We start from the raw sequence: 121,896 nt of genomic DNA on the forward strand, positions 1-121,896 counted from the left end.
AAACCGAAAAATATACTTCCAAATATTATTAAAGAAAACAATCTTTTAAAAATAGAAGAACATTCTCCTGTGGCTAAAGTATAATATTCCAAATCAGATCTGAGATTTCTATTGCCCCGTCTTCTATTAACTAACTGGTGGCCTTTGGCCAGTTACGTAACCAAAAATCCCTCCTGCTGTAGATTGAGTATGTCCTTTTCTATAAAATTAGAAGTCAGAGGCAGCAGAAAACCAAACTTATGAGCAAGGTTACAAATGAAAAGCAAACAAAAACAGAAAAATCCATAACCACTTAGTGACAACTAAATTAATGAATCCTCTGGGGAAAAAAAGTCTATGTGTAAACATTGTCTCTGATTAAACAACAACAAGAACTAGAGAGGGTCAGAGAAAACACCTCATGAACCTCCTCTGACAGCCTTGGCTTTTATTTACTGGAGTTGAGGACATTCCTCGGGGGCGGCGGACACGGCTCACACCCCGCTTGTGTCCTCTCACGACCACGTGTGAGTGTGGGAGTGGGGCGGCTGCCCTCAAGCTCCCCCGTCCTCCTCACACACACTCTGCCCCAGACTGTCGGGATGTCAGCTTTTGAGCATCTGTATTCTTCTACTTCCCACTCCAACTTCTATTAGAACTTGAGAGGCTCGAAGCCGTGGGCGCTGAGTCACAGCCACTGATCATTCTTTCCGACTGTCTGGCTGCTCTGACTCACCTGGAAAACCCCACCCTTTAACCACCCAGTGGAACCGCTAACCAATACCCTTAACCACCAAGCGGTACTCCTAAACCACCCCTTAACCACCGAGCAGCACCTCTAACCACCCCTTAACCACCGAGCAGCACCCCTAACCACCCCTTAACCACTGAGCAACACCCCAAACCACCCCTTAACCACTGACCAACACTTCTAACCACCCCTTAACCACCGAGAAGCACCTCTAACCACCCCTTAACCACTGAGCAGCACCCCTAACCACCCATTAGCCACCGAGCAGCACCCCAAACCACCCCTTAACCACCGAGCAGCACCTCTAACCACCCGTTAACCACTGAGAAGCACCCCTAACCACCCCTTAACCACCGAGAAGCACCCCTAACCACCCCTTAACCACCAAGCAGCACCCCTAACCACCCTTAACCACTGAGCAGCACCTCTAACCACCCCTTAACCACCAAGCAGCACCCCTAACCACCCCTTAACCACTGAGCAGCACCCCAAACCACCCCTTAACCACTGAGCAGCACCCCAAACCACCCCTTAACCATTGAGCAGCACTGCGTTTACTTGTGAAAGGGGAGAAGAAGCACCGCTCATGGGCTCCTTTTCCATGCAGATGGGATTTAGGAAGTTTGGAATGAGTATAAAAGGTAGATGTTGACGGAACCCAGGCGGAGTGGGGGTGTGAACTGGTGCATGGAGCCCCACGTCTACAGCTGCGTGACCCACAGCAGCCACGGTGCCCACCAACAGGCAAATGGGTGAACAACGTGTGGCACACACATCAGTGGGATGTTATTCTGCCTTACAAAGGAGGAAAATCCTGGCATGTGCCACAATGTGGATGAACTCTGAAGAGGTTTTGCTAGGTGAAATAAGCCAGTCACAAAAGGACAGATACTATATGATTCCACTGTGTTAGGTTACAAGAGGAGTCAAATTCACAGGGACAGAGAGTAGAACGGTGGGTGCCAGGGGCTGGGAGGGGGATGGGCGTTATGTTTTGATGGGGTGAGAAAGTTCTGGAAATGACGGTGGTGATGGTGGCACAACAGTGTGAGTGTACTCAATGCCACTGAACTCTGTACCTTAAAATGGTTAAAATAGTAAATTTTATGTTGTACGTATTTTACCATAATAAAAAAATTTTTAAAAATATAACCAAAATTGTTAACTTACAAGAGGCCTTACTGCTAGGAGGAAGGAATTAGCTCTTCTGGAATCAAAGTTCACACTGGCACCATGGAGCTGAGGAAGCTCCTCAGCAAACTCGGCAAACTCGCTACGCTGGCTCCTGCTGAGATACCTCTTCCTGGACAGCACATGTCCCCCTGCCCAGCCCCCCCAGTCAGAAACCGGACCCAGGGGACTCGGAGACAGCCACCGCTCCGAGGCTGAAAAAGGGCTCCCTGGAAACAGACTGGGTGTTTGATCCACTCAGGTGAGGTTTGGAGACGCCCGGATGGCTGCCCACTTTCTCCTGGGTCCCTCACCTGATGCTTAGTCTGTGGCCCCACAAGGTTGGACATGACAGCAAAGGGAATCATGGATATTGGCAGAGCAGGTAGCCTCGTGCCACTTCCTCCCCACCCTCGCCGCCCTCCCGTGAGTGTAATCTCCCCAGTGTAATCTCCCCATCTCAAGATCTTTAATCACATCTGCTAAGTCTCTTTTGACATATAAGGGCACATTCACGGTTAAAGAAGATTAGCACGTGGTTATTTTTTTTGGGAGGGGGGCATTAATCAGCTTACTGAATCACTAACACCACAGCAAAACTACAAGAAGTTCAACTATTGGGGCTGGGCACAGTGGTGCACGCCTGTAATCCCAGCACTTTGGGAGGCTGAGGTGGGAGGGTCACTTGAGGCAGGAGTACAAGACCAGCATGAGCAACATAGCGAGACCTTATCTCTACAAACAATTTTTAAAAAATTAGCCAGGCATGGTGGCACACGCCTTTGGTCTCAGCCACTTGGGACACTGAGGCAGGAGGATCTCTTGAGCCCAGGAGTTGGAGGCTGCAGTGAGCTATGATGGCTCCACTGCACTCCAGCCTGGGTGACAGAGCCAGACCCTATCTCTAAAAAAAGAAAAAAAAAGGTACACCCTCGAGTTCATGTTTCATGACTTAACAAATCCAAATCTTCCTCCAAATGGGATCCACCCCCCAAAAAGACCTTAAACTGATGCTCTTTCAAGAGCCTCCAGAAGCAGATGATAACGTGTAGTAAGCTGATCTCCAAGGACCCCCAGAAGAACCAGATGACATCGTGAAGGGGTCATCCACCAGGGTCCTGAAACAACGTCCCCTGAGAGTCCCTTCTTAACTCCATTGCCTTTCTTCTTGTCCACTCTTTGTCCTGTTTCTCTTCCGTCGACCTCTGATACCTGACACCCAGAGGTGACTCTGCCCCCTACTGTCTTCTATGTCCTCCCTCCTTTGCAGCCCGGCTTCCTTGAAGAGGGAACAAAGCCCCCTCATTCAGTGCTCTCGAGTATGGCCCCACGCTCAGTCTCCTGGTCACTGGAAAGGTCACCCCCACGGGACCCTCACTGTGTCCCAGAGTGGCTTCCTCCTTAATGGCCCATATTGGATTTTAAACTATCCACGAATTATCAGCCCTAACCTCTCGACTTGTACTAATCAAACCTTAAGCTCAACATAATTTGCTTCCGTTGATATCTTTGCACTTCCTCAGGTGCAGGTGTAGGAAAACACGGGCCACTTTCACCCCAGATAACCAGCATTTTCTCCCCCACGACTTTTCACGAGCATTAGAACCTTCGTTCAACTCCGCAACAGGACTCTGGCCTCCAGGGCTCTGCCCCCAGGCCCTGCCTTCCGTGGTGGTGTTGGGTGGAATCAAAGGTCTGGGAAGAAAAGGGACCTTCCTCCGGCCTTTGCCTCTCCTCTGAGGCCTGAGCAGTGACAGCAGCAGGACACTGAGCGAAGCAGCTGCCTGTGATGCCAGGAGGCAGGGCGAGGCGCAGGTGTGTGCTGTGGCTGCTGACCAAGGGGAGGCCGGCTCCGGGAGGGAGCCGTCCTAGCTCCAAATACACCCTAGGGAGAGGTGACTTCGGAGGGGAGGGGAATGTTGAGGTTGGGGTTATGAAATAAATGAACTAATGTTCAGTAACTTTGTTCTCTAGCCCATGGGTGTCCAGCTAGCTGCTGGCTGACAAATCAAGCTCCCTGTGCAGCGGGGCTTGGCGGGCACGCGTGAGTTCTGAGCAGACGGGAGCAGGTGTTGGCAGCAGTGAGCTCTGGCGGCCCCACGCCTGGGCTTTCTCCTCTCTGGGCTGGTGCACAGCAGAGATGTATGAGAAGGAAGCGAGGCCAACTGAGCGACTGCAGGTTTGCTGCGGAAAGGTGGTTACTACAGAGGCATCAGACACGACTGGACTCTTGTGCAAGGTCCAGTGTTCGTGCTCTCCTGCAGAGCTGGCCTTGGGAGAGTCTCAGGGTAACACCACCTGTGAAATGTCTGCATCTGGCTTTCAGGGACACAGGACCATTCGTTCTTCCTCTGGCGTGCTGGGTGTGCTGTGAGGGCGTCCAGGGGATGCAGCACCCCCCATGGCTGCTCTTCTATCTCTGAGTTTGCACAGCTGCTAACCTAAGACTCTGTGGTCTTGTGGGAAAAGGCCTTGCTTCAAAATTCAAAGCCATTGAGTTCTAATCCCATCAAAGTCAAATTTTTCATTAAAATGTCTATTAGCCTTTTTCCATGAGTAACTCTAAATTGATTCTCAACCCATTTTGAAAGGTAGAGAAAAGTAGTAATTCAATCCGAGGTGTTTCCGTATTTGAGGCCTTCCCTTCTGCTTACAGTCCCAGCCCACAGAGCCACAGTGATGGCCAGTGACCGTGAGTGTGGGGCAGTGAGCGCCTGTCCCTGCTCCTTACAAGGAAAAGCTTCTTACTTATAAAATATGCTTTGTCCAAACCATCTCACCTCTCTGTCCCTCAGGTTTCTTACAAATTCACCTTATAACTGATGGACTTACAAAAGGTTAAGAAAATAACTTAAAACTACGTGTTGTTCCTCTCTGATTATAAAGCTAACAAACATATATTTTGTAGGCAATTTAAAAATAGAAGACAAAGAAGATTTTTACTTTTTATAGAAAAATTGTCAATACTGTATTTTAAAATTATTAAAAGAACTAGCAAATACACTTTTAAAAAACTCATAAAAGCAGGCACAATAGAAACACCAACACAGAGATAAATGGTGAAAAACTAATGACAATTAGATTTGCCCCCACAGTGGCCCAGTAACTTACTGGGAAATTTTCTCTGACAACAACCTCATACTTTACACCAACAGAGCTCTCAAGCAGCTTGGGAAAAAATGACTTTTGGATAAACATGTGACTATCCATCTCCACATTATTTCAGGGATGAAACACGTTTTGTTATTTCAGGGCAAAAAACCTTTGTTTGTGGTTGTTTTGTTGCCCATACTGGTTGGTAGAGCGGATCTGTAAAGCTGTTTGTTCACACCTGCATCTTCTCACTGAAATAAACAATTGTCAACTATATTTATCCTACTGAGGCCTTCTTTGTGGACTGATAAATGATATAATCAAATTTTTGCCTCTTTAGTGGACACTAGGAAGGAAGGTGCATTTCGTTTCAGCACACAGCTGGGTGCCCAGATCAAACCTACTTTCCTAATTACACTGTTCGAGACTAGCACATCCTGGTTCACCTCTTTGTCCACATGGACAAGAGGTGAATTTAAGACTGCTGTTGTGTTTCCCATTCTCCTTGTATCTCTAAAGTTTGTACATTATTCATTCGACGCTTTAAAAAAATCTTTTTATTTTGAAATGATTTCAAACTAATGGAAAGGTTGCAACAGTCGAACAAAGAATCCCCACACACCCCTCACCTTCATTCCCCAGTTGTTAATATTTTACTATATTTGTCTTATCATTCCCTCTATCTGTTGATCTATCTGCATTTTATTTTCTGGACCATCTGAAAGTAAATTGCAGACACGATGTTCCATTACCCCTAAATATTTAGGCATTAATAGTATTTCCTAAAAATAAGGTCACTCTCCTGCATAACCACAGTAAAATCAGCAAAGTCTGGAAATGAAGGTTGATGCAGTACTACCATCTGACCCACAGACGCCATTACCATTGCACAGATTATCCTGATAATGTCTTTAATAGGCCCAGGAGCCACCCCCGAGCACACAGTGCTATGTAATTGTCACACCTCTTTAGTATCCTTCCGTCTGGACAGTTTCTTCTGTCTTTACCCTTTAATGACCTTGATATTGTTAGAGAGTGTATCCCAGTCACCTTGCCCAATGTGCCTAAATTTGGATTTGTCTGCTATCTCCTCATGATTATATTCAGATTATGCATTTTTGATAAGAACACCACAAAAGTGATGCTGTGTTCTCCCCAGTGCATCCTGTCAGGAGGTGCACAATGTCAGTTTGTCTCATGGCTAGTGGCGTTAACTTTCATCATGCGGTTAGATGGTGTCTGCCACACTTCTGCATTGCGCAGGTAATTTCTTGTGGGTAGAGACAGATTTTGATACTATGTATCTATCCTCTTCCTCGTCAGGGATGATTCTTGCCTGAATTATTACTTTCATGAATGCCAAATGGTCATTTTCTAATTCCATCATTCCATCTACTTTTATTGGCTGACATTCTACTGTATCTATTATTCATTTATGTATCTCAGAGGAGATTGGTGGATTCTTATTTTATTCACTGGGTTATAATTTATTCCTGTCTCTACTTATTCTGATGCTCAGATGTGCCCGGTTGTTCCCTGATTATTTTGACAGGTACCGACATCATTGGCATTTCCTCTCTTGCTGGTATAAAAGCTCTAGGTTCAACTTGTATTTTTCCTGTGTAGCCTGAAATTAGCCATTTTTCAAGAAGCCCTTGTTCCTTTCAGTGGGGAATGATATTAGAAACCAAAACCTGGGTACCAGCTGTGCTTGCTACTGTGAAATGCTGTTGCTTCCTTGGATAGTGCTGGGACATGTGTGTACACACACACCTGTATCTATTCCTCCATCTCTACATATTGAAAACTACAAGTTCACATGGATATTACTAATTCTAATTCAGTACAACAGAGATTACTTAAGCTTCCCCCTTTTTATATTTGTAATCCTTCTCCAAGAGTTTGAAATGTGGCTCCAATTATCCTTAATACATTTACTTATTTGCTCAGTTCCCTTGTGTGACAAGCCTCCCTGGCATTCAGACCATCTCTCTGGCCCCAAGCTGGCTGGCCCAACCACACAGACATCCTCCCCAGCCCCAGCCCTGGCCCTGCCAAATTCGCTGGTTGCACTGGCTCAATATGCAGCCCCCAGCCCCACCAAATGCACAAGTTGCACCAGCCAAACCCTCATTTGAAGCTTTGTGATGGCTATTTTTTCATAACTACCTGCTCTTGTTTCAGTATGAAAAATGCCCTCTGCTATGTGCCTGAGAATACTGCTTCGAGCTTACACATGGTCTCTGCTCTGTTGGCTTCTTTCACAGGGGCCGGGCACTCTGCTTGCTCAGTTTGTTTGTGGAATTTCAACCTGATGATTCATCCCACACAGCTAGTGGTCAGTCTTTCATTGTTGGGTCATTTTCACATATGAGAATTAAAACTTTATTTTAATTTTTCTTTGATCATTTAAATTGGTCTTTGGAGGAAAGAGACAGACAAACAAACTGAAAATTCCATCTTGAAACTAAAATGTTCATATATTCTTTTGCCATTTAAAAACAATTCTAGATTATGTATATTTTCTTACATACTGTATTTGCATTACCCAATTAGCATACATTTCTACATCATTTTCCTATTATTAAATATTTAGTTTGTTTCTAATTTTGGTTTAAAATAATCATCAATAGTAATAGAAATTGTAAATAAAACTGCAGTGCATAAGTATATGTAAATCATTCCAAACATCTGATTTTTCCTTATGAAAAATTTTTGGAAGTGATGTTGTAGGCAAAAGCAGTCATCACATCCCAAAGGTTAGAAACACGATGTCAAATCACCTTCTCCATTGATTATATCCATTTGAAATCCCCCTCAGAGGAGGAGGTGCCTTCAGGAAGGAAATTGAAAGTCTCGAGGGGTCTGTTAAAATAGAATTCTAACAAATGATTCGGCTAAGGACCGACCCAGGTGACCCAGAGGTTCTTGGAACCCAGGGTCATTTAAAGGCCATGAAACGTCAGCTCTCTTCCCTGACCTAGAAAGTCTTTGCATTTAAGTTACTACTGTAGGTGAAAGATCTGAAAATAAGACCATAAGGAAAAGATGTTGAGAATGAGAAGTTTTTTGGGTTTGGGGAGGGCAGATTTGGGTGAATGACAGTTCGGCAACCTAGGAACCTGGAGGTCCCTGCTCAGGGGGAACCAGGAAACAGTCAGTGGGTGAGAGCCCTGAGGCTGGTCAGCCTCATAAAACTGCCTAAGGTCAGGTGCCTCCCAGGCGTCAGAATTTAACAAAAAATTAGCTGGGGAAAGGAGTCTCACTTGAAATATAATAACAACTTAAGATGATAAACTTTGTAACTTTTGCATTGAGTTTTCACAATGACTCCAGTAGATTAAGCACAACAGGCAGGTATTGTATCCATCATTTAACCCATTTTCAGGTTACAACACCAAGTCCTTGATAAGAAGCCCCTGTTCGTGGGTTTGGATGATGCTGCAATTCTCTACAGAAAGGCTACTGGCTCAGAAAATCACTCTCCTGAGTGGTCTGATGGGAGCTCACAGGGCTCTTCAGCCAGCTGTCAGCACCACTCGCTCCCACCCAAACGGAGGGCCTGTGTTTGGGCCATAAACAAACACCTATCCCTTGACTGAGAAACTGCACCGGCTTCCCTGAACAAGGACCTAGCAAATGGTGAGAGGAGGGCAGAGAGCCCCAGGCGCAGAGAGCCAGCATGGCGCGGGGGTCCCCATAGCTGTGTGCAAGGGGCGGGGAGGAGACAGGGAGGAAGGGATGTGGGGGAGGGCCACTGGGTAGGCATAGATGCCTTTAGAGTTCGCCACATCTTGGGGTGGCCTCACCTTCTCACCCAAAAAATATGAAACTTGGAACTTAGGAATGACTTGTGTTAGAAAGGCACCTGAACCAAGTAGCTAAATTTTCTTAATTCAATACAAATTTCAAACCAAGATAATAACCAACTAAATTATCTAAGGGCCAAGATCCCAAGATGTCTTTTCCCTGGAACAGTAGGATGATGGCCTTAAGCAGATGTTTCAGTGTTGAGGACGTTTTAAACTGTGGTGAAGAGAGCTTCATTAACCCCTTTTAGAACTTCAAAAGATACCTGGCACACAGAAGCACACTGCTCTTCAGAGAAAGTGAAGAGCCAATGCTAGAATACATAAGGAGCCATGAAATTAATTTGCACTCTGAATGAGGTACACACAATAGAGAAATTAAACTTGTAAAATGCTGTAGTGCATTTCCCACTGAATTGGCAAGGAAAAACAAACTGGGTTTTGAAATTGTTCAAACTCTTGGGTTTTTTTTTTTTTTTTAGTAGAAATGGGATTTTAAGACTTTTAAGTCTACAAAATGATGGTGTAGGCATTTATGAGGTTTTCAAATGAGCACTTGAACAGACAGAACTAATTAGCAGAGCAGAAAAAGGCTTTGCCCCTAAGGTCTGGCAGTCAGGAAAGACCCTTGGGTTCTAAGCCACTTGGAGTCCATGTCAGTAGACATTCATATGATGTAATCTGAGGGGAAAACTGCCAATTCATGCTTTTCTCAAATATCTCCCCCACCAGCACCCAGGAACTTCCATCTTTACTCAGCAGCTCAGAAATTCTTGGCATTAGAAAACAAATTCAGACAGACAGTAAAACTATTATTAATATCACTGAACAAAACATTAGCAGGATAACACAATGTTTTAGATTTTCCACCCCTTTCAATCTTCTGTCAGGCAGAACTGATGAGAGGATTAGGAAACAGAGGCAGGTGCCTGGTAGGATATTCTCTAAAACCAAAAGCATTTTGCTTGAGAAAAGCATTGAATAAACCAGTATACCCTATTGGCAAATAATGTTTGAGAGTGCACACCTCATATGAGCGTGTTTATTTATAAATTATGTACATGAAATATACTATTATAACATATATATAATAAAACATGCAAAACAGCAATTTTAAAAGGATAAGATAAATGAATTATAAGGATTAAATCTACTATTTTCTTCTTGTACCCCAATGTATAATTTTGGGTGGCTCCACGCGGGGGGTGGGGGTGGGGTCACATTGCGCTTTAGTGTCTAGTAAAATACTGTAGGAATTAATGAAAAAATATATGCAGCTTGCATTTCAATTCAGAATAAAAGAAATTCAAGAAAGAAGATGGGTAAATGAAAACAGAAGAAGCATGCTCATGAGGAAAAGGAAATATGTTTATAGCTGGAGACACTTTAAACTGGACATTTTGATTGTGTTTTCTCTTGGTTTGTATTAAATTTTATCACTTATGTTTCTAAGTAGAGACAAGGGTGATCTGAATTTACATTGTCAATGGAAAAAAAAGCCAAACTATGTAAAATAATTTTAAAGAGATTTACTCTGAGCCAAATTTGAGGACCATGACCCTGAACCACGCTCAAGAAGGCTTAAGCAAGTGGACTTGGTGTGGCTGGGTTACAGATTGGTTTTATACATTTCAGGGAAACAGGGGTTACAGGTAAAGTCATAAATCAATACGTGGGAGGCATAGATTGGTTTGGCCTGAAAAGGTGGGTCATCTTGAAGGGTTGGGGGCGGGCTTACAGGTTATAGGTTGGTTTAAAAATTCTTTGACTTGTAATTGGTTAAAGACATGAAGCTTTGTCTAGAGGCTTGGAATGTTTTAAGATAAGAAACTCTTAATCAGAGATAAGCCACCACATATATTTGTGGTGTAAATTGAGGACCTGCAGGTTTGCCTTGCATACCCTAGGCCTGCTAATGGGTTACAAACGATGTCCCCAAGAAGGAAGAGGGGGCATGATGAGGCATGTCTGGCCTCCCTCCTCCTGGCAGGCAATATAGTTTTAGGATATTCCTTTGGCCACAAGGGGGTCCATTCAGTCAGCCGGTGGGGGGTTGAATCTTAAAATTTTATTTTAGTTCACAGCATTTATTTAAAATGTTAAATTTCAATGTAGCTCTCACAGGAAGAGACCTGTAGCAAGGAATAAATAAAAATTCTATAGAATATTAAGAAAGAAAGGCAGGGAGGAAGCAGCAGCTGGGGAGAAGAGAAGAGCACTGAGGCCAGAGGCACGTAAGTCTAGGAAGGCCACACGTCGTCGTCCGGGAAGGGCACGGCTGCTTAAGCAGGCCAGCGCATCTGGTCGAGCAACTGTCACCTTAGAAGGGCCAGTGAACGTAGTCCTGGGAAATAGTCAAGAAAAATTGAGAGCCCTTGAGTGGCCAAGAAAGGCTGAGCGTGCATGAGCACTTAGAAGCCTCGTCCGGCACAGGAAAGCAGGCTGGACACTGTCTGGGGAGACCAGGCCTAATGCTGCCCGGATAAACGCTGCTGTTCATCCCGCTCTCCACACAGGAGTCTGTTCAGTGAAACCTCCCCAGCTGCTCCTCAACGCAGTGGCTCACTCTCCTTTGAGCTATCCTGTGCCCAATATGTCCTTCTATTGTTGTTTAATTTTACTGTATTGCAATTATAAACTTTAGTCTCTGACGGGGAGAACACTGAAGGCAGGGAATGTACCTTACCTTTGCAGCCCCAGAGTTCAGCACAGGGCAGAGATGAGTGCTAAATTACGAAGGAATGGATGGATCAATGAGATAATGCAATGATGATGGCAAATGTCAATACCAGGAACGAAATGTAAAATATCATTGGAAAATAGAAGTGGAAACATTTTTATGCCAAGTATATTTTTCTAAACCTTTGCAATCTGATTTATTTAACTGAGCAATTTACCTACAACATAAACTTCTCTACTGTCCTATTGGAGTGAATCCATGTGATTCAAATTAAAGTACAATTGGGCAACTTCTCAGTTAATTGGATTAAAACAGCTCGTTCATGAGGATAAGCAACTTCCCAAGGACTTCTCTAATCTATAGTGTGGTGTTAAGTCACGGTCTTGAGAGTTTTCAGAAAGGAAATTGCTTTGATTGTACTTAGAATTTCAAACCAATTACTTGAACTTGAAATGATTGGTTTTGGTATTCATTCAAATGATAATTCCTGTGCATATACTAATGAATGTCAGATCCTAGGATATAAAAATGAATCAATCATGGTCCCTGCTAAGAACTCAATGTTTAATGGGCAGGAGGGAGTTGATAAAGGACTTCTATATCCAGACATATTGCAGGTTATTATCCTGAACAACTCTCAAATTGAAGTGATTAATATGTTAAAATATATATTTGAAATTAATTGCTGAGATGGAAGGAGTTTAAAACAAAATCCACAGAGGTGAGAATTTTAGTAAAAACAGAAATCCTTGTTAGTACCAAAAGCGTCTTTCACCGTGGACCAAAGCCAGAGCTCTTGCGCTTCTTCCTGGATGGCTGTGTGGGGCCCCGAGTTGCAAAGGGGAGAGGGGAGGAGGTTAGCCCAAGGCAGAGCTTCTCAACCTTGCTAACGGCTCACAAAGCCTGAGGACCGCTGCTTGGAGGCTTCTGGCCCCGGGCCTGCCCCAGATGGAAAGTCTAGCAGTAGCCTATTCTCATAAAGCTAAAACTTTACTTTAATATAAGGGAAGTGAGAAATAAATTTGCCATGCAGAAAAGGACTGTCAGGAAAGTTGTCTTCCTCAACCTGGGTACTGAGTCAAGGTGGGAAATTTGAAAACACAAGCCAGCTTCCATGTGTGTTTATGGTCTGAGTTTATACTAGTTACTGGATGGAGGAACCCCAAACTGAAACTTTAACTTGGTTTCTGGGTTGTTAGTGACCTTAGGCAGTTGGTAGAACTAAAAGCAAATCCCCAATGAAGGAATTTACCTTCAACTGAAGCATCAAGAATTCCCACAGGTAAAACTCCAGAGATATTAGCTGCTCACAATAAAAATAAATAAGTAAATAAATTTAAAAAAATTGCAAAATACAAGGAACCAAGATACTACAACTGAGAACCAGACAGCAAAATAAAATCCTCAAAGACTTCAGAAATTAGAGTTATCAAACAAAAATTATGGAATAACTATGTTTAATATGATTTTAAAATAAGAAAAGTTCCACAATAAATGATCAAAGAATAAGGAAATCTTAAAAATAACCAAGTGAGTTTTAGAAATAAAAAATAGAATTTAAATTTAAAAATCAATGCACTCAATAAGCAGTAGATTAGATATTACTGACAAGAGAATTCATAATCTGGAAGACAGAGCCGCAGAAATGATCTAGGATGCAATCAATGTACAGAAACAAAGAAAGAAAACATTTTTTTTTAAATGAGAATAAGAGACTGAAGAATAGAACAAGAATTATACTGTATATGCAATTGGATTTCCAGATGGTGATAACAAAGAAAATGGGGAAGAGGTAAATCAGAAAAGACAATAGATGAGTATTTTCTAACACTGTTGACAGCTAACTAATCTTTACATCAATGAAACTTACTGGATCCCAAGAAAAAGTTTAAAACAAAACAAAATAGGCAAGATCAAAGTAAAATTGCAGAATTCAAAAGGAAAATAATTCTTGAAAGTTGACACAAAGGAAAAATAGATCACCACAAAGGAAAGGCAATTAGATGAACTGCCGGCTTCTGTATACTAACAATAGAGGTCAAACGTCAGTGGAAGACTCTCACAAAGTGCCTAGAGAAAAATATCTGCCACTCTAAAATTATTTGCCCTAAGCAACTACCTTATAAAATGAGAGTGAAATGTATATATTTTTAGACTAAATCCTAAAAAATTAACCTACAGATTTTCATTAAAGAAAACACAAAAGTCAGTACTTAAAGCAGAAAAAAATTCCAGATAGAACTTCTGACATGCAAGAAGACATGGTCAGCAAAGATATTAACAAGTATGAAATGCAAGGCTTAATAAATATTGACTACAAAACAATAACAATAATGTCTAATTTGTGAGGAAAAAATAATACCAAAATAACAATGCATATAAATTGGTTTTTATAGTATTAGAGGGATAGTAAAGATATTAACTTACTTTAGATCATGCTAGGTATACAAATTAAATGGCTAGAGTAACTACTAAAAGAATACAGAATATGTATAACTTCCAAACAATAAAAATTGAATAACAACATTTTAAATTTTTTGAAAAAAAGGAGTGAGGGATAGCATTTGTTTAACTACATTCATTCTTCTACACTCTCCTTTCTACTTCCAGAGTGGAAAGCCAGACTCTTTATCATCTGGCTTTCTGTTAAATTCTGCCAATGGGAAGCACTCATGGGGACTGAAAAGTAGCAGGGAGAATTCTCCCCGCCCCCATCCAGCATTTGGTGGCAACACCAGTGGCACTGTCAGATGTAGCAGGCAGCATAGTTTCAACTTCATTTTCTCTGGGCTCCTCAACCCTAGGAGTAACAACAACCTTTTTCACTGACTATTCTTTGGGTAACCTTATACTTCCCTTTCCCTTCTAATGCTTTTATAATAATTTCCTGTCATATGAAATACATATGATATTTTTTGTTTTCCTAATAGGATATTTAAATGATATAGTAAGAAGGAAAGAAAAAATCAAAACAGATGAGGCAGAACAAATAGTGCATAATCAGATAGTATACATAAATATAAATCAGAAATCACAACAAATGTAAATGGACTAAACTCTTGAGTTAAAAGACAAAGAAGGGCAGATTGAATTAAAAAAGAAAGAAAGAAAATGTAGCTATATGCTATTAAGCAGAAACACATCTAAAACAAGAATACAGAGAAATATTAATAAGTAAAGGATGGCACAGAATATAATAAAAAAACAGAAATTAAAAGAAAGCCAGCTACTTATATTAATATAAAAAAATAGACTTTAAGGCAAAAAGATCACTGGAGATAAGTAGAGTTGACACATAATGATGAAAGGTTCCATTCAAAGGGGGAAATATGGCTGGGCGCAGTGGCTCATGCCTGTAATCCTAGCACTCTGGGAGGCCGAGGCAGGAGGATTGCTCCAGGTCAGGAGTTCGACACCAGCCTGAGCAAGAGCAAGACCCGTCTCTACTAAAAATAGAAAGAAATGATCTGGACACCTAAAAATATATATAGAAAAAAATTAGCCAGGCATGGTGGCACATGCCTGTAGTCCCAGCTACTTGGGAGGCTGAGGCAGAAGGATCGCTTGAGCCCAGGAGTTTGAGGTTGCTGTGAGCTAGACTGATGACACAGCACTCTAGCCCTGGCAACAGAGTGAGACTCTGTCTCAAAAACAAACAAACAAACAAAAAAACCAACCAAGGCGGGAAATACAATAGTTCTACACTTGTGTAAACCTGATAACATAGTCTCAAATATAAAAATCGTAAATTAAAAATAAATCAGAGAGAAATTAACAAATTCACAAACATAGTGAGAAATTTGTACACACTTCTTTCAGTAAATGATAGACTAAGCCAAAGAAAACTAGTAAAGATATGAAATATTTGACCAGCTTAAATAAAAAATTTAATCCAATGGATATATTAGAAACTTGTATAGTTGCTGGCTATTTTCTGTTCCCCAATGCCAGATCCATTGTCTGTCCTTCCTTGCCATGTTCTGTGTCTTGGGGAGGCTGACTCCACAAATGGCATCACCCAGACTTCCTTAAGCTCTGCTTCCAAATTGAAATCAGCCAAGGGAAGTCACCAGTAGATGATCAGAAAATGGAGGAATATAAAGGTCAGAATACATTCCCCTCTTCCTGCCTGCTTCAGCAACATGTTTCTGACAATCCTATGTCTCTCCATAACTCTTGCCAAGTGGATCCTATCTACTATAGTCTGAATATTTGTGCCCCCCACCCCCAATTCAGATATTGAAACCTAACGCCTAAGGTAATGGTATTAAGAGGTAGGGCCTTTGGGGATGATTAGATTATGAGGGCTCTTCCATTATGAGTAGGAGTAGTGCCCTTATAAAAGAGGACTGAGGGAGCTTGTTTGCCCTTTCCACCATGTGAGGACACATAGAAGGCACCATCTATGAGAAACAGGCCTGCACTGGACACCAAATCTGCTGGTACCTAGATCTTTGACTTCCTAGTGTGAGTTAAAATAAAATATTAAGCCCCCAGGCTTACTGAATGGACTCCCTCTTGGCCAAGAAGACTCCAGAAAAATGCTAAAGCTGAGTTGCTGGCCATGAGAAGGTGGGTCAGACACACATCATGCCCCTCTTCCTTCTTGGAGATATCCTAAATGATTAACAGGCCTAAGGCTATACAAGACAAAGCTTAAATTACACCTGTAGGCAATCAATTTACTTAACAGATCATTTGAATTTAGGTAAGCATCAGATGGCTTGTCCCTGATTAACAAACATCCTTTCTTAAGTTAAAATATTCCAAGCCTTTAGACAAAGCTTCATTTCTTTAGCCAATTATACATCAAAGAATCTTTAAACCCACCTATAACCTATAAGCCCTGGCTTCAAGATGACTTGGCCTTTCGGGCCAAACCAATATACACCCTCCAAGTATTGACTTAAGGTCTTAAGTGTAATTCCTGTCTCCATGAATATATAAAACCAAACTATAACCCAGCTACTGCAGTCCCATTTTCTCAGGACCTCTTGAGGCCATGTGCTCTAGGTCAGTCACACACATTCAGCTCATAATAAACCTCTTCAAATTATTTTACAGAGTTTGAGTTTTTTTCCATTAACACTAGCCTGCAGAACTGTGAGCAATGGATTTCTATAGTTTATAAATTACCCAGTCTAAGGTATTTTCTTATAGCAGCCCAAACAGACTACGACACTATCCCACAGTTCCAGCACTTACCTGGCCCTAGTAACATTATTTCCTCCTCACTGACTTCAGGCCTAGGGTTGAAACCAGCTTCCTACAGTTCCTCCACATCCCTTATTGGTTACCCTAACTCTCCTAGTAATTCTGTTATTGATCATTAATTAAATTATCTTTGATCAATTACTTTTCAGTTTCTTTCTGGGACCTTGATTGATACTGTATTCAATAACTGAAGAAGACATTCTTTTTAACTATAAATTAAATATTTCTTAACATTTTATACCTCCTAGGACAAAAGCCAGTCTTAAAAATCTTCCAAAGATTGGTATCATAGAGATGAACATTCTCTAATCATAATACAAATAAGTTAAAATCAATAATAAAAGGTTATCAAAAAAGTCATATCAATAGATACAGAAAAAGCATTTGACAAAATTCAATACCCAGTCATGATAAAAACTCTCAGCATTCTAGAAATATAGGGGAACTTACTCAACATGATAAAGAACATATAAAAACCCTTACAGATAATATCATACTTAACGGTGAAACACTCAAAGCTTTCCCAATAAAATTAGAAACAAAGCAAAGCTGTACCTTCTCACTGCTGTTTCTCAACATCATACTAGAAGTCCTAGTTAATGCAATAAGATAAGACAGGGAAATACAAGGTATACAGATTGGGAAGGAAGAAATTAAACTTTGCAGAGGATATTATCTACTATTTATGTAAAAAAATCAGAATCAAAACAAATAAATACACACACACACACACACTCGTCCAGAACTAATAAGCAATTAAAGCAAGATTGCAGGATACAAAGTAAATATAGAAAAGTCAATTGCTTTCTTATATACCAGCAATGGATAAGTGGAATTCGAAATTCAAAATACATTACCACTTACATTAGCAATACAAAAATATGGAATTCTTTGGCATAAATCTAAAAAACGTAAGAAATCTATATGTAGAAAACTACAAAGTTCTAATGAAAAATATCAATGAAGAACTAAATAAATGGAAAGATATCCCCTATTCATGGATAGGAAGATTCAATATTGTGAAGATGTCAGTTCTTCCCAACTATAGATTCAATGGAATCCCAGTCAAAATCCTAGGAAATTATTTTGTGAATATAAAAAAACTGATTCTAACATATATAGAGATGCAAAGGGCCCAGAATAACTGACTCAACATCGAAGGAGAACAAAGTCAGAGGACTGACAATATCATTTTTAAGACTTAATAAAAAGCTGGACAGGGTGAGGGTGGAAAGAAAAAAAAGACTTAATAAAAAGCCATAGAAATTCAGATAATATGGTATTGATGAAAGAATAGACAAATAGATCAACAGAAAAGAATAGAAAGTTCAGAATCAGACCCATATAAATACAGTCAACTGATCTTTGACAAACGAGCAAAGATAGTCTTTTCAACAAATGTTGCTGGAACAACTGAACATCCAAATGCAAAAAATGAATCTAGACACAGACCTTGCACACTTCACAGAAATGAACTAAAATGGATCATAGACCTAAATGTAAAACATGAAACTATAAAACTTCTGGAAGATAACATAGGAGAAAACTTCAATGACCTTATGTATGGTAAATGACTTCTCTATAACACCAAAGATATGATCTATGAAAGAAATAATTGATAAACTGGACTCCACTAAAATTAAAATCTTCTGCTCTGTGAAAGACAATGTCAAGAGAACAAGAAGACAAGACACAGACTGCGAGAAAATATTTGCAAAAGACATATCTGATAATGGACAGTTATTCAAAATATATGAAAAATTCTTAAAACTTAACAATAAGAAAACAAACAACTCAATTAAAAAATGGTAAAAAGACCTAAACAGGCACTTCACCAAAGTAGTTATACAGATGACAAATAAGTATAAGAAAACATGTTCAACATCATGCGTCATTAGAGAATTACAGATGAAAACAACTATGATATTCCACTAGATACTTATTAAAATGGACAAAATCCAAAACACTGACAACACCAAATGCATGGGCATGTGGAGCAACAGGAACTTTTGTTCATTGCTGATGGGAACACAAAATGATACAGCCACTTTGGAAGACAGTTTGGCAGTTTCTTACAAAACAAAAGATACATTTCGTATATGCTATGTTCTGAATGTGTCCCCCCAAATTCATGTGTTGGAAACTTAATCCCTAATGCAACAGTGTTTGGAGGTGGGGCCTATTAGGAAGTGTTTAGGTCATGAAGACAGTGGATTAATGCCTCTGTAAGACTTTTGAGAGGGGGTTCACCGTTTTTAGCTCTTCTGGCACATGAAGAAATAGCATTCATCCCCTGCTTGCCCTTTTATCTTCAACCACATGAGCAAGAAGACCTTCACAGACAACAGATGCTGGTGCTTCAATCTTGGACATCCCAGCCTCCAGAACTGTGAGAAATAAATTTCTGTTCTTTATAAATTACCCAGTCTCAGGTGTTCTGTTATAGCAGCACAAACAGACTAACACAGCATAATATCCAGAAATTACACTCCTTTGTATTTATCCAAATGAGTTGAAAACTTATATCCACACAAAAACCTGTACACAAATATTTATAGCTGCTTTAATTCATAATTTCCAACAAAAATGTCTTTTAGTAGGTAAGTGGTTAAATAAACTATGGTACATCCAGACAATGGAATACTATTCAGCACTAAAAAGGAATGAGCTATCAAGCCATGAAAAGACATGGAAGAAACTTAAATGCATATTACTAAGTGAAATAAGCCTATCTGAAAGTCTATATATTGTATTATTTCAACTATATGACATCCCAGAAAAGGCAAAACTATGGAGACAATAAAAATATTAGGAGTTGTGAGGGGACATGGAGGAGGGAATAATGAATAGGCACAGCACAGAGGATTTTTTAGGGCAGTAAGACTATTCTGTACAATACTACAATGATGGATACTTGTCATTTTCATTTGTCAAAACTCACACAACATATGACACCGAGAGTGAACCCAAATGTAAACTATGGACTTTAGGTGATGGTGCTGTGTCAGTGTAGATTCATCAGTTGTAACAAGTGTACCACTCTGGTGTGGGACACTGACATAAGGAGAGGTTGTGAGTGTATGGGGACAGAGGGCATGTGGGATATCCCTGTACTTTTACTCAATTTTGTTGTTAACCTAAAACTGCTCTAAAAAAATAAAGGTTATTTTTTTAAAAAGATCCAAAAACTTCCATGTATTTGGAAATTGAAAAGTACACCTTTAAGCAACTTATTGATCAAAGAATAAATTAGAAAGTATTTAAACATTGAACATGAACAATGATTTCAAAAATATCAAAACATGTGTGATGCAAGTTTTGAAGAACCGCCAAGAAGTAGGAATAAGATGTCACTGCCCATTATCAGCTGTAGCCTAGCTTTGAATTGTATTAATTGAATCTGAGATTGCAAAGTGCTCCAACTCATCTTCAAAAATAAAATATTTCTCAAAGAATAAAACGTCACCACAGTCCTTAAATTATGCCTACATATTTTAATACACAATGTTTAATGTGAAGTAAAAATAACAAAACAACTGAAAAGACAAGACATTAATACAAAAAATAAACAGGAGATAACAGATAATAGAAGAAAACTGCAGTGGGCTCTAGACAATATTATTATCAGATGCAAGCTTTAAAATAACTATGCTTAATATGTTCAGGGAAATAAAAAATAAGATTATAAACCTTCAAAGACAATTGAAAATTACAAATAAATCAATGGAAAGCTGAAACAGACAAATAAATTCAACCAAAATTAAGGATCCAATGAATGTGGTTTAAAAGAAAATTAGACACAACTAAATCTGTGATCTGGAAGACAAATTAGAAGAAAATATCTAGAATAAAGGACAGGGAAATAGTGAGTTGAATACACAGAAAAGATCATAAAGACATAAGAAACGCAGTAAGAAAAAAATCTATCTTAGGTAGAGCTGACAAGGCAGAAGCAAGAGGATATAAATAAAAAGAATATAACACTTATGCACATTATAGTTAAAGTACAGAAAACAAACTCAAAAACAAAAAGTGTTTAAAAAGCCAGAAGAAAGACAAATTACCTTCAAAGGAAAAAGAATCAGATTAATAGCTGACTTCTCAAAATAAACAATGGCATCTAGAAGACAATGGGATATCTTCAAAATAGTGAATAAATAATTTTTGACCCAGAATTCTCTACTCAGCAAAAATATCTTTCACAAATAAAGATAATATAAGACATTTTCAGACAAACAAAACCTAATGTAATTTATCACCAGCAAGCCTGCAATAAAAGAAAATATTATCTAGATGAAAGTTTGGAGATGCAGGAAGGAATAGAGTGGAAGGAAGAGTATAGAAAATAATGACTAACAAGTAAAAATAAGTGTATATCTGTGTTAATACCAGATAAAATAGTTTATTAATGCCATTTGTGGGTTTGTTAATACTCTGCCTCTCAACCTGAATGGTGTTGCTTGGGGAATTGCTTCATAATAATTCATTGAGCTATGCATTTATATGTCATCTAGTTTTCTGTATATATGATGCTTTAAAGTTTTTATTAAAAATACCGTTTATAATACCAACAGAAATGTAAGATCTTATATGTGTGAGTTAGTATACATACATGTATTTCTTTGCTCTGTCAGCTGAGAAGACCTGAAGGGAATGACTCCTCAATAGCAATGAGAACACCTAGCACACAAACCTTGGTTTTTAATACCATTCTCCAGTGAAACGAACCAGGGCTGATTCTAGGACTGGGGAAGGAAATATAGGACATGAACCCCAAGCATCTTTTAGGACCAGAAAGTAGGGAAGTACTGAAAACATACATACAGTGATTGGGGTACAACATAAACAAAGTAGTATTGGAATAAAGTATAAAATAAGTATCCATGAGTCCATACTGATGCAAATAAATGATTGAATAAAGTCACAAATGGGGGAGAAGAAACAAATCTGCCATGCAGAAGAATTTCAAACACTTTATACAGATACTTTGCCCTCAAGGAGAGGAAGCATAACTTCCCACTCCTTAAGTGTTGGGTACACATAATGGTTTCCTTCCAAAGAATACAGTACAGTAAATTTCCAATGGAGAAACCTGACAAACTCTACCTCAGCCAGGTGATCAAGGTCAACATCAATGGTGATAAATCATGTTCGTAGTACATCCCTTGGATATGAGGTGATGAAAATGGCACTTTACCCTGTGATCTTTCTCCCGCACATCCATAATCCCAGTCTAACCATGAGAAAAACATCTAAAATTCCAGTAGAGGGCATCCTACAAAACACTTTATCAGCACTCCTCAACATTATCCAGGTCATCAAAATGAAAAATGTGAGAAACTATCACAGCCAAGAAGAGCCTAAGGAGACACGATGACTAAGTGAATCCTGGATGGGACCCTGGAACACAAAAGGGCATTAGGTAAAAACTATGGAAACCAGAACACACTATGGACTTTAGCTAATGATAACGTACCAATATTGGTACATTAATTGTGACAAATGTATTATACTAATATAATATGTTAATAATAGGGAAATTGTGTGTAGAGGTGTATGTGGGAAGTCTCCGTACTATTTGCTCAATTTTTCTGTAAATCTAAAACTGTTCCCCCAAATAAATTTAATTAATTCAAAAAAGGTAAAATGTAAGAGCTCTAGAAATAAAGCTAAAAAAGATGAACTAGTCTCTTATGGAGAAAACTAGAAAATTAAAAGAAGATCTAAGTAAATTAATAAACATTATGTGTTAAGAATATTTGCTCAATATATCTAGACACTGAATGCAACTGCAGTTAAAACTAAATAGGGGTTTTCATGGACTCTGATAAGTGATTAAAAAATGTATATGGAACAGGAAATAACTAAGAATCACCAGGACAACTGTGGATAACACTACAGTAAGGAGCCTTGCCCTTTCAGATATCAGATTTAATATTTTAAAAAAAGCTATAGCAATTTAGACATTGTGGTGTTAGAGCAAGGACAGAAGTAAGATGAAACAATTTATCAATCCCAGGCCTCTGTATTCACTGAATGTTGAAATAATACTGATGGCATGAGTAGGATAGGAAAGGATTATTCAATAAAGGGTACTGGGGGATAGTCAGTTATGCATATAGGAAAAAACTCGACACCTAGTTAGCACCATATACAAAAATCAATTCCAGGTGATTATAAAATCTAAATGAATCTATCAATACAACTTTTAGGAGAAAAATAGAGAATTTTTTGAACTTGGTAAAAAAATTTTCTTATGTAAGACAGATGACAAACTGTGAAGAAATTCGACTGTACTAAATTTGTAGACTTGTATTTCTGAGTTAAGTGGAGGACATATAGGTGTTTGACATATCTACCTGTTGGTATATCTAAAGTAATTTGTAGAAAAAAGTGATCCAATTGTGTGTGGAGACTCACAGTATGAGTACAGGATCTTAATAGAGAATAAAATAGAGCATAAGGTAACTTCAAGCATCCACAAAGGAAGATAGCTCTGCAAGATTAAAAAGACATCAAGTTTCTTCATCCCCTGAATAAATCCTCTCTTCATTAAAAATAAAACGTTAAGGCCAGGCGTGGTGGCTCACGCCTGTAATCCTAGCACTCTGGGAGGCTGAGGCGGGAGGATTGCTCCAGGTCAGAAATTCGAGACCAGCCTGAGCAAGAGCAAGACCCCGTCTCGACTAAAAATAGAAAGAAATGATGTGGACAGCTAGAAATATATATAGAAAAAAATTAGCCAGGCATGGTGGCGCATGCCTGTAGTCCCAGCTACTCGGGAGGCTGAGGCAGGAGGATCGCTTGAATCTAGGAGTTTGAGGTTGCTGTGAGCTAGGCTGATGCCACGGCACTCTAGCCTGGGCAACAGAGTGAGATTCTGTCTCAAAAAAAAAAAAAAAAAAAGAATATATAGGGCATAGGGAAGATAAAGTTGGAGAGATCTTCTGGAACAGAGAGCAAAGATAGAAGATACAAAAGAAAAGTTAAAGAACAAAGAATTAATTAAGGAATTTTTACCTAATAGGAATAGAATTCCAGAAAGAGTAAATTTTTTTTAATGGAGGGGAATAGTTTCATACATGCAAGAAACTGAATGACCCAGTGAGCATTCACTCTGAATTAATAGATGGGACCCAGAACAGCTGTTTAGAATGAAGTCTAGGTGATTTTTTGATGAGTATTGCTTTTGAGAAAAAATTATAATCCATCAAAGAGGTAAAACAATAACAAACTGTTAAGCACCAATAATATATCTATTAGGTGCATATAGAGAGCAAAAGAGAGAGAGGGAGAGAGAGAGCACATACATACACATAAAGTGACATATATACGTGTGTGTGTATATAGCACACAAAGTGAAAACTCATAGAAATACAAAGAGAAACTAAGAAATCCACAAACAGCAAATTACATGAATATGATTTTCCCAGAAGTTGATAGATTAAATAGGTAAGCGTGGCTATGCAAAGGCTAAATAATAGTAGATTGCCCATGTGCAAGAACGTCAGGGTAACTAAACAATGTTTGAAAAGCAGAAATCACGTGTGCCAGAGAATGTCTGGCCACAGCATCATAAAAATCAGTGATAGAATTAAAAGGATAGCTGAAGGGGAGTATTTCACCCTATGTGAAATTTAAAACATGTTTTAAAGTAACTATTTAGGCTGGGCACAGTGGCTCACGCCTGTAATCCTAGCACTCTGGGAGGCCGAGGCAGGTGAATCGTTTGAGCTCAGGAGTTCGAGACCAGCCTGAGCAAGAGCAAGACCCCATCTCTATTAAAAACAGAAAAATAAACTAGCTGGACAACTAAAAATATATAGAAAAAATTGGCCAGGCATGGTGGCGCATGCCTGTAGTCCCAGCTACTTGGGAGGCTGAGGCAGAGAAGGATTGCTTGAGCCCAGGAGTTTGAGGTTGCTGTGAGCTAGGCTGATGCCACGGCACTCCAGGCTGGGCAACAGAGCGAGACTCTGTTTCAAAAAAAAAAAAACTATTCAATCAAAAAAGTATAAAATTAAAAGTATGGGCTAGTAGAAATGAATGATATTTTAAATATGTAGGATGCAAACAAAGGAGTATTTGGATGAAATTTTACAGTATTAAATTTATTTATTAAAAAAACAGAAAGACTGAGAATATATTAAGCTTTTAACTCAAGAAGCTATAAAAAAAAAAACCAAAATAAACTGAAAGAAAGAAGAACGTTAGATTTATAAGAGAAGAAATCAATAAAATGAAAATACTAACAGATTTGACCAGTAAAACCAGATACTGACTTTTCAAAAAGACTCATGAAATAGACTAGTATTTGAGAAGCCAGTTTAAGAAATAACATTAGAAATGAGAAAGGTGATATAACCACAGTAATCAAGGATTTTTTTAAAAAAATGAGTGATATCTTCAATAGTATGCTGACACATTTTAAAACTTAGATGAAATAGATTATTTTCATGGAAAATGTAATATAGACTATAAAAAAATAGAAAATGATAAGATTGAGTCAAGACGAGATAGAGATCCTAAATATGACCTGAAAAGGTAGCCAAGGGCTTACTGCTAAAATTACTATTTGCCCAGTTATTTCTAACAAACCTTCATGGGACAAATAATTCCTATTTTATATAAATGCTTCCAGAGCATAAAAAAGAGGCAAACTTTCTAAACTCATTATGTAAAGTTAATACAATCCTGACACCAAAGCTGCTTTTCAAAAAAGCCCCATCTCAGAGACATACAAATACTAAGTACAACATTATCAAATCTAACACAGCAGTGCACTAAAAGAACAACACATCGTGGCTATGAAGAGCTTATCCAAACAATGCTGAAATTTTTCAAAATTTATTTTAAATTTTAAAAAAGAAGATCCACACATAGCTATCCTCATCTCCACTTAAAACAGAGTATTTGACAAAATTCAGCATTAGTTTCTGGAAATACTCTGAAAATACTAGAAACCATGAGAGGAGCTTCCCTGTACCTGACAAACGATATTTATTAGGAATTGCTGGCATATCAGAATGATGGTGAAATACTCAAAGCATTCTCTTAGAATTAGAACAAGACTCTGATGCCTGTCACCAATCCTATTTGATATTTCACTGAAGTCCTAGCTCATCCGAGAAGAAAGAATTAAGAAAGGAAAGAAAAAGAAGCAGGAATACCCGCTGTCAGTCACAGAATGTTCTGGCACTGGTGACGCCTTAGTGACGGCCCTCTACGTAGAAAATCTAAGACAGTCAACTGACAAACTTCCAGAAATAATGAGAAAATTCAGCAAGGTGGCCAGATCTGAGATAGACACACAAAAATCAACTTACTACATGCAAATAATAGCCAACAGAACAAAGTCATGGAAAACTTGATCCAGGTTTAGTAGCAACTACAACACAACATACCAGAAAGAAATATGAATAAAATTGTAAAACACAACTGAAGGATATAAAAGATATTATGAGTAAATGGAAACAGACCATCTACCTGCATGAGAAGATTCACGTTGCAAATACACAGGCTTTCTCCAGGTTAATCTGTAATAGTGAATGGAAACAAATAGAGCATTTGCCTTATTAAATATAAAACAATACTAAAAAGACAGTCTATTCACAGACCAACTCGCTTAAGCAATGCTAGTGTCATGACAACAGTGAAGATTATTCACAGAAATACCCAAATGAATCAGTGGAAAGTAGCTGAGACACCATGTGTCTATGAAACTTGAGTGCGTGGCAGAGCTGACGTTTCAGAGTGAGAAGCTGATGCAGTATTGAGACCGTGACCATCCACTCGGGGAAATACGTGGTGGGGGTTAGTGTACAGCATTATTGTAAGTTACAGGCATTTTTAACATATATTAATCCGATCCCATTGGAACTTCATAATAATGAACACTCTGGGGCATTAGGCATCTTTACTCATTTTGTAAATGAGGAAACTGAGCCTCAGAGAGGAGAAACTCCACTCAGATCACACAGCTCGTAAGTCCCAGACACTGAACTCAGGTCCTCAGCTTTCAGGCCGCATTTTCCCTACACCACATGGCATCCCTCACGTTCTCCCATCATATTCCAAGAATTTCAATAACTCCCCTCACTAAAAACCAAAATAAATTCCAGATGGAGAAAGGAGATATTTGAAAAATGTAAAGCAAAACAAAAATGTAAAGAAAATAGAATATTTTATAATCTTAGGGTGGAAAAGACTTTCTTAAGGAAAATATAATACAAAATTCTATAAAGAAAATAGTTTACAGGCCGGGCGCGGTGGCTCACGCCTGTAATCCTAGCACTCTGGGAGGCCGAGGTGGGCGGATCGTTTGAGCTCAGGAGTTCGAGACCAGCCTGAGCAAGCGCGAGACCCCGTCTCTACTAAAAATAGAAAGAAATTATATGGACATCTAAAAATATACATAGAAAAAATTAGCCGGGCATGGTGGCACATGCCTGTAGTCCCAGCTACTCGGGAGACTGAGGCAGGAGGATTGCTAGAGCCCAGGAGTTTGAGGTTGCTGTGAGCTAGGCTGACGCTACGGCACTCTAGCCTGGGCAACAGAGTAAGACTCTGTCTCAAAAAAAAAAAAAAAGAAAAAAAGAAAAAAAACCGAAAATACTTTACAGATGATGATCTCAAAATCTAAATCTTCTTTACGACAAAGATGCCATAAAGAAGTATAAAATAACAATAATAGACTTGAAGAAAATATTTGCATGTAACAAAGCAATAAGAACTTGAATAATTTTAGAATAAAGCAAATGGCCAATACACACTGAAAAAGTTGCACAAAATCAATAGAAACAAGGGAAGTGCAAATTATATACTTAATACATATATAGAAATATGTGTATTATACAAATATATATGTGTATTACATAATATGTATATACATAATATTTTAAGTATATGTAATACATCCTATAACCATGAACATATATATAATACTTAATATCTATAATACTTAATATATATAGAATATATATGTATTCTATAACCATGTATAATAATTTTTCCCCCTGAGATAGGAGAAATTTTATTTGGTTAATATCTAATGATAATAAGGTAAGGAGAAGTAAGTATTCTCACATATTGTGGCAGAAGTGTAAGAAGGCACAGGTTTTTTTCCTGGCAATTTGGCAGAAAGATAGTGTGAAAACCTTTTTTGCTAAAATTTCATTTCTATGTATCAAACATAGAGAATACTCACTCATGTGCAGAATGAGACCATACAAACATATTCATCTCAGAGTGGTTTGCCATAAACAGAAATGTGAAACAGTCTAATTGGTGACCAGTAGAGGAGTATTTGCGTAAATATGGCATATCCACAGGACATAATTGTTTACAGTAATTAATAGCATGTTAATTAATCTTTATGTATGGATATGGAAGGATCTCCAGGGCAAAGTGTTACACAGGAAAAAACCCAGCTTGTTGAAGATCAATACACAAGGCATGGTGTCACTGATGTAGAAGGCAAAGCAAAGCAACTCTACCCGGCTCTGGTTATCTACTGCAACATAACAATCCACCCACAATGTAATGGCTTAACACAATGACATTTAACTTGCTTATGAATTTGTAGTTTGGGCTGGGGTGGGAAGGCACAGCGTATTTCTGTCCCACTGGGCATCAGCAGGGACTGGGGCTGGTGTCACTGGCAGGCTGGCACGCTTCTGCTGGTTGGGACCTCAGCAGAAGCAGTGGCTGAAACAGCAGTGTGTGGTCTTCCCAGGTGGCCGTGACCTGAGGGTGACCATCCGTAGAGAGGAAGGGATCAGTCAGCAGTGGCTCTGCTTGGTCTAATCCTGCCTCGGAGCCTCATGGGTTTGTATCCCCTGCATTCTCCCTGAGAAGCAGCACAAATGCTCATCCACAGTTGAGGGGACAGAAACTAGCTCTACTCTTTCTTTTCTTAAGGAGTTTCTAGAGAACGGGCTCCACCCTTTGACTGGAGTGTGAGATTTGTGCACATATTAAAAGCACCATAGAGGTGTGTGTCATTTCACAGAAAAACATTTGTAAACCCAACTTGACATAACTGGCTGTTTGGGAGTTCACGGGGCTTTAGGGGTTCCAAGCAGGCCACTAGCACACTCTATTTCTCCCCATCTTCCAGGCAGACTCTCTCTACGAGGTGGGTAGGACGACCACCAGAAGTCCCAGACCTCCGTGCTTAGAGCTTAGCCCCTCCAATGAAAAGACAAGGGATTTTGCTGGTAGTCCCAGGAAAGGCAGGTAGTGATTGATGTGGGTACCTGCCCATGCTTACACTTGTCACTGTGGCCAGGAGGGTGGGGCGTTTTGATGGACCAGGCCTCGGTCACAGGCCTGCCTCTTCAGCCACTGCTTACTATTTTTGGTCTCGTTTCTTTTGCTTTGCCATATGGGGAAGTCACTTTCTTGTGTTTGCTCTTGGGTACATATTTAAAACTTTTTCCTTCTCCCGTATTTTATCCAGCATGTCTACATGTTTAGGGACTAACTCAGTCCACCACATTAATCAGAAGTGCTTCGTGGCTTCTGTAAGATTGAGCATGCCAAGTGGTATCCATTTGATGCTATTGTCCAGATCTTTGTTTCTAGGGTTAACGCTCCACTTTCTTTGCACTTAAGGAATGTTGGCCTGACCTTCAACTATAAAAAGATTCCAAGTTGCCCATCACTGAAGAGGGGAACATAATGTCCTTGGTAATGGAACAATTTTTTATCCCATGAATGCTCCAGTGTGACAACTTCATGGTAAAGCCAGAAATACCATCCATTAGCATCTTTCCTATGCCAGATATTAAAAAACATAAATAAAATTGTCACAAGAGTCATACTGTTAATACAAAGTAAACTTATAGGAATTTAAGAGGAAATAAAATTAGTAAGTCAGTCCATGTATTTTGCTTGCTGAAGGTATTTACTGCAGTAATTACAATAATCCTGCCACTTCCAGTTTTGCTGGTATTATTAAATTTGCTATTCCATGGTCTATTCAGTTGTCTAATATTTTTCAAAAATTGCAACTTCAGTGGCAGGAATTGTAACCTTATCTAAGATTTGCATCACACCAGTGTTCTGTCAGAGCTTAATAAAGGATAACGAAGTGCTCACTTTACCTTGAACTTTCTAGGTAGTTTCTGAAATAGAGTAATACGCAGTGAGCCCCGCAAGCTGTTTCATATTTATCCTCACACATTCTGTTCTCATCCTTCCCTCTGCAGCTCAACCCAGTTTTCACGTCTGTAGGTTGGGTTCTCAACTGCTCACCTTTTCATTCTGAACATTCCCCTTGTTGATTACTAAGGAATTAAGCTTCTTGGTTGGGTGGAGGTGGTTTCAAAATTTGCAAAGTGAAATACTCCTTGTCAGATTTCACATTGAATGACAAGCTGTGAAAAATACCAGGGACATTCATCCTCGTGTATTTTCACTTTTAACTACCTGATATTTTATTGAAGATCTTTGTGTCATGAAAGTATTTCACTGTCAGTCAAGTTCTAATTTTTCATGTTTATGGAGCAGATCGATGCCAAGAATCAGAAATATTTTGAGAATCATGTTTATTGACCATAGAATAATAATTTCCCCTCCTCCACCTAATTTTTCCTTACCTTAAAACACAAAAATTAATTTTTATTCCGTGAGCACTTTCCAATTAATGGGGAAAGAATGAAGCCAGATCCAGTCTCGTTGCCATGGTGGCAATAGCACCATCCATGTTACGCTTGGCACCTGCCAGGGCAAGGAGGATTTTAGAGACGGAAAGGCTTACTCCAACATAGCACCCTACTGTCCAAGGCAAAGGCCAGAAGCTCAGTGTCCATCACGCCGTCTGCCCCTTGGTCATGGCCTGTCACATGGATCTGTCTCCACCTGGGCCAAAGAAACCGTGTCTCAACACACTTGTGCTGCAGAGAAATCCTTGCTGGCCTGCGCTCATTGCTGCTCCTGTTCCTGAATTTTCTGAGACTTCTCTTATCTTTCTTGTTTTTGTTTAAGGCAGAGTCAGTCGATTACTGTTACTTTCAACCAAAAGATGCTTAAATAAAATAATACAGGAAACAAATATTTATCAAGCAATTTCTTATGTAAAATAAACAATTTGGAAGACAGCAAGTGATTTCTGAGAATCTTTATAAATGGATAAGTTGTTAACAGACCCCATGAATAATTATTTACATTTGTTTTTATAAAATTTTATAATAGGAAATATTAAATTGGGTGATCAAAATCTAGCCACATTAATGTCTCAAATATTAACCATTTAGCAATATTGCATTTCTGATCGCCTATACAGTTATCTAAAAATATTCGCTTCACAACAAATCAATTTGAAATTCCCTTTTACGTGTTTTTTTTTTTTTTTTAAGACAGAGTCTCACTTTGTTGCCCAGGCTAGAGTGAGTGGCATGGCGTCAGCCTAGCTCACAGCAACCTCAAATTCCTGGGCTTGAGCAATCCTACTGCCTCAGCCTCCCGAGTAGCTGGGACTACAGGCATGCACCACCGTGCCCGGCTAATTTTTTCTATATATATTTTTAGTTGGCCAGATAATTTCTTTCTATTTTTAGTAGAGACAGGGTCTCGCTCTTGCTCAGGCTGGTCTCGAACTCCTGACCTCAAGCGATCCACCCGCCTCGGCCTCCCAGAGTGTTAGGATTACCACGCCCAGCCTGGTGTGTTTTTATAACTGGTTTGGAAGTTAGAAAATGTCTCATTTTCAAATGCTAATTCTTGGATTCATTTTTCCCTCAACAGGTATTGATTAAAGGCCTACAGATCATCATGAAAAGAGCCCAGTGCCCAAGGCCTGCATGGACGAGGCCAGGCCCACTGCCTGGCACAGCGAGGCACGCCAGCCTGGGGCAGTGGGACTGGGCCCCTCCGCCAGGTCGCACGGTGCCCTCCAGTGAGTGGCTGCACCATTTCTGGCCTCAGTTTCCTCACCTCCACATTGAAGAGGCTGAACTAGATTTTGTGCCTGCTCTCAAATTCAACCAAAAGGTGAGTCAACAAGAGGTTTAATAGGCTTTGATTGCCGCTAAAAATAAAAATTCAATTTCTCTACTTTTGTTTTCTACAGAGAAATGGTCTCATTTATGGAAAAGCAGCTGTAGACGTGTCCCTTATGCAGCATGAAACAGTAAGTGACTAGTTTATGCCAAGGCTGGACTCGATTCTCTTCAGCTGTACAGAAATCTCTAGTCCATTTTTTAATAATACATCTGTTAAACTAGAATAATCAATAATTGGCCAAAAATATCACTCAAATCATTATTTGTATGGTACTTTAGTATTTATAAAGCACCTTCAGACATCATCCTGGATGATCCTCTGAACATGGGACAGGCATTATCACGTCCTTACTTTGGGCTCAGAAGAGGGATATCCTTGAGGTTACAGCGTATGTGATAAACTAGTCCCAATTCAAACCTTCTGACTTTAAGCCTCGTGCTGATTTGTAGCATGGCATGCTGCCCCTGGTAAATTGCTTAAAACCCTGTGGGTAAACTACAGTCCTGAAATTTACACAAGAAACTTTAGCAGTGCCTGGTTTACCTAGAGGAAAATCAGATGCGTAAGTAGCACTCCGTAGCACAGGTATTTGTGGTTCTTGCAGATCCTTTTAATCAGGCAGAAGAGCCCAGCATTAAGCCCTCAGACTCCAACCATCCTGGGCGCCTATTGCAGCTCTACTCCTGTGAGACTATGTGCGTTTCTTCCATTTTCTACAGTTTTCTCATCATGAAACAAGGATAATTCTCTACTCCATAGAGCTGGGAGAAGGGCAGCACTGCTCCTGACTTGTCACATGACCCATCAATGGGTCTTGACCATTAGGCAGGTCTCCTGGCGCAGGGCGGTGGTGGAGGTGGAAGACAGCAACCTCGGTGCCAGGTGCAGGGTGTGTGGCCTCGTGCCTGCCACGCCCCTCACCTGAATCTCAGCACCTTCACCGGGAATGACAGCCTCTCTGTGGCAGGACTGCTATAAAGATTTAACAGTAAGTACACAAAGTCCCTCGCACAGTGTCTACACATAGCAGATGATAAATGGTGGCTGTATTTGCACACGCTAGTGATGCTGGACACCTTTATTTAAAGTTGGCTTGCTTAAACAAGCCATTTTCTCTTTCAGTAAAAAAGTTCTACTTTACTGAAGCACTGAATGGTACAAATCAAGAGTTAACCTGTCACTCCGTTTGTAATAACTTCCTTTTATATTGGGAAAATACCAACCACATCTTTATGAACAAAATCAGGTAATATGAAGTATTTGAGTTAAGAAAAGAGCACTGACCTAATACTTTTCTTCATTCCACTTATGTATTTCCTGTCATCCTTTTTGGGACGAGGGGGGTACAGCACACTTGTGTGTTGGGTTTGGGGGGTTAAAACTGAATAGTTAAATATTCTGAAACAAAGCCCTCATGCAAACCTCAAGAGGCTGCTTTGACTTGGCAGCACGACCCGTATTTGCTGTCCCACTGTTTGCCATGACTGTGACTTCCTGAGCCCTCCACATACACTCAGGATGAGACAGGGTGACGAGAGAACACGGTGCCTAAAAAACAGCAGTCATGGACCACCAATGTTTCCAGACTAAAAAAATCCAGAAGTCTACCTCCCAGACCGCCTAAAACCACCTGGACTCGGGGATTAAAGAGGAATGGACAAGCTAAAACAGGGAGGCTGATGATTGCAGTGAAGTCCTGCTCCACATACGCTGGTGATTCTAGAATCATAAATCACTTTAGATGGAACAAACAAGGAAAGCTAGACCTCCTACAAGAGCTCATTGTGTCTTTAAAAGTGCACAGACTAAGCTTTAATCACTTTGCCTAATAAAAGCTTTTAATACATTTTACCTGGAACACTACATGTGATATTTCAAATAAACGTCTACTCTTTCAAAAATAGTATATAGTACTATGAAATGGCTTTTACTTTGATAAATGCTTTATTACTTTAGCATTGCCAACTACTGATAGTCTCAGGTAGCGACGACTTGCATAGCTCTAATCACACCAAAGAACCACTGGCCAACGTCCCAGTCACTGGAAGGCAAGTCCCTGTGGGTTTGTGACACCTGGAGGACCCCTCCCCACCCCTACCCTCGGCCCCAGGAGCACCACAGCTGCTCCATAAATACCTGATTGAAGGTATGAAGTTTCCTTAGTTCAGTTTAAAATATAAAGTATTATATGATAATGGAAACATTTTAAACCTTTTATCTGAACTGTAATAACTTTGTTATTATAAAAGTATATACTGAAATTCTAAAATATAAGCAACTGTTTTACGTTAGATAGCTTTTCACTAATCTATTTTTCAAAAAGAATTCAGTTCCGGGGTTACCATGATCTTTCTATTGTATCTAATCATGATCTAAATCCTAAATCTTAAGCGTTCTAAGTACTTACTTTTTTTACTGTCCATGGCATTAACAAAAGTGATTTAAAACTCTCAAATCGAATGAAATTCGACTCTGTATTGTATACATTTTTCAAAAGAAAAAATTGGCTAGTCATTTGTCCTTATTAGAAACTTCATTAAAGCTGGGGAAAAAAATATCCAACATTTGAATAACTACATGCTAGTCTCTTATTCACTAAACCTCATTTCTCAGAACCATCCTATACGAAACAGATATTTAATAACTGAAGAACTGCAGATCAAGAGTTAAGCAACTTATTCAAACCAACCACCTGAGGGACAAAGTGGGGTTCCTACACAGCAAGTTTGGCCTCTGTTTGTCCCTCTTCACTACATAGTTGTCTACACCAAAACTGAATAACTATGAAGAAATCCAATATTACCAACTGCATTCCACTGAATCTTCACTCCTGTAACTTCGTTTTCATTATTAGCTCCAATTAAAATAGAAGTGAAAAATTAGCATAGAATTTCATATAAGCAAAGATTTTTAAACTATTTTTATTGCTATTGAATTTTTATCAAGTATTTTAATTCTCACTTATTTTCATATGGTAAACTTTTTGTTCATTATTTGTCAGGGTAAATCTCATCAAATTTAAACACTCCAGATTCTTGAGGTCAGGAGTTCGAGACCAGCCTGAGCAACAGTGAAACCCTGTCTCTACTAAAAATAGAAAAACTTAGCTGGGCATGGTGGCACACACTTGTAGTCCCATCTATCCAGGAGGCTGAGGTAGGAGGATCGCGTGAGCCCAAGAGTTTGAGGTTGCAGTGAGCTATGACGCTCTGCTGCACTCTAGCCCCAGTGACAGAGTGAGATTCTGTCTTAAAAAAAATAAGCCAATCAGAAAACAACTTACTGTTTCACTTATAATAAATACATACCACAAAGATACTTAGATCCTACAGTGACATTACTCAATTCTTCCTTGTAGTAGCTTCACAGGGACTGTGAAACAAACTATGGAGAGAAACCAATTTCACCATTTTAGAAGTCAAAATGAACCATCTATCAGTTAGAAATGGAAATTCCACTGACCCTTTCAATATGTGGGCAGTTAATGACACAAATCAATGCTAGATGCTAGTCTAAATCAGAGGTCACAAAACTATTTCTGCACAGGGCCAGAAAGTAGTTTTTGCTTTTCAGGCCAAATGGTCTCTGCTGCAACTATTCAACTCTGCCGTTTTGCAAAAGCAGCCACACACAATACATACCCAAACAAGCATGGCTGTGTTCTAATGAAGCTTTATTTATGGACACAAGCATTTAAATTTTGTATTTTTTCATGTGTCCTGCAATGATTTTTTTTTTTTTTAGCCATTTAAAAATGTAAAGACCATTCTTAGTTCACAGGCTGTACAATTATGGTGGTGGGCTGGATTGATGGGTAGGCAGTAATTTCCTGATCCTTGGTCTAAATACATATTCTCTTCACATTTATTTATGTGCTGGCATTAGGTAACTTCTACTTCATTATTAAGTGAGAACAATAATACAAAATTTGCTTAAGGCTTTGTCTAAACTGCTGGTATTTAAATTTTTAAGACAAAACTTTTTAAGTTACTTATGTCAAAATTAAATATACCGCTAGAGAAACAAACTGGCCAAGTTTCATTTATTTCTTGACGTAAAATCTGTACAGCTCTCAAACATACAGCAGGAAGCACACTTTAGTTTCACAATAGCATCTGGCTGTACTTCCAATTATAATACAGCAAGTGCAAGTTCACTTGGAAATGTACATTTATACACCTTATATAAATTAAAGATGACTACACTGTGATTTGTGATAGCAAAAGCATGATTGGGAGTTCCATGACTAGACCACTTCTGTTTAGTAAAAATGTACCCAATCATTTAAAAATGGCCGTCTGGGGAACGGGCCAGTGTACAAAATATTTGTCACGTAAAATTTAACCATTTACCTTTTTAAAAATAATCTTTGAACTTTAAACCTTTGTTATTGAATTGTTTTATGGATACACATTATAGTAGCAAGAAACAAATTTACCATCAGCTGTATTTTTGGCAACTTGGCTAATTTAAAAAAAATTTTCATAAAGTAATAACAGTACTTTCATTAGAAGAAAATAGCTAAATCTTTTCTTTCCACGTTTAATGTTAGGTTGCTTTTAGTCATTCCCCCCCCCAAAAAAAATCAGTCTGAGACATACTTAAATGTTTAATTCAAACCTATATTTGGAGTTTCTAAAATGCTGATCCACAGACCACTTTGTTACACATGTGTACCAATAAAAACAAAAGGCCAAGGAATCACTGCCACCCCTATAAAAGGAATGGCCCCTTTTCTAACATTCTTTAAAAATATACATTTTACAATCCTTACACCTCAACAAAGGTGGCAACATAATAAATACACTGGTTTGTTCTGCTCTTCTCACTCCTCAATGAATGTCCACAAACTACCTGTTATAAGCCCTCTCTTTTTTGGATTTCTCCAGTGCTTTGTCCATTGTTTTCTCACTTTCCCCTCGACATTTGGGACAGTACCACTTGCCCTTTGGTTTATGGTTGAGGCCCACGCATGAGAAGTGGAACCACTCAATGGGGCACTCGTCGTTGTCACAGCCGATCATCTCTCCATAGGAGACCTGATTGCACAGACAGTACGTCGGCTCGTTGGGGTCGATGGGCAGGTCTGCGGGGGATGCCTCCCTCTCTGCTTTGGCCTTGGAGCGTTTCTTTTTCTTTGAGGTTTTTGCTTTCTTCTCCTTGGGCGTTCCTGAGGTGATGTCGTCGTGGTCATGATTATTAGACGCATTCTCTCGATTCTCGTTGTTGCGCTGTCGCCGGGATCTCTTGTTATTTGGCTTTTCTGCCTGCGTGATTGTCTCATTCTTCGACTTGTCTTGGCCGGCTTTGCCGCTGTTGCCAGTGGCGTCGCCCACCTCCTGATGCGCCTCGAAGAGTTCCACGTGACTGTCCACCTGTCTGGCCCGGTTCTCAACCAGCTCCACCATCTGGCTCACGATCTGGATCTTCTCGTCGCCCAGCTCCTGGCTCCGGATCAGGGCTCTCTGAATGCAGTGTAACATCCGCCTCTTCTGCGTGCCGTCCGTCTCCCGTTTAAACTTCTCGTAATAGTCATCCAGCTCCTTCAGGATTTCTACAAATGAAGAGACATGCATTACACATCCATGCTGTGAGCACTAGTGAAGACATTCACGCCAATTAAATAAGACTTTAATTGCCTAGTCTATAAAAAAGTAATTGCAAAGTATCAAAATGACCAATGCAAGGCTTCCCCATATAAAAATCTTACAACTTATAAGCCTTTCTGGAGGACTTTCTTTTCCTACTGAAAAAATCTCTGAAACTAAATACAAATGCCAACACAGATCCATTTAGCAAAGTGCTACTCTAAGCACCCCAAGGGACTCTGTATGCAGTTCAGAAGCATGGGTGACAAATACTCCTGAGGTAATTAAGGGGAAAAGTTCAAATTAGCTAAAGCACTTGGACCCAAATTTTTATTATTTTCTATTACATTAATGATTATGTCCTATATTGCCATTTTTGTTAAAATATTTTTATTTGAATAAAATTATTTATAATTATGTAGTAATACTAAATTCATTACATTATATATGAGCACATAAAATTTTAATTATTTATTATAAATCATTTATATTTTTACATATCTTATTTATTTTGTTTTTAATTATTATGGGTACATAATAGTTGTATATCTTTATAGGTACATATGATGTTTTGATACAAGCATACAATGTGCATTAATCAAATCAGGGAAATTGGGGTATCTGTTACCTCAGGCATTTATCATTTCTCTGTGTTAAGAACATTCCAATTCTACTCTTTAAAGTATACCCTAACTTATTGTTGATTATAGTCACTTTGTTGTGCTGTCAAATATTGTTCTTTCTATCTAACTGTATTTTTGTGCCCATTAACCATCCCCACTTTACCCACCCCCCTCCCTACTACTCTTCCCAGCCTCTGGCAACCATCATGAACTCTCCATCACTTTTTTGAATATTTTATTCAAATTAAAAAATACCTTTATTCTTTTTATTTTAATGTAACAACATCTAGAATATCCTATTAGAGAATGTATATAAATTTATATAATAGCTCTCTGTGGTTAAAGAATGGGATTAATAGGCCATGTCTAAATGACTTTGTGACCGAGGTTCTCAGTTTATCAGTTATTGTATGTTTATTTTAGCATGTTATCCCTCTAATTAGTAAAGACAAGAATGGTTTGGTCACAATAAACCAGACAACTTTGCCCCGCTTTAAAACAAAGGTGACAGATTTTACTTTTCCATCTACTGCTTAAAACACTATCTTCATATCTATAAAAGTCAACAGATTTTAAAACATTATAAAAAACAAATTAAAAACCTTCAGTATTAAATTCAAACGTTCTTAGTCAGGTTAGAAGAGACTGTATGTGATTTTAAAATGTAATTTGCCAAGTGTAATTAGGCAATTTCTCAAGAATAAAAGCTTTTAAATAACCTAATTGAAATAAAGCAAGTAAATAGTTTTGCCAAAGTCTATTTAAATACACAGAAATTTCCAGAGTTATTTTTCTCAAATGGTAACCATTAAATTAATTTTTCTCCTAAAATTCTTTTGCACCTCTTAAAACAAGGCAGCTACACTGCTTTCCAACTAGGAAGTGTGTGGAGAGGGATGAGAATGGGAGGGAGTGTCTAAAACATTGCCACCACCCTTTCTACATCTTATCCCCAAGTAGTATAAGATGTACACCAACACTAGAGTAAATCCTATGAACTTAGGCCAATACTGAAGCTTGCCTAAATATAATAGTAAGTATTCTCTTCTAGGCTATAGTCTTATAAAGGAAAATAAAAACCTCAGGACCCCCCCCACCAAACTCCTTATACAAAGGGAAGGTGAAGCCTGGCAGCTGAGTCATGCAAACACCCCCTTCCAAATGAATCACTGTTATGAACACTATGCATTAGCCAGATACTCACTGAAAGGTAAAAGGCCTCAAGGCATCTAGGAAGGACTGCCCCCACAGATCATTCATAAGGAAACTCTTTGCTGGCCTCCGGCCTGAAGTCTGAGCCTAGCTTCTAACACTAAAGTCTGTTTGATTCCACACTGATGATGCTGTTTACAAGCTAAATCTTCCCAAGTACAAACCAGAGACTGTATGACATCAATCATTCCTCCACTTACCCAAATAATTGATTCTTCCTTTACTCCCCTTTTCTCTTCAAACATTCACCTTAGCTTATGTAAAATGTAGATTTCCTGGGCACTAACTAAAGTCTTTCAAGAATGTAATGACTTGTGTTACTCAACTCCCAGGCCACAGACACCCCCCCCCCCCACTGCCCCTACCCCACCCCCAAATGTCTAGATACTAAACATCCTAAAAACCTCTTTGGAAAAAAGTTACAGACACATCTGTGGCTTGCATCTCCACTGACCCCCCACTCCACCCCCTTTGCCTAAAGCTGGCTTAATAAACTTCCAGTAATAGAGATCCTTGCCTCAGTCACTCCTTTCAGTTGTCACTCTCAAACTAATGACATCTCTGAAGATACTTCCTAGAGAACAAGGGAAACTGCCACCAGAAAGGAGGAATGCCATAGTCTCAGTCTCTTAGAGTAATTAATCCTGAAAATAAACAGTTGTGCTCAACTTATCCAACTACTATCAATTTATCCAATTTATTTATCATAAATGTTAAAATATAAGTTTGTGTCATTTATTTTTAAATGGAACACAAGTTACAAAATGGTATGATTTGGTTTAATCTGTAATCAAATTTCTAAAGACAATGCTGGTATTTCATAGAAAAGAACAATTCTACCATATTGCTAATTTAAAATTTAGTAAACATACAGCTTCTTTTAGATCACATGCAAGCTTACATACAGCTGAAGCCTCACTTGTTGGAAGATAAACAAATACCCCAATAACAAAATTACCAAGAGGTAATTCTGTTACCTACACAATGGCATATATTCTTAGATGCCCCAAGTAAAGTGCTCTATCAATAAATGCCAGTAGGTACAAATATTTACAAGCATGAACGGTAACACCACTACTAAATAATAGGAAGGCATCCTGCCACTCTCTGCTGCTTCAGTTCCATCAGCTCAGCTTCAGAAAAACTGCTGCTGACTCTTCTAAACCTGTCCCACACCAACCTTACCATCGGAAAGCAACAACGTATGGAAAGAATTTAAGGATCAAATGAGATTGTACCAAAATTTAATTTGGTTTGTCCAATTATCAAAAATACACTTTAATTTTACATGAAGGTTGCACTGAAGTTCTTTATGAGGCAGGCTTCCCTGCGGGTGGGTATTTTTATAAAATACTTGAAAAATGATTCAAGCAAACTCAAATACCGTTTAAAATTGGTAAACTAATTATAATCCATCCTTATGGATTAATCTATAATTGATATGTACTAAGCAAAAGACTGTTAACCAAGTTTGACTTGCCACAGAGTAGTTCTGCACATATAAAAGCTTAATCTTTTCGAACTGTGCGGCACATCCCAACATTTACAGCGAAATTCAACTGGATGAGTGACGATCGTCACCATGAAAGATGTGTGAGCTCCACACTCTCCCAGCTGCACCGGCAGAAACGCACAGCGGGGGACAAGACTGCGATATTCTCTGAAGCCAAAAAAGTATATTATCCCAGGTTAACCGGAAGAAAGAATTTTTGACTCTGAAGCAGCAAGCCAGGCTCTCCACAGTGACAAGAGGAATAAAGAGGTTTTGAGGGTATACTGCCATGGATGTCAGAATATTATAAAAGCCAACTTTTTCGTCGTCTTAACGCCGGGGAAGGCGAACCCCGCCCCGCACACTTGTTCTTTTTCTTAATCGCCAAACGCTCGGTATCTTCCCGGTCCCCACTCCCTTTCCGTTCACAGCGGGGCGGGCCCGTTCAGTCCCGGGACCCTCTTCTAGAAAAGCCCCAGAGCCGGGACCCCGAGCGGAGACACGCCCGCGGTCACTCACGCTCTCCCGGCCACGCGCGGCCGCACCCTCAGATCAGTAGAGAGGTGGCCCAGGGCCCTCTGCGGGCCTGTCCTGCGGGTTGCCAGGGCGGGCGGGCGGCCCGAGCCGCACCACCAGCCCGCGGCAGGCACCATTGCCCCGCGGCCGGAAGTGACCGAGCTCGGTGGGGCACTCGCCGGGCCTCCCGCCAATAAGGAGGGGGCAAAGCCCCGCCCCTAGAGCTGCCACCTATGAGGATCGCCGGACCGGAGGGCGGCGGCCAGGCGGAGCGCCAATCACAGGGCAGGGCCCGAAAGCACGTCCCGCCCCAGCAGCATCAAGGGCCAATCCAAGGCCTGAGGCCGGGCGACCTGAAGACATTCAAATCAACTCGACCTCCTCCCTGCACCCCGCCCCTCTCCGAAAGAGAAAAAAAGAAGGCAGCGGAAACACAGATCCATGCCAGTCACTGCACAAGGCACACCCTCATCCGGCCCAGCGACGAATCGCTCCACAGCAGGCGGATAAGGACATTCCACAGGGAACGTCAAAACCAATCATAGTGAGGCCAAGGCGGGACGTTCCGCAATATGCTAATGAGACTCCTATAAAAAATCACTGCGAAGCTGCGTCGCGGGTAGAGCGCGCAGGGGCGCTTTCCCCGCCGGAGGATTTGGTGTGCTGTGGAGAGAGCGGTCGATTTTTTTTTTTTCACCCTCCCCCAACTCTTCCGTTTCCCTGCTGCGCAGCCCTGTAAACATTTGTAAACTCCGAGCGACGATCCACATTCAAAACGCAGCCCCCAAAGCTTTGCCTGACCTCGCAGGAAAGTTTCCCCAACAGCCAACAATTCCCGGAGGACACGAGCCTTCCACCTCTCTCTGATACTCTGGGCGGCCGCGGCTGCAGAGAAGGACCCACAGGTTCTCTCACCTGCCACGTTCCTCTCCTTGCCAGCAATCTGCCCGCGCCCCCCGAGCGCCGCGCAGATGGGCGCCTTCCCCGCCTCCGCTCCTCCCCTTCCCTTCCCCACTGCACAGAGAAAAGCCCACGTCCTCCGCAAACTACACCCGGCGGCGTCGCCCCTCTCGGTCGGCCCCTACTCCGCGTCCAGCGCCAAGGGAGGGCCGGAGGGGGCTGGGCGGGGGCGGCCGAGCTACCCCAAGCCGAGTACCCCATACTTTATGTAACACTCGGATTCAGGACTGGGTGGGGGGTGGCGACGAGGGGCCGGGGGAGCAGCGGCGCTCCGGATCGACGCAGCAGGTCCGCGAACCCCCTGGCCCGCAGCCGCCCCCCTCCAGCAGCCCGGTCTCCGCGCCCTGCAGCCCCAAGCGCCGGCACATCCCTCCATCTCGCGCCGTAATCTGCGCCCCTTCCTAGAGGACACAGTTTAGACCCGCCGCCCCCTCCCCCGCAGCACCCGCCTCATCACTTCACTACAAAGAGCGCTTTGGTCGCCCAGCCTTGCAGCGAGACCTCTCGTGCCTCCTTCCTCCTCCGTGTCCCGGGCTTTGCACACAAGGACCTTGGCGAATCAAAGGCGCCCAGACCTTTTGTTCCTGCCCCAGTCGAGGGCCGCCGCTGCGGAGCTGGCCGCGTCCTCCAGTCCCCAGCAGGACCGGACCGGCCCGGCCCGCGGCGAGCCCGGACCCGCGGGGATGGAAGCGGCCGCCCCCGCCCATCCATCACCCGGCCGTACCTTGGTATTTCGCGTCGATCTCCCGCATCAGCGAGACGTTTCTCTGCAAGTCGAAAGGCAGAGACTCGATGGAGTCCAGGTAGTCCTCCACATAGTTCACCAGGTGGACCTGCTCCCCGTTGGCAGGACTCAACATGGTTCACCCCGGAGGTCCCCGGCGACTCGGCGCGGCTTTCCGCTTCCTTCACCCCCCGCCCCCCTCAAAAAATAGCACTGCAAAATGCAAAGCCCTCGCTCTCCCGGCGCCCCCCCGCCGGATCCGGCCCCGGCCCGGCGGCTACATCTGCCGAGCCGGCCGCGCCGCCTCCGGGGCCGCGGGGACCCCGGCGCCTGCGGGCGCGGGCCGCGGTGGCGGTGGCTACCCGGGCGCACGCCCCAGCCGGCCGCGCAGGCCCCCTCCCAGGCGGCGGGGCGGGCGCTGGGGGCCGCGCGTACGAGCGCGCACACACCGGCGGGAGAGGGCCGAGCGCCGCGGCCGCCACCGCCCACCCGCCCGTCAGGCCGGGGAGGAGAGCGCAGCGGAGCAGGCAGCGGGAAGGGGCGCGCTCCGCCGCCCGCCGCGCCGCACTTGTCCAACGTGGAAAACCCAAATACCAGTTTCAAACACTTGGGAAACATTCAGCCCCGCGGCGCAGCGCGCATGCGCCCCGCCCCCCGCCCGCTTTCCCCCCTCTGGCGGCGGCCCCGCCCCCCGCCGCATTCACGCCCCTCACCGTCCCGGGCCTGGGGGACGGCGGGGCCCAGAGGACGGCCCGCGCGGAGGCGTGGCCTCGCCCGTCACTTTTGCCGGGGGGGAGGGTCGCTGAGGGGGACAGCGGCAGAGCCGCCGGGGCGGGGGCAGCCGGCGGGGGCAGCCGGCGAGGCGCAAACTTTACTAGGAGTTTGGCACTTGGTGGCAGAGCCTGTTGGGTGACGCTGCACGCCCCCCGGGGAACGAGGGGTGGAGGCCTGCTTCGGTGAAAATCCGCCCGGTACCGAGTGGGCTGCGGGACTGCCGCCTCCAAAACCTCAACATGCACAGACCATCACCCCGTCTACCCTCAACCCCTCTCCCCGGTAGTCGCCCGGCAGCGCGATATAAGTACGGCCTAGAACAGAACTGGCAGCCCCAGCAGCCAATAGACCTGCCGCCCTTACCTTGGCAGCCCAATGAAGACGAAGAGAAGGCGGAGTGACCCTGGGTACCTCCTCCCAGCCTCTTACTATTAGAAACCCAGGTCGTCTGGGAGGCGGAAAGAGAGGGCGGGGCGCAGCACGGGCGGAAGTGGTGGCGCATGCGCGCTTGTCCCCCCTGAGGCCTCAAAGCCGCGGCCGCGGGCCCGCGCGGGAGCAGACCTAGGATTACGCGGCCGTACTACCACTCCCAGCAGCCTCGGCGGCTTCCGCGCCTGCGTTGCTCGTCACCTCCCTCCCTTTGTGTCGCCTCCCGGAGCCCAGTTTGGAAAGGTTTGGAGACAAAGGGCCCCAAGAGGGATGCTGCTCCCCAGGGTCTAGTCCCCGCAGAGGGCAGGCCCGTGGAAGCGACGCTTTCCCTAGACCCTTGCCCCTTCCCCGTCCCATGCCATGAAGTGCGCTTCGAGTCCGCTCCCCGCACTTGGGAGGACGCCCAAACCAAGGGGGCGTCCGGCTGGCCAGCGACCGGGGTCCCTCCCCCAGAGCTCCTCTCCCCGCCCAAAACTCCCGGATTTACGGCTTTCTGAAAAGCCCGGACGCCGAGCGCACCCGTTGCCTAGACGACGGGCCCCGACCGCAGGCTCCGCCCCGTTCCGGTGGAGGAACGGCCCCGGGGCGTGGTTACGCTCGCCACGCCGAGGCCGGGCGCTCCCGCCTTTGTCCCTGTTCGCCCGGCCGCCGCGGGTACAGCTCGGCCGTGGACCTGGCCTGGCTGTGGCTCCCGAGGGCCTCTCCGGGGTCGTCCCGAGAGCCGCGCTGGCCACGCCTGGCTGCCGCTGTTTCCCTGGTTTGCTTCTGCTTTGAGCCCTCCTCTGTCTTGCTATTTGTATCGTCTTTTTTCCGCCGGGTTGGAGAGCCGTGCCTAGTCTTTAAGCCTTCCCGTCAGATTTTATCTTTCTCGGAGAGTCGGGTCGGTGATACTGTATATGGTGTTCTGTGAGCTAAGCTCAACCCCCAGCCCTTGTAATGTCTCTGTCAGCTCAGCGCTAGCGCAGTTCTCCATTTTTCTTGCTCTCTTAATTTGGACAGTGTCGGCTTTCAGTTTGTATTTCTCGGGTTCATCCTGTTGCGAAACAGGATACACTACCTTAGACAAAATAATTGCAGTTTAAATGGCTGCATATTCTGGTGTTACGTTTTCGATGAAACACTGCATGACATTTGAAACCATTTGAAAATTTTAAAAAGTATTCTGTGCAATACAGTAACATTTCAGATTAACCCAGTAAATAGATTAACTGCAGTTCATTCCAGCGATTTATATTTTATGATACGGATGTCAGTACAGCAAATGAGACTAAATCGACCTGTTTTTTATTTGGAATTAGATTGTTCACATTGGAACGTTGCTGCAGTGATAAATGACGACTACTGTTTACACTCTGAAGTGGATTTAATCTTCACTCTTAAGCACTTGCATCTTACCCCTACATCAGGAGAGCGTTCGCTTTGATATTTGGAGAAATAGTTATTAGTTTTACTTATAGATTCACACTTCTTCCGGTCTTGGCCCAGTTAAAAGCAAATGAGTAAAGTTTCATTTCTCCCAACATTTATTGGCCGTTGGTCTTCGCAAAAGACTATAACGTTCTGTGGAAACAGAAACGTGGAATAGAGTGTATAGAGGGGGTACAACGCTGAATGTGAAAAATGCCTTTTTACGCTGGGGAGACAGTAATGAATAAGGAACTTATATTCTGTAAAACTTTTAATTCACCTCTTGGACTAAAAAGTCAGAAAATTTTATTTTTTTATTGGCTTTACATTGTGGTTTTCTTCAGTTTTCTTAACAAGCTTAGAAGGCCAGTAGATAAAACATACTTAAATATGCCACTAAGGAAAAGTGCTTAATTTTGAAGAAACGCTGAAGAATCTTGGCTGTTTCAATTTTGCTTCTTGTGGTGTATTACAAAAATAGATGTTAAAACTTTTTCCAAAAATTATATTTTTAGTTCAGCTGGAGATGCTCAAACCTATGGGAATAAAAGATAACAGATGAACATACAACTATTTATGTTTTGAGGTGCTTAAAAATAAATGCTAAGTCATTCATCTTAAGCTTGAAAAGCCCTATACAGTATGCTGCCATAATCTACTCTACTTTAGATTTACAAGATTTTACCTTGAAAGAAAATGGAATACTGAGAACTACATTTGGTTGTTGTCATTAAGTATTAAAAAAATGGCATTTGTGATATTTTGGAGTCCCTAATTTTAATACACTTCCTTGTTCTGAACTAGATTGGGGAGATGACTTCAAGTTAAGAGCATCCTCTTTTTTGGTATATATGCTACTAAATCTTCCCATTTTACTTTACCTTAATATACAGTATGCAAAAGGAGTCATATTTGTAATAATCATTAAATAATGGGTTATGTTTGTCACTGTTTTGATGATCCTCCAAAGTCTCAGGAAAGCATAGAATTGCTGCCAGCGAAGGGCTGAACACATATGTGACCAATTTTCTGAAGACAGAAGATGCCATTGTTAATTTAAAGTCAGGATTTTCTATGGCCAATTCAAATATGCCTGCTATCCAGATTCATGTGTACATTTGGTCTTCAGTGTTACCATACATGTTTCCAAATTTCGACTTTAGCTCTTTCCTTCCATTCCTAGTGTTCTCACAGATTGTAGCCAAGCTTTTTGTTCATTTGCCATTTTTAATGGCACTTCTAATATCTGAATCAGAGCTTCTCTACCAGGTATTTCACTGCCCAGATTTCCTCCCACCTGCACAACAGGTGGATTTCATGAGGGATTAATTCAATAACATTCAACAAGCCCTTTTCTGAATTTAGTGCAGGATACAGTGAGAAGTGCAAAAGAATTTACAATCTAGAGTACTCAGGAGAGAAACACACATTGCACTAGAAACAAGACAATTACAAAATAAAAAAGTACTGCACTGGCAGTGACAAAGTGATATTCCAGGAGAATTTAGAGTAGTTGGGAACATGAGTGGTTAGCACTGACGTACAGTATAGGGTCTCCTAATTCTGAAGAAGTTCCATCTAACATTTTAGCCTTATACATTAGAACAGCTTTACATTAGACTACAGTCTAGCTCGAGACAGAATTGTAGAATTGGACTCCAGGATACTCAGAAAACATTAAGTACTCTAGGAACACACTTGTTTGTCTCAATCATTTGCTTTTCAATGGGACATCGAAGCAAACTAAAAGAACGGAGGAACCTCTGCTGTTTTGAGTACTGCAAAAGCAAGACGGTTTTTTTTTGGGGGGGGGGTGCGAGGCGTAGACACTATATTGCAAGATCCCAGTAGGGGCACATTGGTCGAGAAAATTTGAATGGGTTCTCAAGATACGGGATGATAGAACTTTTAACCTTAACATGAATCCCAAGCAGACATTTGCAGCTTCACATACTTGATGAATCGGTAGGTTCCTGGCTTTGGTCGTTGAATCCCGAGATTCCAGGACAGAGTGTTGGGGTGCACACGTGCTGTGTGTACCGGGGCGCAATCCGTGCTCTGGGGTGCAGACATGCCTCGCGGACTGGCGAGGTCCCGGCGGCGCGCGCCGGCGCCGTGAACGCTCGCCCCAGGACCGCTCAGAGGCCCAGCTCGCCCGCGCCAGCAAGAAGGTAGCGCGCGACCCGCCTCTTCCTGCGGCCTCCGGGTGCCCGCCCTGCCCTCGGCCCCTCGGGCCCCTGTCCCCACCCCCGCAGGGGAGGGCGCAGGCCAGGGCCGACGGGGCTCCGCTTGCTGACGGTCTCTTCCGGGAGTGGGCGGGGCGCAGGCAGGGCCTGGGCGGCGAGGGCGGGACCGGGAGCAGGGGCTGCTCCTGCTCGCGGCTCCGCCCTGTTGCTGTCGCCGGCGCGGGCCGCGGTTATGCTGCGGACGCGCGATCCCGGCCTGGGCGCCCAGCTGCTCCGGGCTGCGCTGGGCCTCGGGAGAGCCGGGCGGCTCGGGCACGCGGGCCGGGTGGCGAGTGGAGGCCGCGAGCGGGCCTGGTTGCGGCCCGCGGGCCAGGACACGGGCGTGCAGGTGTACAACAGCCTCACCAAGAGGAAGGAGCCCCTGATCGTGGCATGCGCTGGAGCCGCCTCCTGGTGCGTGTGCGCGGGCGCGGGCGGCGTAGGGCGGCGCGGGGCCTCAGCTGTCTTGGCACTACTGGGCTCGCGGGGAGTGGTCCCCAACGCTGGGGTGTGTGTACTGCAGACACAGGTTCGGGTGCGAATTGAGCGGTTTAGGTATGGTACCTCGGCTGTGCGTCCCCTACAAGAGGTTACTTTAAAAAAAATAGTGATTATATGATCATTATAACAGTTGAATGCTCTTTCTTGCAAATATGTTTCACTTGGATTTTAACTTTGTTCGTAGGTATAGCTGTGGACCAACTGTGTATGATCATGCACACCTGGGCCATGCTTGGTGAGTTTCCTGGATTCGAATTTTCACATTTCAGGGAACCATTTATTTTGGAAAGGATAAGCCTTTTGCAGGTTTTTTTCATCCCTCAAGTGGCAACTTAAGGGTCCTGAGTAATCACTACATGCCAGGCATTGTGGGAAGCACACATGTTATAGTCTCATTTGGTTCTTAGAGGGATTCTGAGCATTTATACCCATTTTATAGGGGAGGAAACTTAGGGAGGCAATGTGAAACAATGAAAAATTACCTGTTTTGTTAGTGGATTTAGTGACATTAAGAGGTCTTTCCATTTATTTGCCTTTGCTTTGTTGATATAAAGAAAACTTTAAGAAAACAAAGAGAAGTATAACATTTTTAAGAAGCACCACCACCAACAAAAAGGGATCTTTCCAGGGAGTCCAGCTGGCCAGAGTCAACTCCGGTGCTCACCCTCATTAGCTTCCCAGCCTTGGACAAGTCGCTGTTGCTTGGAGACGGAGAAGATAATAGTATCCATCTTTCTGAATCCTCACAACAATTTTAATAAATAATGCCCACAAAGTGCTGCTTAACAGCATACCTGATATTCGACGTGTCATAAGGCTCCACAATTACTGAGGATAAGTGACTTTCCCAAGGTCACACGTTTAGGAAGTGTTGGAACTTGGGTGAAGATGGTTTCTCTGACTGCCAAGAGTTTGCTTTCTTGACTTCTTGACCATAAGACATAGTGCTTCCTATGTTTGTCAAAGTTTCCTAATATTTTGTATATTTACAAAATACAGTATATGAAAATGACTTTTTATACATTTTTTAAGTTCGTATTTATTGTTCAGACCTAGACTAAAAGTAAAAAGTTACATTTACTCTGTACACTTTTAAAAAGGTGATATATCACCCAGCAAGATGGGAACTTTTTATGAGTTTTCTTATAACAAAAATGAAATAGTCTAGGAATTATTTTTTTCCCCCTTCCCTTTGGGCTAACTCATAGTTAATTATCAAAAGCATATTTTGATGTTTTTTTGAATTACAAAATATGTTGGGGAAATATTAAAAACCAAATATCCTTCCAACCTGTGGAATCTCCCCAAAGGTAGAGGAAAAAGAAAATGATTTTCTTATTGAATAAGCAGTAAGCCAGAAGGGAATGATTGCAAAGACAGAAAGAAATTTCACCCTTTCAAAGAACTTTGGGGATGCCACCTGTCTTAATCCATTTGAGCCAATATAACAAAATACCAAAATACTGGGTGGCTTATAAACAGAAATTTACTTCTCGTTGTTCTGGGGCTGAGAAGATCAAGGCACTGGCAAATTCAGTATCTCATGAGGGCCTGCCTGCTGGTGCCTTCTCGCTGTGTCCTCACGTGGTGTAAGGGGCAGGGGTGAGGGAGGCTCTCAGCTCTCTTTTATAACTGATCCCATCTCTGCCCCAGGACCTAATCACCTCCCAAAGGCCCCACTTCCCAATACCATCACCTTGGGGTTAGGATTCAACACGTGAATTTGGTATGGACACGGACTTTCAGACCACAGCACAACGCATTGTTTTAGGTGGGTTTTAACAATTTGGAGTCAGATGACAAGTTAGGTCCATCTCCTCCCCCACACTGGGAAATGGGGCATTGTCTTCCTTTATTACATTTCAGAGATGGTTTCTAGGTTTTCAAAATTTCCTGAGTTGTGAGACTGGCTGGAGGCTTATTTTGGCCATTTAAAAGATTTACATACATTGAAAAGGAGTCTCTTCCCTTATTTCCAGCTAGGAGAATCTAGTTTTACAGTTTTAATTTGTATTTGCCCTTACAAATACAGAAAACAGTACAAGTCTTAAGTGCGCGGCTGAATGAATGTTGTAAGCTCCATCCACGTGGGGCTTTCCCAGGGGCTGGGACTCTCCGCTGGTGTGTCCTCTCCCCAGTGGGGAGGGCGTCCCTGCCCCACCTGTGCTCTGCCTTACCTACTATCTTCCTTCCCCACCTTTCCTCAGTCGTCTCAGTTCTGCAACTGCTTCAGTGGTTATTTGCTCAATCATTGAATTTTTCAGCTCCGACAGGGCAGTGCCTGCTTCAAAGGGCAGAATTTTAGCGAGAACGTGGAGGATGCCTAGGGCTTAGTTCAGCAGAAAAAGACATCCCGAAATACGGCCTCTGATGTTTCCAGAAGAGGTTGGCAGAGGGGTGCAAATCCTTTTTGGGGAGGGAACACATTGGCCAGTTTGGCTTAAATAGGGGAGAGGAGATGGGGAAGAGGTAGGAGGGGTTGGTTGTGGCCAGATTGGGGAGGGTGTTGTATTTTCTGGCCGAAAGGATTTGGGTTTTATCTCACAGTAGATGGAGTCACACTGGAGTGTCTTGAGTGAAGACTCTTAGCACTGACAATAGTCTTAGCCGTCATCATCCACATGCGCAGCCATCATAATCCAGATGCGCATCCTACCTTGATGGAGCTGGAGGGCTGGGACCAGAACAGAAAGAGCCTGCCTGGCAGTCACACAGTCACAGTGGAGTCACAGAAGGAAGCTTAGGTCTCCTGGTGCCAGATGCCTGCAGGGGGTGTGTGTGCATGCCACTGTGTACTCAGCCCACCCACAGCATCTGGGAGCCTCAAGTTGCTGAAGGCCAGGAAGGGCACTTCTGGGACGGCCTGAGCTCCTCTGGGCCAAGAGTGTGATTTGATTCTTGTTTTCATTTGCTTTAGGCTCCTGTTAATTTTTCTTTTAAATCTCATTTCTTGTAGAGTCTCCAAACTCGAGACTAATGAAGGGCATAGTGATGATAATAGCAATAACAGCTTGTGTTTTTAGAATTAGTGCTGCACAGGCTCTAAGATTGTACACAGTGATCCTGTGGGTTACTGGAATTTTGCCCAATTTGTAAGTAAGCAGACTAAGACTTTAAGAGGTTACATATCTTGGCAAGGAGTTTTGAAGATAGCTTTGTCACTGGATTCGAGATTTGGCCTCAGCTATGTTGAGGGTGGGGGGAGATTAAAGCGATACAGTAACAGTTTTATGGACTCAAATTTAGAGAGGCCATATGGATGACAGAGATGAACATGAGATTAGCTGACCTTGAGTTTTAAGCTTGCTTTTATGGGAAACTAGATTCTTGAGATTTTTAAGTGGATTTTTAACCCCTTTGGTTTTAAAAGTCTGAGTTGCCCCTATGTAATATATAAGTAAGCTGGCATTTTAATAGTCTATGTTGGTGTATACATTCTTAGGAGTAATCTTATATGTCTTTAATGGGATTACACTAGATTTGTCATTATTTGCTTTTATCTATTTTGTCATAGTGAAAAATTAGAATTTCTTTAGAACATGAACAGGAATGGTAAAAGCTCTAGTATTTTAACTACCTAGTGAGATTGTAATATGAGTGAATTTTTATATGATCAAACAGATATAAATTTACTTAAACAATAGCTCTAAAACTAAAAATGCTAATATTGTGCCCTGAAATTGGTGCAATATCTTTTCTCATTTGGACCCACAGTGTCCAGTCCGTGAAGAGGCTTTTCCTTTTACTAGCTCCGCTCAAACTGTCAAACATGTTACACAGTTGAGGTCATGTAGCAGCATATTAAAATGTAGCACATTTTTTAATAAGATAACAATGACAACTTTGTGTATTAAATACATCCTGATTTTTTTTGTTTCAGCTCATATGTGAGATTTGATATAATTCGAAGGATCCTAACCAAGGTTTTTGGATGCAACATAGTCATGGTGATGGGTATTACAGATGTGGATGACAAAATAATCCAACGGGCCAATGAGGTAAGCAGATAAGATTTACGTTTATGATAACGTTGTTGATCAGTGTTCTGACCCTTATCTGACGGTGGCTCTTATTTGTATTTTACAAGTAGTTCTCACAGCCTACTGTCCATATGTGGCCCAGTGAGTATAATTTAAGACATGAAACAATGACAAGTTATCAGTGTAATCTTTGTTGTCCTAGTGAAGGAAATTGAATTGTGGTTGCCAAAGCCTTTTGATGCCTTGCCTCATTCTGTGGTGGGCTTCTGGCTCGAGTCTTTAATCCCTGCCCTGGCCCGATCAGCCACCAAGGGAAATAACTTACTTCTCTTTATTGAGGGGATCAGACCCACTGATCCTTGACACTGGACATACTCGTATTTCAGCTAATGATGACTTTAGTTTCTGTGTCTCTTGACAGCTTTTACATTCATTACCATTTGAGTCTGAGAACCCCCGTGTGTGCTAGGGAGAGCAAACTTCATTGCACCTTTTAAAGCACGTTTTATTCAAAATTTAAAAACTTTTTTGGAGTAATTTCAGATCTACAGAAAAATTGCAAGAACAGTACAAAGAACTCCTGCACCCCTTTATCTGGATTTCCTGGTTGTTGTCATTGCCATTGTCACTGTCGTCTTCCCTCTGTCCTCAGACTTTTCCGGCATGCTCCATGTGCATCTGCAGGGACAGGGCCCTTGTGTGCATGGCCCCATGCTCCCATTTAGGAGCTGGGCATTGATGCAGCAGCCAATGCTGGTGACAAGGCCGTCAGTCACAGGCCCCATGCAGGTGTTGCCCCATCCTGCAGCACCTCTTTTTTGATCCAGGACCCCTTCTAGAATCCTGTTATGTCTCTTCAGTCTCCTTCAGTCTGTAGGCGTTCCCTGTCTCATGTCCCTAATGGTCTCACTGTGTAGGATGGCCCTCCGAGTTCATCCACTGGGTGTGTCCCATCTTACAGAAGGTGTCAGGAGGCTGAGCCGAGTCTCCAGGCTATACAGACCTTTGGGGACAGGGCAGCACGCCCAGGGCTTCCAACCTCAGCCCTTTCCAGGCAAGATCCCTCTGCCTGGTGCGAACGGCTTGAGTACCTGTGGCAGGTAGCAGAAGTATCTCTTTCCTGTGCAGGTTGAGAGCTTCTGTGGAGTCTGGCCCCACATGGAGCCTCAGGAAGATGCAGTGGATGAAGGTGACCTCTCAGGCAGGCTGGCAAGATGTTGGGGGTGTCTCCCTGGGTTCTTCCAGGTGGCTGGGGACCCAGGGCCCTATACTTCAGCCCTGCCAGAAGGGCTTTAGGGAGTCCTTTGACTTTGCCTTTCCCTTTTTGGTACTGCCCAGTGTACTGTCTTATAATGGCTGACCCCATTGCTGGTGCCCTAATCAGCATCCTCTCCGAACATTTTGCCCATTTTCACAATTCAGTGCAGTTTAGTATATACTCTATTCATTTGTGTATTAGTAAGCTGTTTACTTCCTTTTCCTGAATCTTATGAAGGAGTTTAAGTAAAGCTGACCTAATTTTGTTGTGAGCAGCTATCCTAGTTGTAGTCTTAATGATACCTTTGCTTTTTCGAAGTTTTCAAGGAGACATACGTTCAAACCACAGCAGTGTTTCTGATGCTTTTTATTTAAAAAAAAACTAGATTTCTTAAGGTATACATGTATGTGTGTGTGTATACTTTAAGTCTGTGAGATTTGAATGATTGCATTTTGCCTGTCATCGCATTGGGGCTTTGTACCTCTTTAACCTCCTAAGTCACACCCCACATCTTATGAATGTGGAGTATCCTCAGACTCCCTTAGAATAATCATTTGGGCAAGGTTTTGGCAATCTAACATAGAAATGGGACAAAACTAATGACTAAAGCATTGACTCAGAAGTCAAAAGGCCACCTTTGGGCTGGAGTGTTTGTCTGAAAGGAGGTTGAACTTGTCATTTGTTAAGTGAACAGGATCCTGCTCTTACCTCTCATGTGGCTGCTTAGAGTAATGGTGTGAGCAGGTCTTTGGGAAGATTCTGAGGGAACTGTATATTCCTATTTTCTACCGATTTGTCTTCTAATCACTAGGTAGTATCCCATTGTGGCTGTTTAGCAGTTCGCCTAGCTCTTCCCCATTCTTGACTGTTTGTATCTTTTCTAGCTGTTGAAAAGAATGCTGCTATGAATATATGTGTTTTTGTTTTGTTTCCCTATAAATGTTTATCCCAAAGTGGAATTACTGGGTCAAAGAGGGAACAGTTTATTTTATGTCTTAGAACTTTTCCTAGACTCAGATTATTGAGAGAAATATTGGCAGTGCTGAAAATTGGCTCGGCCTTCAAAGGCATTTCTTCACATCCTCACCCCTGGCATTTGAGGGTCGGGTTGGGTGGATTTAGGCAGCAAATGAGTGATGTGTGAGGCTGTGTGTGACTGCCTGGTTGCAAGGTAACCTCACGGTGAGGTGGTATGTGGGAACGCAGGCTGGCGAAGAAGGAAGGTCAGCAGTGCAGGGCTTTGGACGGCCATCATACCAACCAGCACCTGAAAGGCAAGCGGTTGGTGACTTCAGGCCTCTCACAAGTCTTCAGAATCAGAGGCAGAAACATCAGTCCCCGTGTCCTGGTGGCTTGGAGCTGGCAGAAGCTGGTCAGGCTCTGGAGGGAGCCTGGTGGCACCAAGAGGCAGATGAGGCCCAGGTATGCGGGGAGAGTGTCATGGAGGAGGTGGGGAGATGGCAGGAATGCTGGCTGGCTGTGGGAGAAGCGGATGGAGAGCCCGGGGTCCAGGTAGGGAGGCTTTCAGGAAGCCATGAGGAGGGACTGGGTGTGCGCTTTCTAAAAATTTTATAATGATTAGAATATGAGAACGTTGGTAGAATTGGTTTGAGCATCTTAACTATAGAGAGTGTTTAATTTTTAACCCCTGAAAATTTCCATACTTATTATATGGCAAGATCCCAAGATGGTATTGCATATTTTTTTCTCAAAATAGTGTCTTATTTCAATATAATAAACCATGTATCTGAAATCCATAATTATAAAAACATGTGTATTTTAGTATTTAAGTGAAAAGGCTCTTCTTTTTATCTAATGCGAGCTTTATTTTTTGAAGGTAAAATAAAAACTTATTTTTTCTCATTTTTTAACATTTTTTATGACATAACATAAAATTTGCCATCTTAACCAATTTTAAGTGTATGTTAAATACGTTCACCCTGTTGTTCAGCCATCACCACCATCCATCTCTAGGACTTTCTCATCTTCCCAAACTGAAACTCTGCACCCGTTGAACACTGCCTCACCTCCCCCTCTCCGTCCCCTGGCTGCCCCTGACTGCCCCCATTCTCCTCCCTGTCCTATGGATTTGGCTACGGCTTCATGTTAATGGGTCATGCAGATTAGTCCTGTTGTGACTGGCCTGTTTCACTGAGCATAATGTTCACGATTCATCCAGCTTGTAGCCTGTGTTAGAATTTCCTTCCTTTTTAAGGCTGAGTATTACTCCACTGTGTGCATAGTCTCTTTCGTTATACTCTGGGGATTAGTTCCAGGACTCTGCCAGTACCAAAGTCAGATACTAAGTCCCTGATACAAAATGGCCCAGTATTTGCATTTAATTTACACTCATCCTCCCATATACTTTAAATCACCTGTAGATTACTTATAATACCTAATATGATGTAAATGCTCTATAGTTATTGTACTGCATTTTTAAAAAATTTATATTTTTTATTGTATTATTATTTTTTATTGAGTTTTAAAATTTTTTTCTTTCTGTTTTTTTGTTGTTGCATATTCTTCCAATGCATTTGTTGGTTTGTTTTTTTTTTTAAATACCTTCCACCTGAGGTTGGTTGAATCCAGCTGAGGTCGGGAGGGCAGACTGCGCCACATTTTCTTTCTTTCTTCTTCCACCAGTGGACACTTGGGTTGCTTCTAATGCAAGCAATTTTGATGATGGTGATATCTTTCATGCCATCTGCTCCAAGACTTGTTTTTAAAATGTTGTGAATTATATTACACTTTTCTGAATTGATCCCTTGACTTTAATTTTTGGCACAATTTCGTAAGTTGTCAGGAAGAAAAACCACAGGAGGTTTTAAATGAGTCTGGGGTAGGAATTAAAAGAGACATGTGCGCTATATTTGCATAGTAACATTTTATGTTAAGAAAAGTCATAATGGGCCGGGCGCAGTGGCTCATGCCTGTAATCCTAGCACAGTGGGAGGCCCAGGCGGGCGGATTGTTTGAGCCCAGGAGTTCAAGACCAGCCTGAGCAAGAGCGAGACCTCCGTCTCTACTAAAAATAGAAATTATATGGACAGCTAAAAATATATATAGAAAAATTAGCCGGGCATGGTGGCGCATGCCTGTAGTCCCAGCTACTCGGGAGGCTGAGGCAGGAGGATTGCTTAAGCCCAGGAGTTTGAGGTTGCTGTGAGCTAGGCTGACGCCACGGCACTCACTCTAGCCCGGGCAACAGAGTAAGACTCTGTTGCAAAAAAAAAAAAAAAGAAAAGTCATAATGAATGTCTCAGAGTGATTCAAGCCATGGTTATTCTTCATGCTTCAGGACACTGGCCCAGCGGGGCTCCCTGCTGGGGAGAGAGCTGACCTAAGATGATTTACTCTGATAATAGGACCTGGATGATACCTGAAATGATAAGTACTGGGACCCCATTTTAGCACCTGTCTACTTCATGTGGTTGGTTCCATTTTGAGTGAGAAAAAGCAGTGCTATCCAGATATGTGGCATAGTCAGCTAAACATTAAATTTAATAATTTGGCTTTTAGAATATGATTTCCATCTCCCCAACACCAGCAGTGATAGTTATTCCCCTTACAATTCGTGAGGGCATTTGTGAGCAATGTTTTCTGGTGTTGTGCTGTTTGAGCCAGAGAAGCCATGTGTGGAAAAAGGTGAGCTGCTTGTTTGGGGAATGTTACACCTGATGTGTCATTTAAAGTGTGTGTTCATGTGTGGTTGTCCCCTTCGGAACTAGTAATGGATAAGCTAATTCTAAAGTTCATATGGAGCAGCAAAAAAAAGCAAGCATAGAAAAAGTGTGTATAAAGGTTTATTGAGCTATTACCAGATATTAAAACATTTAAAAAGCCATAGAAAATTTTTTGTTTTGTGTATATATACGTTCCACAGCTTTATTATAGAATGACCTACAATAGATTGCACATATTATTCACAAAGGTACAGTTGGACGAATGTTGACATAGGTGCCCCTGTGGACACACCATCACTCCCAGAGTGTCCTTTGCCCCTCCCACGTTCCTCCCTGCTGCCCCCGTTCCCAGCGTCCACTGATCTGCTTCTTTCTCTCAAAAGGCTAAAGAAACTAAACATTGCTGTGAAGAGCAGGAATAAACAGATAATGGGGGGAACACACTAGAAAGTCCCAAAATAGACCCAATGATTAATGAGAATGTGTTTTATGATAAAAAATGGCATTTCAAGTCAATGGGGGGAACGATGGATTATTCAGTAAAAACTGTTGGCAATTGGTTAGACATCTGGAGAAAAAAGTAAGACAAAGTTGGGTAAATGCCTCACAACCAAATTCAGGGCAGGTCAAAGATTGAAATATAAAAGGAATCGAAACACAGAATTACTAGAAGAAACCCCAGGGCACTTTTTAATAGCCTCATAGTGGGGCTTTCCCCAAACAGACTTTTCTAAGTTTATTTCCAAACCCAGAAGCCATTTATGGGAAAAGATTCAGAAATATAAAAGATTGCTAAATGTGAAAGGGAAGTCTCTACGTGGTATGAAATTATCATAAAGTTGAAAAACTGTGGAAAAAATTGAAATCATTATCAGAGATAAAAGGTTAATTTCTTAATATAAAAATACTTTCTACAGATCAACAAGAAAAAGACCTACCACTCAATAGAAAAATGGGCCTGGGTAATTACAGAGCATTTAATACAAATGGTTCGTACATGCATGAGAAAATGTTCAAACTTACTCAAAAAGAAAGGGTAAAAATTAAAATTGTAACAAAAAACTCATTTGCCAGCTGTCACATTGACAAAGTCTGAAAGTTTGCCAACACCGAGCCGGTGAGGGTTAGAGGGAAGTAGACACCCTCAGGTGTTCTGACCAGGTGTAAATTGGGAGAACTTTGGTGGAAGGGAATTGGGCGATGGCCTGCCGGGTCCCTGTGCATGTGTCCTTTGACCAACAGGTTCCTGTCCAGGGGAATAGCTAGAAGCGCACTTGGACTGGTGTGAAGGGATGTGTGCACAGTCGTGTTTGTAATAGCAGAGTTGGGAATGTACATCTGGACAGGACTGGTTAAGTAGCTATAGAGAATTTTTGTTTTATATAGTCTTTTTCTTCTTCTTCTTCCTTTTTTTTTTTTTTTTTGGCACAGCTCTATTGTAGAATTGACCTACGATAGATCACATATATTACTCACAAAGGTACAGTTTGACAAATGTGTATACAAATGTGTATACAGCACAGACAGATCTCTGGGTGGCTGTATGTTAGGAAAAGAAGCCAGGAGGGCAGAGCAGAGTGGGCAATGGGCCACATTTGGGGATTCAAAGCAAAGGACACAAAAGCACATATAACCATGTTCATGCTCGTGAGACAACTGGTCACAGTGTTTTCCATCTGGGAAGGAAGCTGGGTCTGGGCACCGTTTATATCACTGGAATTCCTCTGGAAATAAATTACTTGCAGAGTGTACTGCGTCAGGGGCATAATACCTGTATAGGTCATTTATTCCCAGGGGAAGTAATTACGTTTAATTAAAATTAAAGGTAAAGCAGCTACCTGATCTTTTGGTCCAAAATTCCACAGTATTTGAACCTTCTGAAGTGGCAAGAGGACACTAATTTTAGGCTTTTGGTCTTTTGGTCCTCTAGATAGGATATAAATTAACTGATCTATTTTTTTATAAGGTCTGTTTTGCCACAAAGCTATACCCCAGGAAAGGGATTGGAGTGCCACCTATATGGCAGGTGCTGTATATATTTTCTCTCTTCTATAGTGATATTAAATACTGTGTATTTCTTTTACAGGGTTGTCTTACTCATATGCACACTGAACCTTCGTAGCCTTCTAAGGGATTATTAGGTGGGATTATCTCTATGTTGCAGAGATACCAAAGGCTGAAAGGTTTAGATTATTGATTTGCACAGAACCACAAAGCTCAAAAGACACCTGGTAGCAGCACTTAGTTCACCAGATTTCTTCCTTTAGTGCATATTCATTGGTTGAGGTTTCTAGGGTGACCTCCGTGTTAGAGCCCTGGGCTGGGGCAATGTGGGCCTCAGGGTGACGTGGTTGGGACCTGGCCCCACATGTAGTGTTTTGCTTAAGGAAGTTTCTTAATATTCCAGAGCAGAAATTCCTCCACCCACCAACTGGGGAGAGCGATTTTCCGCAGCTATAGGTGGAGTGGGTCTGAGGAGAGTCTAGCACACAGCAGGTGCGCTGTAAATGCTGGCTGAATTTGGGTGGCTTGTGGATCACTTGTGCAAGATCAAAAGTTACACAACCTGGCTCAGTTTCAGAACTTTTTGGTGCCTGTGCATCTGTTTGTGGAGTGCTTTCTGGTGAAAAGTCATGAATCACACGAGTGGACCTCATTTTGTGTCCCAGGCTCTTCTGAGGACCTTGCAGGGGCTGCGGATATGTGCCCTGATACACTACACTCAGAGCCAGGTGTACGGCCTTGGTGGTCTGACCCATCCCCAGAATGGGGCCTGAGGGACTTCACACTGCCCTCACAGTCCTGTTCTTAGTGTGTTAAATTACTTTCAAAATACTTCTTTAGCGATTTCCTCTTTGATGTATTTTTGGCTGTTCTTTTCCTCCTGAGGGTTAAGGGCTAAGATAGAAACTGAATTTCCTTGTCATTATGTAGACTAGATTGATTTTGTCCTTGTCTTAGAAAAGTGGAGGATTTTTGGTGTGTTTTGGTTTGTTTTTTATTATATAATGGAAATTGTGACATTATTTATTCCTTTTCTCTCTAACCAAAAAAGAAGGTCAGTAAGCCTTTTAGACTAGCTGAGGTTTTGGTGTAAGTTTGATGCGTAATGTTAAAGTCCCCGTCCTGAGTCAGTAAGGCCCAGCGGAGGCTGAGCCACAGCAGGGCCACACGGCCACCTGCCCCTGGGAGGTGGCCAGCGTAAGGGTGTCATGGGTTGGGCCAGTGGGCTTTCTCGCTGCTCTGTGTTTCTGTCATGAATACTCCAGACTTACTCCTGTGCCGATCTGATCCTTCTGCAGATGAACATATCACCTGCTTCTCTCGCCAGTCATTATGAGGAAGATTTTAAGCAAGACATGGCAGCCTTGAAGGTAAAGCACGCAGCTGAGTCTTCCTGCCAAAGGAAGACAGGCCAGAGGAGCCGGCTGGCCCAGGGCTGCAGACAGGACGAGCTCACGGCTCCACTTTCTTCCAGGTGCTGCCGCCCACGGTGTATCTGAGGGTAACTGAAAATATTCCTCAGATAATCTCTTTCATTGAAGGAATAATTGCTCGTGGGTACGCCTACTCAACAGCAAAAGGTAGGGTTTACGTTATTAAACTGACCATCAGTTAACACCAATGGCATTTGGAGAAACTGGGCACATATTTATGAGTTATTGGAATGCACTGAACATTTTGCTGTCTGTCTTGATATAATTCCTACAGCAGAAACATTGTGGAGTTTCTATGGTGTCGTGTGTCTCTGCAAAGCTGTTGAGGCTGTTCTTTCTAAACACAGTTTCCAATCCCAGGGAGAGGTGACCATCTGGACAGCTGGTCTTGTAGCACTTGAGGAGGCTGGGTGGCAGCTGCGTAACTGCTCATTGTAGTGTTCTTCTGTCTTCATTGAGAAATTTTCATAACACAAAGTTGGAAATAAATACAGACCCTCTAGAACCCCCCTCCCTCCCTCCTTGTAGAAGGCCTGTGGGTCGTCTTCTCTGTGGCTGTCCTTTCTTCTGGGGCCATGGAGGGTGACCTGCTGACCACATTCTGAGTCCTCCGCGTGAGGCTCTGGATAAGAGGAGCCCCAGCATCAGCGCCAGGCCCGAGACAGGGAGTAATTCCCAGCGGTGTCCCACGTCCTCTCCATGCTAAATTTACTCAGCTGTCCCCTGATTTCTGTCATGGCAGACGCCCATGTCCCACGTCATAATCTACTCAAGGGCGTGTATTGAGAGTGTATATGTCAGTCAGTCTCTTTATCTCCCAGTCTGTTCACTTTTCTCCTCCTCACAGACTCGTTCAAGACACCAGCAGGGTCAGTTGTCACACAGAACATCAGGGATTGCATGGTCAGTTCCTGCTGGTGGTGCTGTTGGCTTGTAGCCGCTTCTGTCTGGTGGTCCCCGGGTAAGGCTGGCGTCCTGGCATTTTGCTGTTCTGTGATCTCATTGAATTCTGCTGGACCTGCCCCTTCTACTTTTTTTCCCTAAATCGAAGTCCTCCCATCCTGCACACCCTCACTGCAGACTGATCTCTCACAGGAAGTCCTCCTTCACCAGCCATAGCTGGCAATGAACTGTCTTTCCCAGCCTTGGTACCTGTACTATACCGTCCAGTAGCCAAGTCTGGGCTGCTATAGTTTGCTGTTCAGTGTATGCACGTTTTGTCCCCATCTAGATTGTAAATTCTCAGACTCTAAGAACCTTTTGCTTTACCAAGTAACCCATTAGATTGTCCCGCCAGGGCTGCAGATGTGCTGTGTTGCAATGCTTACTGCAAGTCAGTAACAAAGTATAAAGCACAACACCTATCCGTTCACAGGCCTCTCGGCACCTTCCCTTCCTGAGTCTGACCCGGGAGCACTCAGTACCTGTGCATGTGGGAGTACTACGGCATTTTATCTGTGCTAACTTGACCTATTTAGATTTTGTTTCCAAGAAAAACTTTTTGTAAAGAACTTAGGTGATTGGACTGAAGTTTGTGCTAGAAAACACAGGAATTATTTTTCTGCTGTCATGTAACTTGGAATAAGACATGGAAGCCTGGGCTTCTGTTTTAGAAATAAACTGGTGGATATTCTTGAGGTGCTTAGGATTCGCATCCTTGCATGCTTTAGGAGTGATTGCTGCTCATTTTATTGTTTTATTGAAAATTTTTAATGATAGTGTAAGTATCGGTAATTCAGAACACACTTAGGTTCACTCAGACCCCAGTGGTTTGAACTTTGCGCCAATTCCACAAGGGCTTGGCTATGATTTGATCTTTGGCCTATTGATGGAAAACAATTTGTTCAGCAAATTGATAACAGAAACAAAGGAATGGGGAAATTTTCCTTTTCTCTATTGATGGGAGCAGTTTCTCTCTTCTTTGGGAGCGTTTTTAAAGCACCGTTTGCGTGCCGACTTCCTGGACAGCAGCTCCCCGGGGCCCGGGTGTCTCTTTTGCTGTCTGTGGCTCCGTCCCCAGCACCTGGCTCCAGCTCAGCAGTCAAGTCTGAATGACCAGGGAGGACACCGGGGGCAGGGCTGGCCCCGGGGCACCTGGAAGCCACTCTGCCCCTTCCTCCTACCAGGGACTGCCATGCTGACCAGCCTGTCCTGTCCCCACACACCAAGGACATGGTGCAGGTCTTTGGTGCTGCCGTGTTTACCGGTCGAGAAGCTTCCTTGATCTTAGCAAGGCCGGTGTCCCCAGTAAGGGTAGTACAGATACGAATTAATAACTGTATTGGTAAAAAGAACATGAAGATTCAAAATTAAAAACTTGTAAAGGTTAAAGATTACATACACACTTGGGCCCTAATGCCAACCACATGTTGTTAACTGTGGTTGGTGGGTGCAGATCTGATACTGGGGGTGGCGTACTCACGACCTTGACTGGCACCATATCCTTCCTGGGGAGAAATGTGCTGTGTGTGCAGCCATGGCCAGCCCGGGGGGTGTGGGTTAGTGCTGTCCTCTGGATGGAGCTCCCCACTCCAAGCATGTGCTTTTCAGCTCTGCTTCCTTATACTTCATAGTTGGACGTGACAGGGGTCAGCCCTGGCTCTGCAGGGGTCTCTGGCAAAGGTTATTTTTGACCCTTGGTCTGAAAAAGTGGACCGTAGGTGTCTCAGCAAAGGGACAGCCTCCCAGCTACTTCCAGCATGCAGAGGGTGTTTTTAACCTAAGTAAAAAGGTAGTCTTAGGAGATCTGGATAAAGAAATAGTGTCTTTGTTAGTTGGTTTGTAACTTAAAGCCTTTATTCAGCTGAAGGAAGGCCAGTGATTACACTTTACTTTTCTCTGTTAAAAAAGTTTGTCTCAACATGTTACAAAGAACTTTATGTCTGTGTTTTCACTTTCACACACATACACACATGATGTGTCCAAATGTCTGCTTTTATACTGTAGTATTGTTTTTAATTCTGGTTAAAAAGATACTAAGCTGGGGCTGGGCATGGTGGCTCATGTCTGTAATCCTAGCACTCTGGGAGGCCGAGGCAGTATCGCTTGAGGTCAGGGGTTCAAGACCAGCCTCAGCAAGAGTGAGACTCTACTAAAAATACAAAGAAATTAGCTAAACAACTAAAAAAAGTAGAAAAAAAATTAGCTGGGCATGGTGGCGCATGCTTGTAGTCCTAGCTACTCGGGAGGCTGAGGCAGGAGGATCCCTTGAGCCCAGGAGTTTGAGGTTGCTGCGAGCTATGATGACACGATGGCACATTAGCCCAGGCAACAGAGCTAGACTCCGTCTCAAAAAAAAAAAAATATATTAAACTGGGAATGGTGTCACGTGCCTGTAAGTCGTGGCTGCTCTAGAGTCTGGGGTAGGAGGATGGCTTGAGCCCAGGAATTCAAATCTATGGTGCCCTATGATCTCACCTGTGAATAGTCACTGCACTCCAGCCTGGGTGACATAGCAAGACCTCATCTCTAAAAAAGTATCAATACATATATATATAGGCTGGGCATAGTGGCTCACGCCTGTAATCGTAGCACTCTGGGTGGCCCAGGCGGGAGGATTGCTTGAGCCCAGGAGTTCGAGACCAGCCTGAGCAAGAGTGAGACCCCATCTCTACTAAAAATAGAAAGAAATTAGCCAAACAACTAAAAATAGAAAAAAATTAGCCGGGCATGGTGGTGCATGCCTGTAGTCCCAGCTACCTCGGAGGCTGAGGCAGGAGGATCACTTGAGCCCAGGAGTTTGAGGTTGTTGTGAGCTAGGCTGATGCCATGGCACTCTAGCCCAGGCAAGAGAGTGAGACTCTGTCTAAAAAAAAAAATATATATGTGTGTGTGTGTGTGTGTGTGTGTGTGTGTGTGTGTGTGTGTATATATATATATATATATGTATGTATGTGTGTGTATGTGGATATATGTGTGTATATATGTATTAAAAGGGGCCAGAAGAAGGCCAAATGTCATTTTCTGCATTTAAATACTAACTACTTGTTAGATATTAAGCTTGTGTAGGTGTTGATATTTTACACTGAGAAATGATGGATTCATAATTACTTTTATGAAACAGGCAATGTCTACTTCGATCTGAAGTCTAGAGGAGACGAGTATGGCAAACTAGTGGGCGTGGCCCCGGGTCCAGTCGGAGAACCAGGTAAGTTGACAGGGCCCAGCCCCTGTGGGCCCCAAACCTCTGCCTTACATCTAGGTTCTGGGGAGGTGAGGTCTGGAGCGTGGACCCCCACTTGCTCAGACGCAGTGACGGTGGCTGTAGGCTGATCACAGCCATGTTTTAAATTTAATTTGGTTTCTTTGAATCGATAAAACTTGTGCAGCATAAAGTTCCAACAGCAAGCAGAGGCTCTTCCTATCCCTTCTACGCAGCACACAGCTCCTCTCCCCGAGGCTGCGCTGGTCACTGTTCTCCCCTGTCCTTCTCAGGGTTTTCTGTGCATATAAAAACGTGCACACAGCTGGTGTCATGTTTTAACACTCTTCTCTGTCTTGCTGTGATCATGTGTCAAATTCCCAACCTATTTGAGTCTATTCTGTGTGCTCTATTGTTTTCCAGTAAGTTGTTAGGTAAAAATCATCTTTATGAAGAAGCAATAAGTGTAGTATATAGAACTAAATTAAAGATAATTGTAAAAGGTTACTGTTTAAGGGAACCAAACAGGCAAAAACCCCAAAGACAAGTTGTTCAATTTGTTTCTGTCTCTAGTCTCTATCTTCCTGTCCCATAAACTATGCCATTTCAATCTGATCATTAATAGCATTGCTGGACTCCTCCTACTTTTACCCAGTCAGTAGTTAGCATCCTTCTGTCCTCCGCACAAGGGCCAGAACCGAGTATCCTGGCTCGTCCGTGACAGGAGATTTGGTTATAAGCAGGCGTAGGTTGCACTTTAGGAAGTAGAGGATTTGTTGTTGAGAGTCATATGTTTTCGCATCAGCAACAGTCATCAGTTTTTTTTCAGTTTTAACAGATTGTATATTTTAGAGCCATTTTAGGTTCACAGCAAACCTGAAAGTAAGATACAAAGAGTTTCCATGTACCTCCTGCCCCAGCCTTGCCCACTGTCTGCATCCCCACCAGAGTGGCCCATTTCTACATTCATTATCGACACATCACTGTCACCCAAAGACCGTAGTTCACAGGAGGGTGTACTCTTGGTGTTGTGCATTCTGTGGGTTTGGATGAATGTATAATGACATGTGTCCACCCTGGCAGTGTCACACAGGACAGTTCCCTGCACTGAGAGTCCCACACCCCACCCCTGGAAACCAGTGATCTTTTTACTGTCTCCATAGTTTTGCCTTTTCAAAAGAAGGTCATATAGTTGGAATCATACAGTATGTACCTTTTCAGATTGGCTTCTTTCGCTTAGTAATGTGCATTTAAGCTTCTTCCATATCTTTTCATGGCTTGATAGCTCATTTCTTTTTCACGCTGCATACCATTCCATTGTCTGGATTTACAACAGTTTATCCGTTCACCTACTGGGGGCATCTTGGTTGCTTCTGAGTTTTGGCAGTTGCAAATAAAGCTGCTATAAACATCCATGTGCCAGTTTTTGTGTGGACGTAAGTTTTCAGCTCCTTTGGTTAAATACCAAGAAGTGAGATTGCTGGATCATATGGTAAGAATATGTTCAGTTTTGTAAGAAACTGCCAAACCATCTTCCAACGATGCTGCACCATTGTGAGTTCCTGTTGCAGTTGTCAATGCATTCCTGTTTGTTGCTCCACATCCTCACAACAGTGCTTTTTAAAATTAAAATTATTTTCTCAAAGCAACATATTTATATTATTCACAATGGTTCAAAATTAGGAAACATGCAAAACAAAGATAATAAAGCCACTCATTCTTATGTACAGTAAAAATATTTTAATGCCTGTGGTGTTTATCATTTCAAAGCAATAGTGTGTGGGTTTTTTTTTTAATTTTTAAATTGTTATATTATCACAGCAATAGAAAACAACAGAAAAAGTGCCCAGCTCACTGCATTTTGACAGGAGGGGACCCCGTGGCCAGCCCCCAAGTGGAAGAAGACAGCATGGCAGTGGATTGTAGTTCTTGCGGCCCCACGTCCCACTCCCTGGCCGCCAGCCCCGCCTGCTCCTCCCGGAGCTACCCTGACTGTGATGGCGGTCACCTGCTCATCTTTCTGAGTGGTTTTATCACCCAAGCACGTGTCCCTAAACACCAGTTTAGCCTTACTTGTTCTATATTTTTGTATATCGAGGATGTTTTTAGTCTGTGTGTTCCTCTTTCACACTTTTCCCCTTGCAGTTCATTTGAAGCAAACGTCACGTGTCTCCCGGAATTTCCTCAGTTGGGGCTCTGCTGATTCTGTTCTTGTGGTGGTGTGTGATGTTTCCTCTGACTTGTGTATTTTGCAAATTGGTAGTTTAACCGAGAGGCTTAACCCGGTTCTGAATTTCTGGAGAAGGCTACTTTATAGATGGCGCGTTCTGTCTGTTCTGTGTCGGCAGCCCTTGTTGTGCTGCTAGGCTTACAGCCTTAATGGCCAAAGAGGTTGCACAGTGATGATATTTCCCTTCTATCACTTTGTTTATTTGCTGGAATACGTTTATGCAGACAGATTGTTATTTGGTTTCTCAGTGGTACAGTTTGTATAGGAAAGGCAGGATATATAAATGGGCAAGTCTTTTTCTTTATTTACCAATTATCAAAATAAAGAGTTGGTTTATGTGCCATTCTCTGAGGGTGACCAGTTAGTTTTTTTTAATCATTAGGAACTCACAGACAAATATGTGCTATGCTTTAACCCTTCAGCAGCATCATCCTTATTGGTCCTCAAATTGTCCCTTCCTGTGCCGGTGGGAGCTGCTGTGGGTTGACTCCCAAGTCCTTTAAACTCAGCCCTGTTGTATTTCATAATTCTGTCGCTGCCTGTCTGCTGTGGCAAGACACTCCTGGCTCATTTTGAGTAAGCCTTTTCTCTTGGAGGCCCTGTTTTTCTTTAGTGGGAAATGGTGTTTCCAGAACACGGTGTGGGTGCGAGGTTACTCATCGCCATGACCCGTCGTTTGCAGGCCTTTTCAGTAGGCTGCGGTAGTAAATAAGTGTGTCTGCATGTAAAATGAGATGCTGCATCGGGTCATACGGATAGCCAGATGCAGGACCACGGGGTGTAGTCGCCTGTTCTGTTTCGCATCCATATCTCCCTTTTCCCCGAGTGGCAGATCCCAGGTGCGGGGGGGGGCCCAGTGGCCGTCGCTGCTTTATCCTCCAGCCGGGTCCAGCAGCCCCGGCTGTGAGGGCCAGTCACAGTGAGGAGGTCCCTTCCTCCTCTTTCTGGAGCCGGTTCACCAGGTCCACGTGTCGGTGCTTCTGGCCACAGTGCCTCCTGCCCTGTCCACTCTCTGCCCTCCCACCAACTCCAGCTTCTCTGCTGTTTGTTTTTGAAGCAATTTCTGAGGGAATAATCCTTCCTTGAGAATAATAGCCCCTGAATTTTTGCCCGTTAATGACATTGTGTGCCTTTTTATATGAAAGTCAGTTTGGCTGGAAATAAAATCCTTCGCTACATTTTCTGTCTTTAAGTCTCTTAAATATATGGCTCCATTTTCTTCTAGCGTAATGTGTTGTCATTAAAATGTGAAGGGTCTCTAATTTTCCATGCACTATGCATGAGTTGTTCTATTTGCTTGGGTGCCCTGAGGACTTTTTCTTTAAAGTCTAGTCATTTCGCTGGTAGTAAAAACATGGCATATCCAGTCTGACCCAGAAAAAGTATCAGTGTCTGCACCAAAAAAATTCAACATCTTTAAATTCATCACAGTTTGATAAGATGCCTGTATCAGTACTCATATGTGAGAAGGGTGTTAGGGGCATTGTGCATGTGGGCTCTGCCTGTCCCGGTCAGACAGGACAGCGGTTTTGAACACAGGTTGCCTGTCCCAGGCAGGCAGTTTCCCCTCGATGGTGGCAGCCACTCTAGCTAAGAGTCTCTGCCTGGTCACCATCATGTCCCCTGACGTGATCTACCTCCTTCACCTTTCTTCCTTTTCATGGGGATTTGTCTCTACTGAGACTATTCAAAGACAGTTTCCACAGACAAGCTCCAAAAGTCCTTTCAGCAAGACTGTCAAAGCCAGGGCTGCGCTGCACGTCCACTCTCTGACCTAGGACACAGGACAGGGAGCCGTGCTCCACACCGGGAGACATGGAAAACAAGGTGTGTTTTAGGGAATGGCGATTTTATTTTAGAACCCTGTTCATGTTGTGGTGCTTTTCTTCTCGTACCAACCTGTCCCACGTGGCCTCTGTCCAGGCCACCCCTCCCCTGGGATGGCAGCTGCCCTCCTGTCCGTTTACCTGCTGAATCCCAACCCCGTCCTCCTGACCTCACCCCGCACCAGCCTCTGCAGAGTGGGCTCATGTCCTCCCTGAGTGTCACTCGTGCCCTTCGTCACTCTCTGAGCTGTGTGGCCCTGTGTGTTGCTCACCGGCCTGTAAGCAGCGCTCGGCCCTGGATGTGCGTCTCGGGGAGGGGCTGAGCTGACTGCACGTGCTGGTTTCCTCACCACGTGGACTGTTTGTAAGTAGGGACAGCCAGCCAGGTGACAGCTGTGGGGCTCAGAGCTGGACACCAGCATAGCATTTAATCTAGTACGAAGTTTGTCTGCAGGACTTACTAGAATGGACGGGAAACCCTTGAAAGATCAGGTGTGATGCATCCCGAGAGCTGACAGGGTTCTTGGTTCTCTTCATTCTGGAATGTAAAGAGAGCCCGATCCTGACTTGTATAACCTTGAGCACATCGTTTGATCTTCCTCTCCCCAGTTTCCTTTCTGTGAATGTGACTGATGCTCTGTGGTACTTTCCTCTTCACTCTGTTTGATTCTTACCTTTTTGGAAAAAGTTACCCTGAAACTGTTACTGACAAGCTGACAGTAGAAAGAAGGAAGCCTGGGGATGCTCAGCTCATCCACCCCCAGAAACAGTGTCGTCTGGGTTGCGGTCCTGACTGGTCTGTGCAGCTGGTGCTTCGTGCTCTGGCACCTCTGAGGTGGCAGTGTTTGCTAGTCCTTCAGTCCGCTGTGTGGGAAAAGAGAGAGGTAGATGGATGAGGAGTGTGAGGTCACCTGTGAGAAGGAGCAGGCTCTTTGGGATATGCAGTGGCCTTTGTGGGTGTGGCTGTTTGAGGTCCCCTCCCGCTGACGAGCCCGTTTGTCATTAGCAGGTGATTCTGACAAGCGTCATGCCAGTGATTTCGCACTGTGGAAGGCAGCCAAACCCAAGGAGGTTTTCTGGGCCTCTCCGTGGGGGCCTGGGAGACCTGGCTGGCACATCGAGTGCTCCGCCATGGCAAGGTAAGGTTCCCACGCTGTCGCGTGTTCGTGTTGATGTTCAGGCCCACGCGGTGCCTGGTTTGGGCAACAGAGGGTGTGGACAGGAGCAGGTGGAGCCTGGCACTGGTGCCTGCAGGTAGGTTGTCTAGGAAGAGATTCCTCGAGCATGACTCATTGTAGAAGGCAGAGATAACCGAACCCAGGATGCATTTAGCTTTCCCGACATAAGACATCAGCACTTCCTCTTTATAGTAGAAAAGGCTGTTTTTTATTAGGTCATTAAATATGACACGTCCAATTTCGAATCAAAAGTGTAGTTTATTACATCTCAAACAGGAAGTAGTAAAATTAATCAAAGTATGTGCCTAAACTATCGACATAGTTTTGTCATCTTGATAGTAGCTTGTTTATACCAGCAGTGAAGAAGCCAGGAGAGCAAGTGGCAATGAAATTATGAAAGGCATTTTCCACAGCTTGTTGAGAATTGAATATTTTTGCGTGCAAGAAGTGGTCCAAAGCCTGGAAGAAGTGGTAGTTGGTGTAAGGTCTGGTGAATATGGTGGATGACAGAGAGTTTCCAAGTCCAGCCTCTGTAGTTTGAGCAGTGTTGTTTGTATAACATGTGGTGGAATGTTGTGTTGCAAGAGAATCGGCCTGTCTCTCTTGACCAAGCTTGGCTGCTTAATGGCAAGCATCCTCATCATTTCATCCAACTGGTTGCAGTTGCAGTAGACATCTGTAATCAGTTGAACAGGTTTCATGAAGCTGTAGTGAATAATACCAGCACTGGACCACCAGACGCTATTAGTTTTTTTGATAAATATTTGGTTTTTGATTGTGTTTGGCACTTTGTCTTTATCCAGCCATTGTGCTGAATGTTTGCAATTGTCAAAAAGAATCCATTTTTCATCACATGTAACAATATGGTGTAGAAATGGTTCGTTTTTATGTTGTGACAGCAAAGAAAGGCAAGCTTTGAGACATTTCTCTTCTGATACTCTTTTAATTCATGCAGAACCCATCTATCCAGCTTCTTTACCTTGCCAATTTATTTCAAATGATCCAATATTGTTGAAATAGTAATATCAAACCTCACTGCTAATTCACTCGTAGGGTGAGATGGATTTGCTTCCACTACAGCTTTCAGCTCATCATTATCCATTTTGGTCTCAGGTGGCCCACGTAGCTCATTTTCAAGATTAAAATCACCAAAATGGAACTTCTCAAACCATCAGTGAACTGTGGGTTCATTAGCCACATCTTTCCCAAACATTTCCTTGATATTTCAGGCTGTCTGCATTGCATTGGTTCCATAACGGAACTCATATTTGAAAATAACACAAATTTTTGACTTATCCATGGTTTCACAAAAATCGCTCTAAAAAAAAAAATTTGAAAGATAATCACAAGCCAAACCATTGAAAGAATGAGGATGTACCTTCACAATAAAAATAAAACAAGGAGTGTCAGAGTGAAATGTCAGAGCTATCAACTGTTAAACTTAGTACTTCAGGAAATTGGTCATTTCATGCTTAAAAATGATTTCCTGTCACATGCCGGCAGCGTCCAATCCCTGTGTGTGGCTGGTCCAGGGCGCAGGGCCCAGGAGGAGAGCACCATGAGCTTGCTGGGTGCTGTGACCACTTGCTCATGTCGAATCACAGATCTGTTTTGACCCTGGAGTCCCCCCCAGTGACCTTGAGTTGCCTTGTGTCGGTGAAGCTTCTCTTCTCACCATCCACCTGTGACCGCTGCCTCCTGCCCCTCCCTCGGCCCCACAGGTGCTGCTATCCTGAGGCCCCCGCCACGGCCGGTTCCATGTCTGGAAACTACCTCTCTGTCCTGGCTTCCGCATCTCGACGGAGCCTCTCTGCCTTGTGTCTGACCCCTCCCTAGACACTCCTCACACGTTGGCACCCCGTGTCTGCCTGTGGCCAGGTGCCCCTTGGCGTGGGACGCACAAAGGCCGCGCTCCACAGTCCTCTGTGCCGCGCGCCTGCTCACCGAGCGCAGTGGCCTTGGCCGCGTGGCTGTGCTGCGTGTGTGGACGGCGTCCCGTGCGTGAAAGCTCCTGCCTTCCCAGTGTTCTGCTGTTACAGATACCCCTGTGAATACCCCTGTGTGTGCGTGTTTCCTGTTTGTAGAAGTATTAACTCATAGATCTTAGTATATTTGATGTGTGTCAGTTCTTTGCAGATATTTATTATAATGGGCACATTTTAAAATTAGAAACATAAAGTATGATTAAGGTGAACATTTCAGGCTACTATTTTAAGATCGATAAATCCAGCCATCCTGAAATCGGTCGGTCGTTGTATCCAGTGATGTGTGTTCTCTGGCTGGGTGTGAGGGACTGGGTGGGGATAATGGGATCGTGCTCCCCCATGACAGACCCTGCTCCATTCACGGCCGCCCCAGACTGGTTTAGGTCCAGCCTGAGTGGGCTCACCCCATCCTACCAGGTGGGGGGCCCTCGTCCTCCACGGCCTGCTTATCTGAATTTTGTTTGTCCTTTTTAAGACCTGGAAGGAATTCTCCCTTTTCTGCCAACCACCCTCCCACCCCCACATCCTCCGCTGTAGTGATGTGTATGTGACTCACCTGGAAATGCTTCAGTAACTCCTGAGACATCAAACTCTTGTTGGTATGAAGCATGGACCTGAGTCTCCATTTAAAAACAGACAAATGTCCAGCCACCAGTCACACTGTAACTACTTCTGTGTGTTTGTGATTACTCATAATAACAGCAGGCTATAGGATATAAATTGGGTTGTAAAAAGATATTTATTTTTTAGATTCAAAGAATTTCTCTAAAGCAGGTAGAAAACATTTAGTGAGTTTCAAATGTATTGTTACCATTAAATATTTTATTTTTGTTGAAAGATCTAAAACATGAAAACAGACTATTATTCCTTCTCAGCTTTCTCTTACTTTAAATTAGGTCTAATGTAGAGATAAGAATCGAGGCTAAAACAGTGAACACTGTGGCTCAGCTTTGTGAAATCCTGACAGTGTCACATCTGTGTCTGCTCTTTGTGAAGAGAACTGCTCAAAGACACAGAGGAGGCCCCACGGCCCTCTCCTGTCCCTGCCACCCCACTGCACCCTAGTGTGTGGATTTCAGGGAGTGTGAGTTGCTCTGAAACCATCACTGGGATGTAAAAGTAAAGTGCAGCCATTGTTTCTATGGCTTGTTTCTTTAGTGCCGCTCTGCTTAGTCATGAGACCTGCGTGTGCAGGTCTTCCCTGGTTCCCGGAGCCGGGCCAGGGGGAGCAGGCAAGGACCTCAGCATTGGCACCTTGAAAACTTCTGTTTTCAACCATTTTAAGAAAACCTGTGAGTGTCTGCACCCAGCCTGCTGAGCTCCCTGCTGGGGGAGGTTGTGCCTGCCCTGTGCTCAGAGCCCCACGTCCGTCCAGCCCCGGTAGGCAGCACTCCTGCCGTGCCACAGGGCCTGGGCCGTCCTCCTGTCTCAAGCAGGTTCCACTTGTGCTCTGCTCCATGGCTGCTCCGGTGACAGAGCTTTGAGGGGTCTAGCCCAGCCTCGTTTTCCCCATCAGCCCTGTGCATTTTAGTGTGCAGGTTTGCAGACCGTGGGGTTTTTCCAGAATGCATAGCATAGCAGTGTAGCAGAAATGATGATGAGTGAGATGTGTTGCTTTGAATCCCGTTAACCTTGTTATTAATATGTGACTGTTAAAATAGTTAGATTTTCAAAAGCCAAACGAAAAATTCTCATGATTTTATAGTTCTGTCTCTTGTTAAAATTGGAAAACCACTAAGGTAATTTTCTAAGTTTTTTTTAAACCATATATTGTATCTGGAGCAAAGAGAACGAAGTTTCTTTACTAGAATGAAAAGCTATGAATTAGGGGTTTTATGATGAAGTAAAAATCAGATTTCAGTTCTCATTTGAATCAGATAAATTATGCAAATTGCTTTAAAATTGAGATCCATTTGTTCATTGTATAAACAAGGCTGGAAGGATTAAAGATAAGATGAGGTTTCGAGAAATACGTTTGAATAATTCACCACCTTGCACTGTGTCTTGCAGTATGGTGTTTGGAAGTCAACTGGATATCCACTCAGGTGGGATAGATTTAGCTTTTCCACATCATGAAAATGAAATTGCACAGAGTGAGGTCTTTCATCAGTGCAAGCAATGGGGAAATTATTTTCTGCATTCTGGTAAGTAATGACTTTAAATTAATTTGTTCTTTTTCAGTTCTGTCAATTCTGTCTTTATTGGTGAAACAGCTACATTTGGAAATATGTATATCAGCTAATAATAGGTCAAGAAACGGATCTATCTCAAATTATTTTTTAATTTTAGTCATTTGCACATGAACTTCCTTAGACTGGAATAATGAACATGCCTTTTTGGAACTGATTGGAATATGGAAAATGTTTTATGAAGCTGTTGTATATAAGTTTCTTTCAAACAAAAGTATTGAGAAGGAATTTCAGATGGTATGATGTAATAACAGTTATGAATATGCCATTTTTAAGCTAAAATATTGTCACCAGACATAGCTGTCATTTTCTAATAACATTGCCTTCTATTTTACCACTCAAAAACATAACTGATTAACCCCAGCCATCTGTCCTCAGAAGTAGATACAACATTATGAAATAAGCAACACCTTAAGCATGGCAACTTTGGAATTCACTGTGATGCATGGGAAGAGATTCTTATGTCCAAGTTTTGATGGAGGCCACAGGGCCAGAATCAACTGGCTTTATTACCTTTTTGGAATGGGCAGCTCAGGTATTTGAGACAAAGAAAGATAAAAAGTGTTTGGTAGTGGTAGGGTTGGGAGATGCAAACATCAACATGTAAAATGCGGGAAGTTAACAAACATTTTTTTAAGTCCTTAAATGAGGAAATGAGTATGTCACAGTAAGGCAACGTCGAGTGCAGAGCTGCTGTGGTTTTATAGCCTGCAGGAGGGCTCCCTTGGGTTTCTTTGTGACAGTCACCAGTGAGGCTGCCGGCCCCAGACTGCACCTCCCAGTGTTCTCTTCACGCCAAGCTCACCCTGGAGGCTCCGCCCCACCACTGCTCTGCCTCTCACGGTGCCCCCGGTCCTCTGGAGTGGCCAGCTCCTTTCTGTAGTGCCTCCAGGTTGTCCAACAGTAGAGTGGAAACAAAGCTGGCTGTTGTATAGGGACTTGGGAGCAATTGTCCGGTATAACACATCACTTCCCTGGGAGGAACTCAATGCGTTTGTTGTTCCTACCAGCCATGTCCCATGCGTGGCGGCTTCCCTGAGCAGAAGGAAGGCCTGGTGTTCTCACTCCATCTGCAGCTGGTGCTCTCGTGGCAGGGAGATGCTCACTGCCCAGCGATAGAGTATTAAAACGTCGCTCCTGGGGAGCTCGGTGCTCATTTCCAGAGCCAGGTGCCCACAAGACACTTGAGGTCACGTGTGGGGGAACCTCTCTTCCTTGGAGAGAAAATGTGCTCAGAGTCCGCCTCAGGGGCCCGAAGCCCCGCGTCTCAGGAACACAGGGCATCCTGCACCTCCTGTCAGATTCGGAGCAATCCATCACCCTGTGAACAGTCTGGGAAGTCAGAGATGACCCCTCCGCAGACACTCGTTGTCTGGCGACTGGTTCTGTTCAGTAGGTTGTATTTGTTAAGAACGCTGTGGAATGCAGTGTTCAGGGAACCAGCAGGGTGAGCTGAGCAATGAACACGCTTCAGCCTCTGTCAGTGAATAAGGGCTGGGGTCTTATTCACCTTCTCATATGGGAATGGGGGAGGGCTTTTGGTTGCTGCTTTGTTTTATTTTATTTTATTATTTTTCTGTTATTGTTTTTTGTTTTTAAGGCAGAGTCTCACTCTGTCACCTAGGCTGGAGTGCAGTGGCATCATCCTAGCTCACCACAACCTCAAACTCCTGGGCTTAAGCGATCCTTTTGCCTCAGCCTTCTGAGTAGCTGGGACTACAGGTGTGAGCCACCATGCCTGGCTAATTTTTTATTTTTTGTAGAGACAAGGTCTCACTATTGCTCAGGCTGGTCTGGAACTCCTGGCCTCAAGCAAGCCTCCCACCTCGGCCTCCCAAAGTGCTGGGATTACAGGTGTGAGCCACCAAGCCCAGCCTTGTTGCTGGTTTTTGTTTTTGTTTTTGTTTTAATGCCTTTTACCACTTATTAAGACAATAGGAATCTTCTTCATACTGGTTTGACTCTATCCTGGAGAAACAGTAGTGTGTCCTGGCATACAGGACAACTGACACTTTCTCCCACTATAAATGGATGGAAGATAGAGCTGAGGAATCAGATGTGGTTTCAGTGTGTTCAGCTGCTGTGGCGAAATACCATACACTGGGTGGCTTATAAACAACATGAATTTATTTCTCACAATTCTGGAGGCTGGGAAGTCCTACACCAGAGCACCGGCAGATTCCTTTCTGGTTCATAGACAGCACCTTCTCACTGTGTCCTCACGCAGTGGAAGGGGCAGGGGAGCTCCCTGGGGTCTCTTTTATAAGGACACTGATCCCAGGCATGCTGGCTATACCCCCATGACCTGATCACCTCCAAAGGCCCCTCCAAATACCATCACCTTGGGGAGTAGGATTCCAACATAGGAATGTGGGAGAACATAAACATTCAAACAATAGCAAATATGTTTCATTTTTTAGATATTGTCAGTTTTTTAAAATTATAATCATGCTTGGTGTATATGACACACTATATAGAATTACATATTTAAGGTTATATTTCTTTTTGGAAACCACAGTTTTCAGAAAAATTGGCCTTGGAGCACTCTTATATATATGACATATATATATATATATTATATATATGTGTCAGAAAAAGAGGAAGAATCTTCTGTTAGAAACAGAAAGGCCCTTCCCTTGGAAATAAGCCTTGTAAGAACACAGTCCAGGCAGAATCCCAGGCTCAGATTTAGGATTCCCTAAATGGGTTTGGTTTTCTTCCTGTCTTTCACATACGTTGCGGGGAGGGAGTGTAATACCAAGGTCTCAAAAAGTCCATGAAAACACCAGCAACAGAAATTCTAATCACACTCAGACCTGCAGGCTCAACTTTGTTGTTATGAAGAAGTTATTGCTGAGTGCCTGATTTGCCAAATGAGATTTGTCATTCTTCAGGTATTTAGTCAAATTAGTGTCTCTGAATTATAGGAAAGGGGAAAAATATGAAATATTGCTGTCAGCGTCACGGTTGTCCATCTGGTCTCAGTTTTGAGTCAGCCAGGGCACCCGCGTCATCTGCCCCTCTGCAGGGCTGCGCCCTCCTGGAGGGCCGAGCGCAGGTGAAGATTTGGGGGCAGCCTTAGATCGGCAGGTACCTGGCTCTGCACATAGCATAGCATGCAGTTCCCGCCTGTTTCCTGGGGGGCCTCGTGCCTGGAGGCTGCCCACAAGGGTCCGGTGTCCCCCAGAAGCAGCAGCTTTGCCTCCCCACTTCTTACCCTCTGGTGGGTTGCAGAGTCTCTTTCTCCTTACCCAATTCAGAACCAGTGCTTTTGTTTTTGTTTCAGGGCATTTGCACGTGAAAGGCAAAGAAGAAAAAATGTCCAAATCGTTAAAAAACTACATTACTATTAAGGTAATGTGCTTTTTGCATCCTAGAGCTGCTTACAGCTTGCAGAACCTGTCCCCAAGGCTTCTGCATCCCGTGAGGGCCTCAGCGTAGCCTCCTGCGGTTCTCCTTCCAAGCGTCCGCCCCCTGCTGTTTCCTGCACCAGCTTTCCCTGTGGTTTCCCTTTCTCTTTCTGCAGTAGGACATTTGCACCTTCTTCTTCGCTTTTCCCTTTGTAACAGTTTCTCTCTCAAACAAATTCCTGCCAAATTCGGACTTCCCTCCCTGCACCGGCGTCCTCCTACTGGTGTGGTTTTGGGTTTGTTTGTTTGGCTTTTGCAGCTTGCCTTTAGTGGGCTCAGAGCTGCCTGGATTCTTAACCAGCCTGAGAAACGTCATCCTGCTGCAGTGGTTTCCCCGTGGAATGTGTGTTTCCGTATGAATGGAAAACAAGCACTCACAGAACACTTCATAAAGTTTGGTTGGTATCTTCCTTATCTTTGGGCCTGTCTTTAAAGACAAATTTAATTTTAATTGCAGAATAGGTAGACAGGTGCAGTTTCTAGACCTAAATACCAAACCACTGAAAGCTTTTCCCATCTGATCCACCATAAACCAAAAGAAGGCTGCTCCTCTCACAAAGCAGTTTTTACATACTTTTCTTAAATAGAATTTTTCAATTTTATACTAGAAAAATTTTCAAACATATGGAAAAGTTAAAAGAAACATTCATTTACCACTACGTAGATTCAATAGTTGTTATTATTTTGCTTTATTTGTTGTGTAGTAGAGAAAAGAAATCTTACTCCTCTACCCATCTTAGATTCTCTGGCTGGAGCCTTGTAAGTTAAACTAGCCAAAGACAGATGAACAGGAGAAAAATAGAAATTTATTCACGTGTGCATTGCACATGTATATATGGGGTCACGCAGCAGTGAGTAACTCCGGCTCATTTGGGCGTACTTCACAAGTGCACTTCGCAGATATTGTGGGAGTTTTTACAAATTGAACCTTTGCATTAACCCTGCGTCAAGCAAGTCTAAAGATAGCATTTTTCCAACAGCATGTGCTCACTTTGTGTCTCTGTCACATTTAGGTAATTCTTGCAATATTTCAAACTTTTTCATTGTTATGTCTGTCATTGTGATCTGTGAGTAGCGATCTTTGATGTTACTATTGTAAGGTTTCTTGGATTGGCTGGCGCCAGAGAAAGAAAGACGAGCAGAGTTGAAAGGGATAAGTAAAGAGGCTTTATTGGAGCGCTCCTGGGTGAGGGTAACGAGTCCCAAGAGAGGGACCCGGGCTAGATTTTTAGGTCCCAGGAGAGAGAGAGAGAGAGAGACCCGAAAAGTTGCGCCGCCCAGAAGTCTGAGTGGGTTTATATATGTTTTTAGGGCTGGGGGATGGGGGTTTCTTCGGCGGGAAGATTTCGGCACGAAGAGTGAGGAATTTCTTTGTTGCAGTTTTAGGGCAGGTATTGAGAAATAGGAGGGGCTGATGGTTTGTGTGGACTCTAGGAACCGTGACTCTTATCACAGTAACCATCCAGGTGTGGTCATCCTTTAACTTAGCTGGGCCTTGCAGGCATTGTTCTCAGCAGGTCTGGTGGGCTTCTTCTTTTTCCATTAGGGAGGGGAGGGGTGCCTGCCACCAGCCTTACAACTATTGTAATTGTCTTGTGGAACCATGAACGATGCCCATGCAAGACGGTGAACTTAATGTTGTATGTGTTCTCACTGCTGCACCAACTGGCCGTTCCCCAGTCTCCCTCCCTCTCCTTGGGCCTCCCTATTATCCTGAGACACAACAGGATTGAAATTAGGCCAGTTAATAACCCTACAAATGGCTTCTAAGTGTTCAAGTAAAAGAAAGAGTGTCTCTCACTTTAAGTCAAAAGCTAGAAATGATTAAGCTTAGTGAGGAAGGCATGTTGAAAGCCAAGGTAGTTTGAAATCTAGGCCCCTTGCACCAAACAGTTAGCCAAGTTGTGAATGCACAGAGAAGTTCTTGAAAGAGATTAAAAGTGCTACCCTAGTGAACACATGAATGACTGGAAAACCTTATTGCTGATACGGAGAAAATTTGAGTGGTCTGGATAGAAGATCAGTCTGGCCACAACATTCCCTTAAATCAAAGCCTAATCCAGAGCAAGGACCTTAACTTTCTTCAATACTATGAAGGCCGAGAGAAGTGAGGAAGCTGCAGAAGAAAAGTTAGAAGCCAGCAGAGGTTGGTTCATGAGGTTTAAGAAAAGAAGCTGTCTCCAATACAAAAGCACAAGGTAAAGCAGCAAGTGCTGATGTAGAAGCTGCAGCAAGTGATCCAGAAGATCATTGATAAAGGTGGCTACACTAAGCAACAGATCTTCAAAGTAGTCGAACTAACCTTCTATTGGATGAAGATGCCATATAGGACTTTTATAGCAAGAGAGGAAAAGTAAATGCCTGGCTTCGAAGGATAGGCTGACTCTTTTGTTAGGAGCTAATGCTCATTTACCTTTCCAAAAATTCTAGGGCCCTTAAGAGTTATCCTAAATCTACTCTGCCTGTTGTTCTGTAAATGGAACAACAGAGCCTGGATAACAGCACATCTGTTTTTTACATAGTTTACTACATATTTTAAGGCTACTGTTGAGACCTGCTCAGAAAAAGGGATTCATTTCAAAATATTGCTGCTCATTGACAATGCACCTGGTCACCCAAGAACTCTGATGGAAATGTACAAGGAGATTAATTCTGTTGTCATGGCTGCCAACATCATTCTGCAGCCCATGGGTCAAGGAGTCATTTCCACTTTCAAGTCCTATTATTTAAGAAATAGTTTGAGGGTGGGCTTGGTAACTCATGCCTGTAATCCTAGCACTTTGGGAGGCCAAGATGGGAGGATCGCTTGAGCCTAGGAGTTCAAGACCAGCCTGGAAACTTTCAGCAGGTGTACCTCATAGGTGATGCTGTGGACTTACACCATGTTCCTCTGGGGCCAGGTCATGTTGTCTTGTGATTCATGATGGTAAGTTTGACCTTTGTTTGAGGGATGACCACTAGATCCCTCTTTTATAGTTTTATGTCCTTCTCGTGATACTAAGACTCTAAGAGGTGGCATGACACGTGATAGCTTGTTCCCAGCAACCACCCGACTCCCTGTGGTTTTAGAGGTTTCACCTTCATCATGGATTTCATTGGTTGTTGCAAAGTTGTGGTTATTCCATCCTCTTACTTTTTTGACATTTATTGGCATTATTCTTTAAAGCAAAGGGTTTTGTCTCTGTCTCTTAGTGTCATTACAGAGTTAAGGATTTACATTTATTTAGTGTACTGTCATTCAGTCATTATCTTTTTGGTGTTGAAATCATCCAGGACTTAGACAGGGAGGGCTCTTCTGACTGGCTGCTGCGTCCCGTGGACGTGGCTGTCTCAGTCTCTTAGTCTCTTCCTGCCTCTGCTCACCTTTCACTTTCCTCACTCACCTGCCACGTCTCCAGGGAGCCTCACTGCCTTTGAGGGGAAATGGGATTCTGAAGCCAAGATTTCGGCACTCAGTATGTTGATTGCTACTGGAGTGATGTTATTTCTAGGCCTTTTCAGGGGACAGAGCTGGGGAGAGGAAGACAAACATATACAAAATAGATATTTTATGTGAGCTCATTTTGATATATACAAATAAAATTTAATATCATATGACTTTTTTAAAGCTCTTTTCCTCTCTTTTACTAAAAAATCTTGTTTTTCTATAACAGCATATCAACTTTTTGCTTCATCTTAAAATACAAGATTAGTTTAAAAAGTTAATACCAGTATTACTATTAACAAAGCTATTGAGTAAAGTTTAAGTATTTATTTGCATTTCTTTTAAAAATAATAGCTTTATTGAAATATAATTCACATACCATGTAATTCCCCCTTTTAGGTTATATTGTTCAGTGGTTTGTAGTATGTTTGTAGTTGTGCGACCATCACTACTAAGAACATTGTCATTACCCCAAAAAGCAGTGCCACACCTATCAGCAGTCACTTCTCCTTCGTCTTTCCTTCCAGCCCCTGACACCACTCGTCTTCTTTCTGTTTCTACGGATTTGCCTGTTCTGGACTTGTATTTCTTTTTCTTAGACTGTATCCCACTAAGGTGGTGTGGTCAGTACTTGCAGTCAGAGTGTAACGATTTCTCTGGGTCGTTCTGTTTTCCCCTTCATCACATGGGATGTTCATTTGTTCAGTTTGTTTCTGATCTGACAATATCTCTTCCCTCTTTCAATTTGCTTTTATTTTTCAGATATGTAAAACGTTTGCAGGGTTCAGTGTCAGCACTCTAAAGAGAAGTGTGGAGAAGGCTGGTCCGCACCCCAGCCTGCACCCCCTGCACCCATCCTTGTCAGTAACTGTGTGTTTTACTGGTTTCTGGGTTATACTTCCCGGGGTGGGGGGGGGTAACATAAAATAAGCCAATATGTATGTAACTCCTTATTTCTCTGCTTTCTGATCGTGAGGGGGTATAGTGTGTAGACTGCCTTGAATTACTGCCATAATTCAAGTAATGTTTTAATCTGATTCTAGAAGTCATGTATTTTATTGTGGAAAGTTTGAAAAACACAGACAAGACAAAGAAGTACATGATAGAAAAGTTCACAGTTACAAAATGTGGAAAGAACATTTCCTGCCCAATCACATCCCTGTTGCCAGCTCCTTAAGAGTCAGAGTGTATGTGTGTGTTTATTTCTCTTTTCTGTGTGAACGTATTTCTGACTTTTTTCTTTACACACAATGGTAGCATTGTTTTGTATGTGCTTTACTCACTTAATGAATCTTTTGGATTAGTCGGTTTTCTACCATATGGAGTTTCATTCCAAGCTAAATAGTCCATTGTGTAGGTGTGCCTTGATTAATTTAAACAATCTATTAATGGCCATTTAAATTATATCAAGTTTTCTACTAGGATATGTGCATTTTAAATTTTCATAGATATTGCCAAGTCTGCGTTATTTTTAATGACCACTTCGTGGCTCGTGGTAGTGATTTATGTCCCTGTTGTTGGACTTGTATATGAGACTTGTATTCTGTAGTCCGCAATGCTGTGATGAATGTCTTTAGGCTAATCTCTAGCGATTAGTAATTTAGGTAAATGCCTTGAGGTAGAACTGTACATCAATGGATATACGCACATTCAAGGTGATTTGGATGTAGCCTCTGGGAATTGAGCAGTAAGTATCACTTACATTCCCACTGGCAGTAGGTGACAATGTCCATTTCCCAGGTCTCTTCCAGCATCAAATTAGAAGTGTAATCAGGTTAATGTTTTTCTTTTGTTTTGTTTGTTTGTTTGTTTTGTAGTTCTGTTTTTATTTTTTTTTATTTATTTATTTTTATTATTTCAGCATATTGTGGGGGTACAAAAATTTAGGTTATGTATATTGCCCTTGCCCCCCCACCCCCACCCCAAGCCAGAGCTTCAAACATTTTTCTTGTTAATTAGGTGAAGAATGGCAACTAGATTTTAAATTTCCATTTCTTTGTTTATTAGCTATGTTGAATTCTCCTACATGTATCTATTGGCTAGTTTTATTTTGTGTTCTTGGCTACACTGCAAGTACCCTTGGCCCATAGATCTTTGGGGATGTTAAGCTGTTGGCCCACATTCAATTTCCTGGTTTTCCCACCAGTCCTCATCGTTTTGGAGAACACTGAAGGTTTCATAATAGTCTGCATGAACACTCCTAATTCTTTCTACTTAATGGAGGCCAGAGTGAGTCAGTGTGGAAAGATCTCAACCTCTGGAGCTTAGGTAAGGGTTCAAAGCCTGATCGCTAGTTGCCGCACCTCTCCAAACATATGAGGACGTGGCCCAGAAGAGAGGCTCCTGGAGCCTGCCCTTGTCCAGGGCTCCAGGGGTGGGTCCCAGTGTCAGAGGGAGCAGCGACCACCAGCCTGTCCACTCTGCTGGCTCCCTGCGAGCATGCACCCGTCACCTGTGAGCTTACGGTGGCTCAGAGCTCTTGCTGCCATCAGCACCTGGTGGCCACCGGGGAACGGTCCTCTGGCCAGAGTGCCCAGGAGATCACTTACCTCCCTGAGACACTTCCAGCACAAACTTACACCAGCATCGTCACGTTTCACCTCTCAGGTAGCTGTGGCCAAGTTGTAGGGTGGAACCAGAGTAGGATGGAAACTTAGTGATATTAGAGCAGGAACGCATTAAAAAATTAATGTCCATCACCCACGATATTTGGGACCTTTTCCCATCAGTACCAGAATATTATACACTGAAGAAGTTATGTTTCCCCCTTTTTGTATATTATTATTATTATTATTATTATTATTATTAGGGAACAGTCCACAGAAACTGAACGCTATAGAGAGATTAGATTCCAGATTTGAACTGCTACGATACCTAACTCCATGCCAGTGCCTTTCCTGTCTCCCCGTCCCCCCACAGTGGGGCACATAAGCACCCTTTAGTGTTGCTGGGGTTTCAGAGAACTATTACGTTAGATGCAAGAACACACAGTGAGGCTAATAAGAACCCTTTAAAATAAAGCCACCTAGAATCTTTTTCTCCAGTTCTGAAAGGAAGACAGATTTCTTTTAGAAAAACTAGGGAACTTCATCAGAGATAAAATATACTTAATATTACAGTTTTAAAATTGTGTAATGAAATGCAACAAGTATGAGCAGAAAGTCAGTAGTGTAGGAAATGGTACCTAATTGGGAGGAAGTACAAGCACCTAAGGGGATGCGCAGTGTTGGATGGGCGAGCTCGAGGCGGTGGGAGAGGAACTGTAGACAGCAGGTCACAGACGGGATGAGAGCTTCTGCTTCTGTGGAAAACAACTCGCTATCTGGCAACAATTTGTACAAAACAAAACAACAGTTTAAAAGTACAACTCACATAATGGCAGGGCAGTTGGGGAATAGGTCTGCCAATACAGTCTTTCCCTGGGCAAAGAAAAATGAACTGCAGCATAAAGCAACATGTAACAAGCTGTACAGCGGTTTATAGTCTATGCCTTGGAGAATGAGTAACAAGGAAATAATTCAAAAGTAAAGGAGAAAGTTGGAAGAAGGGCAGCAAGGACCTCTGCATGCCAGGCAGAGCCACCTGCGCACGATCCCTTCTCAGCTGTGCTGCCTGTTTACCCAGCGGACCAGAGCCCCTCCCAGACCCGCTATAGCAAGACAGTTGCTGCTAGAAGAAGACACAGCTCGTGCACTTGGAGAAGCACCGTTCAAAACAGCTAAAACTGGAAGGTACTCAAGTACCACAGAGGGGAAATGCCTACAAACCAAGACGTAGGGACTCAGTCATGGAGACAAACCAGCATTTGGAGGCTGAGTGCTGCCTGTGACGTTCAGTGGTTTGGTTTTCAGTTCTCTAAGCCTCGTTTTTTTGTCACCACAATAGGACAGATAATTACAGTCTGTCACGTGTGTGAGCATTTTGTAAATGATAAAGCCGTATGTAACAACGTCAGCTGCTCACCTGGTTGTTCTGTCTGTGGCGTATTGACTTGGGGCACTGCCCTGCATCCACAGTGGTGCGTCGTTCCACACTGGTGCATGGAGATTGGAGCAGGAAGCACTTTGCATTGAAGGCAGCAGGGCCTGGCTGCCTGTGCGTTAACGGGAACGGCAGCACTTGGCACGACTGAGGGAATTCAGGGGAAATAATATTCCTTTTTTTCACCATTTGGAAAGAAGTACACAGCAGATGCACAGATTTAAACTGAAATTTCAACGTTATTATTGATTAAGGTCGGATTGGACAGGGGTTCACACACACACACACACACACACACACACACACACATACACGCACACACACACACACATACACACACGCACTCTGACCCCCTTCCCTGGACCCCTTTGGCATCCTGGTGAAGTTTGTGGACCTCCCTTATGATTTAATGTTTTTAAATACATAAGATGAAATACATAGGATTACAGAGGACATTGATGGCATTGAGTTAGAGGAATGTGTGCTCTTCCTTACTGAACACAACCTGCTGCGGGTCTGGTTGAATTAGCAGGCGTAGGCGGTACTTGCGGTATGAACACATCTCTGACTGTTGTGGCAACAGAGCACCCGGCTGCAGTCATCCTGTGGTTTGTTGCTCACGATTGATCATTGAAGGGAATGCCACATCTCAGTGAGAGGTTAGGGGGTATAAGTGTGTAACTATTTAACCATCTAAATTCATACACCTCCCCTCCCTCCTCTCCTCCAGAAGTCTCTCCTTGGGCCCCTCGGAGGTCCGTGGACCCGGGTTGAGAACCTGGATTAGGGGATTGGCCCATCTGCTTCCTAATTATTGCCACCCCTGATTAAGAATGACCTCCCCCTACGCACACACTGTGACAGGCACAGGCAGACAAGGGAGTGGAATGAGGGCCGGAGGTGGAGTGTCCGCCTGGTGGGAGGCAGTCCAGGCCCCTCCGTTCTCTGGAGCAGGTAAGCAGTCTCCTTCCTGTCCCCACTCAGCAGTGCCAACGCTGTCCTCCTCCCGGGCAGGAGAGGGGAGGCTGCCCTGGTTCTGCCGGGGAGGCCTCGCTGCAGCCGTGGGACAGGGACAGCCCCTCCCGCCCCAGGATGCTCCTCAGTTTTATTTGCTTTGCTCTTAGTAGGGTTGTTGAGCAGTACAGCTACAGAGCAGCATTTTATAACTAGAACACATGTGTCCCGATGCGGTATTTTGAGCCAGCCTCCGGGCCTGAGCCGCCAGATTGCTTCCTGCTCACCCTCCTTGAATGTGTCTTGTGCCAGCGACCTGTCACCTGTTATGGGACAAGCGTGGTGAGGATGAGGGGTGTCTGAGCCCCAGGGAGGGGGGCAGACCGTGGCTTAGCGGCAGCCGGGTGCTGTGTGCTCATGTCACCACACATCAGCCCAGGGATGAGAGGAACCAGGCTTGTCCCAAGGAACGCGGTCGCTGCTCTTTCCCGTGAGGGCCTCGGCCACATCCCAAGTAGAGGACAGGCGTCGGGGAGAGGTAGCCAGTCGTGGCTACCTTCTGAGGCGCTGGCTGGAGAGAAAGAAGGTTTTCATCGGGCCAGCACTGTGTGCTGCCTGTGGAGGTGACCTGCCACTCGCAGCCCTGTCCTCTGAGCACATCTGTCCAGGGCAGGGGGTGGAAGCGGGGCTCTCGCTTTCTTTCCTGGGGCCGCCTTTGGAGCCCTCTTCTCCTTCCCCCACCAAGTTTCTTCTCCTTAACATAACTGCCAGACTGGCACCATCTGCGGGAAGGTTTTGTCGCGTGCTGTGCGGGTTCAGCAGGTGCCTCTGAAGCACTCTCTGGAGTTTTTCTGTGTTGTGCTCCCAAATGTAGAAATTTCCATTTCTTTATGAACAGATGTTTTATAAATTATCCATAGGACAATACTGGTTGGGTTATCAGTTTTTCTAATGTTTAATCAGAGTCAGGAGACGAACTTAGTGCATGTGCTGACCTCAGTGTTTGCAAGAACTGTGCCGCCTGCGAGCAGGGCTTCGTGTCTCGACCCCTGGCTGACTGGGCTCGGAGGTCAGCGGGGCTAACCGTGGCTTTCTCCTGCACGGTCTCCCCTCGAGCAGTGTGTCTCCCGCCACCTCCCGTGTCCCCTCCGCACCAGGCACGGTCTGAGTGGTGGGCTGGCCACCTGGAGGCATCTGCTGTGTCCCTGTCTTCTGTCTGTGCCGTGCATCAAAGTCCCCAAGGCTGACAACAGAACAGGTTTCTCTTGGGCCTGCTCAGAGCAGGAATTTCAGGCTTTCTTCTCTTGCCGTTTCCGCTCAATGCTGAGCTTGAACATAGACAATTCAGTGGGGGAATTGCCAGGGGAAAGAGTGGTAACTGTGAGAGTTTGGAGACAAAATAAGCCTTTTCCTTAAAATTCCTGATTTCTTGATATGTACAGATTAGCTCACATAATTGTAGTAAAGAAGGTAATCTCTGAGTGATACAAAATGTAGGAAAAAAGCATTATAACTGTGCTTATTTCTCCCTTTATTAGGACTTTCTGAAGACGTTTTCCCCCGATGTCTTCCGGCTCTTCTGCATGCAGAGCAGCTACAGGTCAGGTGAGCCAGAGACCCTCGCCCTCTGGGTCTGATGACGACAGTATTCACTCATTTACAGCCTGGAAACGAATCATTCCAGCAGTGTTCGGGGATAGCAAGGTACAGGCCACAGAATAAATGTGAGGCTGTGAGCGTGGGTTCTGCAGGGAGCTCAGCCAGGAGGTCCCAAGCTCATCTCCTAGAGGACGTGGTTTCCGCATCAGGCTGAGTCCTGTCCAGCGCTCCCTCCCTGTGGGGTCTGACAAGCCGTTGGCCAGGTAGCATCTTGGCGTCTGCGCTGTGAACTATGAGGATGACACCGGTCAACCTCACACGGCACCTGAAACACAGGAGCCCTCTAGTGTGGGGCCACCCACCTGTCCCCCCAGGGGCACCGCCTGCTCCTGTGGTGTGCAGGGACAGGGCCCTGGAGGAGTGATGCTGGTCGCTGCAGTGCGGCCTGCTGCCCTGGGGCTGGACTCCTGCGAAACTGTCATGTCCCTGGAGGCCAGCGAGGTAGGGGACAGCAGGCACAGCCCTGTCTGGCTAGACTGCCTGATTGGCAGTAAGGCTTCCAGGGTCTGACTAGCTCTGTTGGAGGAGCTGGGCAGTGAGGGGTGCAGGGGAGGCATGCGCAGCCTGGGCCCTCAGGTGCTGTCCAGCCCCACACCTCTGCCAGGAGGGCGGTGGCCAGGGCTGGGGGGGACCCGCAGTGGTACCTCTGTCGATGGGAGCTGCACAGGGTTCCCTTTACAATGGGGGCAGCCAGCTCCCTCTCACTGAAGTGTAAAAACTGGGTTGATCATAAGGAAACAGTGGAGCTGTACTACTAGTCAGTGCTTGAGTTGGGTGGTGGCACACCAGCAGCTGGGCTAGGCATTCGGAGAGCCCCAGGGGGCTCCCGTGCAGCACCACCCCTTCCTGCCAGGCTGCCCCTTGGCACTGCCCTCTGCACTCACGCCGAGTGTGGCGGCTTCCCCTGGGCCCTCCGTCCGCACAGCGCCTGCCGAGCCTCCTGTCCCAGCTGGGGCCATGTGCCCTACCAAGGTCAGCAGCGTCTGAGTGCTGTCCCTCTGGCCTCCTTGTGCCCCACTGCTCCATTGGTGCCTCTGTCCATGTCCTGTGCTGCTGTCAGACCAACTCCCTCACTCCCCAGGTCGTGTCCCGTAGCGTATGAAAAGACGGGGTGGGGGTGTGCGTCGGGGCACAGTTGATTCTCAGCTCACCTGTGGAGCAAATCTGCCCCAACAACGTACCATATGTCTCTCTCAGAGCTCTCGGCCGTTTGGGTGAGACCCTGGGGCCAGGCATCCCGCTGTCCCCTTGGGCTTCTTTCCCAGGAGGCCCCTCTCCCCTGCCTGTGCAGAGTCTCACCCGGCCATCGGCCAAGCACAGGCTCCCCTGCTCCAGCTGAGGCGCCCAGATGTCTGCACAATTTGGCTACCTGCACAGTCACACAATTAACACAGATGCACACAATGACACATGTGCCACACACTCACAATTAATAAGCAGATGCACACACACAAACTCACCATGACACACAGATGCCACACTCACAATGAACAAGCAGATGCACACAAATATGCTCACAATGGTTTGCAGATGCCACACACAATTAACACGCAGATGCGCACACACAAACATGCTGACATGCAGATGCCACACACACTCACAATTAACACGCAGATGTGCACGCACAAATGCACTCATAGTTGACGCACAGCCATGCACACACTGAGACACACAATTTCTGTTCCCTGAATTACTTTTGCGCTTAGTCATTTGCCATTTGGTGTTTCCTGCCTGGTCTTGCTGGGACACTTAGGGTGAGCAGGTCATGACCTCCCCAGCTGTGGCAGGCTTGGGGGCAGGGACTGTGCCTCTTACTTCCTCTCTCGCACTGAGCACCCGCAGCCTGCACGGCAGCTCCCTTCACGCATGTGCCGACTGGTTACCGTTTCTTTGTGGGATGCTTATCAAGAGAAATGGAGGGACTGCTGCGATATAGTGTTGTAGGGTTATTTACTTGTTTCTCCAGGTTCTTGTAAATTTCTGTAGCAGTTGCATCTCATTTTGCAATCATGGGAATAAACCCCTATGATTTCCATTTTCCTTTATAATATTTATTGTCAGAGGCAGTGAGACAAACCCACAGGTTGATGGAAGATCTGTCTATCTAGCTGTCTTTCATGAAAGCTGTCAGATACAGAAAGACAGTACTTTTTGGTAAATAAACTTAGTGTCAGTTGAAAAAAAAAAGTGTGTTCTGAGTGCAAGGTCCTGTCCGGGCTCTGTGGGAGATGCGGGTGCCACATCAGTGTTCAGTCTGGAAGTTCGGGGCTTTCCCGCATGGCCAGTCCCGCACGGCTGTGCTGCCAGCAAGCGTGGGGCACAGGGCACGGGCAGAAGGCCGAGAGCCATTCCCACACCCCGCTAACAGCAGCGGGCGAGCTTGGCAAGGGTGTGAGGAAGCACATCCCATGTCCTGTGGAGCACAGATGAGCCGTGAGGCTGGCAGGGGCAGCCATAGCCATGCTGGGCTCCCCAGATGCGCGCCTTTCACTCAGAACCCCGCCATCCCAGGATGTGCATGTCCTCCTTTTGCCCGTGTTCTGATGTGCACACAGAACTGTCTTTATCGCGGCTCTGATGTGCACACAGCGTGGCATGGGTTTTCTGCTGCTCACCCTGGTTTTCCACACTATGGATGACCCAGGTCTCTCCCTGCGGGGTGGAACTATGTGTGCTGGGCAGGGGACTTACACTCCCAGGGTTGGGGGTGGTGCAGGAGCAGTAGAGTCGGCCTGAGGACCTGGTCGTCCTGAGACAGAGGGTGGCACGGGTCTCCTCACCGTCTGTCTTGTGCACTGTTCATATAGCATGTTGATTATGTCTCCAGTGAACACGGCCTGGCCATGGCTGTGCGAGGAAGATGCAGAGAGGTAAATTTACTGGGGAAATCTACTGTTTCCGCCTGGCTCTGTGTTGCTAGGAAAGGGAAGAGTGTCTCTTGGAGACATGGTGGATGAACTTCACACACACACAGTGCAGAGCTCTCTCCTCCTGGCTTCTGCTTGTTCCTCCCTCGTGGTCCTTTCAAAAGTGTCCTGAGCCGAGCCCTTCCCAGGGTCTTTTCATCCTTGGAGGCCCCTGCCCCCTCCTCATCACAGACTGTGGAGGGATGGGGCAGGGCTGTGCGTTATTTATTTTATTTATTATTTATTATTATCATTTTCTGAGACCTGGTCTTATGCTGTCACCCAGGCTGGAGTACAGTGGTGTCATTATAGCTCACTGTACCCTTCAACTCCTGGGCCCAGGCGATCCTCCTGCCTCAGCCTCCTGAGTAGCTGAGCCTATAGGCACACACCACCGTGCCCAGCTCATTTTTTAATTTTTATTATTTTTTTTGTAGAGATGGGGTCTTTCTATGTTGCCCAGGCTGATCTTGAACTCTTGGCCTCAAGCAATCCTCCCACCACAGCCCCCCAAGTAGCTGGGATTATAGGTATGAGCCACAGCTCCCAGCCCTACTATTTTAATCTCTGCCTGTGTAGTTCCTTTTGAACTTTGAATACAAATGTGGTCTGAAAAGCAGCTTTCTGAAGCCTGGGCAGCCCTTTTGGGAACTCATTCCCAGTGGGAATTTTGGGTGGGATTTAGGAGGCACTGACCTGCCCATGAGGGATTTCTGGGAACGCTGATCCATCCCCGAGTAGCAGCTTAGCTGGGACATGGACACCCACACTGGACAGATCCCCTGGGCATACGGGGACCTGTCTGGTGCGACCACCTGCTCTCTCAGCTTCCCTCCGGGCCAGAGCTGCCGCCTTTCCTGGAGTGGAAGAGGTGAGTTTCTAAAACCCCTTCCAGCCAATGGACCAGGACAGGGGCAGCCAGAGATCCCACTCCATGCATGCTGCGCTGCACACGCACTTTGGAAAAGCAGGTTGTTTTCTCGCCCATTTTGCCTGTCTATACAGTAGGATCCTCATGGAAAATGCTGTGCTCCTTGACCCGAGGGCAGACCCTGTTGTGCACCTGGGGGTCTGCCTGCCCTCCCAGTCTGGGGTGCATGTTCTTGCTGCCATTCACGTGAATTTTACCCCAGGTCTCCAGGCGTAGGCTTTACACTAGCCTTACCAGCCCTGAGAGCTTTATCTTAGATTTTGTCAGTGCACTGTGGGTTTCTGGGTTTTCCTCTTTTGAATCAAGCTATCCAAAGCAAAAACTGAAACTGGATTTTCAGAAAAAGGAAAACATTTTAAGCAAGACAGTGGAGAACCTTGAGAGAAAGTTTCATCACGCTGCTGCCCAGCCTGAATCCACGTCTGAGCGTGGCATTCCGTTTTGGAACCCACGCTTCCAGGCACGCGGGGCGGGAGTCTGGCGCATGTGCCCAGATAGGCTTTCACAGTGCCGTTTGCTGCAGAGCTCGGCGGCGGGGTCTGTGCACCCAGCCAGGTGGGGACGTTTGTTACCACCTGACACAAAGTAGGCACAGAGATTAGAGTCAGGCTTTAGAAACTTATGACAAGTTGACAGTGCTGGTACCCAGGAATATGTAATCGTTGTGAAATAATTCATCCTTACCGTGTCTTACCACTCAAGGTGCAATAGATTAGAAATGATAAAAAAAAACAGAAAACACACTGGTTCCTCATTCTGGGTCATGAGAAACACTCATTCCACAGCCCCGAGTTTGTACCACTCCTCCCTCTCCCTTCGGACTCGTGAGCTCAGTGTCCTCGTGGCACCAGGGGGCGCGTCCCTGGAGGTGCTTCTCCCCGAGTCAGGTGCTCTGCCTGTGCCTCTGTCAGGGGGAACGCGCCCTCTCCGCGCAGCAGGAGTGTTTTTCCGTGGTTCACCTTGTTCTTCCGGGGCGGGTGACACTTGAGCTGGGACGACCCCGTGGTCTGCATCGTGCAGGTGCAGGGGGTCGCAGTTCACGGAGGGCAGCATCGCCGTCCCGGAACGCTGCTGCTGCTGGTGCTGTGGGCGCGGCAGGCACCACCTCAGACACTGTCTCTCCCTCCTCAGCCATCGACTACAGCGACAGCGCCGTGCTCCAGGCCCAGCACCTGCTCCTGCGGCTGTGCTCCTTCCTCGAGGACGCGCGCGCCTACATGAAAGGGCAGCTGGCCTGTGGCTCCGTCCAGGAAGACCAGCTGTGGGAGAGGTAAGAGGCACATCCAGGACCCTTCTGCCACACAGGGGCTGCTCTAGGGCCAGGGGTGCCTGGAGACAGGGCACTCGTGAGCAGGTGCGGGTCCCAGGGCCCTCCCTCACTGGCTTTGTGGCCTTGGGCCAGTCCGAGGTCCCCGCCTGAGGGTGGGCGTGAGGGCTGTAATGGAGTGCGGTGCGTTCTGGACGGGCTCGCCAGGCTGGGCAGAGCAGCTGGCACTTACGGTGTTTGGGAAACGGAGGCTCGTGTCACTGGACTTCGCAGTGAGAGGAAGACTCGCAGGTAAGTGGACGCACTGGGCCTTCTGAGAAATGGGCATGTCATGGTGGGGTCGAGGGCACAGTGGGGTCGGGGGATACAGCGGGTCTCGGTGACTGAAGCCAAACCTACATCAGCAATCGGCAGAGGAGTCTGCTGCAAGACAGGCGCACAGCCCACCCCACTGGCCCTCAGCGAATAGTGACCTGCGGTCACCGAGGGAGGAACATGCGCTCATGTCCTTACGACGGTGCCTGGGCTGCGCCGTGTAGACTCTGGGCAGAGACAAGGGGCTGAGGAGACGGGGTGACTCCAGTGCAGACAGTGAGTAGGAAGGAAGAGGGGGACCCCGGCACTAAACAGGGATGTCTTCCATGAAAGTTCCAGTCTGTCGCCTGGTTACATGGTAAATGTTTGTCATTATGGAGGCCGGGCGCGGTGGCTCACGCCTGTAATCCTAGCACTCTGGGAGGCCGAGGCAAGAGGATCGCTCGAGGTCAGGAGTTTGAGACCAGCCTGAGCAAGAGTGAGACCCCGTCTCTACTAAAAAATAGAAAGAAATTATCTGGCCAACTAAAATATATACAGAAAAAATTAGCCGGGCATGGTGGCGCATGCCTGTAGTCCCAGCTACTCGGGAGGCTGAGGCAGTAGGATTGCTTGAGCCCAGGAGTTTGAGGTTGCTGTGAGCTAGGCTGACGCCACGGCACTCACTCTAGCCCAGGCAACAGAGCGAGACTCTGTCTCAAAAAAAAAAAAAAAAAGTTTGTCATTATGTGTCACATCGGGAGGTTTCAGGGCTCACGTCAGGCAGAGCTTCCTGGTGGACAGCAGGACACTCCTCCGCTCTCCCCCGGCGAGGGGAAGGAGGTGTGGCCGGCTGCTCGGACGTCTGCCGGACGCTTGCCAGGGGCTGGCTGGGACCTGTGCCCCTTGGGATCCCCAGGAGAGATGAGGAACCTGGGGCTCGTCTGGGGTCTGTCGGGGAGGGGTACCCCCAGAAGACAGCTGGAGCTGAGTCATTCTAGCCGTGGGCCTAGGACCTCCCTGAGCTGGGCTGGGGACAGGCCAGCAGCTCGGCCACCATCAGAGGGAGGAGAAGGACTGCGGGTGGCACCAGCGCAGGGGACGCAGGAAGAAAGACCGAGGTGTGTAGGGGCAGGTGACCCTACTGGCGGGTCTGGAGAGGCCTAGCTGTGCTGTGTGACATCCAGCCCGAGTCTCAGTGGTGCAGAACAGCGAGGGCTTCTCCCTCACGGGTCAACAGAGGCCTCTACGTGTGGCCACTCGGGCCCAGGCTGATCAGAAGCTGTGGCTTCCCCGTCACCACTGCTCACAGGGCCAGAACTGGCCACAGGCCCCTCTGGCCTGGAGGGCACCCAGACGCCGATCCTTCCACATGGCCCCAGGGGGAGGATCAGGGGAAGCGGGCAGAGTCCCCGTGACAGTGACAGCCAGGAGTGGCCGTTTCAGCAGGGCCAGAGGAGCTGAGGCCTTAGGGGTCAGTGAAGCCCGAGCAGGCATATGCGGGAGGGGACCCGGGGGACACACGGCCTCCCACAGGAGTGCCCCAGTGGGGTTGGTGAGGTAGAAGTGTGGACACTGGGCCGTCACCGATGCTGCTCCTTGAAGGACGTCTGAAGGTGAAGGAGAGAAAGCAGAGGTCACTTCTAGAGGTGACACAGAGCAGGCCCTGTTCCCACGCACAGGGAGGGCCCCCGAGAGGCAGGAGCCCAGGGTGCCGCCCTGCTGTCAGCCTCTGTTCTTGGTAGCCCAGAAATGAGGCAAGTTCTCCAAGGACCCAGAGGAGGCGGAAGTCCCAGTCCTGACAAGGCCGCCTGGCACCTTTGGGCACGCTCCCGCCACGAGACATCGGCTGCCCCTGCGGTTCCCCCTATCTCGAGGGTTCCTCACACGGCCTGTCGGGCAGGCGGAGAGAGCCAGTGCCCACCTCTCCTGGCCGCCTGCCCGAGGCTTGCCTCGACCCAGCTCGCACAGCCCGGTGCGTGAAGGTGACGGCTTTACTTTATATCAGCTCTGCCCAGTTTCTCACTGTTGGTTTTTAAACCATTAGGAAAATGCCCACGAGTATCTTGGGTATTCAGATACAACCTTTACAGGTTACCTCCACTCTAGACAAAAGTCTGATTTGGATGACACGGCCATCTGGAGTTGATGTTACGTAGTTGAGATCCTGTTGCTCTAGAACTAGCTTATGAACGTGACTCAGTTAAACCCCCAGCCCTGCTCCCAGGAATGCTGGGCTTCTGAAGGGCTGGCTCTGGCACCTGGTCGAGCTTCCCTTTGGCTTCAGTGACTGTTCTCATCTCTCCTCAGACTCTCCAGCACCAAGGGGACCGTGCAGGCCGCGCTGGCAGATGACTTTGACATGCCCAGGGCAGTGGACGCCATCCTGGGCCTGGTGCACCAGGGGAACGGACAGCTCAGGGTGGCTCAGGTAACAAGGGCTGGCAGCCTCCTAGGCCTGCCGCAAAGTGGGACAGGTGGGGGTTTGCTCCGTGGGTCCTCATGTGGAAGTAACCCACATGGCTCTGGTGACCCCGCCTCCCACAGCTGGTGGCCTCTGGGCACCTACTGACCAGCCCCCTCAGTAAGAGGCTGGAGCTCATCTGGCGTGTGTGGTCTGCCCGGACGGCCTGGCCAGGCCCCAGCCACCCAGCGACTCTGGGAATACACAGAGCATGTGCCACGGCCCTGGCACGCACTGCGTGACCCTCCTGTTAGCGTGCAGGAGCTTGGTGGAGTCTGAGTTTGTTGCTCAGGAGTGAAATGGGAGGACACGGTGCGTTGGGACCCAACTGTGCTGCCCACCCAGCCTGGGTCTTGGGGCCAACTGGGAATGACCAGCTCTTCAGAGATTCTACATGTGCCTGATCCTCAGGGAACACGTTTCATGTACACACTCCATTTGTGACATGTTCTTAGAGAAGTTCTCTTTTTTTGAAATGGGTTCTTGCTATGTGGTCTTGAACTCCTGGCCTCAAGCAGTCCTCCGCCCTCAGTCTCCCAAGTGGCTGGGGACTATAGGTCCATCCACACACCACACCTCGCTCAGAGAGCTTCTGTGTAGAACTTAAGGGAAGACCCATCCACCCCCTTGCAGTTATTGTGTGGTTGCCTACACAATCCCTCAGGGGCTGAGCCTGAACTGCTGGTCCCTGAGGGTGTGTGGAGTGCAAGACAGAGACAGGAGGTAGGCAGCAGACTTTGGTTCCTGTGCACTTTTGAGGGTCTCCTTGCCACGTGTGGGGCTGGAACGGGGACTGGCTGGCAGGTGCTGGCCCTGGGAGGAGCTCCACTGGGAGCCATGTGACCTCCCAGAATCTGGGAAGGAGCGACAACTGTGAAGATGCTATTTGAGGCCAGTTTTGTGCCTTTCACACCTTTGGTAACAATCGTAGGTTCTGGTCCAAATCCTCCATTAGTTCAGCACCTTGGTGGAGGGCTCCGCCATCGCTAGCTGTGCTCAGTTTGGGGTTTTAGAGGACAGATTCCCAGACTGGACCCTGCATCAGTCACAGCAGGCAGGGCTGGGAGGCTGCATCCCTCACGAGCCTGCTGGGCCCACGCGTGTACCACGTACCTGTGGCCTGACCAGCACAGGCAGACTGTGGTTTACAGTCTCCTCTGAGTCACCCAGCTGGTCAGTGTGACGGGCAGGAGCATTTCAGCCCCAGCCCGGTGGATGTAGGGACACAGCACCCGGCACTGAGGGGTTGGGCAGATCCAGCAGCCAGGACCGTTGTGGCACAGGAGCGCTTTCCCCTCTGCCCACGGTGGCCTTCCCCCAAGGCGCTCCGCAGCCTCCTGCCGGCCCTGCACCTACGTGCCGGCACTGCCCAGCCGCCCCAGCTCGGGCTGCAGGGGCTCCTTGGACCTGGCCACCTGCAGTTTTCTGTCGTGATCTTTGCGCGTGCCCAGGAGTGAAGACTGGCATCACGCAAGTGCCGTGCTCCTTGACTGGCGCAAGCACATGTCCGGGTTTCCTCACCTCCACTCTGACTCAGAAATCCAGCCCAGGTCCCACTCACCCTCCGCATGCTGTGGCCCACCCTCACGCCCACCCATCGCCCCCCAGGGCCTCACGACCTAGGACCACCATCCTCCAATGTTACAGACGGGGGAACTGAGGCACCAGGGACCCTGCTGCACCCACGCCCACGTGGTCTGCCAGGGAGGTCAGCTGATGCCGGAGCTGTGTCCTCCCTCACAGAAGCTAAGAGGCCCCAGGGCAGTGCCCACTGGCATCCGACCACGTTCCCAGAGCCCCTGCGGTGCTTCCTTACAGGAACTTCCGGGTCCCAGAAGCCCTGCGGTGTTCGGCGCCATCGTCTCCTACATCGAACAGTTTTTTGAGACCGTTGGAATTTCTCTGGCAAATGGACAGGTAGGTCCTTTTCTTTTAAATGCTTAATTATGGAATTACCTGCATGTTGGTGCAATAACCTTTATCCTTTTAATAGATAATTATAATGCCAAATTAATTTGCCTGCTTTAAAATGTTACTTTCCTGGAAAAACACTCAGAGCTATTATTTATTAACTGGAGTGGTGGATTCCACTTCGCAGCTGGCAAGCGCTTGTGAGCAGAGCTCAGTCCACCTCGGTGGCAGGTGGTCTGTCGTCAGCTCTGCACACACTTCTTTATTGTGAAAGACTCAAAATGTAAAAGTCACATGTACGATAAGAGATTTTTTCTTGAACCATTTGAGAGCAAGCTACGGCCTGACCCTCCTGCCTGCCTGATGCCATGGTGTGCTTCCTACGAACAGGCTTTAACCGAACCCCCTTCAGGCCTGAGCCCCGGCCCCAGTGCAGTCCTTTTTGGCAGAGGGTCCTGTTCAGAAGCCCGCGCTGCACCCGCACCTTCCTGAGCAGCCCCCAGGGCCGTTCTCCGGTGGGAGGGGGGAGTGGGGGTGGGGAGGGGGCTCCTGTGCAGTCCTGATGTACTGGGTGTCCAGGGCCACTGAGCTGCGGGCCGCGGACTGTTGAGCTGAAACAGACGTGCACATGCAGCGCCCTGCAGGGCGTCTCTGTGGTTTTCAATGTTGTTTTCATTGGTCATGGCCACGAGTAAGGAAATGCCCACTTGTCGGGCAGCGGCCCTCACATCTGTACCCCAGCCCTTCCCTGTGGCCCCCGGTGGGCGCTGGGTAGGGCTGAAAGAGGACAGTGGAAGCGTGCGGCTGCCCTGCACCGTTCCAGAAAGAGGCCAGCGCTCGGGGCCTCCGCCCAGAACCCTGCCAGGGAGGCAGACGCGCCCGTGCAGACTCCGGCAGCGTGGCCATGCCTGGCTCAGTGTGTTCCAGGAGACAGCAGCACGGCCACCCTGCACGCCGTGGTGGAGGAGCTGGTGCGCTTCCGGCAGAAGGTCCGGCAGTTCGCGCTGACCACGCCAGAGGCTGGGGAGGCCCGACAGCGGCAGCTTCTGGAGAGGCGGCCCCTGCTGGAGGCCTGCGACACCCTGCGCCGGGACCTCACCGCCCACGGCGTCAACATTAAGGTGAGTGCTGGCCTGGGGACCCCGGGGCCATCACCCTGGTAGCCAGGAATGTCCACAGGTGTCGCACAAACACCAGGTTGTCAGAGGCCCAGAGGGCCCCTGGGACCGTGCTTCCTCGTGAGAGGAGAAACCCACCCAGTGGCAAATCTGGAGGGACGCTGGGGCGGGCCTGTCAGAGCTGGAGGGAGGGGGTCGGGGGGGAGTGGAGGCACAGGCTGGGCAGCGTCTCATGAAGACCCAGGTCCTGGCCCACCCTCTTCTCCCCCCGGGTCACACTGCACCTGCCTTGGCCTCCTGGCCTTTTACCAGAGGGCAGCAGCGTCCCCCTTTTAAGCATCCAGCTGCCTCCCTCAGGGCCAGGTCATCGAAGGATCAGGTGGCAGCACGCTGGACGTGGCGTCCAGTCAGACTCGGGATCTGTTCTCTCTGCAGGACAGAGGCAGTGCAGCCTCCACGTGGGAGCTGCTGGGTCAGAGGACAAAAGGCCCCAAACCAGAGAGCTGATGGAGTGAAGCCAGGACCACCCGCTCACGTCGCGGCCTGTGCTTCCTTACGGTGCAAACTTTATATTAAAGTTTCTATTGTGGCTGATCAGTCAACATTAAAACAGAGCAAACCAACGCTGTCCCACGGTGTCAATGACTACGCCCACAGATTTCATCTGTGATGCCAAGGGCCAGAGGCTCGACATTAAGTCTAGTAAAAGCACGTCAGCTATCCAGCGGGCGTCCAACCAGCTGACGTGCTTGTGCACCATGAGACCAGCTGGCCCTGTGCCCAAGGATGGGACGAGGCAGGAGGTGCGGAAGAGCAGGAACGGGAGGGAAGCGGATGGGAGGTGGCCGTGGCCGAGTCTAAAGCAGAGGATGGGCTGGGCGGCAGATGACGAGGCGGCTTCCCCTCCCGGTGATTACAGAATGTGTTCGCCACAGAAAACACAGGACACCCCTGCAGTCCTGCTACACAGTTAACGTCCTGACAGCTTGTGTCACCTTGGCTTTCATGCTGTGAACAGCCGGGGTCAGGGCTGGGCCTGAGAAAGGTTAGTTGTGGCGAGGTCAGGACAGCCAGGTGAGAGCAAGACGGGGAAATCTGACAAAGACAGGACTGCCCTGTGTGCGGTGCGGCCGCCCTTCCAGAGCACCTGGGAGCTCCTGATCTCACCTTTCTGTGACAGGACCACAGTTCCCAAACGAACCAGCAGGAGCCGGGTGGCCTTTCCTTCCCTCCCCGGCTCACAAACATTGGGCAGGCCCCTCCCAAGTGTCCCGCACTGTGGTGCTGGCATCTCTTGATCCCCGGCACAGCTGTGGGACAAGCACAGCCTTGTCGACACTTCGTCACGATCCTGAGGTACTGGTCTTCCCAGTCTGCAGATAAGGACACCAGTTCAGAAGTCACCCACCCGGGGAATTAACGTAGACAGAAGAGCCCCAGAGGATGCCTTACAATGAGACACCCAGACAGGGCCACTCGGTACCGGGGGCAGACTGTCCCCAACGTCCCGCCACCTCACTGACCACCCAAACATACTTCCCCATTACTCCGCTGGTCCCAGGGAATGCACATGTTTGTAAAGAACAGGGAAGCAGTTAACTTCATTTAAAAAATATCATTCAGCAGCAGAATTCATTTCTAAAAACACAAAACAGTCCCTGACTACCTGGATGTACTCCCAATCTCTCTTTTAAGCAAAGGGATTCTGTACTTACTGAAAAGCCTAAGTAACAAAAACTTAAGTAACAAAAAAACATAAGAATAGTTCCTGTGAGACTTTGCTGATTTCAATTCCTATGGGAAGAGTACCTGTGTTTCAGCCTTATTCTTCGAATTATTGTGGCAATATTGGGAGGCACTGGTGATAAGCACAATATTGGACAGAAAGGCTTAGATATTTTCACCTGCCCAGTGTGTGGCAATGTCCTCACTTCAGAAAACCGAAAGGTGAGTTTTAACTATTTAAGAAAAAAACACAAAACACTACATTTAAATAAACCAGATCTGTCTTTTAATAGCTACCAGAGTTTACATGTAATTCCCCAAAGGAAAAGTGTCCACGGCACAGTTTTTCTGCAAAAGTTCACATGTAGATAGTGAAGCTTCTAAAGTTAGATGTGAAATCCATAGTAGCAGTCATGGAAGCTGCTGACTAGTTTTAGGGAAAGCAGCATCCATCTGTAGCAGGGCTCAAGTCACAGAGCATCACCCAAGAGCAGCCATGAGGGCAAAACGACTCTGAGGAGTCAGGCAGGCCTGCCCTCGTGAGGGCTAACAGCACCCCCACGCACACACAGGCACCGACCTTCTAGACGTGGGACCGAGAACAAGTGCCAGGCCGCTTTACAAAAACCGTTCACACAAACAACAAAAGCTAACCCGAGGGTAAGAATACAATAAAACGTTATGTTCACTGAAATTTTAGAGTTATTTTCTGTAGTGGATTGCAAATGTTCCTGAGAACACAGCTATGCTGCTTCCTAAGCAGACACTGTCATCAGGCCTCCTGATGCCATCGCCCCACCAGACCCAGCAAGTCCTGCGTCTCCCAAAAGCCTTTCCCAAGACAGCACCCCACGTGTCAGGTCTGTCTGGATGGGGCCTGGCAGTGTCGCGGGACTTGAGTGTGTGTAACGTGGACAGAGGAGGGTGTCAGACAGGAGGTGTCTCGGAGCTCCCTGCCTGGCCCCTCAAGGGCCAGTGTCACTTAGGTTTCCTTCTCTGTTCCCTCGGTGCCCACAGAAGGATCTCCGAGATAAACTGACCACTGACTGTTCACAAACACTTCAATAAATTAACCAAAACAACCAACACCCAGACGTTTCCAGCCTAACCACTTAAACAAAAATGAGCTGGAGAATGAAGGCCAACCCTTCTGGTGGACCTCAGTCAAAAGCCACAGCCAGTGTTCACACGGCCCCCTGAGAACTGGCCGGCGCCTTCGACAGGAACCCCTCGTGAAGGGAAACGGGGAGAATGAAATGCGTCGACAGAGAGACAGAAGAAATAAGTAGAGACCACAAACAGCTCTGCCGACCTTGGCGCAAGCCAAGAGAGTCAGGTGAGCTGTTCAAAGAGTTTTCCATTCTCATGTGATTCAGTTTTCCTTCTCAGTTACTACTTAGAAGCTAAAAAAAGTTCAGGAATACTTTGATTTGTGTCATCCTAACATCTCCAACTACATACTAGTTTACCCCAAACTTGCCACTTTCTGAATTCTTAAATTCTTATATCAACCAGTTTATGCTACAATTAAAAACCCTCAAAAGTAACCTGTGCTGCTCTGGCACCCGGAGGATTCAGCACACGTAGATACAGATATTTTCATTACAAATTGCAGTTTCCCCCAGCAATGTTGGTCGTCCTGTCTGCACCAGCTCAGGTTTCAAAGAGTTTGCTGAACGCGGCTCCCACCTCGGCAATCATGTCCGTGGTGGTGGTGGAGCGGCCGTGCTTCTGGAAGGCTTGGTGGTTGCACTGCCTTGTGAGCGCGCAGGCCCCGAACGCCGCCACCAGGAGAGGGCTGGACCTGGAAGGAGAGGGCGTGGGCAGGGAGCTGCAGATGCCGTAGTCAGAGGCCCCCACCGCCGGGGCTCGGACACCAGCACCTGGAGGTCAGTGGGCTGCTGCTACCGTAGGCACTGACTCCATTTCAGCCCTGGGACTCCAAATTGGCAATCTCAAGTCTGACGTGCCTCTGAGAAGGCAGCTTTATTACAGCTAAAGTAACCATTAAGCCCCTGATACTATATTCCCTGACGGAAGGGATATGAAAAATATCCATTCAGAGACACAGTGGGACATATCAGTGGGAAGCAATTTTCCCTGGCAAAAACCAGCCAAGCACTTACTGGTTATACGTATTTTAACAGTGCTCTTTAGTCTTCCTAGTATGGGGAGGAATATCTGAGCCTGAAAATGTGGATTCCTGCTACCATTATTGCATATCTTGGGGAAGGGGAGGAAGGAACTAGAGCAACCCTCTCGCCTCTCCCAGTGGAGTTAAAGCCCACACAGACACGCCCAGTTTGGGGGTGGTCCCTGGTGACCAGTGTTCCTGTGCAGGTGTGCTGAGACACCACGTCCCAGTAGTGTTCCACCCAGCAGGTGTCAGGTGAGCCCACCAGACCACAGGCTCATCCTCCAGGGCCCAGGGTGTACCACACCCAGCACGTATAGACATCATGGTCACCATGGTGGGTTTATAGAGAGAAACTGAGGCACACAGAGGTGTGGGAACTGCCTGTGTTCACAAAGCTCTCTGATGACAGAAACGAGTCCAGAGCCTGGAGCTCAGAATTCTGCTGCCTCTTAAATAAATTTCACATCTGTAAGGACAAGTGTCTAAGCCTTCAGCCTGCATGAAGTCTCACACGGGTGGATCACTGAACTTCTAGAACGGTGTTCTCAACCTGGGGTGCTCTGAAAACCACCGATGCCCCAAGGCCCACCCCAGTGACAGATGGGGCCCAGGAACAAGCGCAGAGCAGAAGCTTCAGTGGAGGGTTAACCTCTGCCCTAGGATCTCTCCGATGAAACACTGAGAGTTCATTTGGAATGTTCCAAGGGCTACTTATTAAATGCATGAGCTACTGAACAGCTTGCAAGAAGCAGACAATTCCGAGGCAGGATAAGTGAGGATGTGGCCGTACCCGTTTGTCTTCTCAGGTCCAGCAAGGAGGGCCCAGTGCACCAGCACGCCCAGGGAGCCCGACAGGAGGTCTCCTTGCCCTCCACACCTGCGGCCGCTGCCTTCCTGGCTGCACGTGAGCACTGCACAGGGCAGACATGAGAGTGGACGTTAGCATGGACGTGAGTGGACAGTCACACCCAGCCTGGCCACACTGACCCGGCACTGGCCAACCCAGAGCCAGCGACATGCAGAGGGAAGCCGCCACTCACCCTGCTGGCCGTCAGAGATCACATCACGCTCTCCCTTCTGGACCACAGTCACATTCCCCAGGGCTTGGCTTAGTCTCAGAACAGACCCGTGGTGATCAGCACTGTCCACAGGACCCCTGAGCTACAACACAGGAAGAACACAGAAACACTGAGACATGGAAGAGGAGCCCACTGCACACGATATGACAAACAACCCTGTCCTATCTGTCACAAGTCTCAACACTCGTGTCTAAAGGAATCACCTGGGCACCTAATAAAAGCCAAGTAGGTGGAAGGAGGCCCAGGCTGTCACGGGGCAGCAAGTCCTCCAAGTGGATGCCAACACAGCGCTTGCCACGTCAGCGCTCTACCCGGTCAGACCAGAGTTAAAAGAATGCCACCCACGGTTGGCTTCTGAAAGGTTTACAGAAGTGATATAAATGCAAATAATGATGGCAGCCAACACGTATGAGACACGTGCTATGCAGGGAATCATGCCTTTACAAAGGTATTTCATTTCATCCTCATAAACCCTATGAAGCAGACGCTGTTATCACGTGTCACAGGAGAGGCAATGCAGGACAGGGATGAAGTGACCCATCCAGAGTACACTGCAAGAGGGGGCCACCTGCCCCCAAGGCCAGCACACCACCCGTTCATCCAAAGATGCACTAATCGGATGATGCACCATCAACTGTAACAAGAGGCATCATGATCACACGTTAGCATGTGAAAAATGTGCATCTCAGACTCCGAGAGACGTGTCCACTCATCACCTTCAAGTCTGTGTCCCTGCAGAGACGTGCCCACAGGACAAGCCGGGCAGAAGCACAGAACCCATTCCTCCCCACTCCTCGGGACGAGGGGGGCTAGCGTCCGCCTTTCAGGCAGTCTACTGACTCACCACAGCTTCATACAGTCTGCCGAACTCCATGTGGTTGGGAGTGAGAATGGCTTTCTGGTAGCCTTGGATGAGGGCCGGCTGCTGAGCGACCAGCCACAGGCCATCCTGCACAGGACAAGGACCCGCGTTCACTGGACAGGCCTTACAGGACCCTGGGCTGGGAGGGGAGAGGCCACACTCACCGCGTCCACGACGACAGGGATGCCCCTGGCCTTGGACGCTTCCAAAATGCCCTGCCAGAAGAGAAAATGACAGTGAGCACTGGGCCCATCACCTCTATTACACGTTGAATGTCACTCCCTGCAAAACTCATGTTGAAGTTTAACTGCCAATGGAAGGGCACTGGGAAGTGGGGGCTTTAAAAGGTGACTAGGCCATGAGGGTCTAATGGGTTGGTTTAGTGACTTTGAAAAAGGGCTTTCAGGGCTGTCTCTCTTGCCCTTTCGACAACGCTGTGGCCAGAAGGCCCTGACCAGATGCTGGCACCTTGATCTTGGACTTCCGGCCTCCTGCATGGTCAATATCTATTCATTATAAGCTACCTCGTCTGTGGTACTGTTACAGCAGCACGAAACAGACCACGACACTTTTCAAGAATTCAAGAAAACCAGGCAGTCCCTTAATAGAATGCAACATCAGATCATCAACAAATAAATAGAAAATAATAAAATAAATGAATAAAATAAACAGAGAGGAAGAAAGACTGGCAATGAACTGGCAGAACCCCCTAAAAAGGCAGGACACTGGGAATCCCGAGAAGAGAAGCCCGCCAGGAGTGCTGTGACCAATGGCTGTGTTCCCAGGCTGGCCCACAAAGACCTCCCCCAGTGGGGCTTCCAAACTTCCAACAGACACTAATCTTTAGGATTTGGAGACGAGGAATCTGAATTTTCAGGAATTCCCCAAATCATTGGTCATCCCATATTTTTCATAACACTTTATTTACATGTTTCAAAATGAGTGACCATAATAACAGTGAATCATTTTTCCCAACAGGATTACACTAAAAGTTTCAAAGGTTTTCTGCTAAAAACAGAAAACGTCATCAACATGTGGTTGTTTATTATTAATATGAACCAATATGTTGTGATAAAATTATATACTGCAATACCATAGTAAAATAATCTCCACTTGATGTAGACACTTAATAGAAAACATTAAAAGAAAATATTAAAACAAAATATATGCTAAGTAAAAATAATTTAAAATACTGAAAATTAAAGCCACTTACATTTAATCAACTTATTCTGAAAATGAAATTTGAAAACCCACAGCATTAGCTGCCCACCCTGAGAGCTTTACTATGTGACAAATATTCCAGCTGTAGAAAACATCTGTATTTTGCTGTGACATTGGTCAAGTGTCAGGAGTGTGCCCAAAAGCCCCGTCAAGTGAGGGTCAGGGTACAAGAGCCTTCCCAGAAGCTTATTTCCTTTTTTATTAATAACAATGAAAATTCTTTGCCCTGATTTTGGCTTTACTGTTGAAACTGACAGGCTTTTCCTAATTCAGACTTTAAATTAGTTTCTCATTTTGTGTTGCAGTATTTGGCTGTTAACAACCTGATATCTTTGTGTCTTGTGTTTTTTTCTATTAAGGTATTTACAAAGAACAGTAGCCTAAGGTGAATATTCAAATACTGGAAAATGGGAATCAGCATTATTGGGTAGTATCTGAACAAGGCACTCAGATGTCCTAAGAAGATTAACAGCACTAGCCAGCTACACAGTATCAGAGTACCCAGAGCAAAGGGGATCCCATGATGAGAAAGCAAACTGCTACAAGCCTGGAGAAATTTGGGAGCATCTCTCAAAAATGTAAACGTCTATACTCTTTGATTCAGCAGTGGAACTTCCAGAAATTTATTTTAAAGAAAATATCCCAAGAGTGGACAAAATATACAGAAATGTTCAAGACATCACTGATATAATAGGGAAAAAGCTTAAAACAGCCTTAATGAACTAGATGAATACATTATAATGTCCCCAGTCCCCAACATTTTGGCACCAGGGACCGGTTTCATGGAAGACAATTTTTCCATGGATGGGGGGCGGGAGAGGCAGAGCTCAGGCAGTGATGTCAGCGATGGGGAGCAGCTTCACTGGCTCACCCGCCCACTGCTCACTTCCTGCTGTGTGGCCTGGTTCCTAACAGGCCCTGGGTTGGAAGACCCAAGGGTTGGAAGACCACAGCATTATAGTATATCCACAGTAAATTATGATGTAGCTCTTACAAATAATGAGGGACATCTGCATATCTTGCCAGGAAGGAGTCTCCAGGACACACCGTTGAAAACAGCACGTTGCAAAGAGCACAGCGTGAGGACAGGTGTGTTAGTCAAGAGCCTACTCTCCTTATAGATTCAGGCAACTCAGGTGCAAAACCAGCTCATGAACCAGAAGACTTAGTATTGTTAAGGCAGCAATACTCTACGAATTCAACATAATCCCTACCAAAATCCCAGTGCAAATCAGCAAGCAGATCCAGGACTCATCTAGGGATGCATCGAGTCTCGGCTCTTGCCAGGAGAGCCAAAACAGCCTCGAAAAGAACAAAGTTGGAGGACTTAACACTTTCCGATTTGAAAGCTGCCTACACAGCCACAGTAATCGAGACGGTGGGTGGTTGTGTAAGGACTGCCACATAGATCAATGGAACAGAAACAAGAGTCCAGAAATAAACCCTTAAATTTAGGGTCAAGTGATTTTCAGTAAGGATGCCAAGACAAGTCAGGGGGGAAGAAGAGTCTGTCCAACAAATGGTGCTAGAACGACTGGATTCCCACATGCTAAAGAATGAAGCTGGACCCTTCCTTATACCGCAGACAAAAGTGAACTCAAAATGAATCACAGACCTAAATGTAAGAGCTAAAACCATAAAGCTCTTAAAAGAAAAGATAGTTGTAAACGTTGGGTTAGGCAAAACCTTAGATAAGACACCAAAAGCACAAGGGACAACTGAAAAATAGATAATTGGACTTCATCAAAATTAAAAAATTGGGCTGCAAACAAAACCATCAAGGAAGTGAAAAGACAACCTACAAAATGAGAAGATATTTGCAAATCCTATCTCTGATAAGGGACTTGTATCTGGAGTATATAAAAAGACCTTTAAAACAATAGTAAAAAGGTAAATAAACAATTTTCAAAATGGGGAAAAGCCATGAACAGACACTTCGCCAAAGAAAACATACAAATGGCCAGTAAGCGCATGAAAAGATGCTCAACACCATCACTCATCAGGGAAATGCCACCAAAACCACATGGGATGCCACTGCACACCCACTAGGATGGGTAACAGTTAAAATGACAATGACAAGTGTTGGGGACGATGTGGAGAATCACAGCCCTTACACATTGCTGGTGGGAACATTAGATGGTACGGCTGCTGTGGAAAATGGGCAGTTCCTCAAAACATGAAACAGTTACCATATGACCCAGCCATTTCCACTCCTAAACATATACCCCAGAGAAATGAAAATACATGTTCACACAAAAACTTGTAAACACATATTCATAGCAGCATTATTCATAAGGGCCAATAAGTGGAAACAAACCAATTGTCTAGCAGCTAAGGAACAGATTAAACCAACAGATTAAACCAAAGCTGGTATATCCATAACAATGAGACAGGAAAAGGAATGAAGCTCTGATACGTGCTATAATATGATGAACTATGAATATAAAATTATGATGAGTGGACAAAACAACTTACAAAACGGCACATATTGTATGATTCCATTCATACGCCATGTCCAGAATCAGAGACAGAGAGTAGATGAGTGGCCACCCAGAACTGGGGAGGTTGGGGAACAGGGAACAGAGGATAACACATATGAAGTTTCTTTTTGAGATGATAAAAATGTTCTAAAATAGATTGTAGTGTTGGTTGCACAACTCTGTGAATACACTAGAAACCACCAAGTTGTACCCTTTAAATGGGTGAATTGTATGGTAAATTATTTCCAAAAAGTTGTTTAAAAAAACAAACTCAGCAATTCACTTGCTACAAGACCACCTTGGGGATGGATGGCCTTGAATCCTCACCAGGATTCAATTTGTCATTAGAAAAAAACAAGGGTAAGAACAGAAATCTATCTAATAGGGCCGTTTCCAGGACTACACAGATAACGGCCTCACGCAGAAAGTATCTACTGAGCGTCTGCTCTGTGGCAGGCACCCTGCCGGGAGCTGACGAGGAAGGAAGCAGAGTCGCACTCAGCGTTCCCTGCAACACAGCGACCGCGCAGTGAGCAAGTCTCACGGCCGCCACTGCTGCTGTACACGAACCAAGACGTGGAGTCTGCAGTCTGGGCTGGAAGGACAGTGAGACACACCCTCACTGCCCACATTTTACATGTCCACGTTACAAAGTGTTTTCTTTTTCTTCAGATGCCAGTTTTTTTTTTTTTAATTATGAACTTATTAAACTCACAGAGAAATGAACCTGAAGCACAGAGAGTTCTGGCCATTTTCACCTTAAACTTGTCCACACCCCTAGGATGCAAAGGTGGACATGGCAAAGCCGCCACACGGAGCCCAGCTGTTTGCTTGCAGGTGGGACTTCCCACAGAGTTTCTCCCTCGGCTCTATCGCTCCTAAACCATGGCTACCTCCTACTTCTTGGGAAGCGGTTAAGATGTTCAAAGACCTAACGGTGCCACCTGACAAATGACTTGTGCTCCCCATGCTAATTCCATGTCGTTTCAAAACCGTGAGAATCCTAAAAGCCTGTAACGTGCACAATGTTCACACTGTATTTGAAGGCCCCTCACATCACATCCTGAACGCACAACTGCTGGCTCGTTGATCACTCACCACCTTCAAGTCCTCACGGCTTCAGGGACCCTCAGCTAAGCATTCAGCAGAGTGCCCTGCGGACAGTAGTCATGTTCAGGATGACCGCTGACCTTCTGGGGAACACAATAAGGCCACACCCCTTCTAAGGGCTTCAAGCATAGTCCCTCATTTAATGCTTAGCACCCCCCATCACCCCCCACGCCCAGGCAGTTACAGTTACAGTGCCCGTGCACACGTGAGCACACTGCAGCACCCGCGTGGGGGAGGACAGACCTGAACCTGCCCATCCTGCACGCTGCATCTGCTCCCGGGAGTCCTGATGAGGTGTCGCAGGGAAACTGGGGAGGGAGCCTTGGGAGACCCCAAGATGTGTCCACCCAGGAGGGCGACCCCCCAGGCAGGCACCCATACAGTGTCAGAGAACGCAGGGTAGACTGAACACACAGAACACGGGGCCAGCATGCCATCCCGATCTTTTTATTTTCCCTGATCCCAGATGGTATTTATTTGTATTTCAATTTTTATAATAAAATTTTCCATCTTTTTAGATTAAGGTGGGCACAGATGAACTTTTAAGTATTTGCTCTTATAAATGATAAATGAAATGATAAATGAACAACGTATGCGTGCGCAGGGGTGTGGACTGGCAGGCCCGAGCCACCTCAGCCTGCTGTTACCAGCGCATGGCTGTGAGGAGCATGGCAGGGACAGAAAGAGGTCAAAGTCACACCAGCAGCCAGTGGGGCCTGAGCCCAAGGTCTTCTAGACCCGATGAGGACCTAGATAAAGGCTAGAGAAACATCTGCTACGGAATTACACTAACAGCTTTCAAGAGAGCCCAGCTGACAACGCAACGCTAGCACCAACAGAATCCCTTTGGGTTTGTACCTAAACGTACAACTTGCAGCAAGCACAAAGCGATTAGAATAACTTATTCTCAGGGACATGCTACTGGGACTCAGTCACTTGTGACAGTGACTTTGAGCATACCTAATTGGGCACTGTGCAAAGGATGTTACCAAACTCACAGTAACCCCAGGGGGTGCAGTCACCCTTCCAAGGGCAGCACGAAGGCCCGAGAGGCCGAGCGAGCCACCAGGCCACCCCCCCACCCCCCCACCACCCAGCGACAAGGAGATGGCTCTGGGAGGTGAATGCGAGCCTGGCTCCAAACCTCTGCTCCTCAATCCCACCCAACTTCTCATGGAGTCAGACAGAGGACACATGGCAATCCCACATGCACCCACTGCTGCTCGGCAGGCAGGAGAACGGCCAGCACCCAGGCGGGAGGATCCTTCCCTTCTTCTGGTTCGTGTCTCATTTCTGAGCACAGCTCATCACTACCTTTATCCCTCAAAGCAGATTTTATCTAAACTATTCCAGGAAGAGGCACCAGAACGCTAAACAGCAGCTTATGCTTCTGTTCTGGCTTCACGGTATCTAACAGTTAAGTCTGTCATGGGGCGAGTTTAATGTTTTTACATACATTACCTCGACATTTTTGAGAAGAACGTCATCTCTACCCAAGCCGGGGCCTATGACAAGGGCGTGCAGCCGGGGCAGCCACTGTTCCACCTCATGAACAGCATGAGGGCTGTCACTAAACAAGGAAGAGAAGGGCAGATGGGTTACTTAAACTGTTTCACTTGTTTACTTTTTAAAACATTTTATTTTGAAAAAAATAATTTAGATTTACAGAAAATTTGCAGAAACAGTACAGAAGGTTCCCGGTCTTCGCCCAGTCTCCCCTACTACGGCTAGCATCTCACACACTGGCGTTCCAGATTATACAATCAAGGAGGGGACACGGGTTCGGTGCTGTCACGGGGACAGTGGACATTCTGGATCCCACCCCCGCCCGTCCTGTTTTAGGATCAACCCAGACCCCACACTGCATTCGGCTGTCATCTCCGCTAATCCTCTCCATAGACTCGTTTCTTTTTTTGTTTTTGTCCACCCAGATAACCCAGGATGCTTTAGTTTTTTAATGCCCTGATTTAGATGCCTAGTTTTCAACACTTAAAATAAGTTAGAATAGACATTATGGCCAATTTCAAAATTACCTTTGCCCTCTAAAATTAACCAGTTTGTTTCTATGACACATATGTGTAGGTATCAAATTACACTCTGTCCCCTGCATGAGATGCACTCGACAGGCTGGCTTAGGACCCATGTGGCTGCCCCTGTTACAGCATCAAAAACGCACTAATTCAGAGTAAACCGTGCTTTGTTTTTTCACATCTTCCTGTTTAGCATCTCATCTCTGAGAACCCACTCTGTGAAGGCCTTTGTCCGCTGTGCTCCCCCACAAGCTGCCCTTGTCAAGGTCACCAATGACCCCACAACATGAGATGCATCATCATTCATTCTTAGTCCTCATCTCACACTGGCCTAGGGTGGCATGGGCCCTTCTAGAACGGTCCAGAAACAGTTGCTTTGCTGACTCCAGGCCACCCCTCCTGGCTTCTTCCTCCTCCCCACCCCCTCTGCTCCCAACATCGGGGTGCCCCCGCCTACTCTCACCCCAACCTCGTCCTCACCTCCCGGCTTCACACGCCATCCACATGTTAACAGCTGCCTGTGTCTCCCGACTGTCCCCTCCTAGCCAACGCCTACTAGCCACGATCACTTGGGGGTTTAACAGGCAAGCAAAACCACGCCCCAAACCCAACCCTCATCTTCATCCCACCAAACTCGTTCCCCATCTCCTCATCACATGAAAGGAAAACTCCCCCAGACCAAACTCTTAGTGGCACTGTGACGCCTGCCTTTTCCACTCAATCTGTCAGCAAATCCTGAGGCCGAACTTCCCAAATATCCCCAGAATCAGGTCCCATCTCACTGTTTCAACTGCACCCCACAGCTGTCACCAGGACCCTCACAGCAGCCTCCACCCTGGCCCCCAGAGCCCCCCAGCAGCAGTGCACATGGGGTCCTGCCCTGCACCCCTCGGTCATCCTGACACACCCGTAGTACCCCACCCCAAACTCTAGGAGGGCTCCTCCCTGGGTGGGAGCCTCAGCCGGGAGTCTGCAGGGTTCACGTGAATGTCACTTTATGCTGCCCCGACCACCCCATCCCCTCCCTCTCTCTCACACACATGCGCAGCCTGCGTCTTATGCCTACTCCCTGCTTCAGCTCTTCCACGGTTCTTTCTCCACTGAACACTGTGCTCTCCCCTGTCTGTGTCCAGAGCGGTCCTGCCCAGAGCGGCAGGTGCTAGTACATACACACTTAAATAAAATTAAACAAAACTGAAAATGCAGTTCCGGAATCCCACCAGCCACATTTCAAGTGCTCGGCAGCCAGGGGTCCTGGACAGCCAAAGAGAACATCTCCATCACTGTGGAAAGTTCCACAGCCCAGGCTGTTCTGGGGAGCCCCACGGGGCAGGTGTCCCTCTGCTTGTTTGCTGCTGACCCACTGATTCACAACGGTGCCTGGCACCAAGCATTTGCTGAATGAGTGAAGGGTCTTGTTACTGCCTAAGAGGCCCTCGTTTTCTGCCTTAAGAGACCTGTCCACATGCAGGCCCTCAAGGCCAGCCCTCCCCTGGACCTTGGACCCTGGCCATTTCTGACAGCCCAATGGGCGCCTTACATTTTTCTTCTACTTTTGCTGACACCTGACAAGCCCTGCGCGGAGCAGACACTCGGTGTCAGTGACAAAGGAGAGCTGCTGCAAGCACAGAGAACCGACTCACAGAATGGGGTGCACGATCAGCTCCGGGCTGTAGGCCTTGATCACAGGCGCGGCCTCCCTGGCACAGAACACATGGGACAAATCCGCACCCTGGGAAACAGCACAAGAGGCCGACTCAGGAACCAGCCAACAGGCACCGCAGGCGGCTCACCCACCACTAGACACACATCCACCCACGCCAGCGACACAGTGCTCACTGCACACATGGGAATATTAAACCTTGGCTAGGTAGCCTAGGAAAAGGACACGCAGCATGAGAAAATGCCTGGAAAGAAAGTCGGGCTTCTGCTGCCACCTCAGAGGCAGAGTCAGGACCACACAACCCCAACCAGACCAGCCAGGCCTGGTCACCCCCCATGAAGGGTCACAGGAAGCAACTCGGCTCCCAGGCCCAGGCCCTGCCCAGTAGCCGCCCCACTGGGACCTGACCAAATGTTGGGAAACGCCATGTTCCAAGGGCAACAACTGCTTAAGCTGGCACCAAAAAGGCATCCCAGGGTCACTTTGGTGAAGTACAACATAAACAAAAGTTCGTTTTTTAAAAAACAGGTTTCAAGTAATTTTGTCACTGTATAAGAAGTCAAAATAGATTTAAAAGTGTTTCTATTACCTATGGTTACCATGAGATATTTTTTAGATTCCCATCAAAACACGCAACTCAACTCTTTACTAGAAAAATCCCAATAAAGTTTTAAGGAAACATACCACTTTCAGAGCTGAGATTGCTGCAAAATATGGGGCTCCAGTGTACCTAAAAGGAAGACTCTTAGAGTCAGTTCTGAGAACACAAGCACATGTTGATCGATAAATAAGTTATCAATAAAAAAATACAGACATGAATAATACAGACATGATTATCAATAAATAAGAGAGACAGGAAGCACCAGGCACACAGACAGCACCTAGCAGATGCTCAGTAAATGTTCAATGAACAGGAATCAGAATGAGAACAGTCAATCTTCTACAAAACTTTTGTCCCAGTTCAGGAGAGTCAGCCTCTGGCGCAAGGGACTGCAGGCTCTGTGACGTGGACATGCAAGGTAAACAGCTGACTGCAGGCTTCCGCCCAGAGAGGAGGTAGAGGGACCACAAGCTCAGCACAGTCCGGGCGCACAGGGTCCCAGGGGGGCAGACCCCATTCTCAGGGAGTAACAGTCAGCAGAGGCCACATGGGGGCCCCCCCATGACAAGCAAGGGACAGCACACACCTCCTGGGCTTCCCTCTGACTGTTCTGGGTTCCTGCAACTCCACGTTCAAGCACAGAAAGGAAGATCCTTGCCCTTGGCATCAGATGAGCAACTGTAACTTTTATGTCCATCCCAAGAAATGGAGAGTTTTACTAACAAAGTAAAACAAACCAGTGACAAAAGTAACATGTCACTTTACACATATGACCTTGCCCTGCAAAGTGGTGTCACCAAAAAGTGTAAACACAAAACAAAGGACAAACAGGCAACATGCATGCTCTCACCCTACAATGTGAAAATGAGTCTCACTTTAGTGCATTTACAAATGCACTAAAACAACACAGTTTGCCTACTAGACTGGCAAAGGTTGCCAACACCCATGAGGGTGTGGGGAGTGGGTGCTGTTTGGTGGCAGCACGCCCTAACACCCAGGGGCAGGAGGCACTTTAGCAGTGTTCACCAGCACTTAAAATGTGCACGTACTCTGATCCAGTAAAAATTATCCTAACATACCTAGTTACATGATAAATAGTTGAAAACGCAGGAACAGGCAAAGAGATACCACATGAGTACAAAGAGAAAGTGAGCAGAAAACAGAAGTAGTAACCAACGCAGCCTTCAAGTTGAAGGCAGAAGGTGTCATTTACACCCAAGGACAAGCTATCAACCTTTATGTGCCAAATAAAGCAGCAAAAAACATGCAAGACCAGATGATGGAACAGGACTTGAAAAAAGCTAAGATCTGTCAAAGCTCAAAAATGACTTCCAGAAATACCTTTAAACTGACAAGGTAAACCAAGAAGTTGCTGAGTGTTTTTATCCTGATTATAAAAGACACACTTATAGTATGAAGTCTGGTGAATACAGGAAAGAATAAAATAGGAAAAAATAGTCACATCACATCTCCCCTCTACATACAAAACTTAACACCAACACACACCAGGGAAAACTTAATCAGGGCTCCTTAGGGTTTTTCTTATTTAATCAAAAAGTTGATCATGGAAAAACACTGAGTGTCCTATCAGACGACATTTAAAAATGGTTACTGGGGTCACACAGTAGACAGACGCTGGATGCTAGGTGGGTGAGCAGGCAGACGCGGACAGACGCTTTAAGCACTAACATTTTAGTATCTATCTGCCACTTACTCTTGACAGCCTCCAACTACACCTATTCTTCCGTCTTGTCCTTTGTGCTTTCTGGCAGACAGAGGAGGTATAATATTTCTCACCAACTGAAAAGTATTTTCCATATCCTTTATCGAATGCACTTTATGTAGGGAAAATGCTCTTTCTAAAACTGAAAAATAGAAAAATGAAATCAATTAGTAAATAATATCCACTGGTATACATAAAGAACAGATTTAAAATATCCCACTAACCAAAACACTTCCCAAAGTTGACATAATATGAATGCTATAGGTTTTTACCCAACGGTTTTATCTCTTTAGGCAACTGATGTCCAAAAATTACCTTAACACTAACATATGCTGTGTATACCAAGTTTATTTTTGAAATGTATCAAATTTTGGAAGACCACTTAATCTTCCAGGAAGTTTTATCAAGTCAAAAATATGCATTATTCATTAATGAACTATTTTATTTCATTTCAATTTCCCTTTAAGTTTATTAGGACTTTAAATAGCTAAACTTTAATTGGCCTTTCTTGAAAAACTTCCTACTTTGTACATTGTGTCTTAATATTTAAAACAGCTCAGCTATGAGAGAAATAGTGATACATTCTGTAGACTCGAAGGTATGAATAAAGTCTATATTCTCTCCAGAATTAAAGAATCCTTGCAAATATAAATAATATTTTTCAAACGAAGCACTCAATATTTTCATCCTTCCAATTATCTCCACAGCTGAAAAAAAACTAGCTGTGCCACAAGTTCCACTGAAGGCCAAAGCTGCCAGAGTGCTTTACGGTAAAATGGCTTTGTCTTCCAACTTTCCCAGTTTTGCTTTTTGTTCAACAAAATTATTCAAGTAATTTTTTTTTTTTTTTTTTTTTTTTTTTGCTGTCTACAACTGAGAATCCATCAAGTAATGGGTTCAATGAGTAGACGTACATGCCTTAGCTGATATACCAGATGCCCAGACCCCAAGGTGAAAGGGTAACATTAATTCAATCTAAATGCCTTTTCACCTTCTTCCAAACCAACACAGAAAGAAGACTCTGGTACAGAATCACTGTAAACCCTTGGCCAAGAAAAGGCACAACAAGGTTTGCTGCACTAAGTGTGGCCGGGTGACCCCTAGCACCCAAGGTCCGTCATCACCAGCCAGTCTGCTCCAGCAACCTGTCGGCAGCCCTGCTCCCACCCAGACCTGAAGCCAGGCCTTGGAGGCACAGAGCTGCCAGAGCCACACTGCTCTAATTTCCTCCTCCCCTCAATTCACTCAACTTCCTGTATGCCCATCTGCACCCCAAACTCCAAGACTGAACACTGTCTTTTCACCATGCACATGTACTGAACAGCATAAACTCTCCTCCCCTGGTGTTCCCTGTGATAAGCTGCACGACAGAAATCAGACTTGTTACAGTTAAATTTAATGACAGTTCACTGAATGCTGAGGAACAATCCAGTTATGAAAACACTGGACATGCACTTGTTTCAAACCTTAACATATCTAGCACCGTAACACGACTGACCGATACAGGAACATCAGAGAATGTTCACTCCTTCAAACCCTCAGAACAAGAAATACAGTCGCTTTTTAGAGTCTAGGAATTGTAAAAGTAGAATCCAAACCTACCAGTCATTCAAAGGTTGTTCTGGTTTCTTACATCTTGCGTTTATTGTATACTATTCCTTTGTATGAAGCACTTAGCCACATAAAATCTCCTACGACCAAGTGCTTTCATTGTGGTGTATACATGCTGGTTTTAAAAAGTTCTGTTTCCAAACCAGCATTTCAATAACTTTTCCAGAAAGTAGTTATTGAGGTAACTTATATTAGTTAATAATTAAAATCAGTATTAGTAACTGAATAAAGGCCATGTCAGCCTTTGATAATACTTAAGAACTTCAATATTTAGCAAAGAAAGTCTGGATGAAATTATAATCATTTTTATTGTTTGTCACTCAATAAAGACCTATGAAATGCTTTAAAATGTGCATGTCCTAACAGGCACATCCTCTATCAATTTCCCTAGTTTTTCTGTCTTTTTAAATGCCCACAAAACATTTGTAAAAATCCATTTTCCAAAGTGTTCATAAACATACTTCGTTCTTTAAAACAGGACAATGTTTGTAAAAGTCACAACAAAATTTAACCTACAGTTTCACCACTGAATTTCTATGTGAATTAGACTATGACTAATAACAATAAGAAGTCCTCACTATAATGTCTGATCATTACAGAAGGAAAATGAAAGACAACACATGAAGTATCATTAAGTGTAAAAACAGAAATATTATGAACCCATCATCAAATCCCTCCAGGCAGGCTAAATTATAGTTTTAAAATAATACACGTCTCTATAAGACATTTATAGGTATAGATGAGAGTTCCATCTTTGTTGTGGGGCTGTCCAAGCACTGTAGGATGCCGAACACCGTCCCTGGCCTCCACCCAGTCAGCACTGTGTGCACCCCCCCCCACACACACACACACTTGTGACAACCAAAAATGTCTCTAGATGTTTGCCAAAGGTCTCTCTGAGGGCAAAATGACTGGTAGAGATGTGTATAGTTTTAGCACCTTTAAATATACCTGTGCTTCAAATTACATATTTAAGGTCATATAAAATATAAATTTTGATTTATGAAATCATAGAGAAAAACAATTTAGTCAGACTTCAATTTATGGCTGTTAAAAATTAACATTTATAGCAATCTAACTCACCTGATGAAAACTCTTAAATGCCAATGCTTAACTTAAAAAGGAATTAAATCGGTCCAGCAGATAATACTGTACATTTTTCAGGAAGCCTCTTTACCCTAAATACTCGATTCATATCGTATAAACATCTATATCTTAAATTTCAGATTTTAAACCTTATTTACTATAGACAAAGTATGGAATATTTAATCTCTATGTCAAAAGGGCAAGTATCGTAAACCAACATTTAACTTACCCATTTGCACTTCGCCTCACAGCTGAAGTAACCTACCTACATTACCAGAAAAGATCTGACACAAAACTAAGCTGTACCCACAAGTTGAGAGGCAGTTCCTAGGGGAGGGGAAAGAGCTGCTGCCACAAAAAGAACACCTGGTGGCATGCAGCTGTTGTGGGGGAGTAAAGGGACAGCCTGGGGAACTGCAGCCTGGGGGACCACCAGCACCTGGCCCACAGCCCCAAGGCAGTAGCATCTGAGCTCCCAGGCACACTCTGATTCCAAATGCCCCATACAGCTTCTGCTCTTCAGACCCAAAAAATGTCTCTTCTGTGTCCCCATTTTGCTGTAAAAGCTTTTCATTGTTTTTGTCCAGAGGTATACTGGTATGCACCTTTTGATCTTTTTGGTTGAGAAAGATGTGCTAGTCTGGGTATGGATATGCTTAAGCCTCCAAGTTTTAAAGCAAATAATGATTTTTGTTGTGATTCAAATAATGACAAGTACACACACTTTTCCTTCACTTCAAAATAAGCTTTATTAGGATGTAAGATATCAAGGGTCTTAAAAACAAACACAATATCCACTTTCTATGGCAGATTTACCTACAGTAGGTTAAGCATTTAAAAAATGTTTTAGCCAAAAATATATATTCTGATTGTGTGAAAACTCACAGTACATTCACATAGCGGTCTTTATAGTATCTACAAAGAAAACATGGGGGAAAATCCTGTTTTAAGCAATTCCTTTATCTTATATAGAACTAGCATTTTTGATCCAAAATTGTGCAAATCATATTACCTCCATGGCAACTTGACCAACACACCAATGCAAAATTCACCTCTTCCTTCTGCTCTATCTTAAGACTTTGTCAGATTCCCAGTTTACGGGCTGCAACGCTACTGTAAGAGCTGGTCTAGGACTCCTTGAGGACAACAAGCATCACCTGGACACTGAAGAGCTGAAGTTTTACACATGGGAAAAGTAACTCTCAAATGTCCGTTATTTTAAAATTATTTTAAAATCATAATGTAATTGATAGCAGCTTTTTGTTGTGTAATTTTAAAAAATTCACAGTGATACCAAAGGTAAAGAAACTATTATCACACGTGGGCTTCTGAAGCACGCAGAAAACATACGTGGTAGGAGCTGAACTGGACAAGAAGGAAGTTTTCATGTCTGACTTGGTGGGGAATCACCACCCTTCTACCCTCTGCCTGCACAGAATGGGGTGTCACTCGCACACTGTGGCTTCCGGGCAGCATTCACAGGGCTTCCAGGTAGGACCCATCCTCAATCACCTGGAACAGAGCCTGGCACAGAATAGGACTAGGAATAATGTTTGCGAAAGTAAAGACATCTGGGCTCACTCTCCTTATTAAAAGCCAGTTTATTTTTCTTTTAAAGAACTGATAAGGAAACTGAGGCCCAGAGAGAGAACTGTGAAGATGCTGCCGTTAGTAATGGACAAGCCAGTCCACAAGACACATTTTACCAAAATGCTGCCATTCTAAGACAAAATAAGAAGTACATTTTCACTTTCTAATTGGAATTGCAGGAATGCAAACTAAAATCCAAACTGTGCCCCAGCGTTCTGTCCCATTTGCCTAAACAAACAGCTTCCCTTAGCAAAAGGGCAAAACAGGTCAGTTAAATTTCCCAACAGTGAACCCAAAGTTTCAACTGGCTTACTGACGTCACTATCGGACTTATCCACAGAAGTATTTAAATATAAACATCAAAGTTCTGAAGGACAGAAAGGCCTTGACAAGAGAAGACTTAAAATTTATCCTATTTAGTAACTTTGTCTTCAGGACAATTCTGAGTCTGGAAGAACAGGTCAAGTCTGCTTGGTTTTTGTTTTAAAGAAGCATGGCTGGTTTTTATTTTAAAGAAGCACAAAGAAGCTGCTTCTTTGTGTTAAAAGTGCTTTAAGTTAACGTGAATTATAACTAATTTAGAGCATCAGACAACAATCCTTAAGTTAACTGAGACACTCCTTGAAGCCTGGACAGGAGTTGTAATATCGACTCCACCTGGTGTTTGGTAAAAGTTGCCGTGTCAGTCTGAGGATGAAGCCTCAAATAAGCGTTAAAAAAAACCAAAAAAACTTGCTAACTAACTGTACAGCGTGTGAATTTAAGGCAAATAGCTACCAATAAAAAAATCTCTAAATAGAGTGGTGCTCAGAAGTCCCCCTGCTGGTGCGATTGAGGTGTGGGGAGAGGCTGAGGGACCCTCCCAATGCATTCAGAACTAGCCTGCTGAAAAAGAAAAAGCTACAACTCCCTAACAAGTATTCTCTGACCTGGCTCAACATATATGCGTAAGCCTTGCCTACATGTCCCATATGCAAGGTCGTCAGAGTGGCATGGTGAGCTCTTCCCCTACAAAGACTAGAAATTCTCTTTCTATATATCTAGAAGAGAGATAGTCTGTTGGTGTATACATACATGCTCAGGTATATGCAAATTGGCTGATGGTAAATTTTTCTAATGACTACAGCAAACAGTGTATTTTACCATTTCAGCCTCTTACTGGCTGGGGAATCCTGGCTAAGCCACTTTCTCAGAGCCTTTATTTACCTTCTATATAAAGGTGGATACCAGCAATCTCTCCACCTTGTGAGAAATGAGATCACAAAACACTATTTAGCTGTATAAAAGATGTAACATAAACTAATATCCACAAGGCAAAAAGAAAAACACCGTACGCAGAAATATGAGGCTCTGAATAATTAGGATCTACTTGCTCAATTCATGTCTAAATTCCTTCTACATCATCCATCCTATCTGAAAAGGCATCTCGGAGTCCAGGGACCAACCGAGGAAGTTTATAGTCCAGCAGCGAAAGCCGGGGCGGGGTCCTCGGGAGCGTCTGGCTACTGCTACCTCTCCCGGTTCCGGGTGTCACTCAGATTAGCCCCACTCCCTGAAGGAACCCCCTGCACACATATGCCCTAGCCCGGGGTGGGCGAAGGAGGTGCCTTGGCCGGTGTAGTCCTTCTCCACGGTTGAATGAGGGCGTCGCAGTATCCAGTCCGTCTCGTCCAAGAACTTGCAAGCTTTGCGCGCCGGCGGCCGGTCCCTCCCCTAGTGAGTAGTACTGGGCGCTGCAAGCCGGGAATGCGGACGCGGCCCTGCTCCGAGGTGTGCACTAAGCCCGTCTGGGTCAGCCAGCTCCCCTCATCCTGGGCCCCGCTGCGGTTCCGAAAGTTCCCGGCCAGCGGCCCCCGCACCCCAAAGGCCCAGCAGGGCTCGCGTCTCCAGCTCAGACTGCGGCAAGCCCCGGGCGCTGACAAACACCGGCCCAGGAACGGGCTAGGGCTAAGCAGATGGACCGGACCGCGCCCCACGGTCTTCCTGGAGATACGGGTGCAAACCCTATCCCGCGACCCCCGGCCCCCCATGCGGGCGGACCCCTCGGCGGCGCCTCCCTCTCGCAAGCCAGAAGCAGCCCGCGGCCGGGTACCTGTGTCCAGCGGCCCGAAGAACGCGAGCGCGGCCGAGAGCAGTGCGACGACGGCCGCGCCGGCGACCGCAGCCCCGGCCCCCGCCTGAGCAGCCATCCCCGGGAGACCGGAATCGGTCTTACCTCGCTTGCATGCCCGGATCACCACGCCGCGAGCTCGCACAGCCATCCGGCAGTCTTCCGGGTTCCCGGCGGCCCCCGCGCCGCCGCCGAAACCACAGCCATTGGGCGATGGTCTCGGGTTCCCGGCCGTTCCCGCGTCGCTGCCGGAAGTGGGCTTTCAACTCGCTGGCTCGCCTCACGCCTGGACCGGCCTCCACCAATCACGTTGGGTCCCGGATGATTGACAAGAGCGCCGCCCGGCCCGGCCCAGCTCTTGCAGGAAGGCCGGTTAAATAAACAAGATGGTCAGGTTTAGAGCCTGTTTTCTCCCTTTTTTCTTCTTTCGGTGTTTATTTGGGCATGGGGCGTTACAGAAAGTGATTGATGTTGAACGTTGCCCAATTA

General features: G+C 45.2%; 3 protein-coding genes and 1 long non-coding RNA gene across 15 annotated transcripts; 1 reads left to right on the plus strand and 3 right to left on the minus strand.

The window, feature by feature from the left end:
• Nucleotides 1–36,303: 36,303 nt before the first annotated feature.
• ING1 (inhibitor of growth family member 1) lies at nt 36,304–43,404 on the minus strand. 3 transcript variants are annotated; one of them, XM_045567145.1, is made up of 2 exons: nt 42,818–43,404; nt 36,304–37,256 (listed from the first exon to the last, which is right to left on the minus strand). In XM_045567145.1, the coding sequence occupies exons 1-2, from the start codon at nt 42,951–42,953 to the stop codon at nt 36,553–36,555; spliced, it is 840 nt and encodes a 279-aa protein (XP_045423101.1). In that variant the 5' UTR covers nt 42,954–43,404; the 3' UTR covers nt 36,304–36,552. The 3 variants fall into 3 exon arrangements, with proteins under 3 accessions (XP_045423101.1, XP_045423102.1, XP_045423103.1); XM_045567146.1 differs by lacking the exon at nt 42,818–43,404 and adding an exon at nt 41,137–41,273; XM_045567147.1 differs by lacking the exon at nt 42,818–43,404 and adding an exon at nt 39,326–39,379.
• A 708-nt stretch (nt 43,405–44,112) lies between these two features.
• CARS2 (cysteinyl-tRNA synthetase 2, mitochondrial) lies at nt 44,113–99,002 on the plus strand. Of its 6 annotated transcripts, none has more exons than XM_045567332.1 (15): nt 44,113–44,263; nt 48,338–48,388; nt 52,034–52,151; nt 60,377–60,448; nt 60,553–60,658; nt 64,575–64,658; nt 69,715–69,847; nt 73,882–74,015; nt 77,347–77,414; nt 87,368–87,434; nt 92,457–92,595; nt 95,197–95,317; nt 97,169–97,267; nt 98,085–98,382; nt 98,815–99,002. In XM_045567332.1, the coding sequence occupies exons 3-14, from the start codon at nt 52,098–52,100 to the stop codon at nt 98,379–98,381; spliced, it is 1,374 nt and encodes a 457-aa protein (XP_045423288.1). In that variant the 5' UTR covers nt 44,113–44,263; nt 48,338–48,388; nt 52,034–52,097; the 3' UTR covers nt 98,382; nt 98,815–99,002. The 6 variants fall into 6 exon arrangements, with proteins under 6 accessions (XP_045423288.1, XP_045423283.1, XP_045423284.1 ...); XM_045567327.1 differs by lacking the exon at nt 44,113–44,263 and adding an exon at nt 47,807–48,066; XM_045567328.1 differs by lacking the exon at nt 44,113–44,263 and adding an exon at nt 47,807–48,066 and having other exon boundaries at nt 69,718–69,847.
• LOC123649308 lies at nt 45,717–47,718 on the minus strand. Its single transcript, XR_006738960.1, has 2 exons — nt 47,382–47,718; nt 45,717–45,963 (listed from the first exon to the last, which is right to left on the minus strand). It is a non-coding gene; the product is annotated as an uncharacterized LOC123649308 (long non-coding RNA).
• Nucleotides 99,003–100,367: 1,365 nt separating the features above from the next.
• On the minus strand, nt 100,368–121,679 carry NAXD (NAD(P)HX dehydratase). 5 transcript variants are annotated; one of them, XM_045567335.1, is made up of 10 exons: nt 121,513–121,679; nt 115,002–115,152; nt 113,371–113,416; nt 112,667–112,755; nt 110,455–110,563; nt 104,347–104,397; nt 104,165–104,269; nt 103,282–103,402; nt 103,032–103,152; nt 100,368–101,908 (listed from the first exon to the last, which is right to left on the minus strand). In XM_045567335.1, exons 1-10 carry the CDS (start codon nt 121,556–121,558, stop codon nt 101,758–101,760), a joined length of 990 nt encoding a protein of 329 aa, XP_045423291.1. In that variant the 5' UTR covers nt 121,559–121,679; the 3' UTR covers nt 100,368–101,757. The 5 variants fall into 5 exon arrangements, with proteins under 5 accessions (XP_045423291.1, XP_045423290.1, XP_045423293.1 ...); XM_045567334.1 differs by having other exon boundaries at nt 121,390–121,623; XM_045567337.1 differs by lacking the exons at nt 112,667–112,755; nt 113,371–113,416 and having other exon boundaries at nt 121,513–121,620.
• Nucleotides 121,680–121,896: the final 217 nt, after the last annotated feature.

The sequence above is a fragment of the Lemur catta genome, chromosome 13 (genome assembly GCF_020740605.2).
Source record: "Lemur catta isolate mLemCat1 chromosome 13, mLemCat1.pri, whole genome shotgun sequence".
NCBI classification, from domain to species: Eukaryota; Metazoa; Chordata; class Mammalia; order Primates; family Lemuridae; genus Lemur; species Lemur catta.

Bases quoted from the DNA above. Each gene is read 5' to 3' on its own strand.
- ING1 (XM_045567145.1), bottom strand. From the start codon at position 42,953: ATGTTGAGTCCTGCCAACGGGGAGCAGGTCCACCTGGTGAACTATGTG. The intron at 37,257-42,817 runs GTACGGCCGGGT...CTTCATTTGTAG, and splicing joins GATCGACGCGAAATACCAAG to AAATCCTGAAGGAGCTGGAT.
- CARS2 (XM_045567327.1), top strand. From the start codon at position 47,846: ATGCTGCGGACGCGCGATCCCGGCCTGGGCGCCCAGCTGCTCCGGGCT. The intron at 52,152-60,376 runs GTAAGCAGATAA...ATCCTTCTGCAG, and splicing joins TAATCCAACGGGCCAATGAG to ATGAACATATCACCTGCTTC. The intron at 74,016-77,346 runs GTAAGTAATGAC...TTTTTGTTTCAG, and splicing joins AAATTATTTTCTGCATTCTG to GGCATTTGCACGTGAAAGGC.
- NAXD (XM_045567334.1), bottom strand. From the start codon at position 121,558: ATGGCTGTGCGAGCTCGCGGCGTGGTGATCCGGGCATGCAAGCGAGGT. The intron at 112,756-113,370 runs GTATGTTTCCTT...GCTGTTTCCCAG, and splicing joins CAATCTCAGCTCTGAAAGTG to GGTGCGGATTTGTCCCATGT. The intron at 103,153-103,281 runs GTGAGTGGCGGC...TGCCCTGTGCAG, and splicing joins GATCTCTGACGGCCAGCAGG to TGCTCACGTGCAGCCAGGAA.